A 133,143-nucleotide genomic window follows, 5' to 3' on the forward strand; every position below is an offset into this window, starting at 1 on the left:
TTGTACGGGCGCCCCTTCACTGTCGTGACTGACCACAACCCCCTGAGTTGGCTGCACACCATGTCAGGTGCCAACGGAAGGTTGTTACGCTGGAGCCTCACCCTCCAGCAGTACGACTTTACCGTTCAACACCGCAGGGGCAGCGAGCATGGCAATGCCGATGGGTTGTCCCGGCGAGGGGAGCCTCCAGACATACGCTTGGAGGAGTACCAGAAGGTCCTACCTCCATAGCGCAGTCAAAAAGGGGGAGGTGTCAGGCAAAAGGTATTTTTGCCCGAGTTTTAAAAAAATGAGAGATGTTTTAAAAAAGAAAAAAAAAAACCCACCCCCTATCTGTTTGTAAGTGAAGACATAGAACTCACTTTTGCTTTTCCCCAAACCAGGAATTTTTATGACCCGCCATAAAACCTCAGTCCAGGGCAAGCGCTGGTACAAACCGGAAAATCCCTCCAAAAAAAATCCCATTGTTTAATTGTACAAACGTTTTATGCCAATTTTAATCACGCACAGGTCTGACAGAAACATCGGAACCACGTTTTTTGAATGCTTACCTTTTTCCCATTACAATAGTATAACTTGCATAACTGAGGAATGACCGGGAACTGAGATAATGGATTCTGAGCTTCTGAGCGTCATAGAGGTTTCATATTTAATATCTATCTTCATGAATATTGGTGACGGTCCCGATGATATCTCCCTCTTGGATGTGGGACCCCCCCACACCAAGATATGGAATCTGAAGGATTTTTTAGGTCTTCTGCAGCTGGGTGGGCTCGCAAAGCCGAGCCCCCCTTGTAAGGTAAATAAGGGGTGTTCCCCAGAGTTTTGGCTGCTTACTAAAAAGCAAATCGGCCATTTTCAGGTCATTCTTCTCAGGGACGTCGAACGCACGCACATCACGCGGCGTAAGAAGAATCACCTCTAATTTCCGGGGAGCCGTCCCCCCCACAGAATCTGAGACCATCACCTTGTGAAGCAGGTTTTGCTATTACTTATCCCTTTTATTTTAATAACTGTTTATGCATACATGTAAATTGTCTCTTTTATAATATCTTGTATATCTTTTGTAAACACTGCCCCCTTTTGGGAGTAAATCATTATTATTTACCAGTTTCGTTCTTCTTGTCCTATGTCGAGCAAACACGTTCCTCACCCGCTAATTCACGTTACCTCCCAGGTACCCGATCCACCTGTTAAGCGATCGGTGGTGGCAGTATACCAGTATTTATGTGATATTGTGGTTTGAGGGTGGCTGGTCGGAGGTATATATACGTTCCTGGAAGGAAATGGTGGTATATATACGTCCTGTCACATCACGTGCCGCAATAGTCGACATAAATTAGAGCAGCTGCACCCGTGCTTATCCTCTGTCAATACCGTGTTTGACCAGCAGGATAAGGGGGCGCCAGAGAGCTGCAAGGTCTGACCCAAGAGTGGGTGTTGTTTTCATGACAGGCATTATGTGGGGGGTAACAGCCTGGAGCATTATAAAGGGGGGACAGCCTGTATGGGGCATTATGTGGGGGGTAACAGCCTGCATGGAGCGTTATATGGGGGCCAGTATCCTGTATGGAGCGTTATAAGGGGACCAGTATCCTGTATGGAGCGTTATATGGGGGCCAGTATCCTGTATGGAGCTTTATAAGGGGACCAGTATCCTGTATGGAGCGTTATATGGGGGCCAGTATTCCGTATGGAGCCTTATATGGGGGCCAGTATTCCGTATGGAGCCTTATATGGGGGCCAGTATTCCGTATGGAGCCTTACATGGGGGCCAGTATTCCGTATGGAGCCTTATATGAGGGCCAGTATTCCATATGGGGCCTTATATGGGGGCCAGTATTCCGTATGGGGCCTTATATGGGGGCCAGTATTCCGTATGGAGCCTTATATGGGGGCCAGTATCCTGTATGGAGCGTTATATGGGGGCCAGTATTCTGTGTGGAGCGATTTACCGGTTTCAGAGCTATTGTGGAATTTACAATAGATTTCACTCATGTAATGTAAGAGGTGAAATCTTTGCATTGTACTATATATATATATATTTCTCCGCCGTATCTGTGCATCATGAATCGTGGTATGTGTTATAGGGGCCCACTGAGACTCTTTCGCCCGGGGCCCAGAAAAACCTGGAGCCGGCTCTGTCTGCTAGGAGGGGGAATTAAAAGCTGCAAAGCAGTAATCACCCAAGGTTCAGAGTCCCTGAGTGAGTAATCACAGCCCTTTCACATCCTAATGTTAAGTGGCAACTCTATAAGGACGTGAAAGGACAATGCAGTGACGGGAAGTGGTTAATTGTTATAACTTCCTTCATTCTGAACATGAATACGGCTTCTCCCCAGTGTGAATTCTCAGATGTTTAACAAACTGTGATTTCTACAACATTTTCCGCATTCTGGGCATGCATACGGCTCCTCCACTGTGTGAGTTCTTTGATACTCATCACTCTTTTTGTGCCTTAAAGCCCATTGAAAAGAGTAGATAATTGTAATAGTGATTTATTATATGATCATCAGAAGTGACCTAACGTTTAAGTCAGTCAAAAATTTACATGTAACAATTATTGTGTACAAATTTTTCATTCGTCATTTACAGGTGTTGTTATGGAAACAACCTCCATCTCCATTGCATTATCAATGAGCGTGAAATTTTTATTAATTACATTACACAAATATTATAAAACGATAAATCTTAAAAAGGTTGTCCCACGAACCAAAGGACATATTAATCAATAGATCTTGGAATAAAAATAAGTTCCACAGTTGGATGTGTTAAAAAATATGTTCCTGTGCCGAGATAATCTCATAAATGTGCCCCTGCTATTTACTGTGCAAAAACTGCGTCTGAACGTGTAGGAACATGGTCTGATCATACCACAGCTCTTGGCGGTGGAGTAAATACAAGAGTATACAGAGAGGACAGAATGGGTTCGTAGATGCTGCTTGTGAGGCAAAACATTTCCTTGTCTCGCAGAAAGAATCACCTGGGATCCCATGTGTCATGATTCCACCCCTCACTGTCCTAGACACAGTGAGTGAAAGCTCAGCTACCCTGTTGAATCAAGGTCATGCTGAGCTGTCAGTATTGTGACAGTCTAGCCTCTTAATCAGGGCAGGGTCGTGGTAGGTGTCTCCCATTCTGAGCGAATACCTGCCTATTTAGATGGCTGTTAGTGTCTGATTATTGCCAGTCATAGCTTTATCTTGGTGGTGTGTGTGTGTGCCTTGTTTTCCAGTGCTGTTTCTGATCTTTTGCTGCCCAAGCTTGGACCTTGCCTTTATCTATCCATTTGCCTAGTCCCTTTATCTTAATGAGCTATAAAAAAAAAACTTTTTTCCTGTGCTGAGATAATCTTATAAATGTGCCCCTGCTATTTACTGTGTAATGACTGGTGTCTGACTGTGTAGGAACATGGTCTGATCATACCACAGCTCTTGGCAATGGAGTAAACAAAGAGTATACAGAGGACAGAATGGGATAGTAGATGCCGCTTGTGAGGCAAAACAGTTCCCTGCCTCACAGAAAGAATCACCTGGGATCCCATGAGTCATGATTCCACCCCTCACTGTCCTCGACGCAGTGAGTGAAAGCTTAGCTGCCCTATTCAATCAGTATTGTGAATGACAGCTCATCCGTCCATTCTGAGGCTTGAGCATTTTGAGCTGTCAGTATTGTGAGTGACAGTCCATGTGCCCAATCAGTGCAGGGTCGTGGTAGGCGTCTCGCATTATGGGCTATTACCTGGCTTTCAGTATCTGAATATTGCCAGTCATAGCTTTATCTTGGTGGTGTGTGTGTGCCTTGTTTTTCAGTGCTGTTTCTGAACTTTTGCTGCCCAACCTTGGACCTTGCCTTTGACCATCCATTTGTCTAGCGCCTTTATCTTGATGAGATTCCTTCCTCGAATTCTGACCTGGAACTGTGACCTGACTACACCTTTGTCTTACCCCTCTGTTTATGATGAGCTCTTTATGTATTGGACATTGAACCTTTGGACAAACCTATCTCTTGGCTTGTCCATGAGTAGTGACTCAGCACCACACCATGCTGTCTTGTCTATATACTCTATCGTCTCTAGAGTAAAAAGTAAAAATCGCTTTATTCCTGTGGAAGTCCTTTGATGTTCAATCCTACTTGATTTAGAGCTATAATGTTTTCCACATGCTAAACTTGAAAGTGTTTTTTCCCTTGTGATATAGGGAAAATATATATTCTTGTACCGTGTTAGCCAGTAGATAGAAAAATATTTAGATTTGAGAGTCCTCAGTGGTTGATACCTTTTAATGGCTAACTGAAAAGATGGTAACAAATTGCAAGCTTTCGAGACTACTCAGGTCTCTTCATCAGGCTGGTATAACACAAAATCTAAAGAGTCACATATTTATACAGAATAAGACACACAAGAGAAAAAAAAATGCAATAGGTAAGACAGGTGATGAAAAGCAGAGTTATTATGGAAGAAATAAACAGTTCTGGCTATAAATATTTTAGCAGTTAATAGATAAGGAGTGTGAAGGTTTTATTGTCCTGTGTCCAGTGTTGTGATGACCTCACAGGTCTGAGAGTCTGAGGAGCACATTCCTTAGTTGATGTAGAATGACATAAATCCATGTGACACATTCATTCCTGCTCTGAAAGTGTTAAAGGTCATCATCAGTTTATATTCTGAGACTCTTCTTTCTCTTTGAGATTTGAAGTTACCTTTTAATACTAGTAATTTCATATCTTTTACGCTGTGATCAGGGGAACAAAAATGCTTGGCTACAGGCAGATCTATTCTTTTTTCTTTTATTGTGTGGCGATGATGATTCATCCTTGTTCTAAGTTTTTGCCCTGTCTCCCCTACATAAAGACCCCCAGCTGGACATTTGGTGCATATAATTAAGTACACTACATTAGATGTGATACAGTTGATCGTACCTGGGATCTTATAGTCCTGATGTGAATTGGGGATCTTTAATAGTCTGTGGTCGTTATACATGGACAGCTTTTACATTTTTTCTGGTTGCAAGGAAAGGTTCCTGTAGCTGGTGGAGATGACAGGGAGCTTCTAACAATGATGCTTCTTAGATTTGGGGGCTGCCTGAAACACAGAAGTGGGGGGTCTGTAAATATGGATTGTAAATCGGGCATCTTTTTGTAGTAAGGGTTGTAGTTTCCGTGCAGCTCTTCTTAGCGCCTCCAGATTTGGATTGTAGGTGACTACTAGAGGCACCCTGTTGCTTTCTTGTTTAGTTTTGTAATGTAGGAGATGATTCCTCGATATTCTGGTGGCTCTTGTAATCTGGTTCTCAATTGTTCTCGGATGGTAGCCCTGTTTCAAAAAGGTCTTTCTGAGGCCATCAAGCTGAAGACGTTCCATGAACACTTTAATCGATTTCATCCCACCATCAACCTAACACTCAACTACTCCTGTACTGAAATTAACTTTTTGGACACCATCATCAAGATACAGAACAATGAAATAGAGACATCCTTGTACCGGAAACCAATCGACCGTCCTACATACCTTAAATGGGACAGTTTCCATCCAAAACACATAAAAAACTCTATTGTTTACAGCCAAGCCATCAGATACAATCGGATTTGTTCCAACCAGATGGATAGAGACAAACACCTCGATGGCCTCAGAAAGACCTTTTTGAAACAGGGCTACCATCCGAGAACAATTGAGAACCAGATTACAAGAGCCACCAGAATATCAAGGAATCATCTCCTACATTACAAAACTAAACAAGAAAGCAACAGGGTGCCTCTAGTAGTCACCTACAATCCAAATCTGGAGGCGCTAAGAAGAGCTGCACGGAAACTACAACCCTTACTACAAAAAGATGCCCGATTACAATCCATATTTACAGACACCCCACTTCTGTGTTTCAGGCAGCCCCCAAATCTAAGAAGCATCATTGTCAGAAGCTCCCTGTCATCTCCTCCAGCTACAGGAACCTTTCCTTGCAACCAGAAAAAATGTAAAAGCTGTCCATGTATAACGACCACAGACAAGATAAAGATCCCCAATTCACATCAGGACTATAAGATCCCAGGTACGATCAGCTGTATCACATCTAATGTAGTGTACTTAATTATATGTACCAAATGTCCAGCTGGGGGTCTTTATGTAGGGGAGACAGGGCAAAAACTTAGAACAAGGATGAATCATCATCGCCACACAATAAAAGAAAAAAGAATAGATCTGCCTGTAGCCAAGCATTTTTGTTCCCCTGATCACAGCATAAAAGATATGAAATTACTGGTATTAAAAGGTAACTTCACATCTCAGAGAGAAAGAAGAGTCTCAGAATATAAACTGATGGTGACCTTTAACACTTTCAGAGCAGGAATGAATGTGTCGCATGGATTTATGTCATTCTACATCAACTAAGGAATGTGCTCCTCAGACTCTCAGACCTGTGAGGTCATCACAACACTGGACACAGGACAATAAAACCTTCACACTCCTTATCTATTAGCTGCTAAAATATTTAAAGCCAGAACTGTTTATTTCTTCCATAATAACTCTGCTTTTCATCACCTGTCTTACCTATTGCATTTTTTTTTCTCTTGTGTGTCTTATTGTGTATAAATATGTGACTCTTCAGATTTTGCGTTATACTAGCCTGATGAAGAGACCTGAGTAGTCTCGAAAGCTTGCAATTTGTTACCATCTTTTCAGTTAGTCATTAAAAGGTATCAACCACTGAGGACTCTAAAATCTAAAAAAAAAATTTCCCTTGTAAGTTGATTGATGTTTAACAAGATCTGATCTAATAGTGAAAAATTTTCAACATTCAAAACATGAAACTGGTTTCCCTTTCTGTGAATTCTTTCCTGTCTACCAAGATGTGATTTTTGGCAAAAACATTTTCTACATTTGGGGCATGAAAATGGCTTTTACCCTGTGGGAATCCTTTGGTGTCCAATAAGATTATTTTTCTGGTTGAAATATTTCCCACATTGTGAACATGAAAATTGTTTCTCCCCTGTGTGAATTCTTTGATGTCTAACCAGGTGAGATTTCTGTTCAAAACATTTCCCACATTCTGAACATGAATACAGCTTTCCTTATCTGTGAATTCTCTCATGTTTTACCAGATGTGTTTTCTGGATAAAGCATTTTCCACATTCCTCACATGAAAATGGCTTCTTCCCAGTGTGAATTCTCTGATGATTAAGAAGATATTGTTTCATGGCAAAACATTTTCCACATTCTAAACATGAAAATGGCTTCTCCCCTGTGTGAATTTTTTGATGTTCAATAAGAGTGGTTTTTTGGTTAAAACATTTCCCACATTGTGAACATGAAAATGGTTTCTCCCCTGTGTGAATCATTTGATGTGTTTTAAGATGTGATTTCTGGGTAAAGCATTTTCCACATTCCTCACATGAAAATGGCTTCTCTCCTGTGTGAGTTATCTGATGTGTAACTAGATTTTGTTTCGTGCTAAAACATTTTCCACATTGTGAACATGAAAATCGCTTCTCCCCTGTGTGAATTCTCTGATGATTAAGTAAAGTCTGTTTCAAAGTAAAACATTTTCCACATTCTAAACATGAAAATGGCTTCTCCCCTGTGTGAATTTTTTGATGTCCAATAAGAGATATTTTGTGGTTAAAACATTTTCCACATTCTAAACATGAAAATGGCTTCTCTCCTGTATGAATTTTTTGATGTCCAATAAGATTTATTTTTTGGTTAAAACATTTTCCACATTGTGAGCATGAAAATGGCTTCTCCCCTGTGTGAATTCTCTGATGAGTAAGAAGATATTGTTTCGTGGTAAAACATTTTCCACATTCTAAACAGGAAAATGGCTTCTCCCCTGTGGTGTGATTTCTTTGATGTTTAATAAGAATTGTTTTTTGGGTAAAAGATTTCCCACATTGTGAACATGAAAATGGCTTCTCCCCTTTGTGAATTCTTTGATGTTTAACAAGATCTTTTTTCCTGGTAAAACATTTCCCACATTGTGAACATGAAAATGGCTTCTCCCCTGTGTGAATTCTTTGATGTTTAACAAGATCTTTTTTCCTGGTAAAACATTTCCCACATTGTGAACATGAAAACAGCTTCTCCCCTGTGTGAATTCTTTGATGTCCAATAAGAGTTATTTTTTGGTTAAAACATTTCTCACATTTTAAACATGAAAATGGCTTCTCCCCAGTGTGAATTCTCTGATGTGTTACAAGATATTGTTTCGTGGTAAAACATTTTCCACATTCTAAACATGAAAATGGCTTCTCCCCTGTGTGAATTCTTTGATGTTTAATAAGAATTGTTTTTTTGGTAAAAGATTTCCCACATTGTGAACATGAAAATGGCTTCTCCCCTGTGTGAATCCTTTGATGTTTTTTAAGAGTACGTTTCTGGTTAAAACATTTCCCACATTCTAAACATAAATATGGCTTTTCCCCTATGGGAACTTTTTGATGTTCAACACCCAGTCTGTCTTTTCTATTTTGCTTTACAGTCTGTGATGAATCAGGAGATAGGATCTGTGTAAAAGGATCAGATGATACATTTTGGATATGAGGGGCGGAGGTTATATCTTCAATATTGGCATTCTCCTCATAGGCATATTGAATGATTTTACAATCATCTGCATTAAAATGTGAAGATACTGGATGTCCCTCTGGGTTCCTGGTACAGTCATCTGCAAAAATAAAACTAATTAGATTATCTTTTAGCAATATAACCTCCATAATTATATTAATGTTTTATGACATTATAAAGAAGAGATTTATAAAAATAAAAAAAATCACTTATTAACTGACTAAAATAATTGCAAAATAACTTAATTGCAAAACAGATCACAATGTCAGAGCAGGAAGCACTAGGTCACGATGTTACAGTTTTCTCCTTCTGTGTTGAAGACATCTTCATGTTTCATATGTCTCATGTCGGTCACCGCTCTTCTCTAGTAAATTACCTGGTGGAGAATCATAAGTGAACCTGTAGGTCAGAGCTGCGGGGGGCGTCCATCTCACACAATCTCTGTCATGTCTGCTACATTTACTTTAGCACAGAGCATAGCAAAGGGGAGGAGAAGTATGGTCATGGTCAAAGAAAACCGATCAAAGGATCTCACTGAGGAACCCTGTGATGTACACACCTGGATAAAGGGTGTATAATGAAATGAATAGTCATGTGATTGATAACACGGGCATATATGTAGTAGGACTGTATACAAGGTGTAATGCAGCGACTTGCTGGCATTACGGTAATGGTCCAGGATGTGTTTTACCTGACCATGTACCTTCCCCCTTAGGTGACTGGTCACATGATTGTGACATAGCACAGGTCCTGCGCGCACAGAATGTCTGTCTGATCACATGACTGTGACATCAGCAAGGTCCTGTCTGTGTGTGTGTGTGCACGGGATGGATATATAAACCCTGCTTGATGGGAGACAGGTGTGTTCGGTGTGTTGGGCGTGAGGCCTGTTCCCGTGTGTGTGGGACACCGTGATACAGTGAAGTCTGGCAGCCTGAAAGGTCGAGGCTGGATCTTGTGTAGATGCCAGTGGCCTTGGAAGGCAGCGGCTTGGTGAAGAGTCTGGAAAGGCGCAGACTGGATGTGTGTGAGTGAAACATTCCAGTAGCCTTAGACGGGACGACGGCTAGAGACCCCCACCCGGGAAAGCCTTAAAGCCACAGTGGTGGCGGATTAAATGGACAGCAGCAGCTAAAACCCGGCAAAGGTAATACACTTTGTTATATGGACACTTGTATGGACATTGCTAAAGTATTACCTTGCTGAAGGCTGTAACCTGGGCCAAGTGGGCCTGTTTGCCACTTGGGCTCGTGGACATTATATGTGTGAACTGTGGTTTATGAAGTGCAATAAACTGCAGCATTGTGAAATACCGGAAAGACATTGCTGGTGTGCATTAATTGACCCGGTGCAGCGAGTATCCCCCATTATGATGACTAGTGCTGCCTTACAAAGGGTACACCAAAGAGAAATCATCTACAAAGAAGCCTGAAGTTTTATACTTTTTCCATCACTTTACTCTAGGAGTGGATACACTAAAATGATACATTCATTATACAGCCGCTCCTGCCTTTACCAGCAGCAACCGGAGCTAGCTCCATTCACTGCTGTTTAATCATTTAGACGCAGCTGCAATGGGTAAAGGGAATCTGTCACTAGGTTGAACAGCATAATGTAGGGGCAGAAACCCTGATTCCAGGAATATGACACTTACTGAGTTGCTTGCTGTCATCTTGATAAAATCCCTGCTTTCTCTGCTGCAGATCTAGCAGTTATCTTACTGTTGAGCTCTGTATAACTCCGTCCGCACCACTGATTGGCAGCTGTCTGACCATATACAGTTTACACAGAAAGCTCGTCAAAAAAGAGAAAAAATCCAGCACCAAATAAAGGAAAAGTTTCTTATGGCTAAAAATCTCATTTATTTAGATCCGTTAAAATACTATAGAGTGCACATTTCATTAATTTTTAATGCACTTCATTGTATTTTAATGGATCTAAATAAATAGCATTTTTATTCATAAGCAATTTTTCTTTTATTTGGTGCTGGATTTTTTCTCTTTTTAATATGTTCTGCTGTTGAGGAAACCGGCCCCGCTATATCCGAGCATCAGTCCTGGTACTTCATTTATATTTGTCTGGACTTCATGGTCTGCTGCCAATCAGAGGTGGGGCGGGGTTATACACAGCTTATGAATAAGCTGGACTACCTGGCAGCAGGTTTACTAGTCCTCCAGTGATAATCCCCATGATATTATCAAAACTACAGCAATAAGCCCAAATAAGAGAAACATCATTGGAATCAGGGTCTATGACCCTATGATAAGCTGCACTGCTGATCAGGTGGGAAAGGCCTAATGACAGATTCCCTTTAAACTAAAGTAGTAAGACTAAAAAATGAATAATAAAAATAGTTAAATTAATAAAACAAATGTAAATATATACAAACACACGCTTATGGTATACAGTACAGACCAAAAGTTTGGACACACCTTCTCATTTAAAGATTTTTCTGTATTTTCATGACTATGAAAATTGTACATTCACACTGAAGGCATCAAAACTATGAATTACCACATGTGGAATTATATACTTAACAAAAAAGTGTGAAACAACTGAAAATATGTCTTATATTCTAGGTTCTTCAAAGTAGCCACCTTTTGCTTTGATGACTGCTTTGCACACTCTTGGCATTCTCTTGATGAGCTTCAAGAGGTAGTCACCGGAAATGGTCTTCCAACAATCTTCAAGGAGTTCCCAGAGATGCTTAGCACTTGTTGGCCCTTTTTCCTTCACTCTGCGGTCCAGCTCACCCCAAACCATCTCGATTGGGTTCAGGTCTGGTGACTGTGGAGGCCAGGTCATCTGGAGTAGCACCCCATCACTCTCCTTCTTGGTCAAATAGCCCTTACACAGCCTGGAGGTGTGTTTGGGGTCACTGTCCTGTTGAAAAATAAATGATGGTCCAACTAAACACAAACCGGATGGAATAGCATGCCGCTGCAAGATGCTGTGGTAGCCATGCTGGTTCAGTATGCCTTCAATTTTGAATAAATCCCCAACAGTGTCACCAGCAAAGCACCCCCCACACCATCACACCTCCTCCTCCATGCTTCACGCTGGGAACCAGGCATGTAGAGTCCATCCGTTCACCTTTTCTGCGTCGCACAAAGACACGGTGGTTGGAACCAAAGAACTCAAATTTGGACTCATCAGACCAAAGCACAGATTTCCACTGGTCTAATGTCCATTCCTTGTGTTCTTTAGCCCAAACAAGTCTCTTCTGCTTGTTGCCTGTCCTTAACAGTGGTTTCCTAGCAGCTATTTTACCATGAAGGCCGGCTGCACAAAGTCTCCTCTTAACAGTTGTTGTAGAGATGTGTCTGCTGCTAGAACTCTGTGTGGCATTGACCTGGTCTCTAATCTGAGCTGTTGTTAACCTGCGATTTCTGAGGCTGATGACTCGGATAAACTTGTCCTCAGAAGCAGAGGTGACTCTTGGTCTTCCTTTCCTGGGGCGGTCCTCTTGTGAGCCAGTTTCTTCATAGCGCTTGATGGTGTTTGCAACTGCACTTGGGGACACTTTCAAAGTTTGCCCAATTTTTCGGACTGACTGACCTTCATTTCTTAAAGTAATGATGGCCACTCATTTTTCTTTACTTAGAATTTGTATTATGGCAAGAAAAAAAGCAGCTAACAGTCTATTCAGTAGGACTATCAGCTGTGTATCCACCTGACTTCTACACAACACAACTGATGGTCCCAACCCCATTTATAAGGCAAGAAATCACACTTATTAAACCTGACAGGGCACACCTGTGAAGTGAAAACCATTCCGGTGACTACCTCTTGAAGCTCATCAAGAGAATGCCAAGAGTGTGCAAAGCAGTCATCAAAGCAAAAGGTGGCTACTTTGAAGAACCTAGAATATAAGACATATTTTCAGTTGTTTCACACTTTTTTGTTAAGTATATAATTCCACATGTGTTAATTCATAGTTTTGATGCCTTCAGTGTGAATGTACAATTTTCAAAGTCATGAAAATACAGAAAAATCTTTAAATGAGGTGTGTCCAAACTTTTGGTCTGTACTGATTATATATATATATATATATATATATATATATATATATATATATAATGTATATGTATATATTGCATACACATATTTACTATATTTTACACACATAAGTATATATACACATATACTGTATACATATATTACACAAACACACATAGTTACACATATATTGTATATAGTGTAGGAAAGGTAGTTAGGTTAGGGGTTAAATCCTAGCACTACAGGTCCTGTTTAGGTGCACCTGGATATCTATGACTAGAACCAGGCAATGTGTTCACTGGTCAGTCAGCTGGGGGAGCTGAGCAGAGTGGATGGTGTTGGAGCTGGAGCGAGACAAGCCAGAATCTCTCTGAGAAGAGTCTGCACAGCTTGTGTGCACCAAACTGCAAGTATCTCTGGTTGTAAGTAGAAATGGAGTAAGCCAGCTCACCAATAGTTGGAGTTCAGCATGCACGGAAAGCATGATCCGACTATTCATGTAAATTGGAAGAGAAAAAAGGTGAAAAGGTTTTCCAGACCCTAGTAAAATATCATCCACAAAGGTGTGACAGAAAGCAACGTGTTTCAAACGTAATCCAATGTTTTTTGTCAATCTTGTTGCTATGAATGATAGCTGTTTTGTTGTGAATGAACTGAGACTAGATCAGCCGTGTCTGTATTGTTTAGTCAGTACCTGCACAAGGATAGGGATTTTATATTTATGGTTTTGTTTTTGGCACTGTGCAACCAAAAGGAAATAAACATTATTCTGCTTTTGATATAAAAACCCTGTGGCTTCGTGTGATAAGAGGCTACTAAAGAGTGTAAACCCCTACAATTGTTTTTTGATTGCGAGCCATGAAGTCCCAGAAAGCAAAGATGATTACAGCTTAAAGACTGAATGTCCTTGGTAAAGGCAGCTACAGCATTGTGGACACAGTCTGAAAGCATGAAGGATATTCTTAAGCAACTGGTCCAGGTCAATCTGCAGTTACAACAGCAGTAGAAACAGGACCAGCAGCAGCAACAGGCCCAACAACAAACCAAAAAATTTCTGATCCAGCAGTTGCAAAATCAGCATCAGCAGCAGATGGCTACCTTGGCAGAAATTGCCTGGACCAAGACGACTGCATTTGTCACCAGCCAAAGTGAAAGTATCCGTTTGAGGCAAACAGTACAGGAGGCCTTGCAGAAAAAGACTACATAGAGGCTTTCCTGACTGTTTCTGAGAGGGTGGCAGACAAGGAGAAACTGCTCTCAGAGCAATGGGCAGAGGCCCAAACTCCATACCTTACTGGGGTACTGCAAAACGCATACTACAACCTTGCCCTGCAGGATGCCAAGGACTATGACAAGCTGAAGGAGGAGATTATGGCTTGTTTGGGCGTAACCCTGGTAGTTAGGGTGCAACCGGTGCACCTCTGGTGCTACCAAAGGGACAGGCCTCCTGGGTCCTAGATGTTCAACCTTTGACACCTGGTGTAAAAATGGCTGCAGCCTGAGACCTACTCTCCAGCAGAGATCATGGAAAGAGTGGTAGTGGATTGATTTATCTACTCACTAAAAAAAAAAAATCTGTTCAAAGCTGGGTTACCAAGAAGATCCACAAAATGCAGATGACCTTGTGAGCCTTGTGGAAAGATACTTGGCTGTAGAGAACTCCCTGAGCAATCAAGGGAGCCTGATGCCACCTTCTGAGATACACAAAAGAAGGGGCCCAAGACCACGTATGAGGGGTGCCCAAAGACCCAGGAGGGGTTAGAGCCAGGATCAAGGGGTACATCTTGTACCATTGTCTGTTGGAGATGTCATATAGCAGCCCATTGTCCGTTGGTCTCAGAAATGATGGACTGCTTCGAAGGCCGACACTTCTCATATTTTGCACTTCCCGCGTGCAGTTTAGTAACTCAACCTGGTGAGAGACCGCAGCTGTGCCAGGTAACTAAATGATGTGTGACTGTAACTGGACTCAAGAAGTTTGGTGTCCCTGGTAATGGCCACTTTTCCGCATGTGCAAGTCCCTGGGAAGAGTCTGGGAGTAAGGTGTATCTATGGAGACGCCAAGAACAATCTCATGGCCCAGATTGACATAAAAAGAGCACCTCCTCAAGGCACAAGAGGCACAATCCAGGGGTATAATCGGTCGGCTTGAGTGAGACAATTTAAGCCTGGGAATTGGGTACTTGTGTTAGTGCCCACAGTGGAGAGTAAGTTCCTTAACAAGTGGAAGGAATCCTATGAAGTGGGGCAAAAAGTGGGAGATGTGAACTATATGATACACCAACCAGGATTAGGTTCACATGGATAGCTGTGACTAGAACCAGGCCTTGTGTTCACCCGAGGAAGTCAGCTGAGCAGACTGGATTTGTGTTGGAGCCACAGAGAGACAAGCCAGAAATTCTCTGAGAAGAGCCGGCAAAGACCATGTGCACGAAGCTGCACATATTAGAGGCTGCAATGGACAATACTTGTTTTGTGTGACCGAACTGGGATTAGTTCAGCCATGTCTGAGGTAGCCCGGGTCTGTATTGTTTGGTTTGCACCTGGACAAGGCTAGGGATTTCATGCTTATGGTTTTGATTTTGGCACTGTGCAACCAGTGGAAAGAAACATTATTCAGTTTCTGATATAAAAACCTTGTGGCTTTGTGTTACAAGCTGCTACCTGAGAGCGTGAACCCCTACAATAGATATACTGTATATATATTACACACACAAGTGTTTAAAATCCTCCCATCTTTTCCCAAAAAGAAAGAAATTGAAAACAATAAGAAATTAATCACATTTGATATTTTCACGTCCATAAAAGTCTGATCAAAATCTAAAATTAAATTAATTGTACAGTAATTACCATAGGAGTTTTTAGAAAAAGCGAACACCTAAACTGCCATTTTGGAGTTATCTAATTTCTCAAAAAAAAGGGAAAAAAATAGAATAAGTGTCCCCAATGTGGCGCCATTATACACTGCAGCTCACAACATAACACAAGTCCTCACACATCTCCATCGATGGAAAGATAAAGACGTTATGAGGCTCAAAAACTAGTGACACAATCACCGTATTCACACTGAGCGGAGATTGAGAATCCTGTCGCCAGTTTATTTTACATAAAAAACAACACTCAAAAAATAATGGCGGAATTGTTTTTTTTTTACAATTGAATCCAAGTAACATCGAGACCTAATAATAATAACTAATATATATACAGATACTATTAGTTTGTTATCGGTTTTACAACTTTTCCACAAACATTCCAAATCTCATGGAAAGAAAATACCGTACTCAGTTCCGAGAGCCGCGTTGTCTGATTATTCTTATTCCGGATGATTCACAATTTTTGATTTAACCCTTTTGGGGGCAGCTGTAGATGCATAACTCATTTATTTTTTGGAAAAGGAACTGTCAAAATAATGTATTAATTTTTCTTATCGGGGTTACACTATACAAGTGGTTTTTTTTTCTTTCACAAAGCAAATCCAAGTTTTGTAACAATAAAAGGTTTTAATTGTTTTTTTTATCCCTGTGCACTTTCATTTTTCGAAACGAAAAACTCAAGGGTGGCAGAGAAATTCCCCTCTATTGTCTAAAAACCTATCTTAGGGGTAAAGACAAATGATGATGAAGCGTGTTCTATTAACCCTTTCCAGGAAGCACGCCCGGGTGCTCGCCGAGTATTTTGGCTTGCTCAGCGTATCATTTATTGTTGCCGCGCCGGCAAGTCTCACGGCTATTATACAGCTGTGACACATGCAGAGATAGCCTGTTCACTAGGCAAGCCAAAATACTCGGCGAGCACCGGGGCGTGCTTCCTGGAAAGGGTTAATAGAACACGCTCGATCATCACTAGTAAAGACTAAGATCAGAGTTATCTTCCCTCCCAATCATTATGGCCATAGCCCGGCTGTCAGTCACGGTTATTTGGGGGGACGTCTCCATGTTCTGTATTCTGTCACCAAACACTGACATGAGATTAATAGGAGCTAATGGTTTCTGAGTCACAAATTAGGCTAATTCTTTCCTTCATCAGAACTGACATCAGATGATGAAGAAATCGGCCGCTCACATAAGTATAATTCATCTCCAGCTGTATATTATCATCCATATTATAAATGCACGACCTGTGACATCACATATAACAGGATCACATTATTATCTATTCAGATTGTGGCTGAACAGTGAATATTCATCTACACTGTGTGCAGAATTATTAGGCAAGTTGTATTTTACAGGATTATTTTTATTATTTATCAACAACTATGTTCTCAATCAACCGAAAAGACTCATAAATATCGAAGCTTAATATTTTTGGAAGTTGGAGTGGTTTTTTTTTAGATTTGGCTATCTTAGGAGGATATCTGTTTGTGCAGGTAACTATTACTGTGCAGAATTATTAGGCAACTTAATAAAACCAAATATAATCCCATCTCACTTTTTTATTTTCACCAGGTAAACCAATATCAGTGCACAAAATTTAGAAATAAACATTTTTGACATGCAAGAACAAAAACCAAAAAAATTAGTGATGAATATAGCCACCTTTCTTTATGATGACACTCAGCAGCCTCCATCCATAGATTCTGTCAGTTGCTTGATCTGTTTTCGATCAGCGTTGCGTGCAGCAGCCACCACAGCCTCCCAGTCACTGTTCCGAGAGGTGTACTGTTTTCCCTCCCTGTAGATCTCACATTTTATGATGGACCACAGGTTCTCTGTGGGGTTCAGATCAGGTGAACAAGGGGGCCATGTCATTATTTTTTCTTCTTTTAGACCTTTACTGGCCAGCCACGCTGTGGAGTAGTTGGATGCATGTGATGGAGCATTGTCCTGCATGAAAATCATGTTTTTCTTGAACGATACTGACTTCTTTCTGTACCACTGCTTGAAGAAATTGTCTTCCAGAAACTGGCAGTAGGTCTGGGAGTTGAGCTTCACTCCATCCTCAACCCGAAAAGGTCCCACAAGTTCATCTTTGATGATACCAGCCCATACCAGTACCCCACCTCCACCTTGCTGGCGTCTGAGTCGGAGTGGAGCTCTCTGCCCTTTACTGATCCAGCCTCTGGTCCATCCATCTGGCCCATCAAGAGTCAGTCACTCTCATTTCATCAGTCCATAAAACCTTTGAAAAATCAGTCTTAAGATATTTCTTGGCCCATTCTTGACGTTTTATCTTATGTTTCTTGTTCAAAGGTGGTCATTTTTCAGCCTTCCTTACCTTGGCCATGTCCCTGACTATCGCACACCTTGTGCTTTTTGATACTCCAGTAACGTTGCAGCTCTGAAATATGGCAAAACTGGTGGCGAATGGCATCTTGGCAGCTTCACGCTTTATTTTCCTCAATTTATGGGCAGTTATTTTGCGCCTTTTTTGGCCAACACGCTTCTTGCGACCCTGTTGTCTATTTGCCATGAAACGCTTGATTGTTCGGTGATCACACTTCAAAAGTTTGGAAATTTCAAGACTGCTGCATCCCTCTGCAAGACATCTCACAATTGTGACTTTTCAGAGCCCGTCAAATCTCTCTTCTGACCCATTTTGCCAAAGGAAAGGAAGTTGCCTAATAATTAAGCACACCTTATATAGGGTGTTGATGTCATTAGTCAACACCCCTCCTCATTACAGAGATGCACATCACCAGATTTACTTAATTGGTAGTTGGCTCTCAAGAATATGCAGCTTGGAGTAGGACAACATGTATAAAAAGTATCATGTGAGCAAAATACGCATTTGCCTAATAATTCTGCACACAGTGTAAAACTCCTCACCTGAGCGGTTATCTGTAGGAGGCTCCTCTTTACACCGCTGATCGCCCCTCACATTTCTCTCTGGAGCATTAATATTGTTCAGATCTTTATCCGGATCCAAAAGCTGCAAAACAAATATTGTAAAAGTCCCCGGGAATAATGGTGAGAAGATCCGGCCATGTCTGTGGTCAGCTGTGATCCTGCCGTCTCCACCGCTCTCATTACACAAGTATAAAACATCTAATACTGGAGGAGAAGACAAGACTGAACACAAGGAGGTCACAGCCGTCTACACATCATAGGGGAGATCTCCATCTACCTGATGGTCCTGTGCAGGAGGAGGAGCGGGACATCTCTCTGGGGTTGTCCTCTTACTGGAGAGACCTGCAGGAGACACAGACAGGACTGACATCATTATTACATACAGAGAATTATAGGCCGTGTGGATTTAGTCCTGTCTATTACCTGGTGATGTGCGGGGCCGGTGATCCTCCATCATCACCTCCTTGTACCGATCCTTGTGTCCTTCTAGATACTCCCACTCCTCCATGGAGAAATAGACGGTGACGTCCTGACACCTTATAGGAACCTGACACACACAAGGATACTGTCATCACCTAGAATCCTCCAGTGCCGTCCTGTATAATGTCCCAGCATTCCCAGCAGTGTCACCTCTCCAGTCAGCAGCTCAATCATCTTGTTGGTGAGTTCTAGGATCTTCTGGTCATTGATGTCCTCATGTATCCGGGGGTGAGGTGGAGGCCCCGGGATTGGGCTCAAGGTTCCTCCAAGTCCTTCAGACACAGGGTCCTGACAGCGATCACTAGAGGTCTTCTTCACTACTGTGTAATCCTGAGTGTGGAGACATTAATAATATCACTACAGACATTTCCAGAGTTCATCACCTCTCCGGTCATATCACCTGTTATTCCCATAGATAATGATGTCAAGTGATGACATCAGAACCTCTCACCTCTCCAGTGAGATGGAAGATTATCTCCAGGGTGAGGTTTAATATCTTCTCCCCCATCTTGTCTCTGTCCTTATTCATCCTTGACGAGTCAATCGGAAAAGTAATTTCGTATAGAATTTATTAGCAGAGGATCCTTTTTTGAAGGAACCTAAATAGAAAGAAGACGAGACGATATAAAAATGACACACGTTATGTCAGTTGGTCACATCTGCACATGATGGCTGCAGCCAATCACTGAGTGGAGTGCTGATATCAGTATGTACTGCATGCACGAAACTGCGGAATACCATCAACGGCAATAATGGTCATGTCACATACATAACAACGTCATTAAGTTATACAACAATGACATCATTCACACCTTGCCGACATATGAAGTACAGTAGTTTCACAGAATACATCTTGTCCCAATCTGTGATGCAGGTTCAGAAGCAGAGTCCACATCTTTCCCGGCAGCTAATGGCGGTGTTATTCACCCATCAGCTGCCTTTAAAAGCAGCGAATAGAGCACAGTTCCGCTTGCAGCTGTTAACTCCTTTACTTCCCAGTCTGTTTTCAGCTTTCTGACTAGGCCAAATTTTATTATTCTGACCACTGTCAGTTTATGTGGTAAAAACTTTGGAAAGCTGTTACGCTCGCGCCCGGACTGACTGGCGTGAGCGTGATTAGTGATCCCACTGTACCATGAACCGAGGAGTGCCTGGCTTAGTCGACTCCGTGGACCAAGGAGGAACCGAGGAGAGGGACCAGGTGCGACTCCAGGTCAGAACCCGGTCACAGTTGTTGACCCAAACCAGGGAATGCAGGAACAGGCTGGTTAGACTGGCATACAGGCAGGTGGGTATTGGCAGGCACGGCTGGTATTCAGACAGGTGGGCACTGGCAAGCAAGGCTGGTTTGCAGACAGGTGGGTACTGGCAAGCACGGCTGGTATGCAGACAGGTGGGCACTGGCAAGCACGGCTGGAGTGCAGACAGGGAGATACTGGCAAGCACGGCTGGAGTGCAGACAGGGAGATACTGGCAACTACGGCTGGAGTGCAGACAGGGAGGTACTAGCAGGTTGGAGAGCAGGCTGGATAGGGTCCAGTACAGACTGGGAGACAGGTACAGAGCCGCAGATGCGATAGTCAAGCAGAGTAAAGCGAAAACCGTGGGTGTGGTGGGCAAGGCAGAGCAGAGCGGAACCGCCGGAGCGGTGGACAAGGCAGAGCAGAGAGAAACCACCGGAGCGGTGGGTAAGGCAGAGTAGAGAGAAACCGCCGGTGCGGTGGGTAAGGCAGAGCAGAGAGAAACCACCGGTGCGGTGGGCAAGTTAGAGCAGAGAGAAACCGCAGGTGCGGTGGGCAAGGAAGAGCAGAACAGGGCTGAAGGTGCAGGCAGAGAGAACAGGGCTCTGTTCACATGGAATAGACTGGAAAATGCAGGAAGATGGCTAGAACACAGGAGGTGGATACGGAGGAAGGGAAAAGGGACAAGCAGAACCAGATACACACAAGGTACTTACTATGAAGTAGCGAGTGGACACAAAACTCACAAACAGAAGTACAGAGACAACGAGTTGGAGTTAGGTGCAAGTTCAGATACTGCAGGAAAAGGGAAGGTACGGACATAGAGAAAAACAGGTAACAGGCTAGGATACAGTTCAGACAGGAACTGCTACTGCAATGAGATACAAGTGTGACACCCCAGGGGTCTGGTTGCCACAGTGATAGAGATATTACGTCTGAGAGCAGGTGGGAGGTCTCTTGGTCAGGGATCCTATGCATGCCACACCTCCTGCCCAGTCCTGGGAGGGGAAGAACTTCCCCTATATAAACCTAGGGCTGAGGCAGGGTTAGTGAGTAGAGAAGAAGTAGAGACAGAGAAGAGCAGCAGATATAGGAGAAGAACATCAGGAGCTCTGTGGGAGCAGTGCTATAAAGAGTCAGGGGCTGGCAGCTGCAGAGCTCGCCCTGACTGAGAAGCTATCACCGGACCCGGAGTCCGAGGCTGTGGGGACTAATCTTTACCCAGCAGCAGAAACCGCCCGGCAGGGGATTTCAGGTCCTCTGGCCAAGAAACCCGAAGGCACGGTCACACGCGTGGGACCAGCACCGCCGTCGTGGAGCGGACGCCACTAGAAGGCCCCGAGTCACCGGCCATACGGGTGAGCACCACACGGTACACTCAGGGACGTGGGCTACTTATACCCGCCTCTAGCAAGGTAGCCAGAAGAGTACAGTCAGTTTGGGAGGCCTACAACTCCGCCTGGCCAGGGGAGATCCCATCTGCTCAAGGACTGACCAGGCCCCGATCGCTAGCCAGTACTCCGGAAGGGTCTATCTTTATCACCAGTAAAGACCCTGAACTACACCGCATCGTCTCTGAGTGATTCCTGCTACCCCCATCATCCACGTCGGCTGCCCTGAGGCCATACCCCTCCCGTTGGGGGTGATACTACCACGCTGCACAATCCTACCACCGGCCTCAGCGGTCTGCCCTGCAGCGGCAGCTCCTTCGCTGCATTCAACGGGTGGCGTAGTCGTCCAACATCTACCGCTAATACAACGCCACTTAGTCTGACTCCCTGGGCACGGACCGGGTCATCGCCACGAGACTACAACCCTCAACAGATCCGGCTCCGGGTAAGCTCCTGCATGCGCAACGCTGTGCGACACAGGCCCAGGGGTGCGTCAACTTTTGGCGTAGTCGGCAGGATTCTCGTGCCCGCAACCACCGGGTACTGCGTGCCTGAAAAAGACTGTTCAAACTTACCAGTGGTGAAGATTCCCGCCATCCGTGGAGGTTTCCCGCCATCCGGCGCCATCTTCTACCTTCTTCCCGCCATCCGCAAAGTTTTCCCGCCATCCGGCGCCATCTTCTGCCTTCTTCCCGCCATCCATGGAGTTTTCCCGCCGTTGGACGCCATCTTGAAGACGCCGCGCGGGAAGAAGAGGGGCGTGGACTCCGAAAGCGCGCGAGAACTGAAGCCCCGCCTCACGTCCAGACGTTGCGTAAGGTCCTGGAAGGAGCCCAGCAGACGCCGACGTCACAGGAGCGCGACGGAAGGTCCTCAACCCTGACGATCCACTGCGGAGCCGCGGCCTACGGAAGAGGATCATCGCAAGGTAGGCCACGGTCCACTAGGGGGGAGGAAGATGTCGGATACGGAGGAGAGCTTCACTGCCTCAACCCCCACCAGCGCCACCGCTGCTGCAGTCATGCCTTTCACCATGCCCTATATCCCGGGAGCGGCCTGGCTACCCCAGTACTCAGGGGAGTCCCATACCCTGCATGACTTTAGAGAAAAGCTGGATAGCCTCTTCCAGGTGTATCCCCTCACAGAAGAGCAAAAAGTGAGCATCCTGGTGGCCCAATTAACCGGGGCAGCCCAAAGGGAGGTAAAGTCCTGGCCACCTGGGGGGAGGACTGTTGCAGGGATACTAACCCGGCTGAGGGACACCTTTGATACCCGCACCTCAGCCGAGATCAAGCTTAGATTCTACGGGTGCAAACAGCGAGCACATGAGAGTATAAGGGACTATGCCCTGAACCTACAAGAGGCCCTGAGAGCCATTAAGCAGACCGACCCTGACGGCGTGGGAGACGAGGACAGGCTGTTGACTGAACAATTTATAGAGGGTTTATATTGCAATGCCCACCGAACCCAGTTGCGGGCAATGGCCTTACAGGACCCTCATCTGGGATTTGCACAGTTCAAGGACAGAGCCATCCGGGTGCTCCGAGAACCGGCACCAGGTGGCGTTGTGACCCACAGACGCCCCACTACCACTTACCACCAGGAGGCGGCGCCCTTGTCGGCAGGGCCTGTGGGAGCTGATGCGCAGGCTTTGAACAATGACCCGGCTCCAGACCTGCACCATCAGGTCCAAGAGCTAGCTAAAAGCGTTGCCGCGCTAACCCGAACTGTGCAGTCTTTACAGGTTTCCACTCCAGGGAAGATCCAGCTGGCATCCGGACCGGAGGACATCCCGTGGCGTCGACCAAGGAGGACCCCACCGGCCAGAGGAAGACCCAGCGACCGATACAATGAGGACGGACAACCCATCTGCCGCCGCTGCAATCAACCCGGACATATGGCAAGGTACTGTCCTTTAAACTGGCACAACCTGGGGTAGAGGGCCAAACCCCAGGAAAAAGATCATCAGGCCCATCGAACTGGCGCGACAAATATGTGGGAGGACGTCCAGTCTTGCCTGTGGTACTGGATGGCATCCCTATGAGTGCCCTACTGGATACCGGGTCACAGGTTACCACTATCCCGTACGTGCTCTTCAAGCAGTACTGGAATGACTCGGATATCACCCGCTACCCTGACGAGGATTTGAGTATCATCGCCAGCAATGGTCAGCCCGTGCCACAGATTGGATTTAAAGAGGTGACCATTAAAATCGGTAGAGTTGAACTGGCGGCACAGGGACTGATCATTGTAGACATTGACAAGCACGAGAGTCACCCAAAGATAACTCTAGGAACTAATGTAATTGAAAATTGTCTTGCAGAGGTGATTTTCCTTTTACAGCAGGTTGCCAAGAACGCCAGCTCCGGCCAGCAGCGAGTGCTCCAGAAAGAGATCCGGGCACTGATGCGACGGCAACAGATAGAACTCTCCAGTGGTGAGATTGGTAGCGTAAGAATGTGTGACCCTTTCCCTATTGCCATGCCCCCAAAAAGTGAAATGATGATTTGGTGCCGGGCAGCTATTGGTCTGAGAGGTAGAGATTACCAGGCAATGGTAGAACCAGTTTACTCAGACAGTAGGCCCACCATTTTGACAGCACGGGGGGTGGTCAATGTACGCCATGGGAGGGTGCCCGTTCGCATAATAAATATCGGGAAGAGGGAAGTGTACCTGCCCCGGTATGCCACGCTAGCCAAATTGTATACCATCAATCAAAATTCCATACAGTCCGTAGAACCCTTGCCTACATCTTCCCCGGAGGAAAGTAACGGCTCTAAGGAAACAATGGAGGACTGGTGTCAGCAACTACATTTGGGTACTGACTCCACTCCCTCACACCAGAGACAGGGAGTCTATCGGGTGGTTCAAGAGTACGAGAGAGTGTTTAGTAAACACCCGTTAGACTTCGGGCGAGTCAAGGGGGTAGAACACCACATCCCCACGGGAGACCATCTTCCCATAAAAGAGAGGTATCGACCCGTACCCCCTGCACACTACCAACACGCCAAGGGGATGCTTAGGGACATGAAGGAGGCTGGGGTGATCAGGGATAGCTGTAGCCCCTGGGCAGCTCCACTAGTCTTAGTCAAAAAGAAAGACAACACCATGAGGATGTGTGTAGATTACCGGAAAATCAACCGTATCACACACAAGGATGCGTACCCCTTACCAAGGATAGAGGAGTCTTTGGCTGCTTTAAGATCTGCTAACTTCTTCTCTACCTTGGATCTCACTAGCGGGTACTGGCAGGTTCCTGTAGCAGAGGCGGACCGGGAGAAGACCGCATTCACCACCCCGATGGGACTTAGCGAGTTTACCTGCATGCCGTTCGGACTCTGTAACGCACCAGGAACCTTTCAACGATTAATGGAGTGCTGTCTGGGCCACAGAAACTTCGAGACGGTCCTGTTGTACCTGGACGATGTCATCGTATATTCCAAGACTTATGAGGACCACCTGAAACACCTGGCGGAAGTGTTCGAAGCTCTGGCAAACTACGGCCTAAAGGTAAAACCCTCCAAGTGTCACCTCCTAAAACCAAAGGTGCAGTACCTGGGACACGTGGTGAGCGCTGACGGAGTGGCTCCCGACCCTGATAAGATCACCGCAATTAAGGAATGGCCAAGTCCCTCCAGTGTAAAGGAAGTGCGGCAGTTCCTCGGGTTGGTAGGCTATTACCGCAGATTCATCCCCGGTTTCACCAAAAAGGCAGCTCCTATGCAGGACCTCCTGATAGGCCAGTCCCAGAAGGCCAAGAACCAGAAGCCGCCCTTCAAATGGGAGAAGTTAGAAGAAGAGTCCTTCCGTCAGCTGAAGATGGCCCTCACGGGGGATGAAATCCTGGCGTACCCTGATTACAGCCAGCCCTTTATCCTCTACACCGACGCAAGTAACATCGGGCTAGGAGCCGTACTGTCCCAGATCCAGCAGGGGAAAGAACGAGTAATCGCTTACGCCAGTCGAAAACTGGGACCCACCGAAAGAAACCCTGAGAATTACAGCTCATTTAAGCTAGAGTTCCTGGCAGTGGTGTGGGCAGTCACCGAACGCTTTAAGCACTACCTCGCTTCTTCCCGGTTCACCGTGTACACGGATAACAACCCGTTGACACACCTGGACACGGCAAGACTCGGTGCCCTAGAGCAGAGATGGATGGCCCGTCTGTCCAACTACGAGTTCACCATCAAATACCGGGCAGGACGCTCCAATACCAACGCGGACGCCCTGTCCAGGATGCCAAACCTACCGGACGTAGGAGAAGATCCAGAGGGACTGGAAGAAGTCGAACTCCCCGCGTTCCACCGTCATGGGACTATCCAGTATTCCCATCGGGTAAGGAGTAAGCAAGCCGCTACGTTTAACCCCTTGCCTCACTACAACTGGGAGGAAACGCAAGACAGTGACCCTGCCGTCCGACTGGTGAAGGAGATGCTGACTCGGCCAGAGGCTCGCCTTGACCCAGACGCTCCGGAGGAAGCCAAACAACTGTGGGCTGAGAAGAGTCGACTGTTCCTTTACAAGGGGAAGTTGTGCCGCAGAATGGTTAACTCCCGGACGCATGAACTAATCTGGCAAGTAGTGGTGCCACGAAGAGACGCAGCCATGGTGATGGAGGCATACCACGACGGGGCTGGACACTTCGGATGGAAGAAGCTGGAGTTCCTGCTGCGCGGGCGGTTCCACTGGGTAGGCATGAGGGGAACCATCGAGAGGTGGTGCAGAGACTGTGGCCCGTGCAACCTAAGAAGGAAGGACCGTGCCAGCCAGAAGACCCCCCTTCAGTCCATCGTCACCAAGCAGCCGTTGGAACTGGTAGCCTTGGATCATGTAAAACTGACCCCAAGCAGAAGTGGCTACGTCTACGCGTTAACCATTGTGGATCATTACTCCCGGTTCTTGGTTGTCGTCCCCGTTAAGGACTTAACAGCTCAAACAGCAGCTAGAGCCTTCCAGCAGCACTTCTGCTGTCCACACGGGTACCCGGACCAAGTGCTGACGGACCAGGGACCTGCCTTTGAAGCGGAGGTCTTCCAGGAATTCTGCAATCTGTATGGCTGCCGGAAGATAAGGACGACACCTTATCATCCGCAAACTAATGGACTTTGTGAGAAAATGAACCAGGTGGTAATGGATCTTCTGAAAACGTTGCCCCTGGAAGAACGCAGTCTGTGGCCCGAGAAGCTGCCCGACCTGGTGGACCTATACAACTACATCCCTGTAGGTTCCACCAACTGTACCCCGGCTTACCTAATGAGGGCAAGGCCTGGTAAGCTACCTGCTGACCTGGAGATGGGAGTCCTGACACCCGAGGACACTTCACCGGAAGCAGACTGGGACACAGAGAGGCAGCAGCAGTACCGGAAAGTACAGGAGAGCGTGGAGCGAAGTCTCTGTCTCGCTAGGGAAAGACAAGAGAAAACTTACAACCAGTATGCTCCCGCTGTTCCCCTGGTACCCGGAGAGCAGGTCTTGAAGAGGAAGAGACGGCTCCACAAGTTGGACGACCAGTGGGAGAAGGACCCGTACACCGTACTGCCCTCAAGCCACGACAACCCGAAGGTTTGTACCATCAGTAAAGACGGAGGGGAAACCACAGCCATTGTATCTCGGGATCACCTGAAGAAGTGTCCCGAACAGCTACGGAACCCTGAAGAGGAACAAGAAGACCCTCGACCCGTAGAGGAAAGGGAAGATATGGTTCGTACTGTGCTCGGAGACTTCCCTCGGTCCTGGACTCAAGTCAATGGTGCAGTTGTGGTACCCGTCCTCACGTTCCTCCAACCAGCATCCCAAGTGCCTACGGAGCAACAGGTAGAGCTGGAAGAGCAGCCGGTCCCGGAGGCAGCAGACTCCACACAAGCAGAACAGGAGGATCAACCCTCTGCTTATAGTGAGCCTGCCGTACCCCTAGTGAGCCAAAGAGCCTGTAGACAGCTGCCCAGTTTACCCTTGACAGCTCCTACAACCTGTAGTTCAGGGCCAGACAGTCAGCTCCGTAGGTCCACTAGGGCCACTAGAGGCCAGTTACCCGCACGTTGGAGGATTTGAAGTGTTTAAATTGTTTTATTTGTGGTCACCTGTCTGTTACTTGTAAATAATTATGTGTTTCTAGTTATTTTTAGGAGTCCTTGGTGGATTTACCGGGAATCCTTGTACAATTAGTTGGAGCGTAACCCAGGATGGACTAAAAGACTGTTAAGGACTCGGGGCAGGACAGACCCCTACCTGGTTACGTCTCCCTGTTTTGGTGAAATGGACACCTTTGTTTTCTTCAAAAACTGCACCCGGTTGCGGACATGCCGTGACCATCCTAATGTCTTCCTTTATTGTACTGTTTTTGTTTATACCTTGTTATGTTTTTCTAAAAATATGTTTAGTCCCGGAGTACTAAATTTCACTAGGGGGGAATGCGACACCACAGGGGTCTGGTTGCCACAGTGATAGAGATATTACGTCTGAGAGCAGGTGGGAGGTCTCTTGGTCAGGGATCCTATGCATGCCACACCTCCTGCCCAGTCCTGGGAGGGGAAGAACTTCCCCTATATAAACCTAGGGCTGAGGCAGGGTTAGTGAGTAGAGAAGAAGTAGAGACAGAGAAGAGCAGCAGATATAGGAGAAGAACATCAGGAGCTCTGTGGGAGCAGTGCTATAAAGAGTCAGGGGCTGGCAGCTGCAGAGCTCGCCCTGACTGAGAAGCTATCACCGGACCCGGAGTCCGAGGCTGTGGGGACTAATCTTTACCCAGCAGCAGAAACCGCCCGGCAGGGGATTTCAGGTCCTCTGGCCAAGAAACCCGAAGGCACGGTCACACGCGTGGGACCAGCACCGCCGTCGTGGAGCGGACGCCACTAGAAGGCCCCGAGTCACCGGCCATACGGGTGAGCACCACACGGTACACTCAGGGACGTGGGCTACTTATACCCGCCTCTAGCAAGGTAGCCAGAAGAGTACAGTCAGTTTGGGAGGCCTACAACTCCGCCTGGCCAGGGGAGATCCCATCTGCTCAAGGACTGACCAGGCCCCGATCGCTAGCCAGTACTCCGGGAGGGTCTATCTTTATCACCAGTAAAGACCCTGAACTACACCGCATCGTCTCTGAGTGATTCCTGCTACCCCCATCATCCACGTCGGCTGCCCTGAGGCCATACCCCTCCCGTTGGGGGTGATACTACCACGCTGCACAATCCTACCACCGGCCTCAGCGGTCTGCCCTGCAGCGGCAGCTCCTTCGCTGCATTCAACGGGTGGCGTAGTCGTCCAACATCTACCGCTAATACAACGCCACTTAGTCTGACTCCCTGGGCACGGACCGGGTCACCGCCACGAGACTACAACCCTCAACAGATCCGGCTCCGGGTAAGCTCCTGCATGCGCAACGCTGTGCGACACAGGCCCAGGGGTGCGTCACAAGAATGAGCCTGGGTATACAGCCCCCAGAGAGGCGGAACAGACTCAAAGTCAGAGATAACAGGCCTGGGTATACAGCCCCCAGAGATGGCGGAAACGGACAAGAAGTCACAGATAACAGGTCTGGGTATGCAGCCCCCAGAGATGGCGGAAACAGACAAGAAGCAGAGCTGGACCTGGCAACTTCAGAGTCAAGGAGCACATTGAATGTTAGTGTTGTTCAGGCACCTCCTACTGGGTGGAGAGGGTTTAAATATCCAGTGACTCACAGCAATAGGCTGGAGACGCATTAGGAGTGCGCCCACAGCAGTTGTAAGAATCAGGAAGTAACCGGGCCGCCGCCCTAAGCAGTCAGTCAAGAGACATGCACACAGCATGAACTGGAGCAAGATTTGCAGGCTGGACTGACAGGTAAGATTGCGGTCTTGCATAGTGGGAGGTGGTGCACTATGCAATCACGCCGCCAGGGATGTTACAAAAGCTTCCAACAAATGCCAGTGATTTGGAGACTGTTTTTTTTGTGACATGTTGTACTTTATATCACTGGTAAATTTTGGTCAATATGATTTGCTTTATTTCTAGAAATAATTAAAATTTAAGAAAAAAAAATAAAATTTCACAATTTTCAAACTTTGAATTTTTATGTCGTTGAACTAGTTATACCACTTAAAATAGTTAATACATAACATATCAAATGTTTAATCTCACATCAGCATCATTTGAAACATAATTTTTTTGTTAGGAAGTTAGAAGTATTAAAAGTTGATCAGCAATCAGCAAACACAATTTACAAAACCAATTTCTTTTTTAGAAGCTACATCCATTTGAAGTGACTTTCAGGGGCCTATGTGACAGGAAAAAAAATTACAACATTTTAAAAACTGCACCCCTCAAGGTGCTCAAAACCACATGCAAGAAGTCTATTGACCTTTCAGATGCCTCACAGGAATTAAAGCAATGTGGAAGGAAAAAATTAAAATTTTACTTTCTCCCATAAAAAAATTGCTTTAGCCCCAAAGTTTGCATTTTTAAAAGGGTAACAGGAGAAATGGAACATACAATTTATTGTGCAATTTCTCCTGAGTACACCGATACCCCATATAAGTTTGGGTGCACGGAAGGGCTGGGAAGAGAAGGAGCACCATTTGACTTTTGGAGCGCAAAAATTGGAATACATAGCGGATGCCATGCCGCATTTGCAGAGCCCTTGGTGTGCCTAAATAGTGGAAACCCCCACAAGTGACCCTATTTTGGAAACTACACCCCTCAAGGAACTTATCTAGAGGTGTAGTAAGCACCTTGAAACCACGGGTGCTTCCCAAAATTTTATAATATTGAGCAGTGAAAATGAAAAAATAAAAATTTCCTGTAAAAACGTTGTTTCGGCCTGAAATTTTTCATGTTCATAAGGTGTAATGCAGCGACTTGCTGCTTTACTAAAATGTCCAGGGGGTACCTCCCCTTCAGGTGACTGATCACATGACTGTGACATCATCACAGGTCCTGTGCGCACAGAAGGATATATAAATCCTGGTGGTTTTTGAGACCATTAGCACTGGGAGAGGCAAGAGGCCTGATCCCTGTGCCTGGGACACCGTTAGCCTTGGAAGGCAAGAGACCTGATCCCTGTGTCTGGGACACCATTAGCCCTGGAAGGCACGTGGCCTGGAGACCACGTCTGGTGAGCCTTAAACCACAGCTTTGGCAGAACAGAGCTGATAGAAACAGCTAAGACCCGGCAGAGGTAAAAGACGGCGCTTGATATGGATATTAGTGTTGTTACATTGCTGAAGACTGTATCTGAAGCCAAGCGGGCACAGCTGCCACTGAAAGGCTCTAGGATATTACGTGTATAACATTCCTGCGAGCCACTGAGATGGACTATGTTATAGGCAGTTTATGATAAGTAATAAACTGCTGGACTTCAGTTTACTGGAAAACGTGGCTTGTGTGCTTTAATTGGCCCGGTGAAGTGAGTGCCCCTCATCATGATTAATATCGCTACCTTACAATTGGTGGAGAATGCGGGCAACTGCAGCCTGGTTGCAAGGGATAACGGCACAGGACGACGAACGTGGATGCAAGCATCTGGCTGTGGCTCGGTGGGGCCACGAAGATTAAAGCATCTGCCTGTAACTCGGCGGGGTTACGAAAATTGTCGTCGCACTCAAACCTGGTTTGCTGTGACTTGGTGGGGCCACGAAAATTTTTCCGGGGAAAGCGGTGTGAGCAGCGTACCACGATGGCTATGAATGGAGCAGTGTCCCCAGACGGAATGGAGAAGGGGTTAGATGACCGGCTGCAAACGCTCTTCAACAAAATAGAGTATCCTGAAGAAATGCAGGAGCTGATAAAGATGGCTGTGAAGGGAGCAACAAATGAGACTGAAGCTATTGAGCGATTAAAGTGCCTGCAGCAGGTATTTGAGAAACAACAGCAGGTATTTGAGAAACTACAACAGGACTTGGTGCAGGAACGGCAGGAGCTGTTGGCACCTTACAGAATGGTGGCAGCGGACCATTCCTTGAGTTCTCCTGTGGCGCTGGTACTATCCCAGAGTGCCCAGGGAGGTAGTAAGATATGTTGTGAACTGGGTCCTAAGACTATTGCGGGATTTTTTTTAAAGTACCCCCTCCAGGTGTGGTTGTCCAAAAGGGGGCGGAGTCTCAAAAGGGGGTGGAGCATACAAAACCAGAAATGGTGACTGGTCGTGTGTAAGTACCGCCTAAAAATGACAATTCGACCGTTGATATCTGGGTAGCTCCAGTAGAAGGGGTTGACATCAAAATGGGAGGTGACTTGTTGGTCCACAACACCATAGGGAGTGACACAGACCCCACAGCTGACGGCGACACTACGAAAGTAGAAAGAGTGCTCAGTCAGGAGGAATTAAATGAGGTGAGAAAGTCCCACTCTCGTTGTCGAAGGCGCAAGGGCCACCAAAAAGTTGCTCCTGTAGCCTTTGCTGAAAGGGTAAATAAAGAAAATGCAATACTGTGTGCCTTTATTCCCAGTGTGGATCCTCCTTTAGAAGCAGAGGAGATCAGGAAGGAAGAGGAGTTGGCCAATCATGACCAAGAGCTGGAGCCTGTCAGGCAGCAGTATCAGAGTGACGTGCAGCAACTAAGGAAAAACATGGAGAACGTGTCCCAGGACCAGCTGAGTCTGGAGTCTGAACGGCAGAAAATAAACCAGGTTGTGAGGAACTTGCAGCGAGAACTGGAGGAAAGCAGAGAGGAAATCAACCAATGGAAGGAAATGTTCCAGGAAATTAAGGAGGACCTCCGCAAAACCAAGGAGGAGGTTTTGCAGTTGAAGCTTGAGAAGGAGGCGCTGAAGGATGAAGTTTCTGGACGTGATCAAGACCTAGAACAACTGCGCGAACAGTTCAACAGGGAGCTGTGTGAATCTAAGAAGGAGTATGATGAACACATGAGGGAGCTGCAGCAATTCCAGGACCAAGTAAAGCCTCTAATGCAGGAGAAGGAGCGGCTGGAGGACTCTCTGTACCAGCGAGACTGGGAGCTATCGGCCCTGAAAGGGGCATTAAAAGATGAAGTGTCTGGTCACAACTGTGAGGCAGAAAAGATGCATGAAAAATTCAATAGGGAACTGCAACAAACCAAAAGAGATTATGAGGATCTCCTCAAGGTTAAGAAAAAACTAGGAGGATGATAAGGCTGATGCAGCGCACATGCGCCAAGTGATTGAGACCACTCTGCAGGACACCCGTGATGAGAATGATGATCTCCGCAGAAAGATCCTAGGACTGGAAGCTCAGGTGAAGGAGCTGAAGACGTTCTGTGATGATCTCCAGAGGATAGAATCGGCAGGATGGAAGTTGAGAGGAAAAAGATTGAGGAGTCTATCGGAGAAGCCACAGACCAGAGTCAGGAGTTTGCCACTGGAGAAGGGAGGTACGAAGCAAATACCTCCTCGAATAATGCGAGCTTGGATGATTCGGTGGATTTCGCAGCTGAGATCAAGGAGCTCAATGAGACGCTACAAGCCCATTTGAAGCCAGAGAAGCTTGAGAGACTGGCTGTCAAGAGCCGAGTGGGCGCATTGGAGACAGAGAGGTCTGAGAGAACTCTACTGATAAAGGAGCAGTTGAAGCAGGAAGAGCTTCAGAGATGGGCTGCTGAGAGGCGAGTAGCTGAGCTAGAGGAAAAAGTTTTCTAGCTCAAAGGTCGCCTGGCAAAGTACCAATTAGTGAACGAGGCAGCCTTGGAGAAGGAAAAGGGCAAACAAGGTGCACTTAATCCTTTATACCATGAGAAGGTGGACCTGAGGAGAATTCTTGAATTCATAGCTGTGAGTCAGCTCAGGGGGAAGCATACAGGGTGAAGAAGCTGAAAGTCAGTTGTCCCTGAATCCTGAGCCAGATGATCGTTTGGAGACCACTGGCGAGACAGAAACTTCTTGGTACAAGTGCCTCATAGATGTACCCGAAGATTTGAGAGAAGAATGCACCAGCGAGTCCGTGCATGAATAGTTTAAGAAGGCTGTGGGAGTCTGTAAGGTGTACTCGACCTCAGAAGCTAAACAGCTGGTGGTCCTGTCCACAACCGAAGTCACAGTGAAGAGGGTGGCTATCCTAAGTGACATGCACTGGCGATATGATCGCACGAAGCGGATTGTCCGGTTGAAGACGGAACAAGCCATTAGACAACTGGAGCTTATGAAAAAAGCTCAAAGTCTGCGGGAAGAGGTCATCAGGGTGCCTCATGCTCTGGTAAGAAAGCTCATTGGGAGTAATGGCCGAACCATGCAAATGATGGTAAAGAAGTCTGGTGTGATAAAAATAAGCAGTCCACGTGATCATCAGGACTGGATACCAGATGAAGACGGCATGGTGTCATTCTCTGCTGTAGGCACGGAAGAAAATCTTGAATATATACGAATGCTGATGGAGTACCAAGTGACCTACCTGCGAGAGGCAGAACAGTTGAATCTCGCCAGACTGCGAATAGAAAGACAGCGTCGCCTGAGCAGCAGAAGATGGCAGCCGTCTAGAAATTGTGAGACCAGACAAAGAAAGGGCCCCCTAAATAATAGAACAGCTACAGCAGAAGTTAGAGACCTTTCAGGATGTCCTGAGGGTTGTGGGCGTGGGTTTAGAGGTAGTGAGACCTCCAGTAACTCAGGTCTGAGAGGCCCATACAAACGGCCCAGTAGAGTACGAGACAGTACGGAGTCGGACCGGACCTTAGATACAAGCGCAAGTGAGTCACACTGCTGTATTGACCGCTGGGAGCGGGGGAGGTCTGACAAGGTTACGACTAGGAAATGTGACTTGACGAAGTTGGAGACAATGACGGATGGTAGGTCCCCAAGGAATGGGCTAATGTTGATGACTAATGTTACAGCGGCTGAGCAGCGCAAATGTCAAGTACATAGTCTCTGTGTGAACTGTGGGTTATAATGTGATTGTGTATATTATGAGTTCAACCCCACAAGTTTGAACAGAGGGGCGGATATGTAATGCAGATTCTTGCTGCCTTACTAAAATGTCCAGGGGGTTTGTTCTGGCTGACCATGTACCTCCCCTTCAGGTGACTGATCTCATGACTGTGACATCATCACAGGTCCTGTGCGCACAGATGGATATATAAATCCTGGTGGTTTTTGAGACCATTAGCCCTGGGAGAGGCAAGAGACCTGATCCCTGGGTCTGGGATACCATTAGCCTTGGAAGGCACGTGGCCTGGAGACCACGTCTGGTGAGCCTTAAACCACAGCTTTAGCAGAACAGAGCTGATAGAAGCAGCTAAGACCCGGCAAAGGTAAAAGACGGCGCTTGATATGGATATTAGTGTTGTTACATTGCTGAAGACTGTATCTGAAGCCAAGTGGGCAGAGCTGTCACTGAAAGGCTCTAGGATATTACGTGTATAACATTCCTGCGAGCCACTGAGATGGACTATGTTATAGGCAGTTTATGATAAGTAATAAACTGCTGGACTTCAGTTTACTGGAAAACGTGGCTTGTGTGCTTTAATTGGCCCAGTGAAGTGAGTACCTCTCATCATGATCAATATCGCTACCTTACAAAGGGTAACAAGAGAAAAAGGACTGTACAAATTGTTGTTCAATATCTCCTGAGCACACTGATACCCCTTATGTGGCATAAAAGTACTATTTGGGCGCATGGCAGAGTTTAAAAGGGAAGGATCGCCAATTGAATTCTGCATCGCAATTTTGGCTGGAATAGGATGTGGACGCTATGTCACATTTGAAAAGCCCCTGACATGGCAGAACAGCTGAAATCCTCACAATTTACCACATTTTGGAAACTACACCTCTGGAGGAGTGGAGTGGTGTAGAGAGCATTTTTAGCCCTCAGGCAATTCACAGAATTATATAATATTGGGATGAGTCAATGGAAAATTACCATTTGTTCCACTAAAATGTTGCTTTGGCCCAAGTTTTCAATTTTCTAAAGGGATAATAAGATAAAATGCACCATAGAATTTGTTACACAATTCCTCCTGAGTACGCCAATACCCCATATGTGGTCAAAAACTACTTTTAAGGCACAGTGCAAAGCTCAGAAGGAAAGGCACCATATTGGAGTTCAGATTTCGCTGGAAAGGTTTGAGAGTGCTCTGAAGGTGGGGAAGATGGCATAACACCTCTCTGAAGACCCCTATTGTTTTAAATGTACTGTATGTTATCCTCTGGGATGCTGCAATTTCTGTTAGTCAAAAGTGACAGGGTAAATTGTATGGTCGGCCCATGGTTGGTAGGAGGATTGGGGAACTCTGTGTCAGTTCCTGTTTAGTTGTTAGCAAGAGAGACATGAGACATCCTCAGAAGAAGGTTATCATCACTGGGTGTGTGTGTAGTTGAGACTAGGAAAAGAAAGCAAGTTTCAGCAAGGGATCTTCAGTGGCAGCAGTGTTCTTATTTAAGCAGGCAAGTCGAGGTACCTACAGCAAGAGACATTTAGCAATGTCTTTAGTGTTGAGCAGACCTAAAAGCTGCCATCAGTGAGGCAGTGTCAGTTAGCCTAGGGTTCGTTTAGTAAGGTGACAGCCGGAGAAGCTCCCTTACGCTGTTCTCAGGAAGTTTAGTTGGAGTGTAGTGGTCACAGTGAAACACATCAACCACTTGTGGCACTATACTGGGATGATGGAGGATCTCAGCTTAACCTGCAGTTCTACAGTAACGTACATTTCAAGTATTGTGTCGCCGTCCATAACCACCGTGAACATGCCTCTGTATTGTGCAGAAGAAAACAGCAAGCTTATTTCCTGCTATCTTCTGTATATAAGTTTGATTGTCAGTAAAAAAGACTTCAATTTTACAAGCTGGTCTGGTTTCCTCATTGTAGGGTTAAAGGTCAGCTGCCGCACAAATTGTGACAGAGCTGAACCTGAAGGTGTCTGCAGAAGCAACACAACCACACAGTCAGGACCCCGTTTTTATGTTGAGTGCCGGGGCGCGAAAGACGAGTACCTCACCCACAAATACCGCCCTGTGCCACGTTACAGTGCCATGTCACACTGGCAAAGCACCTGAGGTACCAGGACAGCAGAACCCTCTATAATTGACCCCATTTAACAAACTACACCTCTCAATGAATTCATCTAGGTGTGCAGTGATCATATTGACACCACATGTGCCTCACAGAGTTTTATACCAGTGTGTGGTGTTACGGATCCGGATGGTGGAACCTCTGTGCTGCGGTGCAAGGAGGGGCCAGAGGGGCGTGATTAAGTATCAACTCGGCCCGATCAAGGTCGCACGGCGGCTCAATTGACTCCATGAACCAAGGAGGAACCGAGCAGAGGGACCAGGTGCCACTCTGGGACCGACCTTGTATGAGAGCGGGTGACTCCCACGGGTCAGATAGCAGGAGCTGACCGGTACTGCGGACTAGCACAGCAGGCAGGCTGACGAGTGGCTTGCAGGTGCTTCCAGGTAAGCAGGCTGGCTGGCACGACGGGTAACAGGTTGGCGCCTCCAGGTAGGCAGGCAGGACAGGTTTCAGGCAGGCGCCTCCAGGTAGGCAGGCTGGCAGGCAGGACAGGTTACAGGCAGGCGCCTCCAGGTAGGCAGGCTGGTCAGGTTACAGGCAGGCGCCTCCAGGTAGGCAGGCTGGCAGGCAGGTTAAGCCCACAGACAGAATGGTGGACAGGACTGGAAGTCAGACTGTCGGGCTGGACTGGTAGTCAGACTGAAAACGGGACCTGAGGGCTGAAGCAAAGTTAGCACACAAAGCAACAACCTTGCACGGGCACCTCCATTTTGGAGGAGGTGCCTTTTATATGAGAAGACCGGGGACTCCTTAGTACGGCGCTAGCGGCCCCTTTAAGAGGGGGGGGGAGCGCGTGCGCGTGCCCTAAGCACAGCGCCCGGGAAGCTGCGCGCGCCGGCAGCAGCAGCAGGAGCCAGAAGATGCCGGGTGGAGAGCGCGGCGGTAAGGGGGGCGGCGTCTCTGCCTGGCAAAGGGAAGAGACGCCGATGCTACAGTATCCCCCCCTTTACGCCCCTCTTTTTTAGGCCTGCGAGAAATTCCTTAAGCAGAAGGGGGGCATTAATGTCCTCCCTGGGCTCCCAAGACCTCTCCTCTGGGCCGAACCCCTTCCAATCCACCAGAAAAAAGGGTTTTCCTCTTACTATTTTGGTGGCCAGAATGTTCTCTACCTCATAGACGTCCTCCGTGGAAATCGGAGCTGGGGTGGTACCTGGATCGTCAGAAAAAGAATTAAGAACAACTGGTTTGAGGAGAGATACGTGGAAGGAGTTGGGAATCCGTAAGGTGGCCAGGAGTTTTATCTTATAGGCCACAGGATTGATTTGGTTGAGAACTTCAAACGGACCGATGAACCGCGGACCCAACTTATATGAAGGTATTTTGAGGCGAACATGTTTGGAGGAGAGCCAGACCCTGTCTCCCGGACGGAATTGAGGCGGATCCAGACGTCTCTTATCGGCATGTCTCTTCATCCGCTCGGAGGACTGAAGAAGTGCGGTTTTAGTGTCCTCCCAAACCGTAGCAAATTCGCTGACCAGAGACTCCATGACAGGATTGTCCACAGAAGCAGAGACGGGAAAAGGAATCCGAGGGTGTTGACCGTAGACCACAAAGAACGGGGATTTGGAAGAAGACTTGCTCTCATGGTTGTTATAGGAGAACTCGGCCCATGGTAGGAGCTTAACCCAATCGTTATGGTGAACGTTGAGAAAGTGCCGGAGAAAGCTGGTAAGGATCTGGTTAATACATTCCACTTGACCATTGGACTGAGGATGATAAGCAGAGGAGAAATCCAAGGAGACATCCAGCAGCTTACAGGTAGCTCGCCAGAAGCGCTAAGTGAACTGGACCCCGCGATCAGACACAATGTGGAGGGGTAGGCCGTGGAGACGGAAGATGTGATGGATGAAGTCCTTAGCCAGCACAGATGCGGACGGGAGACCAGGCAGAGGGATAAAGTGAGACATTTTAGAGAAGCGGTCAGCGACCACCCAAATGACTGTACAACCGGCAGAAACAGGGAGATCCGTAATAAAGTCCATAGCAATGTGTTGCCAAGGGGCGGCAGGTACAGGAAGAGGCAGGAGGCGGCCGGCTGGAAGATGTCTGGGAACCTTGTTACAGGCACAGGAGGAACAAGCCGTGACGAAGTCGACAACATCCTAGCGTAGGGAAGGCCACCAGTAATGTCGGGCAATGAGCAGGAAGGTCTTCCTCTGGCCAGCATGGCCGGCTAATTTGGATGAATGGCCCCAGTGAAGAACCTTCTTACGATCCAGAACCACTACAAAAGTCTTACCGGGTGGAAGACAAGACAGGTCCAACGGAGCCACAGTCATCACTTTGGAGGAATCGATGATGAGCATAGGCTCCTCCTCCTGGTCGTAAGACAAGAAGGATCAGGACAGAGCATCGGCTTTAATGTTCTTGTCCGCCGGGCGGTAATGCAGGGTAAAACAGAATCGGGCGAAGAACAGAGACCACCGGGCCTGACGCGGATTGAGTCTTTGGGCATTTTGTAGATATGCCAGGTTTTTGTGGTCAGTGTAGATGACCACCGGGTGCAGAGCCCCCTCCAGCAGGTAACGCCACTCTTCCAGCGCCAATTTGATGGCAAGCAGCTCACGATCTCCTATGGAGTAGTTGCGCTCGGATAAGGAGAAGAGTTTAGAGAAGAAGCTGCATGTTACCATTCTCCCGGACGGGGATTTCTGGGTGAGCACCGCTCCGGCTCCAAAGGAGGAGACATTAACCTCCAGGAAGAACTGTTTGTTGCTATCCGGACAGTGCAGCACAGGGGCGGAGGAGAAGGCTTGTTTTAAGGAGACGAAGGCCTCCTACGCTTCGGAAGTCCATTCCCTGGGATTTGCTCCCTTACAGGTGAGCGCAGAGATGGGAGCAGTCTGGGAGGAAAAATGCGGGATGAAGAGGCGGTAATAATTAGCGAATCCCAGGAATCGCTGAATCGCCTTCAACCCCTCTGGTCGGGGCCACTTTAAGACGGCAGAGACCTTCACGGGGTCCATCCGCAGACCGGTCTTAGAAATAATATAGCCCAGGAATGGAAGAGAAGTCTGCTCGAAGAGGCATTTTTCAAACTTTGCTTATAGGTGATTCTGCCGAGCCTAATCAGAACCTGACGAACATCCCTCTGGTGTGTGGGCAGATCTGGAGAGAAGACCAAGATGTCGTCCAGGTATACCACTAGGCACGAATATAAGAGGTCACGGAAGATGTCGTTAACCAGCTCTTGGAAGACGGCTGGAGCATTACAGAGACCAAAGGGCATCACACGGTATTCATAGTGGCCGTCCCGGGTATTGAATGCCGTCTTCCACTCGTCTCCCTGGCGGATCCGAACCAAGTTGTACGCCCCTCGAAGATCGAGCTTGGTGAACATCTTCGCGCCTTTAAGGCGGTCGAACAGCTCAGAGATGAGTGGCAGGGGGTACTTATTTTTGATGGTAATCTGGTTAAGTCCCCTATAGTCGATACAGGGACGCAGTGAACCATCTTTCTTCTTGACGAAGAAGAATCCTGCTCCAGCCGGGGAGGTAGATTTCTGGATGAATCCCCTAGCAAGATTCTCTTCTATGTACTCAGACATGGCCCGAGTCTTGGCCTGCGACAAGGGGTAGATACGCCCATGGGGTGGAGAAGCACCTGGTACCAGGTCGATGGGGCAATCATACTACCTATGAGGTGGTAGAGTCTCTTCCTCCTTCTTGTCGAAAACGTCTGCATAGGACCAGTAAGGTGCCGGTAGACCAGGTAGATTGGCCAGAGTAGACCGGGAACGAGCTGGACGGACCAGAACCAGGCAGGACTCATGGCATTCCTGACCCCAACGGAGTACCTCACCGGAACGCCAATTCAGGACGGGTTCATGTCTCTGTAACCAGGGCAGACCAAGCAGGAGAGGGTAAGAGAGACTGGACAGCATATGGAAGGAGATCTTCTTCTCCGAGAGCAGCATTCCCACCTGAAGAGTTACCGGCTCTGTGACGAGCAGGATGTTCACCGGAAGAAGCCTCCCGTCCACAGAGGCGACCGCCAATGGTTCAGCCAGACTTATAGTAGGAATCTGGTACCGCTCCACTACCGCCTGTGAGATGAGATTCCCGGCGGCTTCGGAGTCCAGGTGGGCTGTCTCAAAGAAGCGGGTCTTGCCACTGGAAATACAAACAGATAGTCAATGATGGAGAGGTTTTACTCTAGCCTAGGACGACCTCTCCAAGCGGTACTAGACACTGGAGTTTTCCGACTTTACAGGGCAGGAACGGATTAGATGCTCCCTACTGCCGCAGTAGAAGCAACTCCCTTCAGCACGGCGTGTCTCCAGGCGAGACTTGACCACCTTGGTTTGGTCAACTTGCATGGGCTCAGGCGAGGGTGCCCGGGGAAATGCTGGTTGCAGGACCGGCTTTTGGAAAGTCGGCGCGAGATGAGGAACTATTCTGTCCCGGGTTGTCTCCTTGACACGTTCCAGAAAACGGATGTCAATCCGGGTAGTCAATGAGACCAGGTTGTCCAGGGTAGAAGGAATATCACAACCAGCTAGTTCATCCTTAATCTGTCCGGAAAGACCCTCCCAGAAGACGGACACCAGGGGCTCGCCGTTCCAGGCAAGTCCCGATGCAAGGGTCCGGAAACGTATGGCATACTGGCCCACAGTGAGGTTCTCCTGACGGAGACGGTGAAGTGAGGAGGCAGTAGAAGACTTTCGTCCTGGTTCATCGAAGACCTTCCGGAAGGCAGCGAGGAAAGTCGGTAGATCAGACACCAGGGGGTCCCCTTTCTCCCACAGGGGGTTTAGCCATGCCAGTGCCTCTTCGGAGAGATGAGACATGATGAATGCCACCTTGGCCCGGTCGGAGATGAACTGGTGTGCCAGAAGCTCAAAGTGCAGGGTGCACTGGTTTATGAAGCCCCGAGCTAAGGCAGGGTCACCAGCAAAACGTGGAGGTGCAGAGAGCCGAGGTCCATAGCCGGACGCCGTAGCGCCACTGGGTTGAGGTGCCGCAGGAGTGGGTGCCGCTCGGCTAGAGGCGGGCACAGACAGGGTGGACAGCGGGTCCAGGCGTGAGTTAACAGTCCGTAGGAAAGACAGGATAGTCTCTTGTTGGGATCTCTGACGTGAAACCTCCTGGTATAAGTCAGAGAGCGAGGGGGCTTGAGGGCCACCGGGTTCCATGGCCCGTGTAAAACTGTTACGGATCCGGGTGGTGGAACCTCTGTGCTGCGGTACAAGGAGGGGCCAGAGGGGCGTGACTAAGTATCAACTCGGCCCGATCAAGGTCGCACGGCGGCTCAATCGAGCCGGAACCGAGCAGAGGGACCAGGTGCCACTCTGGGACTGACCTTGTATGAGAGCGGGTGACTCCCACGGGTCAGATAGCAGGAGCTGACGGGTACTGCGGACAAGCACAGCAGGCAGGCTGACGGGTGGCTGGCAGGTGCTTTCAGGTAAGTAGGCTGGCTGGCACGACGGGTAACAGGTTGGCGCCTCCAGGTAGGCAGGCTGGCAGGCAGGAAAGGTTACAGGCAGGCGCCTCCAGGTAGGCAGGCTGGCAGGCAGGACAGGTAACAGGCAGGCGCCTCCAGGTAGGCAGGCAGGCAGGTTAAGCCCATAGACAGACTGGCAGACAGGACTGGTAGTCAGACTGTCAGGCTGGACTGGAATTCAGACTGGTGGCCTGGACTGGTAGTCAGACTGAAAATGGGACCTGAGGGCTGAAGGAAAGTTAGCATACAAAGCAACAACCTTGCACGGGCATCTCTATTTTGGAGGTGCCTCTTATATGAGTAGTCCTCTGGCCATTGGACGGGGACTCCTTAGGACGGCGCCCACGGCCCCTTTAAGAGGGGGGGAGCGAGCGTGCCCCAAGCACAGCGCCCGGGAAGCTCCGCATGCCGGCAGCAGCAGCAGGAGAGCCGGAAGACGCCGGGTGGAGAGCGCGGCGGTAAGGGGGACGGCGTCTCTGCCTGGCAGGGGGCAGAGATGCCGATGCTACATGAGGTGAATAATGAATAATTATGTTTTTATCTCTAAAATGTTGTTTTAGCCTCAAGTTTTTATTTTTTTAAAGGGCTAAAAGGAAACAATGGACCTCTCAGTTTGTTGTAAAAATTTCTCCCTAGTGAGCCAATATGCTACATGTATTCGGGAACTACTTTCCAGTACAGTGGTAAGCAGAGGGAAGGAGTCAACAGTATCACTGTGCTGGATTGGCCAGCAAACTCACCTGACCTTAACCCCATAGAGAATCAGGGTATTGTCAAGAGGAAAATGAGAGACACCAGACCCAACAATGCAGACGAGCTGAAGGCTGCTATCAAAGCAACCTGGGCTTCCATAACACCTCAGAAGGCCACAGGCTGATCGCCTCCATGCCACATTGCCGCATTGATGCAGTAATTTATGCAAAAGGAGCCCGACCAAGTATTGAGGGCATTTACTGAACATACATTTCAGTAGACCAATATTTCGGATTTTAAAATCATTTTTCAAGCTGTTGTTATAAAGTATTCTAATTTACTGAGATAATGACTTTTGTGTTTTCATTGGCTGTAAGCCATAATCATAAACATGAACAGAAATAAACAATTGAAATAGATCCCTCTGTGTGTAATGACTCTATATAATAGATCCCTCTGTGTGTAATGACTCTATATAATAGATCCCTCTGTGTGTAATGACTCTATATAATAGATCCCTCTGTGTGTAATGACTCTATATAATAGATCACTCTGTGTGTAATGACTCTATATAATATAGAAGTTTCACTTTTTGCATTGAAGAACTGAAATAAATCAACTTTTTGATATTCTAATTTAGTGAGAAGCACTTGTATATATACCAGGATGTGGCCATATACACTACCGTTCAAAAGTTTGGGGTCATTTAGAAATGTCATTATTTTTTAAAGAAAAGCACATTTTTTTCAATGAAGCTAACATTAAATGAATCAGAAATACACTCTATACATTGTTAATGTGATAAATGACTATTCTAGCTGCAAACGTCTTGTTTTTATTGCAATATCTACATAGGTGTATAGAGGCCCATTTCCAACAACCACCACTCCAGTGTTTTAATGGTACATTGTGTTTGCTAACTGTGTAAGAAGCTAATGGATGTTTAGAAAACCCTAGAAAACCCTTGCACAAGTATGTTAGCCCAGCTGAAATCGGTTTGGCTGGTTTGAGAAGCTATAAAATTGACCTTCCTTTTAGCTAGTTGAGAATCTGGAGCATTACATTTGTTTGTTCTATGAAACTCTCAAAATGGCCAGAAAAAGAGAATTTTCATGTGAAACTCGACAGTCTATTCTTGTTCTAAGAAATTAAGGCTATTCCATGTGAGAAGTTGCCAAGAAACTGAAGATTTCCTACAACGGTGTGTACTACTCCCTTCAGAGGAGAGCACCAACAGGCTCTAACCAGAGTAGAAAGAGTAGTGGGAGGCCCCACAGCACAACTGAGCAACAAGACAAGGACATTAGAGTCTATAGTTTGAGAAATCTACGCCTCACAGCTCCTCAACTGGCAGCTTCATTAAATGGTACACGCAAAACACCAGTGTCAACGTCTACAGTGAAGAGGCGACTCCTGGATGCTAGCCTTCACGAAAAAGTGGCAAAGAAAAAGCCATAGACTGGCTAATAAAAGGAAAAGATTAATATGGGCAAAAGAACACAGACATTGGACAGAGGAAGATTGGAAAAAAGTTTTATGGACAGCCGAATCAAAGTTTGAGGTGTTTGGATCACACAGAAGAAGATTTGTGAGACCCAGAACAACTGAAAAAATGCTGGAAGAGTGCCTGACGCCATCTGTCAAGCATGGTGGAGGTAATGTGATGGTCTGGGGTTGCTTTGGTGCTGATAAAGTGGGAGATTTGTACAAGGTAAATGGGATTTTGAATAAGGAAGGCTATCACTCCATTTTGCAACGCCATGCCATACCCTGTGGACAGCACTTGATTGGAGCCAATTTCATCCTACAACAGGACAATGACCCAAAGCACACCTCCAAATTATGCATGAACTATTTAGGGAAGAAGCAGGCAGCGGTATTCTATCTGTAATGGAGTGGCCAGCGCAGTCACCAGATCTCAACCCCATTGAGCTGTTGTGGGAGCAGCTTGACCGTATGGTACGCAAAAAGTGCCCATCAAGCCAATCCAACTTGTGGGAGGGGCTTCAGGAAGCATGGGGTGAAATTTCTTAAGATTACCTCCTCAAATTAGCAGCTAAAATGCCAAAGGTCTGCAATGCTGGAATTGCTGCAAAGGGAGCATTCTGTGACCAAAGCAAAGTTTGAAGGAGAAAATTATTCTTTCAAATAAAAATCATTATTTCTAACCATGTCAATGTCTGGACTATATTTTCTATTCATTTTGCAACTCATTTGATAAATAAAAGCATGAGTTTTCATGGAAAACACAAAATTGTCTGGGTGACTCCAAACTTTTGAACGGTAGTGTATATGGTTATAGATTGACTCCCTCAAGCTCTCAGAGACAGACACAGGAAACACTTTGGGTCAAAGTCTGTGGCTGGTTTATTACTTCATAAACCCGAAAACAAAATAAACAGGGCCTTTACGGCAAACCAGCAAAACAAAAGATAACTTATAGCGCAGTAGCACAAGTCCATATACTTGTGGGTTTCGCCCGCACAGGTTACACTACGGTCCAGCTCTCACTGGAGACTAAATACTGGAAATTTTACATAAACCAACCCAAGATGGCTGATTAACCTCCTTAGCACCCAACATGCTTGAGACAAACTTCTGGGTTTCACATCACAGAAGACAGCAACCTCCGTTACACATATTTCCCCTCACACACATCGCCAGTGACCCTGTCACTATACACACACATCGCCAGTGACCCTGTCACTATACACACACATATATGCATACATATACTGTATACCAGGATGGGGGGGTTTCGGTCCAATCTTGCACCGGGGCCCATCAGACTCTAGTTACGCCACTGACCGTACTGCTTAGCCACACAGTGAGGCTCGGGAGGGACGGAGTGCTATTTGACTCTTGGAGAACAAATTATAGTAAATTAGTTTGCGGACTCCATATAAAGAGCTCCTAAATGCCTGAAGAGCAGAATATCCTCTATCCTCTCAAGTGACCCTATTTTGAAAATTACACCCCTTTAGGAATTTATCTACAAGTGAAGTGATGATTTGACTCCATGGTTGTTTTCCAGAAACAAGCAGCAATAAATGTGGCTGAGTGAAAATTGCAAACTGCCGTGGTAGTGACCAGTACGTGGTAGTGACCAGTACGTGGTAGTGACCAGTACGTGGTAGTGACTAGAACGTGGTAGTGACCAGCTCGTTTTTATTTTAGACAAGCACCCGTTAATCAAGCAGGTTTGTATTGTTACAGAAATGCCAAACATGTGGAAGCTAAATGTACTTTAGGCACACTGGGGCTTAGAGGGAGGGGGGGGGGGGGGCATTTTAATTTAGAAGTGCAGAAGTCACTGGGTTTCTTTTAGGGGGCAAGGAGACAGAATACTTTTCCAGATCCTTTGCTCCCAGTAACATGGTAACATATTTTCATTGACTGATGACGGCCCTTAGTGGGGACTTGCTTTTCCTGTGGATTGAATTGAAGCAATATTTGAGAGCATTTTGGATTACATTTAACTTGCACTCTACGCTGAGCACTTACATCGGGGTTTACATCTAAAGTCACATTAGCATATAAAAAATAGCTCTGATGTTGCTCTTGAATAGTTGGACGAGTGGAATCCGTTTTTCAACTTATGTTATGCGAGTGTGTGATTTTTTCCTCATCTGTATGACATGTGTTTTTTACATAATCTTTTACATATTGTAAATTTCAATGTAATTTAAAGGTAGTTTACAAACTAATAAAGCAATCTTATATAAAAGAGATAGCTAGAATAGATAGATAAAATAGATAGACATGAGATAGATAGAAATATAGATGTCCTGTAGATATTTAATGTTACAAGCCCCCTACATATAATACATTTGCACCCTTTAGTGCCTTTCAAATGGCACTAAATTAGGTTAAATAAGGCTAAAAAAACATATGAAATATAAAAATGATAAAAAAAAAAGACTTAGGTTCCCCATATTTTTCAGAACCAGCCAAGCTCAAGCAGACAGCTGTGGGCTATTATCAGGCTGGGAAGGGCCTAGTTTGGTCTTCCACATATGTGGAAAAGGTACTCGGGTCAGATGAATCATAGAATCATAGAATCATAGAATGGTAGAGTTGGAAGGGACCTCCTGGGTCATCTGGTCCAACCCCCTGCTCAAAGCAGGATTCACTAAATCATCTCAGACAGATGTCTGTCCAGCCTCTGTTTGAAGACGTCCATTGAAGGGGAACTCACCACCTCTCGTGGCAGCCTGTTCCACTCATTAATCACCCTAACTGTCATAAAGTTTTTTCTAATATCTAATCTGTGTCTCCTCCCATTTAGTTTCATCCCATTGCTTCTAGTCTTTCCTTGTGCAAATGAGAATAAAGATGATCCTTCTACAATGTGACAGCCCTTGACATATTTGTAGACAGCTAATGAGACCAAAGGAGAACTTTTTGGGCTAAATGCAAAACGTTATGTGTGGTGGAAAACTAACACTGCACATCACCATGAAAACCCCATCCCCACCGTCACATATGGTGATGGCAACATCTAGTTGTAGTGCAACTGTGTGCTTCTTTAGAGTCTTCTCTGGGGGGCTTGCAGTTCTAATCCTCCCTCATAGTTGCTGCAGCATCTAGGAGGGAGGAGTGAAAGTGAACACCCCCATAGAATACTCTAAAAGAAATGCCCAGTTGCACTAGAACCAGAGGTTACACATACTCCTATCTTCTTCATCCCACAACCCCAAACAGTTATTCAACACTTTTACCTGCCTCCTCGGCCCACCATTGCCCCTTCCAACCTCCCTTATCTTTGCAGAAGATTTTGCCACACATTTCAAAAACAAATCCGAACAAATCAGACAAGTCTTTACTAATCAACCACCAAATTCCCTCCATATAACAGACCAATACCCTTCCCCCATAACCTTCCTCCTCACCATCACTGAAAGAGAGCTTTTTCATCTCCCCAAATCACACCGCACCACTTGTGCACTTGATTCTCTCTTCACTTGGTGACAAAGACCTTGTCCTCTCCTGGATCTCCTCATATATCACTAACCACACATTAGCGTCTCCCATTCCCATACGACCTTCTCATCCCACCCTCTCTCTGTTCTCTGTGTAATGCAGGTGCCGGAATGCAACGCACAGAGACACAAGGCGAGAACAGTCAGAGATGTTTGTAAACAGTTTTATATAACAGGTATACTGAAACAAGGGATTAGCAACAAGGGTAAAGAACAGTGGTTTGAAATATCAGAAAAATACGAAATTTCTCAAAGTAAGGCGCAGTCTCTTAAAATAAGGCGCAGTCTCTTAAAATAAGGCACAGTCTCTTAAAGTAAGGTGATGCCCTCAAGCATGAGAGACACCACACAAGTTCTTTAACCGTGAATTTGGCCCTAGCGGGGGTCACCGGTTATTCCCGCTAGGCCGTGAGTCTCTTTCCGGATTAATTCAATTAAATCACGTTGTGCTACTTTAGCCCCAACCGTTCCCCTCCCAACCTGAGTACTTAAACCCAATTGTCCCCGGTACCGTGGGTGAGCAGTGGAAGTGACGGTCCTGCTCACGTATGCAGCTCCTCTCTGCTTGGCCGTTGGAGGCAGTCTCTCGAGCCTTGGATAGGGGGGTCCAGGCCTCGTCTGTAGGCGGCCGATGTCGGGTTCCGCGAACTCACTCAGCACCGCGATCAGGTTCCTAGTATCTTCAGCAGGCACAGCACTCGAGTCACAACTGTGAGGGATCCGGAGCTCTTTTACCGGTGCCCGGCTGGAGCACCTCTCAGGCCTCTGGATTTGGCCTGTCACGCGGGGTTTCTCAGGACGCAGGGAGCACGTCTGCTCCTCTCTGCTGCTTGGCGCCAAAGACCCCTCAGGTTTGGCGCGCTGGCCTCTTATCTCTCTGAACTCCTTCCTGGAAGTCACCTGATCGGGTCCAGCGTCTGAATCTGCCCTCCCTGCAACTTCCCTTGTATATTTTGGTTCAGCTTGACTGCCTCTGGCCAGTAGATGGCAGTCTCGCTCCATCCTTGAAACGTCATGTTGAAGTTCTTTTACAAGCTTTCTTGCTCGTTCTACATTCCTCCCTCCTTTTTGCTCGCCAGTCCTCGGGCGAGTGGACTCCTCGCAGAATTGATGTCTCCTTCCAGGCAGTGCAAAGTTCAGACAGGAGTTGGGCACACTCCTGCGTTTTCTGTTGGATTCGAGACTAGATAAACTGTTCCTGAGCATACCGGTTAGGAGGAATTCCGGCATTAGCCCGCTCAGTTCTGCGGGGCTCTTCTTGCGGAGGAGACTCCGGGAGATCCGAGGAATCAACTACTGGGGATTGCAAATCATTTCCTGACTCATTCTGACTTCCACTAGGGAGTGGCACCAACGGTTCTGACGGGCCCAACTGCATTGTGGCCCACCCTTCTTCATCCCCCAAGGTTCCTGTATGTGGCACTTCAGCCAACAAGTCTGAGGGCCCAGCCCCGTTACAGACTTCTGCTTCAGAGGAGCAAGGTCGCAACATATTACGGTGCAACACCCTGGATGTCGCGGCGTCATCCCCTTCGGGCCTAACCTCGTAGACGGGGTTGTCTGGGTGAACTTTCTTCACCACCCGATATGGTATTGCCTCCCAACGATGGTCCAGCTTACTCCCAAATCGTTTAGCCCTCACCAGCACTCGGTCTCCTGGCTGAAGCGATCCACCTGTGGTCGGGGGCCGAACTGCATGCTCTACTTCCTGAAACTTCTGAGCAACCAGTCTTTTCATGGTATGGAGTCGACGCTGGTGTTCTCGAATCCAGGTACTTGGGCTACTGCCCGGACCGGGGTCTTCTGAGTCTAGCTCCAGTTCGGTGATTTCTCGGCCACTTCTTCCAAACAGCAACATGTAGGGGGTGTAGCCGGTGGTTGCATGAACTCGATTATTATACACCCACACCAGCTCGGACACGAATTCGGGCCACTTCATCTTTTTGTCCGCTTCCAGTGTTCGCAACATTTGCAACAGGGTTCGGTTAAAGCGCTCGCATGCACCGTTCCCTTGCGGGTGGTAGGGCGTTGTCCGGGAACGGTCGATCCCATAGATGCGGTATAGCTCATCCATCACTCGTCCTTGGAAGCAGGCCCCCTGGTCAGAATGTATTCGCTTCGGGCACCCATAAATCCAGATGAAATCTTGACAGATGGCCTTGGCTGCGGCTTCTGCCGTCTGATCTTTAGTGGGCGTCACTACTGCAAACTTGGTGAAGTGATCAGTCATGACTAAACAGTGTCCATAACCGTTGTATGAAGTTCCTACCATCAAGTAGTCAATCATCAAGACTTCCAAGGGGGCAGAAGTTCGGATGGTCTGAATGGGAGCTCTTTGCTCCGGGGGCTTGTTCAACTCACACTGGCGACATGTTTGGCAGACCCCCTCGACTTCTTGTCGCAGTTGAGGCCAATACACCAGCTGTTGCAACCACCGGAAGGTCTTTTCTACTCCGAAGTGAGCACCTCTTCTATGAGCTTCTTGGGCTAGCTGTGTTACTAGCGCTCCTAGAACTACCACTTGCCAGGTAACATCAAACTCTCGAGGCAGCTGGATTCTTCGGCATAGCAAGCCGTCCTTCAGGAGGTGCCTCTCCCACTGTCCTAGGATTTGTAGGGTAGTTGGAAGTGAAGCGGCTCTGGTTTCCTGGTCAGGTCTCTGATTAAGGGCGACCCATTCTCTCAACTTTGCTAGCTCCGGGTCGGATTGCTGCAGATGTATCCATTCGTCTCTCGAACGGCCCAGAATCTGAGTGGGCCTCGGCTCCTCTCTGGTCTCTTGGGCGTCGACCACAGCAGCGGCGAACTGGCTGAAATCCGGGATCTCGTCGCCTTCGAGCTCCTCATCTCTGTCCTTCTTCGGCCCCGCCTGAGTGACCCGGGACAGGGCATCTGCATGTGTGTTCAGGGCCTTGGACCGATAGGCGATTTTATACTGGAATTTGGACATCCTTGCGACCCACCGCTGTTCTAACGCGCCCAGTTTGGCGTTCTCCAAGTGGGCCAAAGGGTTGTTATCTGTCCGCACTTGCACTTCTGACCCTGACAGGTACTCAGCAAATTTCTCGGTCATGGCCCACACCAGTGCCAGTAGCTCCAGCTTAAACGAACTGTAGTTGTCCGGATTCTTCTCCGTATCTCGGAGTGACCTGCTGGCATACGCGATCACTCGCTCTTTTCCTCCTTGTACTTGAGCCAGCACTGCTCCCAGCCCATGCAAGCTTCCATCAGTGTACAACATGAAAGGCTGCGAAAAGTCAGCGTAGGCCAGAATCGGGGCATCTGTTAGCGCCATTTTCAATGCTTGGAATGCCTCTTCTTGTCGTGGGCCCCACTGAATGGGCTGCCGCTTGGCTCCCCCGGCTGTTCCTCTCAGCAATTCATTGATCGGGATCGCAATCTTAGCGAAGTCTTTAATGAATCTGCGGTAGTATCCAGCAAGCCCCAGGAATGCCCTTAGTTCCCTTAGATTAGCGGGTGTGGGCCACTTCTGCACGGCAGCTACTTTCTCCGCAGTGGGGTGCACCCCTGCACTGGACACAGTGTGCCCCAGATATTCAATTTCTCGTTTGAAGAGACAACACTTACGAGGCTTAATTTTCAGGCCGTGCCTTTGTAGCCGTTCTAACACTTGTTCCAATCGGCGGAGATGATCCTCAAACGTTGCGGAATAGATAATTATATCGTCCAGATATATTAAAGTGGCTTCAAAGTTGAGGTCCCCCAAGCATCTCTCCATCAGCCGTTGGAAGGTTCCTGGCGCATTTGTTAGTCCGAACGGCATTCGATTGAACTCAAACAGGCCCATAGGGAGAACAAAAGCTGTCTTCGGACGATCCTTCTCAGCTACTGGGACCTGCCAATAGCCACTGGCCAGGTCGAGGGAGGAGAAGACTTTGGCGCTCCCTAGTGCAGATAGAGACTCTTCGATTCGGGGGAGTGGATAGGAGTCCCGTACTGTACAGGCATTCAGATTTCGATAGTCCACGCAGAATCTCAGGGTACCGTCCTTCTTTCGAACCAGCACGATCGGAGCCGCCCAGGGGCTCTGGCTTTCACGGATCACACAGTTCCGCAACATGTGGGCCAACAGCTCTTTCACCTCCTGGTACATTTGAGGCGGGATCTGCCGATATCTCTGTCGGATGGGAGCAGTATTTCCGGTGGGTATTTTGTGCTGAATGTCCCGAGTGCACCCGAAATCATCTTCATGCTGTGCAAACACTCCCTGATATCGCTGTAGAAGTTGTTCGATCTGCCTTACTTGTCCAGCAGAAAACTCAGTTAGGTTAGCTTCCATTTCTTCCAGGAGGTGGCGTCCAGCCAACTTTTCTCTTCCACGTTCCTGGCTATTGATGGACACCTCTAGGGTCCATGGTTTTCCTTCCACAGGTGCCAGCCCTATAGCGTCAGCTCTAGTAAGGGCCTCCGGCATTACGCACACTCGCGCCACCTCTTGTCGGGGCAACAACTGTAAACTGGTGCCACTTAAATTGATGCAGCGCACGGGTACTCGACTGTGCCGCACGTTGGCCAGAGTTCGAGCAATCAGGAGTCCAGAGGGCGCTTCTTCTCCCTCCATTGGTTCAACTTGAATGTCCACGCCCTCTAAGGACACATGTGCCAGCACCGGCAAAGTGAGTACAGTCTGTCCCACCGGCAGTGTCATTGTGGCTTCGGGCAGTATCGATACCTTACCAAGGTACTGGGAGGTAGTGGGCAACTTTTGAATCTGACTGACCGGCACGAGGTGCTGGAACACTCTCTTGTTAGCTGGGTCTCGAGTGGCGCGGGTCCAGTTGTTTTTGCTACAGCCCTCAGCCAGGAGCTGTCCGACTTCTTTCAGCACATTCATGCCCAGGGTTACAATGGGCCCATCGCCTCCGGGCCCGGTGGTCAGTACAATCCCTTTTCGACCGAGGTCCTTTCCACATGCCCGCACGGACATCCATACTACTCCCGCTACTGGGATAGGTAGTTGATTAGCCGCCACCAGTTTGACAGTGGGTTCCTGGCAGGAACGAGCGACTTCAGGAAAGTGACTTTGGAAGTACGTCTCAGGCATAGTGGTCACTTGAGACCCGGTGTCCATCAAACAGCGGATCCGCTGCCCACTGAATTCAGCCCAGATAATGGACCTCTCGGAGACCATGTCTTCAGAGCTCCCTCTTCTACTCTCTGAAGCTCGAGACCCCACGGTATGCTCCACAACCGTGGGGCATTTTAGTTTAAAGACTGTCCCCTCCTCCTCCTTTCTCGGTTGGGACAGTCTTTGGAGATATGCCCCCTACCTCCGCAGGTCCAGCACTCCGGTCCTCGTTCTGCAGATAGGTCGGGTACATGTCGTGCTGGGGCCGGATAGGAACGTCTTTCTCGTTCTGGTCTCCGTCCGCGTTGAGCAGTACGGTCCGTCGGCAAGGGGGCAGTAGGAGTCTTCCTAATAGAATTCAGCTCACCCCGAATGTCTCGAATTTCCTGACGTATTTACCGTACCCAATCAGGCTCTTGGTTGGTGAATCCAGGATCAATTGCCTCTTGACTTCTAACTGTGACTTTGAGAACAGGAACTTCTCTCTCCAGGACTCTAGCTTCAGCCCCTACCTCCAGGAAGCCCATATCAGGGCTCAATCGCAGCCACTCCTTCAGGATCTGCCTCAGGGAAGGGTCTTTCAAGCCAGCAATCAGTTGATCACGCAACACCTCATCCAATGGTCCCAGTCCTCGGTTCCCATCTCGAGTTTTCTTAGTGATATGGGCCGTCACTTCCTGTAATGCATTAAAATACTGATTTACTGTCTCATTTTCCCCTTGGACCCGCTGAAACAACCGTAAGCGCAAGTGTCCCAAATCTGTATTGTCACCGTGCATGTCCTCTAGAATTTTTATCACTTTATCCACGGTGTCACGGTCCCCAGGTACATCACAGTCTGTCGGGCCTCTCCATCAAGGGTTAGGAGGGCCAGCTCCGCCTGGGCTAGAGGGTCAAGGGGATACATACGTAGCATACTTCTCAGTCTTTCTGCCCAGTCTCAAAGTGACATGCCATCCCCTGTAAACTTGGGTAGATGGCTGAGCATAGCCCCCAGGGGTAAATGGCTCCGGCCGGACCCAGCCACAGACTGATCCGCCATCTCTGCGTCTGAATGTTGCATCCTGCCGACTACGCCAAATGTAATGCAGGTGCTGGAATGCAACGCACAGAGACACAAGGCGAGAACAGTCAGAGATGTTTGTAAACAGTTTTATACAACAGGTATACTGAAACAAGGGATTAGCAACAAGGGTAAAGAACAGTGGTTTGAAATATCAGAAAAATACGAAATTTCTCAAAGTAAGGCGCAGTCTCTTAAAATAAGGCGCAATCTCTTAAAATAAGGCGCAGTCTCTTAAAGTAAGGTGATGCCCTCAAGCATGAGAGACACCACACAAGTTCTTTAACCGTGAATTTGGCCCTAGCGGGGGTCACCGGTTATTCCCGCTAAGCCGTGAGTCTCTTTCCGGATGAATTCAATTAAATCACGTTGTGCTACTTTAGCCCCAACCGTTCCACTCCCAACCTGAGTACTTAAACCCAATTGTCCCCGATACCGTGGGTGAGCAGTGGAAGTGACGGCCCTGCTCACGTATGCAGCTCCTCTCTGCTTGGCCGTTGGAGGCAGTCTCTCGAGCCTTGGATAGGGGGGTCCAGGCCTCGTCTGTCGGCGGCCGATGTCGGGTTCCGCGAACTCACTCAGCACCGCGATCAGGTTCCTAGTATCCTCAGCAGGCACAGCACTCGAGTCACAACTGTGAGGGATCCGGAGCTCTTTTACCGGTGCCCGGCTGGAGCACCTCTCAGGCCTCTGGATTTGGCCTGTCACGCGGGGTTTCTCAGGACGCAGGGAGCATGTCTGCTCCTCTCTGCTGCTTGGCGCCAAAGACCCCTCAGGTTTGGCGCGCTGGCCTCTTATCTCTCTGAACTCCTTCCTGGAAGTCACCTGATCGGGTCCAGCGTCTGAATCTGCCCTCCCTGCAACTTCCCTTGTATATTTTGGTTCCGCTTGACTGCCTCTGGCCAGTAGATGGCAGTCTTGCTCCATCCTTGAAACCTCATGTTGAAGTTCTTTTACAAGCTTTCTTGCTCGTTCTACATCTGTGTAGGGACCCCTACTGTTTTCCATCTATACATTCTGGCCTGGGACAACTTATAAAGTCCAATACCATCTATGCGCTGATGATTTACCTCCCTGGCCCAGAATCCCAGAGTGTCTGTTTGCCATATCCTCCATCTCCTCACGCTTTCTAAATTCAACGTGGACAAATCTGAACTCATCATCTTTCCTCCATCCCACTGAATTCCCCTACCTGATCTATTTATCACAATAAATGTCATTTCGCTTTCCCCTATAGCGGAAGTCTGCTGCCTTGGAGTAACCCTGACTGCCTTTTCCTTCAAAGAGCAAGTGACGACACAGGTTCTAATCTTAATTAGCTAGACATCTAGATTTGTTAGGCCAAGAGAAACACACTATTGTGTTTGTGTTGACCTTTGATTGTGTGTGTTTCTTTGGTGGGTCAAGAAGGATAGACTAGTATTTGTATAACCCTGATTATTGACTTCTCTTGGTCTGTGAACAATGATGTAAGTTACTATGCTAATTGCATATTGTACTAAGCCAGCTAGTTGTTGATTTACAAGAGCAGGGTGATACCAACTATGTAAATTGCTTAAATGCTCAAACAATGAGACCTGAGCCCTGCACCTTTCTCCCTGACCTGTGAATGATGACCTGAGCCACAGAAAAATATAAAAAGGGATTTCTATTGTGCTGCAAGGAGACTCAAAGATTCAGAGAGACTGTTGAGGACAGCAGTTTGATAGCATGGCTCCATCCAGAGAGACACAGATTTGGATTTTACAGGATTCCAGCCTAAGGGCACATGGCCCCGGCTGGAAGGATACAGATCTGCTCCACTGACCATCAGAGAACCTATGGATACATTTGTGGAAACCAGGTTGGGACAATGAGGTCACCTGGCCCCATAGATATGTTATTTGGGGTTGCCAGATGGGACCCTCCAGTCGTCTGGAACCCATGGAAACTCTGAGAAGCCAGGGTGGGGCCCCCCCGGGTCTCCTGGCTTTGTACCTCAATGGACTGTCAGCTTCCTAAGCTTGCCGCTACCTCCTCTCTGTGGGGGCCTACCAAAAGCAGGGGGCCACTGGTTGAGGTAGTTGCCCCTGGAAATCCCAAAGTCGCAGCTGCTCTATTCCTGGCGGGCCAGCAGATGGATGAGAGTGTGTAATTTTGCACCATCTTGGGTATTTGCTGGGACTGTTCTATCTGTTTATTGTCTGGTGGTTCATTAAAATATTTCCACATTGTTTTACACTCCACCTGTGTAGTCTGAATAGTATTACGCCCACGGAAGACCCTGGGTCTTCACACAGCACATCCAAACCCTTACCCACCTCTTGCCGCCCCCAACTCAAAAATATGTCCAGAATCCGTCCTTTCCTAAACCCTGAATCTACTCATATGCTAGTGCCCTCAACACCCGCCTCAGCTATTGCAATATACTCCTCTGTGGCCTTCCTGCTAACACTCTGGCACCTCTCCAGTCTGTCCTTAACTCTACTACCCAACTACTTCTCTCCTCTACTCCTCCGTTTCTCTGTAATAAGAAGCAATGAAATCCCTAAAGAGACCTTGCAGGATGTACCATTAACCCCTTTATCCACGAGGGTGGTTTGCATGATAATGGCCAGACCAATTTTTACAGTTCTGACCAGTCACTTTGAGGAAATAACTCTGGAACGCGGTACTTTTTTTTACTTTTACACTATGTCCCACTATGGGACTTTCACTTTTGGCAGACTGATCGCTTATATAGCATAGAGATGCAGCAGCAGCATCTCTATGCTATACAGCCTGTCAGTGCTGCAAGCAGAAGTTATTTTGATCACGCACTGCGCATGATCAAAGTAACTTCCTGCCTCCCGGTGACCCGAATGTCATCATGATGACATCGGGCCACCATGACAACCACTGGGACCCGGCAGAGACAGCGCGGGACGCCGGAGAAGAGGTAAGTAAGCGGCGCTTACTTCCCCTTGCTCCCGAAATGCTGCGATCGGCTTCAATCTCAGCATTTCAGGGGTTAATGTGCTGGGAGCGGTGCGGGACCACTCCTAGCACATAGTACCGGATGTCAGCTGTGACAATCAGCTGACACCCAGTGGCGGCGATCGCCACACACAGGCGGTGTGATCACATTGTGTGTAATAGTACATACCTGGTCCAATAGCCCAGGGCACAGGGAGGTACTATTACTGACAATGTCAGAAAGGGGTTAGTAAGGAGAGACTGCAATCTGTTGGCCAGGCAAAATCAAGTGGCACCAAATTGCACCAGAAAAATTGCAGGGGGAGCGAGTTCTGGTGCCGGACGTGGTCAAGTGTCATGCATGACAGAATTTTGGGATATAAAAGCCCTGCGCACCAAATTGTAGGGGGTTCTGGTGCTAAGAGAGCACAAGGTGCAGATGTACACAGGAGAAGATGCTGCAGCCAGAGTGACAGGCTGCTGCAATGCCCGGTGAGACTCAGAGCTCAGACTGCGCCGGTCACAACCTAGACCTGCATCCTATGCTGGTCAAGCCTCGTAGACTGGACGTCGCCTATCAGGAGCCAAGGCCCAGTCCTTTACGCCCCAAGCCCAAGAGACTTCCGCCGGCGGTCAAGCCAAGAACACTCGCGAGGAGACTGCGCCAGGAGAGGCATGCCTGCGATCGCGGACAGACAACGTGAATGAACAGGGCTGTCCATTCCAGCTATAACCTATGGTACCAGAGTCGGCTGGGATTAGGACAGCAGATTTGGAGGGGCCGGTTGGTGTGTGGAAGGCTCAACATGGTTTAATAGGCTACGCCAGAGAGAGACTTGCAGCCTTGTGGGAAAACCCAGTGACCCCCGTTAGGCCAGAGCTGCAGAAGGAACTCACGTGGTGACTCCCACAAATAGGTGTTAAAGGAACATTAACGTTATATAGTAACATACATAGTAACATAGTTTTTAAGGTTGAAGGAAGACTAAGTCCATCTAGTTCAACCCATAGCCTAACATGTTGATCCAGAGGAAGGCAAAAAAAACATGTGGCAAACACTAAGCTCCACATTGGGGAAAAAAATTCCTTCCCGACTCCATACGACAATCAGACTAGTTCCCTGGATCAACGCCCTATCAAGGAATCTAGTATTTATAACCTGTAATATTATACTTTTCAAGAAAGGCATCCATGCCCTTCTTAAATTTTAACAGTGAATCACTCATTACAACATCATGTGGCAGAGAGCTCCATAGTGTCATTGCTCTTACAGTAAAGAATCCGCGTCTGTGATTATGATTAAACCTTCTTTCCTCCAGATGTAGAAGATGCCCCCTTGTCCCCGTCTCAGGCCTCAGAGTGAAAGGCTTATAGTGAAATTCCAAGCTTATTGTTCTTCGTTTCATTGTTTATTTGCCTACTTACTAACACAAATTGTTCAGAGTTACTTTAAATTACTGTAAAATTACTACTGAATTTAAATAGATTTTTATCGATCACTGACTGTTGTTGCCTTGTGATATCTGTGCGTTGCATCCAGACACCTGCATTACATCCAGGGCTGTGGAGTCGGAGTTGGAATCAGAGTCGGTATAAAATGGACTGACCAGGGGCGTACATAGGAATCATGGGGCCCCATAGTAGAAGTTCCAATTGCCCCCCCCCCCCCCCCAAAAAAATGTAAATAATTGTCAGGATCACAGAAGAGCAGATCTCACAACTTTCCAGCCTTTACATAGTAATTTTCCTCCTGCGGAAGCCCTAGATTCCTTTTTCATGGCCCCATAAAGTGTGATGCCAGCAAAAGTGCCCCCCAAACACAGTATGATACCCCCATGGTGAATTCCTCCACATTCACAGTATAATGACCCTACTGTACCCCAACTCAACTCCCAAGGCAAAGTATGGTGACCCCAACACAGTATGATCCCCCAACTGTGACCCCCACACAGCTCTCCATGCAGTGTAATGAGCCTACATACAATATAATGGCCCCCAGACCTCTCCACTCTCCACAGAGTATAATGCACTCGCGATGGTCCTCCACACAGTATAATGCACTCGCCATGGTCCTCCACACAGTATAATGCACTCGCCATGGTCCTCCACACAGTATAAAGACACTCGCCATGGTCCTCCACACAGTATAAAGACACTCGCCATGGTCCTCCACACAGTATAAAGACACTCGCCATGGTCCTCCACACAGTATAAAGACACTCGCCATGGTCCTCCACACAGTATAAAGACACTCGCCATGGTCCTCCACACAGTATAAAGACACTCGCCATGGTCCTCCACACAGTATAAAGACACTCGCCATGGTCCTCCACACAGTATAAAGACACTCGCCATGGTCCTCCACACAGTATAAAGACACTCGCCATGGTCCTCCACGCAGTATAAAGACACTCGCCATGGTCCTCCACGCAGTATAATGCACTCCCCATGGTCCTGTACGCAGTATAATGCACTCCCCATGGTCCTGTACGCAGTATAATGCACTCCCCATGGTCCTGTACGCAGTATAATGCAGCCCCCCATAGGGTAAAATGCAGCCCCCCCCCCCCACCACCACCATAGGGTAAAATGCAGCTCCCCCCCCCCCTCCATAGGGTAAAATGCAGGCGCCAGTCCTCCAGTTTTATCAGTACTCACTGATTTCTAAATAAATAAATACATACTTATGCTGTATGCCCACTATGCGTTTTTCAAGCGTTTATGCTGTGGAATTTGCGCAGTGTAAACGCTTGCGAAACGCTTGGTAACCGGTCCCCCATGGTCCCCAATGACAAGCCGCAATGTCAATGCCCATGCTGTGGATTTTTCCGCAAGGTTTATGCTGCGCTCAAAAATCTGCAGCATGTCCATTAATTTTGTGGACACGCAGCGTAATCGCCGCCATTGACTTGCATTGAATCACATAATATCCGCGTCAGTACATTTGTACACACGGATTATATGCGTTTCTATGTGCGGATGGTACCCGAGTCTGGAGGAGAGGAGACTCTCATCCAGACCCGGGTATCATAGAAACTGTCACATGATGCTCCTTCCTCCATCATTCCTATCAACCAGGGCCGACTCCAAGTTTTCGTGGGCCCCGGGCGAAAGAGTCTCAGTGGCTCCTTTAATACATACCATTCATGATGCACAGATACAGCGGAGAAATATAGGTATACAACACAAGGCTCAGCCTGTCCCCTCATCCTTCACATATGCAAACACACACAGTACGCAGACATGCACGCACAGTACGCAGACATGCACGCACAGTACGCAGACATGCGCACACACACACACACGGTACGTAGACGCGCGCGCACACGGTACGCGGACGCGCGCGCACACGGTACGCGGACGCGCTCGCACACGGTACGCGGACGCGCTCGCACACGGTATACACACAGTACAGACCAAAAGTTTGGACACACCTCATTTAAAGATTTTTCTGTATTTTCATGACTTTGAAAATTGTACATTCACACTGAAGGCATCAAAACTATGAATTAACACATGTGGAATTATATACTTAACAAAAAAGTGTGAAACAAATGAAAATATGTCTTATATTCTAGATTCTTCAAAGTTGCCACCTTTTGCTTTGTTGACTGCTTTGCACACTCTTGGCATTCTCTTGATGAGCTTCAAGAGGTAGTCACCGGAAATGGTTTTCACTTCACAGGTGTGCCCTGTCAGGTTTAATAAGTGGGATTTCTTGCCTTATAAATGGGGTTGGGGTCATCAGTTGTGTTGTGCAGTAGTCAGGTGGATACACAGCTGATAGTCCTACTGAATAGACAGTTAGAATTTGTATTATGGCAAGAAAAAGCAGCTATGTAAAGAAAAATGAGTGGCCATCATTACTTTAAGAAATGAAGGTCAGTCAGTCCGAAAAATTGGGCAAACGTTGAATGTGTCCCCAAGTGCAGTTGCAAAAACCATCAAGCGCTACAAAGAAACTGGCTCACATGAGGACCGCCCCAGCAAAGGAAGACCAAGAGTCACCTCTGCTTCTGAGGATAAGTTTATCCGAGTCACCAGCCTCAGAAATCGCAGGTTAACAGCAGCTCAGATTAGAGATCAGGTCAATGCCACACAGAGTTCTAGCAGCAGACACATCTCTTCAACAACTGTTAAGAGGAGACTTTGTGCAGCAGGCCTTCATGGGAAAATAGCTGCTAGGAAACCATTGCTAAGAATAGGCAACAAGCAGAAGAGACTTGTTTGGGCTAAAGAACACAAGGAATGGACATTAGACCAGTGGAAATCTGTGCTTTGGTCTGATGAGTCCAAATTTGAGATCTTTGTTTCCAACCACCGTGTCTTTGTGCGACGCAGAAAACGTGAACGGATGGACTCTACATGCCTGGTTCCCACCGTGAAGCATGGAGGAGGAGGTGTGATGGTGTGGGGGGGCTTTGCTGGTGACACTGTTTGGGATTTATTTAAAATTAAAGACATACTGAACCAGCATGGCTACCACTGCATATTGCAGCGGCCTGCTGTTCCATCCCGTTTGCGTTTAGTTGGACCATCATTTATTTTTCAACAGGACAATGACCCCAAACACACCTCCAGGCTGTGTAAGGGCTATTTGACCAAGAAGGAGAGTGATGGGGGGCTAAGCCAGATGACCTGGGCTCCACAGTCACCAGACCAGAACCCAATCGAGATGGTTTGGGGTGAGCTGGACCGCAGAGTGAAGGCAAAAGGGCCAACAAGTGCTAAGCATCTCTGGGAACTCCTTCAAGATTGTTGGAAGACCATTTCCGGTGACTACCTCTTGAAGCTCATCTAGAGAATGTCAAGAGTGTGCAAAGCAGTCATCAAAGCAAAAGGTGGCTACTTTGAAGAACCTAGAATATAAGACATATTTTCAGTTGTTTCACACTTTGTTGTTAAGTATATAATTCCACATGTGTTAATTCATAGTTTTGATGCCTTCAGTGTGAATGTACAATTTTCAAAGTCATGAAAATACAGAAAAATCTTTAAATGAGAAGATGTGTCCAAACTTTTGGTCTGTACTAATTATATATATAATATATATATATATACATATACATATATACATACACACACACACACACACACACACACACAGTCATACACACTGACATACACACAAGACACATTAGAAATATATTTAATATGGGGGTTGGGGTATCTGGTGACAAGCCTCATTCACCTGCCCCTTGGCCTGTGTCCGGTCCAGCTGTGCAGGGCCGCCGGCTTGTCTGCTGGCCATCACAGGCCCTGGACCATCAGAGGGACCCACTCGCCGTCGTGGCCCACACTGCTTCCCCAGCATCTCCGCAGGGAGGACCTCCGGCGGTGTTTGATAGCCAGAACTTCATCGGGGCCCCCCTCCTGCACCCCCCGCTCCATCGGCGCTACTTAATTGCCGGAACTTCATCAGGAACCCTCCTTCATCGGGGCCCCCCTTCTGCACCCCACGCTCCACTGCTTGATTGCCGCCGCCGCCCGCCGGCACGGGCCTTAACACGTCCGATTCTCCACCACATTCGGAACTTTCACAAGGAACTTGAAAACCCATCTCTTCAAGAAAGCTACAGCCAGCAATGACAACGCTGCCTCCTCACCACCACCAGAGCTGCTGCAATCCCCCAAACCTACTGTCTCCTTCCCCATTATCCTATAGACTGTAACCTGCAAAGACAGGGTCCTCTCCTTTCTTTTACAGTCTGTCATTGTTAGTTTGTTCACCGTATTTTATATTTGTATTTTGTATGTACCGAAACTCATTCTCATGTACAGCACCATGGGATCAATGGATATTTTTTTCTTTATATAAAAAGTTCAAATCAGACCTCTTCACCACCATTCAAAAGAAATATTAGAAATATACACGTATGTGATATCACCTCATGTATAAAAGTCTGATCTTCAGTCATAATATAAGAGTAATTAAGCCAATCAGTAAACGCCGTAACAAGAAAGAGAAGAATGGAAACATCAGAACTGCAGCAACTCTACAATAAGAAACAATCAAAACGTTTTATCTGCTCCCAAACGGTATGAATAAAAGCATCAGCTCAGGGGGCAAAAAACAACCCCTCACAGCCCGATCCACCGATGAATGCGAACGCCACGGGTCTCTGACACAATGCAGGCGCATTGCTGTATATAGCACGAGAGGTCGGAGGATCACAGGTTCAGGTCCCCTAAGGGGACTAACAAATACCGTGAAAAAAAGTGAAAAAAAAAATAAATTATACATATATAAAAAAGTTCAAATCACCCCCTTTTCGTCATTAAAAATTAAGAAATAAAAAACTGTAAAAATACAGATATTTGGTATCAGTGTGTCCATAAAAGTCCCGTCTATCAATATATAAAATTATTAATCTGATCAGTAAACGGCGTAACGGGGGAAAAAAAAGTCGAAATCTCAGAATTGTGGGTTTTTTGGCAGCCAGAACATAAGAAAATGTAATAAGAGGCGATGAGAACATGGCGACTGCCCCAAAGAGACCCCAATAAAAGCATCGAGTCAGGGGGCAAAAAACAAACCGAAATCATTACGGTTCCTAGAAAATGGCGAGGCAAGCATCTTTTTTTAAAAAAAAAAAAAAAAAAGTGAATTTTTTTAAATTACTTAAATAAAATATAATCTCTACATGTTTGGTGTCTGTGCACTCGTACTGACCTGGAGAATCAGATTACCGGGTCAGTTTTACCATATAGAGAAAATGGTAACTAAAAAAAAACAAAAAATAAACTATTTTTGCTATCTCACCGCACTTGGATTTTTTTGTTTGGGGGGACGGGGGTCACATTTTCACTGTATTTAGTATTTTTCTCCCATTTTCCAGCACATTCATGGTAAAATGGACGATGCAAATCAAATGTCCAACACGTCCCGCAAAAAAAGCAAAAACCTTATACAGCGATGGACGGAAAAATACAAAAGATACGGAAGACGAGGAGGAAAGACTGAGAGGAGCGAAGACAAAGATTGTCATGTCAGGAAAGGGTTAAAAGCTACAACTGATCCCGCAAAGAAAACCTTCAGCGTCTTTCAGCCCAAAACCGGCCCCAAAGGGGTTAATGAGCCGGAGCTGAGGAGACACACACGCACATACCTGCACGGTAAACGCTAGACTGCAGGGCAGCGTCTAGATTGGAGTTGGTTTCTGGAGGGGGAGGAGTGATTTCATTGTATCATGACGTCACCGGAAGAGGCGGGGTCTTCTCAGTCCAGTGGACACTATTCTCTCGTGCTGTTGCAGCAGTGCACGTTGTGCCGGGACAGGAGGACTCTGCTCTGAAGCTGGTGTTCAGCGCGCGGTGCTGTGAGGACTGAGGCTGATCCGGAGCGGACTGAGGTGGGGAGAGCTGACCATGTGAATAAATGCTGTAGAGACAGAAAGGGGGCTGGTGTGAGGGGGCTTGGGGCATGTAGGGGGGGCTGGTGGGATGGGGAGGCTTGGGGCATGCAGCAGGGCCTCTGGGGGGATGGGGGGGGCATGTAGCGGAGCCTCCAGGGTGGGTTGGGGGGGCATGTAGCGGAGCCTCCAGGGTGGGTTGGGGGGGCATGTAGCGGAGCCTCCAGGGTGGGTTGGGGGGGCATGTAGCAGGGCCTCCAGGGGGATGGGGAGGCTTGGGGCATGTAGCGGGGCTGCTGGGATGGGGGGGCATGTAGCGGGGCCTCTGGGGGGGGTTGGTGGGATGGGGGGGCTTGGGGCATGTAGCTGGGCCTCCGGGGGGGGTGGTGGGATGGGGGGGGCTTGGGGCATGTAGCGGGGCCTCCGGGGGGGTGGTTGGTGGGATGGGGGGGCTTGGGGCATGTAGCGGGGCCTCTGGGGGGGTGGTTGGTGGGATGGGGGGGCTTGGGGCATGTAGCGGGGCCTCTGGGGGGGTGGTTGGTGGGATGGGGGGGCTTGGGGCATGTAGCGGGGCCTCTGGGGGGGTGGTTGGTGGGATGGGGGGGCTTGGGGCATGTAGCGGGGCCTCCAGGGGGATGGGGAGGCTTGGGGCATGTAGCAGGGCCTCCAGGGGGATGGGGAGGCTTGGGGCATGTAGCGGGGCTGCTGGGATGGGGGGGCATGTAGCGGGGCCTCTGGGGGGGGTTGGTGGGATGGGGGGGCTTGGGGCATGTAGCTGGGCCTCCGGGGGGGGTGGTGGGATGGGGGGGGCTTGGGGCATGTAGCGGGGCCTCCGGGGGGGTGGTTGGTGGGATGGGGGGGCTTGGGGCATGTAGCGGGGCCTCTGGGGGGGTGGTTGGTGGGATGGGGGGGCTTGGGGCATGTAGCGGGGCCTCTGGGGGGGTGGTTGGTGGGATGGGGGGGCTTGGGGCATGTAGCGGGGCCTCTGGGGGGGTGGTTGGTGGGATGGGGGGGCTTGGGGCATGTAGCGGGGCCTCTGGGGGGGTGGTTGGTGGGATGGGGGGGCTTGGGGCATGTAGCGGGGCCTCTGGGGGGGTGGTTGGTGGGATGGGGGGGCTTGGGGCATGTAGCGGGGCCTCTGGGGGGGTGGTTGGTGGGATGGGGGGGCTTGGGGCATGTAGCGGGGCCTCTGGGGGGGTGATTGGTGGGATGGGGGGGCTTGGGGCATGTAGCGGGGCCTCTGGGGGGGTGATTGGTGGGATGGGGGGGCTTGGGGCATGTAGCGGGGCCTCTGGGGGGGTGATTGGTGGGATGGGGGGGCTTGGGGCATGTAGCGGGGCCTCTGGGGGGGTGGTTGGTGGGATGGGGGGGCTTGGGGCATGTAGCGGGGCCTCTGGGGGGGTGGTTGGTGGGATGGGGGGGCTTGGGGCATGTAGCTGGGCCTCTGGGGGGGTGGTTGGTGGGATGGGGGGGCTTGGGGCATGTAGCTGGGCCTCTGGGGGGGGGTGGTTGGTGGGATGGGGGGGCTTGGGGCATGTAGCTGGGCCTCTGGGGGGGGTGGTTGGTGGGATGGGGGGGCTTGGGGCATGTAGCTGGGCCTCTGGGGGGGTGGTTGGTGGGATGGGGGGGCTTGGGGCATGTAGCTGGGCCTCTGGGGGGTGGTTGGTGGGATGGGGGGGCTTGGGGCATGTAGCTGGGCCTCTGGGGGGGTGGTTGGTGGGATGGGGGGGCTTGGGGCATGTAGCGGGGCCTCTGGGGGGGTGGTTGGTGGGATGGGGGGGCTTGGGGCATGTAGCGGGGCCTCTGGGGGGGTGGTTGGTGGGATGGGGGGGCTTGGGGCATGTAGCGGGGCCTCTGGGGGGGTGGTTGGTGGGATGGGGGGGCTTGGGGCATGTAGCGGGGCCTCTGGGGGGGTGGTTGGTGGGATGGGGGGGCTTGGGGCATGTAGCGGGGCCTCTGGGGGGGTGGTTGGTGGGATGGGGGGGCTTGGGGCATGTAGCGGGGCCTCTGGGGGGGTGGTTGGTGGGATGGGGGGGCTTGGGGCATGTAGCGGGGCCTCTGGGGGGGTGGTTGGTGGGATGGGGGGGCTTGGGGCATGTAGCGGGGCCTCTGGGGGGGTGGTTGGTGGGATGGGGGGGCTTGGGGCATGTAGCGGGGCCTCTGGGGGGGTGGTTGGTGGGATGGGGGGCTTGGGGCATGTAGCGGGGCCTCTGGGGGGGTGGTTGGTGGGATGGGGGGGCTTGGGGCATGTAGCGGGGCCTCTGGGGGGGTGGTTGGTGGGATGGGGGGGCTTGGGGCATGTAGCGGGGCCTCTGGGGGGGTGGTTGGTGGGATGGGGGGGCTTGGGGCATGTAGCGGGGCCTCTGGGGGGGTGGTTGGTGGGATGGGGGGGCTTGGGGCATGTAGCGGGGCCTCTGGGGGGGTGGTTGGTGGGATGGGGGGGCTTGGGGCATGTAGCGGGGCCTCTGGGGGGGTGGTTGGTGGGATGGGGGGGCTTGGGGCATGTAGCGGGGCCTCTGGGGGGGTGGTTGGTGGGATGGGGGGGCTTGGGGCATGTAGCGGGGCCTCTGGGGGGGTGGTTGGTGGGATGGGGGGGCTTGGGGCATGTAGCGGGGCCTCTGGGGGGGTGGTTGGTGGGATGGGGGGGCTTGGGGCATGTAGCGGGGCCTCTGGGGGGGTGGTTGGTGGGATGGGGGGGCTTGGGGCATGTAGCGGGGCCTCTGGGGGGGTGGTTGGTGGGATGGGGGGGCTTGGGGCATGTAGCGGGGCCTCTGGGGGGGTGGTTGGTGGGATGGGGGGGCTTGGGGCATGTAGCGGGGCCTCTGGGGGGGTGGTTGGTGGGATGGGGGGGCTTGGGGCATGTAGCGGGGCCTCTGGGGGGGTGGTTGGTGGGATGGGGGGGCTTGGGGCATGTAGCGGGGCCTCTGGGGGGGTGGTTGGTGGGATGGGGGGGCTTGGGGCATGTAGCGGGGCCTCTGGGGGGGTGGTTGGTGGGATGGGGGGGCTTGGGGCATGTAGCGGGGCCTCTGGGGGGGTGGTTGGTGGGATGGGGGGGCTTGGGGCATGTAGCGGGGCCTCTGGGGGGGTGGTTGGTGGGATGGGGGGGCTTGGGGCATGTAGCTGGGCCTCTGGGGGGGGTGGTTGGTGGGATGGGGGGGCTTGGGGCATGTAGCTGGGCCTCCGGGGGGGGTGGTTGGTGGGATGGGGGGGCTTGGGGCATGTAGCGGGGCCTCCGGGGGGGGTGGTTGGTGGGATGGGGGGGCTTGGGGCATGTAGCGGGGCCTCCGGGGGGGGTGGTTGGTGGGATGGGGGGGCTTGGGGCATGTAGCGGGGCCTCCGGGGGGGGGGGGGTTGGTGGGATGGCGGGGCTTGGGGCATGTAGCGGGGCCTGGGGGGGGGGGTTGGTGGGATGGCGGGGCTTGGGGCATGTAGCGGGGCCTCCGGGGGGGGTTGGTGGGATGGCGGGGCTTGGGGCATGTAGCGGGGCCTCCGGGGGGGGGGGGGGCTGGTGGGATAGGGGGGCTTGGGGCATGTAGCGGGGCCTCCGGGGGGGGGGGGGGCTGGTGGGATAGGGGGGCTTGGGGCATGTAGCGGGGCCTCCGGGGGGGGGGGGGTTGGTGGGATAGGGGGGCTTGGGGCATGTAGCGGGGCCTCCGGGGGGGAGGGTTGGTGGGATAGGGGGGCTTGGGGCATGTAGCGGGGCCTCCGCCGGGACTAGTGGGATGGCGGGGCTTGGGGCATGTAGCGGGGCCTCCGCCGGGACTGGTGGGATGGCGGGGCTTGGGGCATGTAGCGGGGCCTCCGGGGGGGTTGGGGGGAGCTTGGGGCCTCCGGGGGGGCTGGTATGATGGGGGGCTTGTAGAGGGGCCTCCGGGTGGGATGGGGGGAGCTTGGGGCCTCTAGGGGGGCTGGTGGGATGGGGGGGCTGTTATGTTGGGGGGGGGGGCTTGTAGAGGGGCATTACTGCAAGATGTTGGCCAAAATTACTATATGGCGCTAATAGTAAGATCGTATTACAGAAAGGGGCTAAAATGTAAAAGATGACAAAAAAAAGTTCTAAATATTGGCTTAAAGTTTTTAGTGCCAATAAAAATGTTTATTTATAATAAAAAAAACTAAAATAAAGCCAAAAAAGTGCACACTTGTTATCGGTCTTCTGTAATGACCCAAGCTTTTAAAGTATTATACCCCATAACAGAAAATAAATAAATCTGCAAAAAATATTATAAACAAGTGATCAAAAAGTGTAGAAAAGAAATACGGTGTCTCTAAAAATGGCACTTTGTCTTGCTAAGAATAAAGCACAACCCCCCTCACCCCACCTAAATTATTTATTTTTCTAGGTGCGGACGATTATACCCCTCAAGTCACATACACCTGGACTACAGAAAAGCAAGTATGTGGTAAAGTGCACTGAACTGTTAAGCACAACAAGGGTGCACCGAGTGCCTGTACTTCATTTGAGCAGTCTTTTTTTGTTTTTATGACAGAATCCCTTTTCAGAGTTACTATCCTTTAGGCAGAGTGCACGTGGTTATAATAATAATCTAACCAGTCCCATCCGTAGACATGAGTGCTTCTCACACATGCCTAACATAGCTGTTTTGCTGTGATTTACCCCAATCTGGTCACTAAATTAATGCAGAATAATGTTTACTGCTCATTTCCAAGGGATCTTGGTGCAAGCCCCCCAAAAAATGCTTCTGTGCACGGGCACAACCATTATTGGATTATTATTAGATACGTCAGTTTGGCAAACTAGACTACTGTGCCCCGAAATCATGTACCTCACTGCAGCAACTCAGCTCCAGTCATCTCTGTAGTGAGACAGAATGGAGTTACTATATAGAGAACATACTTATATTCCTTACAGTGCACAGAAATCACGAGCCTCCATACAGCAACTCCGATCTAGTCACCTCTGTACTGAGACAGCTAAAATGGAGTTAATGTACAGATGTCCTTATACGCTGTACAGTACACAGAAATCATGAACCTCAGTACAGCAACTCCGATCTAGTCACCTCTGTACTGAGACATCTAGATTGAGGTTACCGTACAGGGCGTCCTTATACACAGTACAGTACACAGAAATCATGAACCTCAGTACAGCAACTCCGATCCAGTCACATCTGTACTGAGACATCTAGATTGAAGTTACTGTACAGAGGATGTCCTTATAGACATTACTGTGTGCTCAGATATTATGAACCTCAGGGCAGCAACACCGATCTAGTCACCTCTGTAGTGAGATGGCTAGAATGGAGTTGCTGTACATGGGGCGTCCTTATACACAATACAGTGCACAGAAATCATGAACATCAGTGCAGCAACTCCGATCTAGTCACCTCTGTACTGAAGTCTAGATTGAAGTTACTGAACAGAGGACGTCCTTATAGACATTAATTCAAGCAAAGTGGTATCAAAGTTTGGTTAAAATATGACCTTTACTTAGTGCAATTAAAAGGGTACAAAAATATGTCACCCAGGAAGACAAAAACTAACAGCATACAAACAAACTCAGAGGGGATTGAGAGTTGAAGCCTCTCCTCCCTCTTTTTTGCACAGTACTGATGCCTTTAATGCAAAGCATCAATATTAGGGCCTAGAACTCAGAGTTATCTTTATCTCATTAGATTTGAACTTAAGATGGTCCTGACCGATCTAGATGGCTCACTAGTGAATCAGCTAGAATGGAGTTGCTAAAATGAGGTCCTCAAAAAATCCACTGCAATTCTATGTTGTAAATTATGAGGACTGTCAGCTGCACTATGTTATGTTTTTCCCCGCGAGGCTACACCTACTCTTTGTAAAACTCAATTCCAGTCACTTCAGCACCAAACTGTACAGATTGGTGGCTACAGGAAGATACTCAAAAAATCCACTCTGATCTAGGCGGCTCACTAGTGAATCAGCTACAATCCAGTTGCTAAAATGAAGTCTTCAACAAATCCACCCTGATCCAATGTTGTAAATTATGAGGAGTCTGTTGCTGCGCTCTGTTACGCTTCTCCCCGCGAGGCTCCACTCTCTTTAAAAAAAAAATTGATTTCAGTCACCTCAGCACCAAGCTGTACAGAATGGAGGCTACCGGGAGTTCATCTAAGAATCCACTACGATCAAATGTTGTAAATTGAGTACTTTCTCAGCTGCGCTCTGTTACGTTTCTCTCCGATGCTCTGCCCAATCTCCGAAAAACTTTATTCCAGTCACCTCAGCACGAAACTGTACAGAATGGAGTTGCTAAAAGAGGTCCACAAAAAAATCCACTCCGATCTAGACGGCTCACTAGTGAATCTGCTTCAATGGAGTTACTAAAACAAGGTCCTCAAAAAATCCACTCCGATCCAATGTTGTAAATTATGAGGACTCTGTTGCTGCGCTCTGTTATGTTTCTCCCTGCTCAGCTCACTCTTTGAAAAACTCAATTCCAGTCACCTCAGCACCAACTGTACAGTTTGGAGGCTACAAGGAGATCCTCAAAATACCCACTCCGATCTAGACGGCTCTGTAGTGAATCAGCTAGAATGGAGTTGCTCAAATGAGGTCCTAAAAAAATCCACTCCAATCCAATGTTGTAAATTATGAGGAGTCTGTTGCTGCGCTGTTATGCTTCTCCCCCCGCGAGGCTCCGCTTTGTTTAAAAAAAAAAAAAAAATTGATTTGTCACCTCGGCAAAAATCTGTACAGAATGGAGGCTACAGGGAGTTCATCTAAAAATCCACTCCACTCCGATCCAATGTTGTAAATTATGAGGGCTGTCGGCTGCGCTCTGTTACGTTTCTCCCCTCGAGGCTTCGGCTACTATTCGAAAAACTCGATTCCAGTCACCTTAGCACCAAACTGTACAGAATGCAGGCTACAGGGAGATCTTGAAAAAATCCACTCCGATCTAGACGGGTCACTAGTGAATCAGCTAGAATGGAGTTGTTAATGAGGTCCTCAAAAAATCCACTTCGATCCAATGTTGTAAATTAGGTGGGCTGTCGGCTGCGCTCTTACGTTTCTCTCCGCGAGGCTCCGCCACTGTTTGAAAAACTCAATTCCAGTCACCCCAGCACCAAACTGTACAGAATGGAGGCTACAGAGAGATCCTCAGAAAATCCACTCCGATTTAGACGGCTCACTGGTGAATCCACCCCGATCCAATGTTGTAAATTATGAGGAGTCTGTTGCTGCGCTCTGTTACGCTTCTCCCCGCGAGGCTCCACTCTCTTTAAAAAAAAAAAAATTGATTTCAGTCACCTCAGCACCAAAGTGTACAGAATGGAGGCTACAGGGAGATCATCTAAAAATCAAATGTGATCCAATGTTGTAAATTATGAGGACTTTCTCGGCTGCGCTCTGTTACGTTTCTCCCTGCGAGGCTCCGCCCAATCTCCAAAAAACTTGATTCCAGTCACCTCAGCACCAAACTGTACAGAATGGAGTTGCTAAAATGAGGTCCTCAAAAAATCCACTCCAATACAATGTTGTAAATTATGAGGACTCTGTTCAGCTTTACGCAGGGAATAACTTAACAGAGCGCAGCAACAATCAGCGCAGTGTGTAATTATTTATATTACGAAAAGCGATAATAAAATACAACTTTGATTAATCATGAAAAAAAAAAAATTGCCCTTTGGAAATACATAATAAATATAACAGTTTGCGCAAGTACTTAAAAAATGAAAACATATATATATCTATATCATTCCAATTCCACTACATTGCAGGCTATGAGGATCCAGGAATCTGCTCCATTCCTCTGATTTTTTTGAGGAATGTCACTGTAGAAACTGAACTGTCTAGAATGGAGAAGCTGCAGAGAGATCAACAAAACATCAACTCCGATCCAGTCACCTCACCAGTGAATCAACTAGAGTGGAGATGCTGGAATGAGGACCACAAAATATCCCCCTGATCCAGTCACTTCAGTAGTGAGCCGTCTAGAGTGGAGCTGATAAAATGAGGTCATCAAAAACATGCGACTACAGTGAGGCCCCAAAAATTCAACTCCAATCTAGTCACCTCACCAGTGAACCGTCTAGAGTGGAGATGCTGGAATGAGGACCACAAAATATCCCCTCCGATCCAGTCACTTCAGTGGTGAGCCGTCTAGAGTGGAGTTGATAAAATGAGGCCTCAAAAAATCAACTTTTTTTTGAGGACCACAAATAACCAACTCCAAACTAGACGCAACAATGAGCCTACAGGGTAGACACTAGAATGTATGATGTCATTTCTGGGGGCATGTCCTGACAGCATTATGGGCGTGTTCTAGTTCAGCACCAGACTCCATAGTCTCATGCAATGACACAGCTGACGGTGAAGCTGCAGGAGGAGGTCAGTGTCCTAAGCTGAGAAACAGGAGTTAGTTTGGTTTATTAATTGCTGGTCTGATGTCTTCTCTTCTTGTTGTTTTTGGGGTGAGGGGGCTGATACTTAGGGGTTAATGCTGGCGGGGTTAATTAATGCTTGTGGAGATCTTAGGGGGCTCTGGGGAATAATGCAGGGATAATGCGTGCTTGCGGGGATCCTGAGGGGATGCTGCGGGCTCTGTGGGGGTTCCTGGGGGAGATGCGGCGGGCTCCGGGGGGGAAAGCTGGGGTCTCCGGGGGGGGATGCTGGGGGCTCCTGGGGGGGTTGCTGAGAGCTCCGTGGGGTCTCCTGGGTGGATTGCTGCGGGCTCCCGGAGGGGAAGAGATGCTGAGGGCTCCTGGGGGGATGCTGGGGGCAGAAGGTGCAGGGAGGGAAGACATATCCGTTCCCTGCCAGCCGCCCGAAAGTCTGTATCCAGGTTATCTCATGCCCGTCTTCATCATCGGTCTGCAAATAAGGATTCAGGATCTTCAGGACAGGTATATCCTACCAGGCAGTGAGGGGGCTCCAAAAAAAAAATTATAGAAAAGAAGAAATTAAAGAGAAGGGACACATGCAGCCTCCGCATTTTCCAGAAGCTCCTGAGGCCCCTCTCTTTAAAACATCCAGCCTCCGGTCTAGGCTTTCTCCGGTGGCCTGAAAATCACGCACGCTGGCTCTCTAGCGCTTTCCACCTATCAGGGCACACTTTGCATTCTGGTATGTGAGAACCCTGCTTGTGGTTTTCCTGACACCGCCTCTTCCTCCTCCTTCCTACTATAATAACATGGCAAACAAAACAAAATGTCTGCACCACCTGGTCCGGCAATTGTTAGACCCCCACCTGTTTAAAACAGCACTCTAACACAAAATCAGACCAAATGGGTCCAAGCCTATGCATATAATAGTATGCATTAAAGAAAAAAACAAAAAGATAATGAAGGCTGCACCTGCAGAAGCGTTACTCGCAGCGCGAAACGGCTGTTGTCTGTGTCTTCTCCCCGCTTTCCACATTTATTCTATTCATTCAGTAAAGGAAGATTGATTTTAAGGAATGGTGAATTTCACTTGTCCAAGCTGCATAGATGAAAACCTGCTTTAAAGTGCACCTGTCAGCAGGATTGTGCTTATTAAACTACATACAATATCAGGTGGGCGCGGTTACACTGAGTAAATGATACCTTTGTTGATGAAATCCGTCCAGTGGTTCTTTTATAATCTTTAATTTAATTTCTGCCATAATTATATGCTCGTGCTTCGGGGAGGCCTGTGGTGGGGGCGCTCTATCTGGTGCTTTGCTTATGTATTCCTATGTCTGCCTTCTGACAGGTCACCGAGCTTTCAGTGACCTGCCTACTATTTTAAATACTGCCTGTGTAATTTGTGTGGTAAACATGAAATTTACATGCACCAAAATGGCCACTCGTGCATGTGCAGTAGCATTTCTCGGTTGCCGAGAGATGCTACTGCATGGGTGCCATATTGCTTGAGGAAAAATAATTTGGGTGCAGCAATATGGCACCGCGCATGCGCAGTAGAATCTCTCGGCAACCAAGAAATGCTACTGCACAAGCGTGGGTGGTGGGGGCCATATTGCTGCAGGCAAATTTATTTTTCCACCAGCAAAATGGCGGCGCTTGCACAGTAGCATCTATCGGTAAGTGATAGATGCTACTGCACGGGCGCCATTTTGCTAGAAGAATAATAAATTTGTGCAGTAACATTTCTTGGTTGCCGAGAGATTCTACTGTGATGCACGGCACCATATTGCTGCACGAGAGAGACTACTGCACATGAGCGGGGAGCATTTTGGTGCATGTAAATTTCATATTTCAAAGCACCGTGACCTGTCAGAAGGCAGACATATGAATACATAACCAGAGCACCAGATAGAGCTTTTATATACCATTTTAGCATGCTGTACATAAGTCCCCAAGCCGATCTGCATAAAAAAACCCCCTTGTATTAGATTTACTTACAGGGAGGTCCCGTCCAATGGGCTTCGCTAGTGTTAATCCGGCGCCTCCTCTTCCTGAGATCAGTGTCTTCCATAGCGCTCCTGCGCAGGCGCACTTCTCTCTGCTCTCTCCCCTCACAGAGCAAAGAAGTGTGCTTGCACAAGAGCACGATACCAGAGGCTGTGTGAATGATGTTGGGCGTGTAATCCACAAGAAGCAGAGAAGGAGGACGGTGCCGGATGAACACCAGCGACATCCATAGGACTAGATTGTGCCTGCCGTGCCCCAGACAACACGTGAGGACGTTACTAGATTGTGCCGGCCGTGCCCCAGGCCCCAAGGGAGGACGTTACTAGATTGTGCCCCAGGCCCCACGGGAGGACGTTACTAGATTGTGCCGGCCGTGCCCCAGGCCCCACGGGAGGACGTTACTAGATTGTGCCGGCCGTGCCCCAGGCCCCACGGGAGGACGTTACTAGATTGTGCCGGCCGCGCCCCAGGCCCCACGGGAGGACGTTACTAGATTGTGCCGGCCGCGCCCCAGGCCCCACGGGAGGACGTTACTAGATTGTGCCGGCCGCGCCCCAGGCCCCACGGGAGGACGTTACTAGATTGTGCCGGCCGCGCCCCAGGCCCCACGGGAGGACGTTACTAGATTGTGCCGGCCGCGCCCCAGGCCCCACGGGAGGACGTTACTAGATTGTGCCGGCCGCGCCCCAGGCCCCACGGGAGGACGTTACTAGATTGTGCCTGCCGCGCCCCAGGCCCCACGGGAGGACGTTACTAGATTGTGCCTGCCGCGCCCCAGGCCCCACGGGAGGACGTTACTAGATTGTGCCTGCCGCGCCCCAGGCCCCACGGGAGGACGTTACTAGATTGTGCCTGCCGCGCCCCAGGCCCCACGGGAGGACGTTACTAGATTGTGCCTGCCGCGCCCCAGGCCCCACGGGAGGACGTTACTAGATTGTGCCTGCCGCGCCCCAGGCCCCACGGGAGGACGTTACTAGATTGTGCCTGCCGCGCCCCAGGCCCCACGGGAGGACGTTACTAGATTGTGCCTGCCGCGCCCCAGGCCCCACGGGAGGACGTTACTAGATTGTGCCTGCCGCGCCCCAGGCCCCACGGGAGGACGTTACTAGATTGTGCCTGCCGCGCCCCAGGCCCCACGGGAGGACGTTACTAGATTGTGCCTGCCGCGCCCCAGGCCCCACGGGAGGACGTTACTAGATTGTGCCTGCCGCGCCCCAGGCCCCACGGGAGGACGTTACTAGATTGTGCCTGCCGCGCCCCAGGCCCCACGGGAGGACGTTACTAGATTGTGCCTGCCGCGCCCCAGGCCCCACGGGAGGACGTTACTAGATTGTGCCTGCCGCGCCCCAGGCCCCACGGGAGGACGTTACTAGATTGTGCCTGCCGCGCCCCAGGCCCCACGGGAGGACGTTACTAGATTGTGCCTGCCGCGCCCCAGGCCCCACGGGAGGACGTTACTAGATTGTGCCTGCCGCGCCCCAGGCCCCACGGGAGGACGTTACTAGATTGTGCCTGCCGCGCCCCAGGCCCCACGGGAGGACGTTACTAGATTGTGCCTGCCGCGCCCCAGGCCCCACGGGAGGACGTTACTAGATTGTGCCTGCCGCGCCCCAGGCCCCACGGGAGGACGTTACTAGATTGTATTTCAGGCCCCACGGGAGGACGTTACTAGATTGTATTTCAGGCCCCACGGGAGGACGTTACTAGATTGTATTTCAGGCCCCACGGGAGGACGTTACTAGATTGTGCCTGCCGTGCTCCAGACCACACGTCTTTCTTTATTCAAGTCGACGACGTGTCCTACATCATCCACACAGTGTCTTCCATAGCGCTCCTGCTATGAGGATGTTACTAGATAGTGCCAGCCATGCCCCAGACCACAAGTCGGGACGTGTGTGATGTCGTGTCTGCTCGGCTTTTTCTGGCCGCCTCATAGAGAATGAATGGAGCGGTGTTCGGGCGTCCAACCTACGGCCGTTGTGTAATAGGGATAAACATTCTCCGTCCTATGATCAGTGCCGCTCCCGGAGGTTTGACCCCACGATCAGTAACGTATCACTTCTTCTGCAGGCTGCAGATAACTTGTCTACACCTGACAGCCTCTATAATAGAGGCCGCAGCTCTCAGCGGTTACACGTAGAGGCTCCGCACTAGAGAATTGTGGTTTGACTGTCATGTCCGCCCCACAGTCCTCCTGTATCTTCCTTCAGTGTGGCCCTCAGGGCCCCTGTCCGGCGGTCCAGTATTCCTCTGCTAGACTGCCAAGACCCAGTCTGTGTCGTCCCCCGTCCTCTCTCCTGGCTGTCTCGCCGTCACACTGGTACCTGGACTCTGCTGCTCCACAATCAGCTCCCGAACCCCTTCTTTCTCCACATCATAATTCTGGAGCCGCTTTCTCCTCTCCTCCTCGCTGTGTGATCTCCTCTGTTTTGCCTCTGTCGCTCCTTCCTCTGCTCCTTTATGTTTACTATGAAGTTTATCTTGTTTTTATCATCTCGTCTTTTTCCCATTCAGGTTCCTACAATCAAGGATCCTCTGCTGTGAGAATCTTCCTGGTTAATGTGTCAAGGATGAATAAGGACAGAAGCAAGATGGCGGAGAGGATAATAAACCTCTCCCTGGAGATAATCTTCCTTCTTACCGGAGAGGTGAGAGGTTCTGATGTCATCACATGACATCATTATCTATGGGAATAAGAGGTGATATGACCGGAGAGGTGAGAGGTTCTGATGTCATCACACGACATCATTATCTATGGGAATAACAGGTTATATGACCGGAGAGGTGATGGACTCTGGAAATGTCTGTAGTGATATTATTAATGTCTCCACACTCAGGATTACACAGTAGTGAAGAAGACCTCTAGTGATCGCTGTCAGGCCCCTGTGTCTGAAGGACCGGGAGGAACCCTGAGCCCAATCCCGGGGCCTCCATCTCACCCCCGGATACATGAGGACATCAATGACCAGAAGATCCTAGAACTCACCCACAAGATGATTGAGCTGCTGACTGGAGAGGTGACACTGCTGGGAATGCTGGGACATTATACAGGACGGCACTGGAGGATTCTGGGTGATGACGGTATCATTGTGTGTGTCAGGTTCCTATAAGGTGTCAGGATGTCACCGTCCATTTCTCCATGGAGGAGTGGGAGTATCTAGAAGGACACAAGGATCGGTACCAGGAGGTGATGATGGAGCAGCACCGGCCCCGCACATCACCAGGTAATAGACAGGACTAAATCCACACGGCCTATAATTCTCTGTATGTAATAATGATGTCAGTCCTGTCTGTGTCTCCTGCAGGTCTCTCCAGTAAGAGGACAACCCCAGAGAGATGTCCCGCTCCTCCTCCTGCACAGGACCATCAGGTAGATGGAGATCTCCCCTATGATGTGTAGACGGCTGTGACCTCCTTGTGTTCAGTCTTGTTTTCTCCTCCAGTATTAGAGGTTTTATATTTGTGCAATGAGTAGAGCTGAGCGAATATGTTCGTAATCCAATTTTCAAACTTAAGTTCGACACAAATGTGACACATTCGGATTCGTGATCAGAATGGCGAGCAAACTTTGTTAAATTCGGGAAAATTGATAACGTTCGGCGAACTTCCGTGCTTATTTGATTGCGGGCCAACTACAGCGGTTTTTACAGTTTTACTAGTATAGTGCTTGTGTATGATGAGCGGGGAGACGTGGGGGGGGCTGGTGGTAGCTCACAACAGGTCAGATCAAAAAGTTTTTTTTCTGTTACTAGCCACAGTCCACCAAAGATTTTTGTGTCCCAGACGTGATAGTCTGCTAAAATCCACCTACTATTTTAGTGGCGGTGAACCTCCGCTGTTTTCAAAGTAAAAAAAATTGTTTTTTTGTCTTGCTAGGCAGAGTCCACAAACAATTTTTTTTTGTGTGGCAAACGTCATACACTCTGCTATACCTCAGCTACTACATTAGTGGCGGTGAACTTCACCTGTTTTCAGAGTAAAATAATTGATTTTTTTCTGTTGCTAGACAGAGTCCCAAAAATATATATTTTTCTGTCACAAACGTGTTAGTCTGCTATAAGCCACCTAGTTCTTTTTGTGGCGGTGAAATTCAGCTGTATTCAGAGCCTGTGCAGAGTCAAAAAAATCTATTTTTTGCTGTTGGTAACGTTACACAGCAGGCTAGACATGAGTTAGAAATAGTTTGGAGTTTCGTATTACATATGTAATAGTTTTGTATGTTATACAGGCGTCCTCCACAGTAAAAAAAAATAAAAATACTTTGGTTCCTAACGTTATACAGCAGGGACATCTCAGTTTGAAATAGTTTGGAGAATATCTCGTATATTATACAGGCCTCATCCACAGTAAATAGATACTTTGTTCGGCTAGTAACATTATACATCAAGCCTTATCTTACCTTGTCATTTTGTGCCGCTAAAATTCAGGTGTGTGCAGAGCTGTTGCCAGAAAAAAAATCTAATTTTGTTTTGCTAATAGCGTGCTCCTACTACTAATGTAGTAGCATCACGCTATTAGCAAAACAAAATTTAGATTTGAGATTCTGAGCAAGATGAGTGGGGAAAAAGAGAGGTCGTGGTGGCAGAGGGAATAGGCTTGGTGTTCAAGGTATACGTGGGGTGAGGGATAATGTTAGTGAAAGCACTAGTGAACCAACACCGTCTTGTCCTATCCGAAGATAACTGACAAGTTCTGTTAGTAGACGGGCTACTCCACTTCCTATCTTTGGTAGCGGCACAGCGATACGCCTTGTTGATAAGGGCCAGAAAGAGCAGCTGCTCCAGTGGATGTCAAGCGATGCTTCAAGTGGCCTCTCTTCTTCTTCCTCCACCTCAACATCACACACAGTACAGTCCACATAGGTGGCATCCCAATTACCCATGCTTCCCAGCCCCCCCCCCCCCCCCCCCCCCCCCTTACTGTAGCGAACCACAGATGGGCGAGTCTGTAGAACTGTTCACCCATTCTATACCATGGGCATCAGAAGTATACTCCAAACATTCAGAGTCAAGAAGAGGAGGAAAGCATCTGCACCAATGCCCAAAATTGTTTTAGGTTGGATTCGAGGCAGGACGGAGTAGGATCTGAGGAGGTTCCTGACCCTCGTCACCAGACGCTAGCCATGGGGAGGGAGGTGATCCTGATGAATCTTATCTTATTTGATGTTTTACAATGTGTAACTTCTAATTGGCCAAATACACATCTTGTAGACAGTCTCCATTATGACTGTAATCACAGGATAAATTACCATACAAACCTTAGTATTAAACTGTCTTTTGGATAATTCATCAATAGTTTAGCCCCAGAGAACTAATTTTACATGTAATTTTTAACTGTACAGATATTTTTGTGTCCACACTCACTCATTTTTTTTTACATATATATACTCATTATTATATTTGTATGTATATATATATATATATATATATATATATATATATATATATATAATATATAATTACACACACAGTACAGACCAAAAGTTTGGACACCCTCATTTAAAGATTTTTCTGTATTTTCATGAATATGAAAACTGTACATTCACACTGAAGGCATCAAAACTATGAATTAACACATGTGGAATTATATACTTAACAAAAAAGTGTGCAACAAGTGAAAATATGTCTTATATTCTAGGTTCTTCAAAGTAGCCACCTTTTGCTTTGATGACTGCTTTGCACACGCTTGGCATTCTCTTAATGAGCTTCAAGAGGTAGTCACCGGAAATGGGTTTCACTTCACAGGTGTGCCCTGTCAAGTTTAATAAGTGGGATTTCTTGCCTTCTAAATGGGGTCAGGACCATCAGTTGTGTTGTGCAGAAGTCAGGTGGATACACAGCTGATAGTCCTACTGAATAGACTGTTAGAATTTGTATTATGGCAAGAAAAAAAGCCGCTAAATAAAGAAAAACGAGTGGCCATCATTACTTTAAGAAATGAAGGCCAGTCAGTCCGAAAAATTAGGCAAACGTTGAAAGTGTCCCCAAGTGCAGTTGCAAAAACCATCAAGCACTACAAAGAAACTGGCTCACATGAGGACCGCCCCAGGAAAGGAAGACCAAGAGTCACCTCTGCTTCTGAGGATAAGTCTATCCAAGTCACCAGCCTCAGAAATCGCAGGTTAACAGCAGCTCCGATTAGAGACCAGGTCAATGCCACACAGAGTTCTAGCAGCAGACATATCTCTACAACAACTGTTAAGAGGAGACTTTGTGCAGCAGGCCTTCATGGGAAAATAGCTGCTAGGAAACCACTTCTAAGGACAGGCAACAAGCAGAAGAGACTTGTTTGGGCTAAAGAACACAAGGAATGGACATTAGACCAGTGGAAATCTGTGCTTTGGTCTGATGAGTCCAAATTTGAGTTCTTTGGTTCCAACCACCGTGTCTTTGTGCGACACACAAAAGGTGAATGGATGGACTCTACATGCCTGGTTCCCACCGTGAAGCATGGAGGAGGAGGTGTGATGGTGTGGGGGTGCTTTGCTGGTGACACTGTTGGGGATTTATTCAAAATTGAAGGCATACTGAACCAGCATGGCTACCACAGCATCTTGCAGCGGCATGCTATTCCATCCGGTTTGCGTTTAGTTGGACCATCATTTATTTTTCAACAGGACAATGACCCCAAACACACCTCCAGGCTATGTAAGGGCTATTTGACCAAGAAGGAGTGTGATGGGGTGCTACGCCAGATGACCTGGCCTCCACAGTCACCAGACCAGAACCCAATCGAGATGGTTTGGGGTGAGCTGGACCGCAGAGTGAAGGCAAAAGGGCCAACAAGTGCTAAGCATCTCTGGGAACTGCTTCAAGATTGTTGGAAGACCATTTCCGGTGACTACCTCTTGAAGCTCATCAAGAGAATGCCAAGAGTGTGCAAAGCTTTCATCAAAGCAAAAGGTGGCTACTTTGAAGAACCTAGAATATAAGAGATATATTTTCAGTTTCACACTTTTTTGTTAAGTATATAATTCCACATGTGGTAATTCATAGTTTTGATGCCTTCAGTGTGAATGTACAATTTTCATAGTCATGAAAATACAGAAATTTCTTTAAATGAGAAGGTGTGTCCAAACTTTTGGTCTGTACTGTACATGACACCCCGTCCCTTATCCTGGTATGCATGGCACACCTCATCCCTATCCTGGTATGCATGGCACCCCTCATCCCTATCCTGGTATGCATGGCTCCCTTCACCCCCAATCCTGATATGCATGGCATTCCTCATACCCAATCCTGGTATGCAGGTCCCCCTCAAACCTAATCCTGGCATGCATTGGCCCCTCAGCCTTATCCTGGTATGCATAGGCCCCTCACCCCCATCCTGGTATGCATGGCACTCCTCATCCCTATCCTGGTATGCATGGTACCCTATCCTGGTATGTATGGTACCCCTCATCCTGGTATGCATGGTACCCCTCATACCTATCCTGGTATACATGGCACCCCTCATCCCCAAACCTGGTATGCATGGCACCCGTCTCCAGACGGATTCTCTTATCTTGCCTTTTCTGTGTTGTTGGCAATTAGCCAAACACACAAGGTCTTGAGCAGCCTTATCTCATAGGTTGAATTGCCATACAGACCATTTTTAGTTTTTCAATTGCTTCCTCAGTGTATATAATGTGGCCTACAGGAGTCAAAATATCACTTTATTCAGGTTCTTGATTTTTTACTATTACTAGAAAATGGCGTCTTCTGGAAAGCTGGGCCTTCTTCTCTGCAAGAGATGTCTGAAGTTTTATAAAAACCTGCGCAAACATCTCAGCCATGTATGCATGAAAAGTTCAAAGGAAAAGATCAACAATGAAGTCAAGAATGCCAAAAGGAGCCTGCACAGGGCGGCCCAAAGCCTGGCTGTTGTGCCTTATCACAGTCTCAATTTCCAAAACAGCCAGTTTACAAATTCGCAGGACTTCTTCACAGAATTTTTGGAAAGTCGTGGTTGCATTGTGACAGGAAAACCATCTGAAAGGTATGTATATATGTCTTCATAATATTTCTGGGTTTTCTAGCATTTAACTATTGAATGATTACCTATCCTAATTTTACACGTAATTTAATTTTTAGCTAATATAAATATTTTTATGTAATATTATATAATATAATATATGATATAATTATAATGTAGTTATAATATATTAATATAATATAATTAAAATAATATATAAAAGAATTATGTAGTGATATATTAGTATATTATATGGCATTTTTATTATATTATAATATATTAATATATTATAATATAATAATAATGCCATATAATATAATATACTAATATAATATATAATAAAAATATAGTAATAATTATGTAGTAGAATAATGTGATATGATATAATATATATAATTATAATATAATATAATAATATATAAAGATGCCGGGAATGATGCGATCTCAGCGCTGGAGCTCGCATGAAAGGGTGGGAAGCGGACAACGGTGTACATATACGCCCCTGGTCGTGAAGGAGATTATATATTCATTGCAGTTTTAATTTTTATTTTTTTTTTATATTGCTCTGGCTTCATTTTGCCTATGTAACACTTGCACATTTGCAAGATGAGCTCAAAATGTCCTTTCTGATGAAATTCTACTCCTGAATCAAATTTCTCAAAGCCCTCCTTTGCAAAACTAAGATGGCTGCCACTTTAATGGCGCCATAGTGGTAAAGGTCCTTGACCAACCATCCAAGTAGTCTACAAAGTTCTATATGTTCTTAATCTCATTTATAGATGAATTGATGCAGGATTTGGTTTTCTTTTTTAGGCCATCCACTGAAGAAGAGCCCATTAGTCTTCCTGCTGTGGTTGAAGAAGCAAGGTAAGAACTAAGAACCAGATTTCTAAAAACATTTGTAACCGCTTTACTATCCGTAAAGGAAGCTTCTGGTATCAATAATCACCCTAATATTTTCTTGCCTCTTCCAGTTCAAGTGCCAATATGTCCCTGCGGAAAAAAATTACTATGGTCGGGTTTCACAATAAGCACGACTTAAATTCCTCACTTTTACAGAGTTTTAAAAACTATTTGAAGGGAAAATGTTCAGAATCGACCATAAAACCGATGGTAAGTGTGATTTTTATCAGTTTGCGTGTATTTGATGAATCCTTACAGATGTGAACCCTTATGTATGATCATTTGTTTAATTTTAGATACAAATCGTTTCCCGCTTTCTCTATTTCGTAAATTCGAAAGAGATCTCTGTGGACTTCTTAAAGAACTTGAGGGCTACCAAAGAATATTTTATTTTCCTGGAAAGCTTGAAGACTAATGAAGAAACTGTTAAAAAGCACATTAGTCACCTGCGAAGTTTTATATGTTTCATACTTTCAGAGGACTACCCCAGTGGCCTCGACGAAGAAACAAAAAATGTAGTTGGCCCCTTTAAGGAGACTCTAAAGGTCATAGAAAATAAATTAAACCAGAAGCTTGCTAAATCCAGGAAGAGGGGGTAAGAAGCTCAAGTTTATATTACACCTGCAATTTGAATTTTTACTGTCATGGGGATGGAAAATGCCATAAAAGCATCATGGGAAAGGAAAGTTGGATTATCAGAAAGTCTAGGTTTAATTATTACTTGTGCTGACATACAAGGTTGGAACAAAGTAACGTTTAGCTCTTAGAAGCTCAGGCAAATCCCCCTCCCAATTTCCATACCATCAAATCAATTCAAAATATCCTAACTTGCTAAAATTAGGTCATCATCACAAATGCGCTAAGGTTCCATCTTCTGGCTTCATTATGGGATCGGTAAAATAGAACTCCTAGAAAAAAGATCAACAAAGAATGCTAAATGTATCTCATGGGCTAATATACAAAGAAAAAAAAATATATAGTAAAAAGAATGAACCTGTAACGAACTACTTTTATCACCCACAGATTGGAATCCACGCCTCCCACCATGGCTGATTGTCGCAAAGTTTTGACAGTGGCCAAACCTCACATGACCGATATCTTTACACGAGCTCAATTGAGTAAGAAGTTGAGTGATAAGGAGAAGACCCTGGCATGTTACTACCTTCAGGCTGTTCTTATCTATAAGCATTTACGTCAGCCATCCGAGGCCAAAAATCTAACGGTAGGCTTAATATAATATATTGCTGACAGATGCTGCTTAACCATGTGTTATGTATTTTCTATGTTCCTCCTCTTACAGGTAAAAGAATGGATCGAGAGGGAGCAATTAGACGTTGATGGACAGGTAGTAACAGTTGTAAAGACCAAAAAAAATATTTTTATACTGCAGGATGAGGATGAGCAGGTAAATGTTTAAAAACATAACTCCTATAATGCTGTGCTGTATGTTCTTCAAGGTTTTGCCATTGGCAATCGTATCTTTAACACAACGTTTCCCTTTGACAGAATTTCCGTACATATTTCGAGAAGATTAGGCCAACTAATCGTCCTAAAGATGTCAATATGGCGCCTGAGTTCTTTGTGTCTTGCAAGGGACAACGAATCATGAATTCCGGCAAAGACATGGAGCGCTTCCAAAAGAAGTTAGTAATAAATGAGGCCCTCCTTGTCTTCTCTGCCAAGCATTTACCAATACTAACAAATGTTTTATCCGCAGGTATCAGCTACCCATAATATCATGGAGGGTGGCAATACAAGTATACACAAATTGGGCTGAAGAAAGTCTTTGGCAGGTGGAAAGAGACCAGGCCAACGCATATATCCACTTTGTGACCAGACCAGATATCGTGGATACATCTCTATTGGCTGCAGGGATGTTAATAGTGGCTAAGCTGAAGGGAGACTATCAAGCTGGAACCTCCGAGTAAGAGACCTAACTTTATCCCCACAGGCATTCCCAAAATCCATCTCTTCATTGCATGAGACTTAAGTCTTATGCCTTATAGTATATATATGATTCCTACCAAATTCTTGGTTAAGTAGTCTAGTAGGTAACAACACCTTTATCAGTTTTTCATAACCTTACTTTCTTTTGTAACTTTACAGATGTACAGTGCCCAAGAGGAGGAGGATCGGGGGAAAAGAAGACAGTGAGGGACAAACCAATGAGGAAGAGACAGAAGGCGCCAGGTAGGAGACCTAACAGACACTGTATGATGCCCCTAGAATTAATTCCTCCACAGTACCATCCACACACAGTATGATGACCCAGCGGTACCCCCCTCAACTACCCTGGCAATGAATGGTGACCCCAGCACAGTATAATCCCCAAATGTGACCCCCCCCCCCCCCCCCCCATACAGCCCTCCATGCAGTACAAGGGGCCTACGTACAGTATAATGGCCCCTACTATCACTGCACATAGTATAATGACCCCCCACAGCCCTCAGCACAGTGTGATGGACCTCACACAAACCTTCATACTGTATATTTTCTTGCATACCATATAGTGGCCCTCAAATAGGCCTCCATAAATTATAAAGGCTCCCTCCTAGCCATTCAAATATTATAATGGCCCCACATACCTTGTGGAAGGCTAATGGGCCTTACATAGTCCTCCGTATGGTATAATGCACCCCCCACTGCCTTCTATATAGAACAATGCTTCCCCTTAGCCTTCTACATATTATAATGCACCACCCATAGTCCTCCATATAATTTAATGTAACCTCCATATGTTATAATACAGCCTCTATATAATATTATGTAATCTCCATAGTACTCAATATAGTATAAAGCGGCCTCTATAGTTCATCATATAGTATAACGGAGCCTCTATAATCCTCTATATAGTATAATAGAGCCTCTATAATCCTCTATATAGTATAATGGAGCCTCTATAATCCTCTGTATAGTATAATGGAGCCTCTATAATCCTCCATATAGTATAATGGAGCCTCTATAATCCTCCATATAGTATAATGGAGCCTCTGTAATCCTCCATATAGTATAATGGAGCCTCTATAATCCTCCATATAGTATAATGGAGCCTCTATAATCCTCCATGTAGCATCTGTAATCCAGCATATAGCATAATGTGGCCCTACAGTCCTGTCCTCCATAGCGTAATGAGGCCTTTCAGTCCTGTCCTCCATAGCGTAATGAGACCTTTCAGTCCTGTCCTCCATAGCGTAATGAGGCCTTTCAGTCCTGTCCTCCATAGCGTAATGAGGCCTTTCAGTCCTGTCCTCCATAGCGTAATGAGGCCTTTCAGTCCTGTCCTCCATAGCGTAATGAGGCCTTTCAGTCCTGTCCTCCATAGCGTAATGAGGCCTTTCAGTCCTGTCCTCCATAGCGTAATGAGGCCTTTCAGTCCTGTCCTCCATAGCGTAATGGGGCCTTTCAGTCCTGTCCTCCATAGCGTAATGGGGCCTTTCAGTCCTGTCCTCCATAGCGTAATGGGGCCTTTCAGTCCTGTCCTCCATAGCGTAATGGGGCCTTTCAGTCCTGTCCTCCATAGCGTAATGGGGACCTATAGTTAATATATTTAATTTTGTATTAAACAAAATTTTATTATATAATCAATAATTTTTAATACCAATAAAGAAATCGCAGCACCTTCCCCTTAAGTAATTATGCCTTTTAGCATATGATTAATTCCAAATTCTTGGCTAAGTAGTCCGGTGAGGAACAACACCATTTTCAGTATATTATAAGTTTCGATCTTTGTAACTTTACAGAAGTCCCATTGGCATTACTGGAGAAGAAGAAAGCGATCAGGGACATTCTGATGCCGAACAAATAGACGAGGAAGAGACAGTTCAACAGACTCTCAATACTCAAAAAGAGTTCCATTTCCACAGACTAATTAACAAGTACCCGGTAGGAGTAGACAATCGACCACCGTCCCTGTCCACCTGCAGTCGGTACACAGAGCGTTTCGCAAAGTACTGTCAGGATAAATGGAGACGGGACCAATACGACTTAAGGGTTTCAAATGCTGTCGGTAAGTTTTGGGGTTTTTTTGTTTTTTTTATGTATTTTTTTTTCTTATTTTAATTTGTAATCTGTCTAGTTCATGTTCTGTTCTTCGGGATGTGCTGCCTGAATATTTTATGTTTGCTGAATATTTTACAGTAGTATTTTTTTTCTTGTAGATTTTTTCAGGCATTTCCCCAAAGAAGAAGATCTGAAGCGCTATCTGAATAAGCAGCACTGGAAGTCCAATCTACCCGGCCTAGAAGACGTCCAACGTGAATGGAAGCCTAAACCAAAAAGAGGAGATCTAGAACACGTTGTCAAACTTCAAGAATTGGTGAAATCGCAAAACTGGAAAGGCCTAATAATTATAAATAATGGAAGTAAAGGTGAAGGACTGCACACAACTCATACTTTTACAAAGGGAGACGTAATTTGTGACTACCATGGATCGCTTATAGAAGGAGACAAGGCTGAAAAATTACAGCCAACTGTGCATGAGCATGAATGTTCTAGGTTTGTTTTTAATATTGGTGGAAAGGTGTGGTGTTTAGATGCCGGGGAGGCTCCGTGCAGTTGTCACCCGGACATGCCTTCAACATTTGGGCGAAAGATGAATCATTCACACAAAAATTACAACGTGAAACCTGTCCTTAAATATATAATTGATGATAACACCCCATCAATGCTTTTTGTGGCTAATTGCAATATCAAACCAGGGGCAGAACTATTGTTCGATCATGGAGTGAAACAATCAATTTGGAAGAAGCTTCAAGTGTCTCATTGCTGAACACGTGACTCTGATATTTAGAAAAGCATTTTTGTTTGTATGTTCTCCCCATGTTTGGGTGGGTTTCCTCGAGGTACTCTGGTTTCCTATCACACCCCAAAGACATACCGATTGGGTCCCACAATCCAGAGTCCCTATGTGCACAGTGTTTTGGATATATTGGAAAGCGATGTGCAGTTAATAGCGCTATATAAGTCATAAATAATATAAATAAATATTTTCCTTTTACTATTTCCTCAGTGGTGTTATGTTTAAACTAGTTAGGCCCTATGATCTGGAGCTATTTTGAAGTTACTATCTTGTCATCGTGTACTTTTTATCTTTTCTCAACTCTTTCACGACCTTGGCCATCTCCCTCCCTTTTAGACGAGCTCGCGCTCGGAGCTCGCATCAACCCCCGCACATGTCAGCTGATCTGATCATCTGACATGTGAAGCTAACAGCATCGATCAGATCACTGTTAACCCTTTAGATTGTGTGTTTAATCACTGACAATTAAAGATGACTGCCAGCAGACGGTAATCTGAAATGTCCAATTTTCCAGCACAATGTAAACAAAACTTTTATTGCGATGACATCATAGAGGGGTGTTGCATCACAAAAGGGTATTATGGCATCACAGTGGGGTATTATGACATTACAATGGAGTACTATGACAATCATAGTGGGGTGTTACATCACAAAAAGGTATTATGGCATCACAATGGGGTATTATGACATCATGGTGAGCTATTATGATATCACAATGGGGTGCTATGACATCCCAGCGGGGGCTCTCAACGTTAATAAACTATTCCGAGGGTGAGGGCTGGCTACTAAGTCATAGAAGTCCCGGTAGCCAGCTCTCACCTTTTAATAAGCTATTCCGAGGGTGAGAGCTAGCCACAGAAATTCATAGAAGTCCCGGTAGCCGGCTCTCACCTCTAGGCTATGTGCACACTGTGTTTTTCTGCTGCGTGTTTGTGCTGCGTTTTCTGCACCAGAAACGCATGACCCACATTTTTGTAACGAAAGTCAATGTGATTTTCAAAAAGCTGTGCACACTATGTGCGTTTTTCAGTGGTGCCAAAAACCCATGTGTTTATAAAAGTCCCTGTCAATTATCTTGTGCTTTTTTTTTTTTTTTTAAGCTGCATTTTCCAGTTGCAGCCATTGTAATGGGCTGGAAAACGCAGCTCTTACAAAAATGCCGCAGAAAAGCACAGTGTGCACATAGCAGAAAAGCATGCATGCTTTTTTGAAACCGCTGCGTTTTTGAGGTTGGGGAAAAAAAACAGCCTAAACCAATATTCACAGTGGGCACTTAGCGTTAATAAGCTATTCCGAGGGTGAGAGCTGGCTACTGAAAGTCATAGAAGTCCAGGTAGCCGGCCCTCACCTTTAAAAAAAGAAAAAAAAATATATATATATATATAATATATACACACACACACAGGTCCATATATATTTGGACAGAGACAACATTTTTCTAATTTTGGTTCTAGACATTACCACAATGAATTTTAAACAAAACAATTCAGATGCAGTTGAAGTTCAGACTTTCAGCTTTCATTTGAGGGTATCCACATTAAAATTGGATGAAGGGTTTAGGAGTTTCAGCTCCTTAACATGTGCCACCCTGTTTTTAAAGGGACCAAAAGTAATTGGACAATTGACTCCAAGGCTATTTCATGGACAGGTGTGGGCAATCCCTTCGTTATGTCATTCTCAATTAAGCAGATAAAAGGCCTGGAGTTGATTTGAGTTGTGGTGCTTGCATTTGGAAGGTTTTGCTGTGAAGTAAGGCTGCGTGCACACGGTGCGTTTTTCATGCGTTTCCGCTGTGGAATTTCCGCAGCGGAAACTCATCAAAAATGCTTAGTAATCCGCACCCCATGGTCCCCAATGGCATTCCGCAATGTCAATGCACATGCTGCGGATTTTTCCCCAGCATTTCTGCAGCGCTCAGAAATCCACAGCATGTTCATTAATTTTGCGGAAACGCCGCTATTGACTTGCATTGAGACGCTTCAAATCCGCAAATATGTAAAAATACTTGCGGAATTGAAGCGCATTTGATGCGGTCTTGTACAGCAAAACCGCACCAAATAGGAAGTGACCTCACAATTGGGCGTTCCAGCCATCCCATGAGCATCCCATAATCCAGGAAGACGAGAATCCCATAATATTCCCGTCTGTCAGGATCATGGCTGCTCATCTGGGATGGTACAAGCGCATGAATATCAACGTGGGATTCATGATTAGTGTGGTAAGTGTCTGTGTCTGTAAGGGTCTGTGTGGGGTCTGTGTGCGCGGGTGTCAGCAGGGAGACATAGGCTGATGTGACACTACTACTCCCATCGGCCTATGTCTGTCCCCCGCCCACTAGTGCCAGCAGGAGCAGCTCGATGGGAGCAGTTGTTCCCATCAGCCTGCTCCTGCTGTAAAATGTGCCCCAAAATGAAATTGTAGCCCCCATATATTATTGGCCCTATTCCTATTTTTTTTTTTTTTTTTTTTTTTTTTTTTTTTTTTTTTTGAGGGTGCCATCATATTCCCTTTAGAGATATATATATATATATATATATTAGTGTGTGTGTGTTTTTGTTTTATATTTTTTTTTTATTATGTTTTTATTGTCCCCAATATTTACTGTCCCATTTTTTTTCATTGGTGGTCCGTGGTTACCTATGAAAATAAAATCATTACCTGTCCCCGCCGATCGCCACCTAAAATAAATAAAAAAAAAAAAAAAAAACTACACCTATACTCACCTAGACACCTAATTCCCTGAAGCCATCGATCTCCTGTAATAAAATATAAAATAATAAACCACAACCTTATCCTTGCCCCTCCGTAGTAGTCCACGAGTGTCCCACGATGATCTCCAGTTTAGAGCAGCCACATAGAATGTGACCGCTCTGAACCGTTGCCGCCGCTAGAATGATGGGGCCGTAAAGCAGCCCCGTCATTGCATAAGCGGGTTCACCGGAGTTCAGGCAGCGCTGCTCCGGTTAGCTCCTTTACGGCCCCGCTGACCGTGAGAAATTCCCACGGTACAGCACTGCCGTAAAGGAGGTCTCCGGAGCTGCGCTGCCTGAATGCACTCCGGTGACCTCAGGGGCTCCCGCTGCCGGGAGCGGACGTGTTCCCGGCAGTGTGAGCTTACAGCAGCCATGCACAGCTGTCTCCATCTCCAGATGTGACAGCTGTGCATGGGAGATCAGCGCAGGAACGTGGACAGGTAGCTATTTTATTTTTTTTGTAAACTAAGAATTAAAATGGTGTGTTTTATTTCAAATTATTTTTTTCTTGGTGTATTGTGTTTTTTTTTTTTTTTTTAACACTTTGTAGGTTAGTAACCTGGGCTTCATGGCAGCTGGCGCTGACATGAACCCCACCACTATTACCCCCTGCCACCGCACCAGGGCAGCGTGGAAGAGCGAGGCTAAGCGCCAGATTTGGCGCACAAATAAGATGTACCAAATCTGGGGCGGCTGAGGGCTGATATTATAGCCTGGGAGGGGGCCTACAACCATGGCCCCTTTCTTGGCTATTAATATCAGGTCGCAGCTGTCTGCCTAGCCTTTGCTGGCTACAACTTATAGGGGGACCCCACGTCATTTTTTTGTGGGGGTCCCCTGTACAATGGCCAGTAAAGGCTAAGCTAACTGCTGCGGGCTGGTATTAATAGCAAGGGAAGGGGCCATGGTTATTGCCTACTTCCCAGACTATAACATCAGCCCTCAACCGTCTGCTTTCCCTCTGCTAGTTATTAAAACTATGCGGGAGCCCACGTTTTTTTTTTTTTTAATTATTTATTGAACTGAAAGATTATTGGACAGCGTATGTAGGTTCATTGACTCAAAGCTCCTGCATACGCTGTAAGGTTAATTTCTCACGACCACATATCCACATTACTACAGATATGTGTGACCGAGCATGCTTTGGAATGGGTCTGTGTGTAGGTCTCCGTTATGTGTGTAAAATGGCATCACCACTCGTCCCGGAGATTGTCGTGTGAAAGAACCGTACAATATAGGTGAGGGGTTGGTGGTGGTGTGTGCGTAGATATCGCCTTATGTTTTGCGTGTGTATGTTTTTTTGTTTTTTTCTTTATTACTCTTATTCCACCTTTTTTTTTTAAAGAAAAAATATTCACAGACCTTATGTTATTCACTATAGATTGAAAAATATCCCGAAATCTGGGACAGAGCAAGCGACTGTTAAAAAGACAAACAGAAAAAGAAGGATGTCTGGGCCTCTGTCTTGCGGGAAATCTATCCCCAGTGGGTGAATGCAGATCGTGATGCCCAAGAGGAAATTAGTAAGTATTGATTTTTACCTTTATTGTTAGATCTATTTTTAATTTCATTTTTGTTGTTAAAGCAGTTAATAAATTGTTTTTGTTTTGTTATTGCAGTGTGTGATGTGAAAAGCCGATGGCGATCGGTCACCGACCGGCTGGTGAAGTATCACCAGTCGGTGAAAAGTGGCGCATTGCCACGTAAACTAAAAGTACCGTATGCAGATGAACTTGCGTTTATGCTAACCAGCAGGAGTTAATTGCAATGTTTAAAAAAATGTGGTATTAACAGTATTTTTTACCTTTTCTTTTAGAACTGAAGGAAACATCAGTGCCCCATCAACAGAAACCGACACAAGAACGGATGAAGTAGAGGAGGAATTACATCCAATTGTCCAGCTTTCGTCGCCGGAGACATCTGCTTCTGCCACAGATGTTTGTCACGCAAGTTGTTCCGTAACTGAAGCGGACGTCGACACCGGTTTGGGGACTGCTGCTCCTGGTCCAAGCGCTGCTGGTAGCTCTACTGGTGATGTGTCGAGGCCCACTGGGAGGGGGTCTGCTTCTGCTCGTCCCGTGGCATCGAGAAGGGCGACCAAAAAAAAAGTCCAAAAGCCACGAGGGTGTGACTAGTCTGTTTGAAGCCCTGACTAAACGTACCCTCAGTCTTGTGGAAAGGACATGCCAGGAGGATCCCTTGGATTTGGTTGGCTTATCCATAGCTGCCTGCCTCCGATCCATGCCACGAGAGAAGCAGAACATTTATATTACAGCAGCAAATGCTCTGTTAACGGCGATTGATGGGGCATCAGTTATGCCCTCACCCCCAGCCATATTTATTGTCATACATAATTTCTTCAATCCCAGTGTGACTCCACCACCAGCAGCAGCAACACAGCGTTTTGGGCAGGTTGAAGCATACCGGCCCGAAGAATACGAAGGAACTTATGGTCGCCAAATGGCCCCTGGTGGCTCATCTTTTATCAGAGGACCATCCCCAAATGCGAGTTTTACACAAGAAATGTTTTCTGGGTACGGCTACGAGCAACAATTTCATAACTTGTAGTTAAACCATTTACCCCTCCCTGTCATCATTTTTGGACCATAGCAAATACAGACAGCACCTGTAGGTTGTTAGATACACTACACAATTTTTTTGAAAATAATTTAACAAACACCTTTTCTTATGGTCACCTATACCAGGCTTCAGGCGTAGGGGAATGTAATAAAAGGTGTTTTGTTTTATATAATTAAACAGCCTACAGGTGCTGCCCGTATTTTATGGCCCTAAACTGATGACAGGACAGCTCTGCCGTACCCAATGTGCTAGTTATTAACAAGTTATGGGCAATGTTTGTCCAAATAAATGTTCTCAAAAGTTTGTTTTCTGTTTAAAAAAATATTTAAAGTTATTCTATTTTATTTATTAAAACAAAATTTGTTAATCTGTGTTCATTTTACTTTTCAAGTGTATATGTGGTTGGATTTGGTTTAACTGAAAAAGTGGTCCCCCTATCTGCGCTCACAATAGCGCAGGTCAGAGGAACTCTTAATGTTTATTTTTTTTAACTACTCTACGTGTGTGGTCGACTGTCTACAGTCGTTTTTAAATTAGAAATATACTTTGATATTTTTGACCACAAATACGTTTTGGATGGATACTACTCTCAACACTGTTTTTTGCTAGTTCTGCTCTTTGCGCAAGCAAATAACAATGATGAGGGTTGACTGTAGCAGACAGTCCTTGAGAAGAGCGCTCTAGGTAGTAGCGCTAATTTCCAGGCACTGATACTTGTGGGTTGTTCACTTTTGCGTTGACGTATGGTCCTAAAACAATACGTAGAAGGTGTGAATTCAAGAAAAATTGGAGACAAATTAAAATTTTAACAAAATATATTTATTGATTAAAAAAAATTTTTTAAACATTTTTCACAAAAAAACAAATGAAGACAGGAATTTCTTCTTTACTGTTGATCAGATCTTCTCTGCTGGTCAGGCTGCTCAACACCAGCATAGGAGTATTGCCAGTGCACGGCACCTTCAGCACTCATGAAGTAGTCAGCTAGGGTTTCTCGCACCCTGGCACCAGAGTTGGATGTCCTTCCCTGACCAGAGTTGACAACTGTAATTAATTCACACAGCTGTGACTCCTCATCTTGCTCAGTGCTGTATTCAGGAGCATAATTGTGGAGTACACAGCATGCCTTAATTAGTGTCAACGGTGTCCGTATCCAACTGGATGGCAGTGTGAAAGATCCTCCACTGACTACACATGATTCCGAAGGTGCATTCCACATATCTGCGTGCACGACTCAGCCGATAATTAAAAATCTTCCGCCCGTCATTCAGTGCCCTTCGTGGGTATGGGCGCAGCAGGTTGGTGTGTAAGGGAAATGCCTCATCCGATACCATCACAAAAGGAACTGGATGTGTGGAACCCAGCAAAGGTCTTGGGGCTGGGAGTGTTCCGCCATCTTGAAGAATTTGCAGCCCAATCTGTGATGATCTAAACACCCGAGAGTCCCCTGTACTCCCATAAGCACCAACGTCGATGGCAACAAATTTGTAATGTGCATCAGCCACCGCCATCAGGACCACGGAAAAATACTTCTTATAATTAAAGAATCGTGATCCTGATCGTGTTGGCTGCTGAACTCTCACATGTTTGCCATCAACAGCACCAATGCAGTTGGGGAAATTGGCCACAGTTTCAAAGCCTGCTGCGACCTGCAGCCAAGTCTCCTCGGTTGGGGAAGGCATCACGATGGGCTGCAACTTCTGCCAGGTGACGCTACATGTGCACCTCACAATTCTGGAAATGGTGGACTTACCAACCCGAAATTGGAGGTGCAGTGATGTATAGCTCTCTCCTGTGGCCAAAAACCTGAAAAGGAAAAATATATCATTAGAAAAGCCATAGAAAGAAATACAAGCCAACAGTAATTCTGATTACTCTGTTAAAAATTACACTCTTTATTACAAAATACTATTCCAGCAATGGGCGTGGTTTTTTTTTTTGTTTTTTTTTTTGGGGGGGGGGGGGTTTGGACACACATTTTAGTAGTTGTTTTTTCAGCTTTTGTTTGCTCTTGAGTTCACAGGTATCAATTCTATTGTTTTCATTTTGTGTCTGTGTTTGCCTAAGATGTTTGCTCTAGAGTTCACACATCAGTGACCTTTTCAATCTGATCTGTGTGCATGCTGATCTCATGGTCAAGCCAAAATTAGGTACACAGACACAGGGGAGCCATCACCACAGGGTGACTAACTAACTAATCAGTTTCTCCGGTAGGAGTGATGACAGTTTCCAGACATACCGGAGACAAGAGACATAATGATTGCTATTACGTTATTCTTAATTTTTACAGGTGGGGACACACTACTAACCCCCCATCATGGTCCCTGCTGGTGCTGAGCACAGTGCCGGTAGAGAACCATGATGAGGGCAGCATTCAGCACCGACTCCTGGGATTATCGATTGTAGTGCTGACTCGCAGAAGTCCATCCATGTGATCCAGGTGCAGCACACGTAACGCACACGACTACAACACGGAAAACACACACGGGGAACGGATCTCTAGAACATTTTTTGGGAAGGTGCTGGAGATATGTGTTCATGTGAAACTGGATATGGTTGATAAATGCAGAATTGGTGAGTTTTTTTCTATTATCAAAATGTACTATTGTCCTAAATCGGAGAAAAAAATACAAGCGAACAACATAAGGTGGAAATAATGAATCAATATTTTCTGTAGCCATGGCAGCATATATATAAAAAAAAAACATTCAACTTACCGCAAGGTTATGAGCAGCCTTTCCTCAGCAGAGATGGCCCTTCGCATTATGGTGTCTTGGTAGTCCAGGTCAAGAGAAATAAGGCTTAGCAGCCGATCAAACGCAGTAATGTTCAGATGGCAAAATTGTTGAAATTTTTCGGGAAAACTTTAGTAAAAAAGATAAAAAAATATTATTTTGTAACATAGTATACCAGCAAAATCTTACCCCCAAAAAATGGTATACACGTGTGACATGCTTTATTAACATCTATCTTACCTCCTTAAATCCTGGTAAAGAACATTGAAGTGGCCCTTGTCCGCCCGCTCATGCAAGATAGGGTGCACCCACATCTTTTTTTGGTCGTCTTCTCCTCCTTAACCGCTATATAGCTTAGTACACACACTACATAGAAATAATGTAACACAAAAAAATATCTACTTTATATTACCTGCTCAACGTAGTAGTGCATGAGATTAAGGCAAGTCATCAGCAAAAGGCATTGTCTGCTGCGCTGCAGGGGCTGCAATTCCTCTGGCATCTTTTCTATTAGAAAAAGCAAAATGGTGAAGAGGGTTTGAACTAGGAAATGACATCAGAATTGCCACCTTTTTTTTTTTTTTTTTCTTTCAATAACTTTATTTGGTCTCAAAAACGCCTTAAATATGCAACAAAAATGCAAGTAAAATCCGCATGCAAAAACGCGTCAAAAACGCACCCAAAAAACGCATGCGTTTTTCTGGGAAGGGAGATGCAGAAACGCTGCAGAAATTTTCTGCATCATGGGCACATAGCCTGAACATGCGGTCAAAGGAGCTCTCCATGCAGGTGAAACAAGCCATCCTTAGGCTGTGTGCCCACGTAGCGTTTTTCAAGCGTATATGCTGCGGAATTTCCGCAGCGTAAACGCTTGAAAAACGCATGTATATCCGCACCCCATGGTCCCCAATGGCATTCCGCAATGTCAATGCCCATGCTGCGGTCAAAAATCCGCAGCATGTTCATTAATTTTGCGGAAGCGCAGCGGAATCAATGTGCGGATGGTACCCAAGTCTGGATGAGAGGAGACTCTCATCCAGACCTGGGTACCAAAGAACCTGTAAAAAAAAGAATAAAATAAAGTTTATACTTATCTTCTGATGTTTTCCCTCCGTTGCGCTGTTGTCTGAAGGACCTGCCACGTCATTGAGTCATGTGACCCACCACATGACTCAATGACGTCACCGCAGGTCCTGCACACAACAGCGTGAGCCGCTCAAGACTCCGGACGGGGCAGAGAATGCATCGGAAGGTGAGTATAAAGTTTATTTTTTTAATTTTTACCATTCTGAACAAGTTGTCAAGCACTTTTCCAAGTGATGCTTGAAGTGCTTGATAACCCGCATGTGGAAATGCATGCAAAGACGCCTCACAAACGCTTCTACCTGGCTTGAAAACCGCATGTAATATCCGCATGCGATTTTCCCGCCAGGGAGAAGCGTAAAAAATATGCTTCAGGTCCGCAACGTGGGCACATAGCCATAAGCTGCAAAAACAGAAAAAACCCATCCGAGAAACTGCTACAATATTAGGAGTGGCAAAATCTACAGTTTGGTACATCCTGAGAAAGAAAGAAAGCACTGGTGAACTCATCAATGCAAAAAGACCTGGGCGCCCACGGAAGACAACAGTGGTGGATGATCGCAGAATAATCTCCATGGTGAAGAGAAACCCCTTCACAACAGTCAACCAAGTGACCACCACTCTCCAGGAGGTAAGCGTATCAATATCCAAATCTACCATAAAGAGAAGACTGCATGAGAGTAAATACAGAGGGTTCACTGCACGGTGCAAGCCACTCATAAGCATCAAGAAGAAAAAGGCTAGATTGGACTTTGCTAAAAAACATCTAAAAAAGCCAGCACAGTTCTGGAAGAACATTCTTTGGACAGATGAAACCAAGATCAACCTCTACCAGAATGATGGAAAGAGAAAAGTATGGTGAAGGCATGGTACAGCTCATGATCCAAAGCATACCACATCATCTGTAAAACACGGCGGAGGCAGTGTGATGGCTTGGGCATGTATGGCTGCCAGTGGCACTGGGTCACTATTGTTTATTGATGATGTGACACAGGACAGAAGCAGCCGAATGAATTCTGATGTCTTCAGAGCCATACTGTGTGCTCAGATCCAGCCAAATGCAGCCAAACTGATTGGTCGTCGTTTCATACTACAGATGGACAATGACCCAAAACATAAAGCCAAAGCAACCCAGGAGTTTATTAAAGCAAAGAAGTGGAATATTCTTGAATGGCCAAGTCAGTCACCTGATCTCAACCCAATTGAGCATGCATTTCACTTGTTAAAGACTAAACTTCAGACAGAAAGGCCCACAAACAAACAGCAACTGAAAACCACCGCAGTGAAGGCCTGGCAGAGCATCAAAAAGGAGGAAACACAGAGTCTGGTGATGTCCATGAGTTCAAGACTTCAGGCAGTCATTGCCAACAAAGGGTTTTCAACCAAGTACTAGAAATGAACATTTTATTTACAATTATTTAATCTGTCCAATTACTTTTGGTCCCTTTAAAAACAGGGTGGCACATGTTAAGGAGCTGAAACTCCTAAACCCTTCGTCCAATTTTAATGTGGATACCCTCAAATGAAAGCTGAAAGTCTGAACTTCAACTGCATCTGAATTGTTTTGTTTAAAATTCATTGTGGTAATGTCTAGAACCAAAATTAGAAAAATGTTGTCTCTGTCCAAATATATATGGACCTAACTGTATTTCGAGGGTGAGATCTGGCTATTGGAATTCATGTGTGTAGAGAGCCGGCTCTCATTATGACAGCCGGCTATTTGAACTCAAAATCGTTTCTTTAGCCAGCGGAATAGTCTGTAACACATTAGAAAGAGCAACAGCGCCATCTGGGGTTTTTACACTTCTGCATCCTAAAAAAACAAAAGAGTTAGGCAACAGTGTCACCTTGTGGAATTTCCACAGAATACACATTTTCAACAAATTTTTCAATGAGAGTTGGCTATTTGACCAATTCAAAGTGCGCAATAGCCAGTTTAAGCGAACAGGTTTTTTTTTACGTGTTTTTTTTTGCGTAGACCCTCTCAGGAGTGATATTTCAGGCCGCAGAACACTCAGTTTCGAATAGAAATTTTCCCGGTCCCCTGAAAACAAATTGGCTTCTCCCACCACATGCGTAAGCGTCCCGAAGCGCCAATTAACAAATCCCCCCCCCCCTATCAGTCCCTATTTATTACTATAGACAGGAAGTCATGCTCCAAAACTCACCCTTTCCCAAAATTCCATAGACCAGAGTCAAGCCTGTTGCACACCGGCACCAGCTGTTGCAAATGGGCAACAAGATGGCCGCTTTTTGTTGCTCATTTGCAACAACAGAGTCAAGCTGTGTTGCAGATCGGACATGAAGCGCTAAAATTTCTAAGTATTTGCTTCAAGGTGCACCTCTGTGGCCTACTTGCTAGCACTCTCGCACCCCTCCAGTCCATCCTTAACTCTGCTGTGTGACTGGTCCATCTCTCGCCTCGCTACTCCTCTGATACCCCCCCTTTGCAATTCCCTTCGCTCCCATTTCCCCAGCGTATCCACTTCAAACTACTAACACTGACCTACAAAGCCATCCATAACCTCTCTCTTCCCTACATCTCTGAACTAATCTCCCGATATATTCCCTCACGTAATCTCCGGTCCTCCCAAGACCTCCTTCTCTCCTCCACACTTCTTCGTTCCTCACGCAGTTGCCTCCAAGATTTCTCCCGAATATCCCCCGTCCTATGGAATTCTCTCCCTCAACACGTCCGATTATCCACCACATCCGTATCCTTCAGACGGAACCTGAAAATCCATCTCTTCAAACAAGCTTACAGCCTGCCATGACCCCGCCGCCTCCTCAACAACACCGGAGCTACTGCAACCCCTCAACCTACTGTCTCCTCCCCCATTCCTGTAGAATGTAAGCCGCAAGGACAGGGTCCTCTTCCCCCTGTACCAGTCTGTCATTGTTAGTTTGTTTACTGTGATATCTGTATTTGGTATGTAACCCCTTCCTATGTACGGCGCCATGGAATCAATGGCGCTATATAAATTAATAATAATAAAATGCTGCAGTATTAACCCCTTAAGGACCGAGCTACTTTGTACGTTAATGACCGGGCCAATTTTTTCAATTCTGACCACTGTCACTTTATGTGGTAATACCTCTGGAATGCTTCAATGGATCCCCCTGATTCTGAGATTGTTTTTTCGTGACATATTGTACTTCATGATTGTGGTAAAATTTCTTCGATATCACTTGCGTCTATTTGTAAAATAAACAGAAATTTGGCGAAAATGTTTAAAATTTTGCAATTTTCAAACTTTGAATTGTTATGCTCTGAAATCAGAGAGAGATGTCACACAAATAGTTAATAAATAACATTTCCCACATGTCTACTTTACATCAGCACAATTTTGGAACCAAATTTTTTTTTGTTAGGGAGCTATAAGGGTTAAAAGTTGACCAGCGATTTCTCATTTTTCCAACAAAATTTACAAAACCATTTTTTTAGGGACCACATCACATTTGAAGCCACTTTGAGGGGTCTATATGACAGAAAATACCCAAAAGTGACACCATTCTAAAAACTGCACCCCTCAAGGTGCTCAAAACCACATTCAAGAAGTTTATTAACCCTTCTCCTGCTTCACAAGAACTGAACCAATGAGGAAGAAAAAAATTAACATGTAACTTTTTTTCTCAAAATATTAAATTTAGACCAACTTTTTTTTATTTTCACAAGGGTAACAGATAAAAATGGACCCCAAAAATGTATTGTGCAATTTCTCCTGAACATGCCGATGTCTAATATGTGGCGGAAAACTACTGTTTGGGCGCACAGCAGGGTTCGAAAGTGAAGGAGCGCCATTTGACTTTTTGAATTCAAAATTTGCTGGAATAATTAGCGGACGCCATGTTGCGTTTGGAGAGCCCCTGATGTCCCTAAACAGCAGAAACCCCCCACAAGTGACCCCATTTTGGAAACTAGACCCCTCAATGAACTTATATAGATGTGTGATGAGCACTTTGAATCCCCAGGTGCTTCACAGAAGTTTATAACATAGAGACGTGAAAAAAAAAATCACAAAAATTTCTTTTTAGCCCCAAATTTTTTATTTTCACAAGGGTAACAGGAGAAAATGAACCCCAAAAGTTGTTGTGAAATTTCTCCTGAGCACACCGATACCCTATATGTGGCAGAAAACCACTGTGTGGGCGCACGGCAGGGTTTGGAAGGGAAGGAGCGCCATTTGATTTTTTGAATTCAAAATTAGCTTGAAAAATTTGCGAACGCCATGTCGTGTTTGGGGAGCCCCTGATGTGCCTAAACAGTGGAAATCCCCCACAAGTGACACCATTTTGGAAACTAGACCCCTCAATGAACTTATCTAGATGTGTGGTGAGCACTTTGAACCCCCAGGTTTTTCTCAGAAGTTTATAACGTAGATCCGTGAAAATAAAAAAAATCACAAAAATTTTCTTTTAGCCCCAAATTTTTTATTTTCACAAGGGTAACAGGAGAAAATTGACCTCTCATTTTGTTGTGCAATTTCTCCTGAGCACGCCAATACCCTACATGCAATTGGTAATTACTTTTGAGACACAGTGCAAAGGTCAGAAAGGAAGGAGCACCATATTATAGTGCAGATTTTACTGTTATGGTTTGAGGGTGCCATGACCCACTGGGAGATCCCCAGAGGTGCCGTAACAGCAGATTCCCCCATAAATGACCCCATTTTTCAAACTACACCTCTCAGTGAACTCATGTAGGGGTGCAGTGATCATACTGATGTGGCACCCTGCTACTACAGGTACCACAGGACCCAAAAGGGTGTATGGATGGACTTCTCCACAAGAGGCCCTGACTACAATCAGACACCTCCACCCTTCCACCTCAGACCACCAGAGGGAGCCCTGTTAGAGATATATAAACTGGAGGGTGGAGTCAGTTAGGGAGTCGTCACTTAGTCAGTCAGAGAGTGTGCTGACACTGAGAGCAGTGAAGACGCAGTGCGTCTGCTGCTGTACTGAGGGCCCCGAGTGTGGCCGAGGCAAGGAGAGAGAAGAGAGGAGTTAAGGGGCAAAGGAGCATCTGAAGCTCTCCCCAAGGCACAAGCCGGACATCGGGTCCGCGCCTACAGGGTCCTCTACACCCAGTAGGGACAACCGGCATACCACAAGGCTTCCAGACCCCTGGTCATCCTGAAGCTCCCATCAAATACAGGACTAGGAACCACGAAGGCTCCGGAGTCCAGGGATAGTGGTTGCCAGAGAAAAGTCCTACTATCGCGCAGTCAGGTGAGAGAGCAAAACAATATAGAAGCTAGACCAAGTTCCAGGCTGGCCAGAAGCTTAGAGAGAGGAAAACACGGACCAGGAGGCCTACAACCCACTCACTGGGGAGAGTTCTGAAGTGCACCTTTCCTATTAAGTACCCTGGACCCTACCTGCTGTTACACCAGTAAAGGTACTGAAGCGAATCCCCTGTGTGCGTATCCGTCATTCCCCCTGACCCGACCGGGTCACGTCTCACCTGCATCCCTTCCATCAACCCTGCCCCGGGGGCCCGCTCCGCCTGTGGGGAGCAGAAACATCCCAGCTGCCAGCCCATCACCCCCGGAGGTCTGCAGCAGCGCCGGTACTCAATACCGGGAACCACAGGTGGCGTCACGAGACAAAACTGTTAACAAACCCCTTTTAAAGAGTGACCCCAGAGTACGGGCCCAGGAGCCGACTGCCGTGACATCCAAAGAAGGTAAAGGCCTGGGTACCGAGTCCCCTATATCCCCCCTGGGCGAGTCAGCTCTTCCTGGCATCACGAACAGGATTTCGTGCCCGTTGCCACCGGGTACTGTGTGCCGTATTTGAACTGTGTTTGAGCTGTGGTGAACATCGCCGCCATTACCGCGTCGCCGCGCGGGAAGAAGAAGGGCGTAACCACGGGAACCAGAGAGGCGTGAACATTGGTAGCGTGCGATGCTCAAGCCCCGCCTTGCGCTCTGACGCAGCACCAGGAAGCGTCAGGTCCTGGAAGGAGACCGTCGTCTGCGGAGCTGCGGCCTACCCGAAAAAGAAAGAGAAGGTAGGCTACGGTTTACTAGGCCAACCATGGCCGACGACCAGCAAGACGCCGGAGCACCAGTTAACGCTCCCGATGTTCAACTGGGGTCGTGACTCCATTGATACCCATGGCCCTGCCGTATATCCCCGGAGCGAAATGGCTTCCCCAGTATGACGGCAAACCAGACACCCTGTCTGGATTCAAAAGGAAAATATGCTGTGTATTAGACATGTACTCAATGACTGGTAAACAGAGATCCACTGTTGTGCTGGGACAATTGACTGGTGCTGCAGAGCGGGAAGTTGAAACCTGGCCAGCCGCAGACCAGGAATCAGTATCCATTATATTTAAGAGACTGCAAACTGTCTTTGAAAACCGCACTGAGACAGATCTTCGAATGAGGTTCTACCACTGTACCCAGAAACCTGAGGACAGTATCCGGGACTATGCCTGGCGTTTACAAGAGGCACTGTGGGGCCTGAAACAGGTTAGTCCGGCCAGCATACATGATGAAATCAAAATGCTGACAGAACAATTCATCCGGGGGTTGAGGTCCCAGAAGGAGAGCAGAACTGTACGGTGGTGGGCCTTAGATCATCCAAATGCCCCCTTTGACACCCTGAAGGACATGGCTATTAAGGGCCTTCAGCCCCTGAAAACATCAGATACTGCTATCCAGCGTTACCAGGGTGGGGCCACCCGAATGGACACAATACTCACTGCCCCTTCATTAGCAGCTGAGACAAAAGTGCAAACAGCGCCCCCTAGCGAGCTGGACAGCCTGCGCTCTGAAGTGCGTCAGCTAAGTAAAACCCTGACCACTGTCCTGAGCGCCCTGCAGCTACAGGCGGAGCCCGAGCCTGATGGAAGGATCCTACTCGCCGACAGTCCGGAGGCTGTCCCCTGGATGAGGAGAAGAAGGAGGACAACGCCACCCCGTGGGAGGACCAACGACCAACGTCGCCCTCCAGGAGAACTCATCTGCTACTGTTGCCACAAGACAGGCCACACCACGCGGATCTGTCCTTTAAACGGGCAAACCCTGGGGCCAAGGGCCGACACCCAGGAGTAGATCAACCAGGCCCATCAAGCTGGTACGACCGGTTTGTAGGAGGAAGGCCTTTCCTGTCCATCGTGCTGGATGGCATAGCAGCACCTGCACTACTGGACACCGGCTCACAGGTAACCATCATACCTGACGTCCTCTACAAAAGGTACTGGTCCATAGATAAACTCCACCCGCCAGCCCCAAATCTCTCTGCGTATGCCTCCAATGGACTTCCTCTTAACCTGGTAGGGGTTAAAGACGTGACAGTGAAGGTGGGGAGAGTAGAACTAAAGGACCAAGGACTGATTGTCATAGAATCTAACCCTGGTGATACAAACCCATATATAATACTTGGCACAAATATTGTTGGTAACTGGGAGAAGTGTTGTTTTTAATCCAACAGATTGCTGACGCTGCCAAACCAGGGCAGAGGAAGGTGCTCCAGAAGGAAATTCGCGCCCTCCTGTACCAGCAACAGGTAAAGCTAACAGGTGGTGAGATTGGTAATGTACGGGTGACAGACCCGATACCCATTGTGATTCCCCCAATGAGTGAAATGCTGTTTTGGTGTAGGGCAGCAATAGGTCTCAAGGGACAGAACTACCAGGCGATATTAGAGCCCATCAACTCAGAGCACAGACCTACACTCCTAACTGCTAGAGGGGTAGTTGATGTACGCAATGGAAGGGTACCCGTACGCCTCCTAAATTGTGGGGAGGAGGAAGTTAAATTGCCACAATACGCCACTGTTGCCAGACTGTATACTGTAAATAATGATGCCATACACACAGTGGAATCCTTGACCCCACCAGATACAGTGGAGGACAATGACTCAGCTGGAGGAATGGTGTCAACAGCTCCATGTTGGGACTGACGCCACTCCTGTCCATCAAAAGCACGGTGTTTATAGAGTGGTTCAGGAATATGAACAGGTGTTTAGTAAGCACCCACTTGATTTTGGAAGGGTTAAAGTGGTACAACACCACATACCCACCGGTAACCATCCACCCATTAATGAACGTTATAAACCCATACCACCAGCACATTATCCAAAAAGCCAAAGAAATGTTGCATGACATGAAAAAGGCAGGGGTAGTAAGGGATAGCTGTAGCCCCTGGGCTGCTCCCCTAGTCTTGGTCAGAAAGAAGGACGGTAGCATGAGGATGTGTGTAGATTATAGACAAATTAATCGAATAACACATAAGGATGCATACCCTTTGCCCCGCATAGAGGAATCCCTGGCTGCACTAAAATCTGCCAATTATTTCTCTACATTGGATCTCACTAGCGGGTACTGGCAAGTCTCTGTCGCTGAAGAAGACCGGGAAAAGACAGCCTTCACCACCCCGATGGGATTATGCGAATTCAACAGCATGCCATTTGGACTCTGCAACACACCCGGAACGTTCCAGAGGTTGATGGAGTGTTTCTTGGGACACCGGAACTTTGAGACAGTGCTGCTATACCTGGATGACGTTATTGTGTACTCGAGGACGTATGAAGACCATCTAAAGCACCTGGCGGAGGTATTTGAGGCATTGTCCCGGTATGGGATGAAACTAAAACCTTCCAACTGCCACCTGCTCAAACAGAGGGTTCAATACCTGGGACACGTGGTCAGCTCAGAGGGGGTAGCACCAGACCCGGAGAAGGTCACTGCCATCCAGAAGTGGCCTGAACCAAGGAACGTCAAAGAAGTACGTCAATTTCTGGGACTGGTCGGGTACTACAGGAGGTTCATTAAGGACTATAGCAAAAAGGCAGCACCTTTACAAGACCTCCTAGTAGGACAGTCCAAAAGAGGTAAAAGTACCCCATTCCAGTGGGGCAAAGAGCAGACTGAGTCCTTTGCATCAATGAAGGAAGTCCTAACCGGTGAGGAAATCCTGGCTTACCCCGACTACGGCCAACCTTTCCTGTTGTACACCGACGCCAGCAACGAGGGACTGGGAGCTGTGTTGTCCCAGAAGCAAAACGGCAGAGAAAAGGTAATTGCCTATGCCAATAGGAAGCTTCGCCCTACTGAGAGGAACCCGGAGAATTACAGTTCCTTCAAGCTGGAGTTCCTGGCCTTGGTCTGGGCTATCACTGAAAGATTCAAACATTACCTAGCCTCAACTAAATTTACAGCCTTTACCGATAATAACCCCTTGACACACCTGGAGACAGCCAGGTTGGGAGCCATGGAACAGCGTTGGGTGGCCAGATTGTCGAATTACCAGTTCACAATCAAGTACCGGGCAGGTCACAAGAACACCAATGCTGATGCCCTGTCAAGAATGCCCCACCAGTCGGACACCGAGGATGAAGTGGATGACCTAGAAGAAATTGAATTACCTGCTTTCCACAGAAATGGAATGGTCCACGAGCAACACGCCTCCAGAAGACGTCATGGTAAGACGATAAACCCTTTACCTCATCATAGCTGGAAGGAGACCCAGGACAGTGACCCGGTTGTCAGCCTCATCAAAGGACTGATAACCCAAGAAGGTTGTCACCTGGAGAAGGATGCTCCTCCACAAGCCAAACACCTGTGGAATGAGAGAAGCCGGCTGTTCCTCTACAGGGAAAAGCTGTGCAGGAGGTATGTCAACCATAGAACCCATGAAATGGTGTGGCAGATTGTAGTGCCCAGGACGGATATCCAGATGGTGCTAGAGGCCTACCATGACGAAGCAGGTCACTTTGGCTGGAAGAAGCTGGAAACCCTGCTGAAGGACCGGTTCTATTGGGTTGGAATGCGGAGTTCCATAGAAAGGTGGTGCCGGAATTGTGGGCCCTGTAGCCTCAGAAGGAAAGACTGCGGCAGCCAGAAAGCACCTTTGCAGTCCATCAAGACAACCCAACCCCTGGAGATTGTCGCTCTGGATCACGTCAAACTGTCGCCCAGCAGATCAGGCTATTGCTATGCCCTGACCATGGTGGATCACTATTCCCGGTTCCTGGTGGTAGCCCCCGTCAAGGATCTGAAAGCAGAAACTGCAGCAAGAACGTTTCAAGCCTACTTCTGCAGACTCCATGGATATCCGGACAAGGTGCTAACAGATCAAGGCCCTGCTTTTGAAGCTGAGCTATTCAAGGAATTCTGTCACCTGTATGGATGCAAGAAGATCCGGACTACGCCATATCATCCGCAAACCAACGGTATGTGCGAGAAAATGAATAACATTGTTATAGACATGCTAAAAACCCTACCTTTGGAAGAGAGGAACCAGTGGCCAGACAACTACCTGACCTAGTGAACCTGTATAACCACATACCTGTGAGTTCTACAAATTGTGCCCCAGCGTACCTCATGAGAAAGACCTGGAAAATTGCCCATGGACCTGGAACTCGGTGTGGTAGAAGCTGCTGCAGATACGTCCACTGAAGATTGGGACACAAGTCGGCAAGAGCAGTACCAGAAAGTACAGGCCTGTGTAGAAGACAGTCTAAACAAGGTGAGGGAAAGACAAGAAGATCAGTATAACAAGAACGCACCAGCAGAACCCTTGGCACCCGGAGAGAGAGTGCTAAAGCGGAGAAGAAGAGGTCACAAGCTCGATGACCAGTGGGAAAGAGAGTCCTACACAGTGTTGAATTCTAAATTTGACAACACCAAAACCTGCCTGATCAGCAAGGATGGAGGTAAAACAACCGCAACAGTCTCAAGAGACCACTTGAAATTGTGCCCAGGTCTACTGAGACACAGGAGAAAGAAACACCTCTTGTAATACCGGAGAAACCCAAGGAAGACGTAGTTCATACAGTTCTAGGAGACTTCCCTGCGGACTGGCCTCAACTCGATGGAGCAGTTATCATACCAGTGATACACTTCTGTCAACCACCGGAAGAGCCTCCACCACAAGAAGAACCTGTGAGCGCCCTAGAAGAACCTGCTCAGGAACAGGAAGAGTCGCCAGTAAGAGAAGGATCACCAGTTGAAGCAGAACCTGAGGGTCCAGTAAACAGTGCACTTGCCAGTCCCATAGAGAGATTGAGGCAGTTTTATAATCTACTCGCATGTAGATCTGATAGGTTAACAGAGAGTGCATGCACAGACACCAGTATCACCCCAGTGCTACGAAGGTCCACACGCAGCACACAAGGCCAAGTGCCTGCCAGGTATAGGGAATAAATACAAAATGCCTATATTGTAAATAGTTACCCAGTTGGGTATTGCCTACTGTTATTTATTGTGTGAATTGAAAATAATGTGTTCATTTAGTTACCTGTAAGGGTATAAAGACTTGTAGGCTGAGGACTGTGAGCAGCCAAAAACTTTCCGTTGTACATAGTTGCACTTTTCAAAGTGCCCCCTATTTTGTTTCTTAAAAAGACCACAGAACAAAAACCCGTCTGGCGTGGCCGAAGACGTGGTCCAACACCTGGATCACTTATGCCCTGTAGCCACGCCCAGGGCCTACATTGAGGGTTTTCAGGTGGGTCCCTCATGCTACTCTTGTTAAACCTTCATCAGTGAAATGGACATCTGGTGACGGGACTTACTGTAATATTGTTATTGTTATTACTATTGTTACTTGTTGTTACCTGTTTAAAATGCTTCAGTCCAGGAGTACTGAATTGTACTAGGCACCCTGCTACTACAAGTACCACAGGACCCAAAAGGGTGCATGGATGGACTTCTCCACAAGAGGCCCCCACTACAAACAGACACCTCCATCCTTCCATCTCAGACCACCAGAGGGAGCCATGTTAGGGATATATAAACTGGAGGGTGGAGTCAGTTAGGGAGTCGTCAGTTAGTCAGTCAGAGAGTGTGCTGACACTGAGAGCAGTGAAGACGCAGTACGTCTGCTGCTGTACGGAGGGCCCCGATTGTGGCCGAGGCAAGGAGAGAGAAGAGAGGAGTTAAGGGGGCAAAGGAGCGTCTGAAGCTCACCCCAAGACACAAGCCGGACACCGGGTCCGCGCCTACAGGGTCCTCTACACCCAGTAGGGACAACCGGCATACTAGGAGGCTTCCAGACCCCTGGTCATCCTGAAGCTACCATCAATTACAGGACCAGGAACCACAAAGGCCCCGGCGTCCAGGGATAGTGGTTGCCAGAGAAAAGTCCTACTACCAAGCAATCAGGTGAGATAGCAAAACAATATAGAAGCTAGGCCAAGTTCCAGGCTGGCCAGAGACTTAGAGAGAGGAAGACACGGACCAGGAGGCCTACAACCCGCTCACTGGGGAGAGTTCTGAAGTGCACCCTTCCTATTAAGTACCCTGGACCCTACCTGCCGTTACATCAGTAAAGGTACTGAAGCGAATCCCCTGTGTGCGTGTCCGTCATTCCCCCTGACCCGACCGGGTCACCTCTCACCTGCATCCCTTCCATCAACCCTGCCTCTCTGGCCCGCTCCGCCTGTGGGGAGCAGAAACATCCCAGCTGCCATCCCATCACCCCCGGAGGTCTGCAGCTGCGCCGGTACTCATTACCGGGAACCACAGGTGGCGCCACGAGACAAAACTGTTAACAAACCTCTTTTAAAGAGTGACCCCAGAGTACGGGCCCAGGAGCCGACTGCCGTGACATCCCAAGAAGGTAAAGGCCCAGGTACCGAGTCCCCTATATCCCCCCTGGGCGAGTCACTGACACCAAGGGTGTGTCAGAGAATTTTATTCCATTGGGCAGTGAGGAAAAAATAATTACATTTTTACCGCAAAAATTTTGTTTTAGCCCCAGATTTTACATTTTCACACTGGATAATGGATAAAAATGGCACCAAAATTTGTCCCATAATTTCTGCTGAATGTGGCAATACCTAATATGTGGCTGTACAGTACTGCTTGGCCACACGACAACACTCGGGAGGGACGGAGAGCTATTTAGTTTGCGTACCCCATATACACTGTGTTCCAAATTATTATGCAAATAATATTTTCTCAGATTTTCCCAAATTACCTATATGAATTGCAGTCATTGTAATTTTCCAGTCAAATAACTATTAGAGTACAATTGAAAGGTTTTTGTACAAACTGCCTATGAGAACAGGATATTTTTATAAAAATAAAAAACTCAAACTGCACTCAAAATGCATGTTCCAAATTATTATGCACAGCAGAGTTTTCAACCTTTTCATTTTAATAAAGAACAAAAAAATGGTCATTTTTTTAATTATAAGCATTAGCAGGTTATTACAAACTGAAATCAAACAGTTTTCAACTCAAAACTTTATTCTAGGTGATGTTACACTTGCATATAGGACCCCTTGTTCGAAAGGAGCTTCTGAACTCTCTCGTCCATTGAATTTGTCAGGTTTTGGATGGTTTCTGCTTCAATTGTTTTGCATGAGGACAGAATACCCTCCCAGAGCTGTTGCTTAGATGTGAACTGCCTCCTTTTGATGATGCTCCAGAGGTTCTCAATGGGGTTGAGGTCAGGGGAGCATGGGGGCCACACCATAAGTTTGTCCCCTTTTATGCCCATAGCAGCCAGAGATGCAGTGTTAAGAGGGTTAACAGCCAGGGGCGGCGCTGACACCACTCCTGGCTGTTTAGTGCCGCAGCTCAGCCACTGGCAGCGCTGAGCTCCGGCACTGATAGAGCAGCAGACTCTGAAATTTCAGCGTCTCCTGCTCCATCATGCTGTGATCGATTAGTCAGATTGACTGACCAATCGCAGCGATCTGGCATGGGTCCCTGCACCCCTTCTCGTGCCGTTCAAAGCTATGACGGACAATGCACGGCAAGGAGCAGTAACTTACACCCACTCATGCTGTGCAGTGTCAGTCATTGAGCGTTATGGGGTTATTCCTATTTTTTTGGGCAAGCTGTAAAATATTATAGTCCATTTAAAATGGCAAGGAGCGTGGCAAGGAACGGGGAAGTGGACGTGATGCTGATGGGGCACGCAGAGGTAAGATGAAACTGTGCCTGCTGAGGGAGCACAACAAACACCCACATCATGTTGACCTACCTTCCTGTCCCAATTACTAGGGGGCGGCGGAATACCACTCTTGAAGCCAGACCTGTGTGAAAAGGTTGTTGATTGGATAAGAGATAATGCTTCCAGTCAGTTTGCCACCACCATCCTGTCTTTCACACGGTCAAGTCTCAGTAGCAGTGAGTCTGGACCACATGTTCCTCACCAGGGCTGGCGTCACCACCCGGCAAACCCGGGCAAGTGCTGGGGCCTTGCACAGTGGGGGGGCCCACTCATCTTGGTTGTCTGCTATGTGAGCGCTGGTGCTGCGGTGCTGCCCGCGGCGTCCTAGGTTACCGCCGGCCAGCAGATCCTCTTCTGGACAGTGGGGGGCCCGCACTCACCTTGGTTGCTATGTGAGCACAGCCCGCCACGTCCTGGGCTACCGCCGGCCAGCAGAGCCGCAGATGCATCCTTAGCCTCCAGGTGCCGCAGAGCGCATGCTCCTGCAGCACAGACATCCAGTCAGATGATGGCACCATCTATTCTCAACTGTCTATAGCGCACGCGCTGCCTTCAGCCTGGGTCCCTCCTCCGAGCTCTTCAGTATTCAAGCGCCAGCCAGCAAACACAGACCACCGGTAACTTTATCTGACTATCAGAGACTGCATTTCTTATGTAATGTCTTTCTATATATAGATACAGTGACAGTCACATGCATCATCATGTATCTATATGTAGAAAGACATAGATATATTATATATAGTCAGCATAGCACTGTCTGCAGTCTGTCTGCAGCATCTTACAGGAAATCCTGGCCTGACCTGTCTGACTTTGTGGAATGGCAGAGAAGGAAATGGCAGACAGGCAGGCTGGGGCAGGGATGATGGTGACAGTCTTCTCCGCTATAGGGGGGCTATACTGTAATGGTATGTGACCCTTTCTCCTGGCACTGTCTGACCACCTGGTGCCCATCTCTCCACTATGTGGGGTCATTGGGTGAGTTACTGCCATGGCTCCTGTCAGGACTATGTGGGGCCCATTATACTGTATGGAAGACTATAAAAACCAAGCAATGTGAACTGAGGTCTAAGATGGTACACATGCAATAAATAGGAGCATGTTCACACTAGCAAAAAGATACAAAACCTACAAAAGACAAAAAATATCTCATACCCTACCATCATTATATATAAATGTAAAGCAAAGTTGCATATGAAATATAGGGTACTTAGTGAACTATTTTTGATCAAAAAAAGTATACAAGCCGTCCCACCAGCGACAAGGTGACCCTAAATTGGGACGGTCCTACACTGTCTATATTAAAAACCTTACTGTATATCAAAGTTGAAGTAATGCATATGAAGGGTAGACAAACAGAACCGGGTCCCAATATCAGACCACCTAAGCCCGTGGTAAGCTACATATATACTAACCAGCTCAACAAGGGGGATGCCACACCCCTAATTTGCACAGAATGCAAACAAGGCAAAAAAAACAAGCAATGTGAACTGAGGTCTAAGATGGTACACATGCAATAAATAGGAGCATGTTCACACTAGCAAAAAGATACAAAACCTACAAAAGACAAAAAATATCTCATACCCTACCATCATTATATATAAATGTAAAGCAAAGTTGCATATGAAATATAGGGTACTTAGTGAACTATTTTTGATCAAAAAAAGTATACAAGCCGTCCTACCAGCGACAAGGTGACCCTAAATTGGGACGGTCCTACACTGTCTATATTAAAAACGTTAAGTGGCATCCCCCTTGTTGAGCTGGTTAGTATATATGTAGCTTACCACGGGCTTAGGTGGTCTGATATTGGGACCCGGTTCTGTTTGTTTACCCTTTAACCTGGAGCCGGCCCTGTTCCTCACCCTGATCCTACTTCCTCCCACCATGCCTAGTGCCCGGAGAAAACTGATCCCACACTTGGACACTCTGAAGAGCTGTTCACATTCCCTTTATAGATTCTGGCCTCTCGCTTTCTCCGCCTCAAGCAGGGCAACAGAAGATCGCATGTAGCGATGCCCAAATATTTGAGTAGCCACAGTCACAAGAAGGCGACAGTGGGAAAGTGCAATTACTGTTGCAAGAAGTAGTTACATAGTTTACATAGTTTATAAGGCCGAAAAAAGACAAGCGTCCATCCAGTTCAGCCTATTTCTTGTGCACTGCAGCTATTCCGCAGCGTTGATCCTGGGGAACGCAAAAAAAAACAAAACAAAACAAAAAAAAAAACATGCGGTATAGGCCAATTGACATCATTGAGGAAAAAATTCACTTCCCGACACCAATCTGGATTAATTAACTATCACTAAGCATAAGATGTAATTTTATTGTTCTCAAGAAAGGCGTCCAGGCCTCTCTTGAACTCATTAAGTGAGTTGGACATCACCACTTCCTCTCCCAGAGAGTTCCAGAGTCTCACGGCTCTGACCGTAAAGAATCCCCTTCTATGCTGGTGCAGGAACCTCCTTTCCTCCAGACGCACAGTGTGCCCCCTCGTCTTTGTCACCATCCTTGGTATAAACAGGTCATGGGAGAGATCTCTGTACTGCCCCCTGATGTATTTATACATGTTTATGAGGTCTCCCCTAAGCCTTCTCTTTTCCAACGTAAATAGGCCTAATTTTGACAACCTCTCTGGGTATTCTAGTCCCTCCATTCCCTTTATTACCTTAGTCGCCCTCCTTTGTACCCTCTCTAGCTCCAATATGTCTTTACTGAGCACCGGAGCCCAGAACTGTGCACAATATTCTAAGTGCGGCCTTACCAGCGCTTTATACAGAGGAAGAACAATGTTCTCATCATATGCCCCTATTCCTCTTCTGATGCATGCCATGACTCTATTTGCCTTCGCAGCTGCTGCCTGACACTGGGCACTCCAATTTAATTTGCTATTAACCAAGACGCCCAGGTCCTTCTCCATGTCAGATTTCCCCAACGGTTTCCCATTTAATATGTATGGGTGACTGCTGTTTTTCTTTCCCATGTGCATGACCTTACATTTATCGGCATTGAACCCCATTTGCCATTTTTTGGCCCAACTCCCCAATTTATCTAAATCCTCCTGTAGCTGTGCCCTATCCTCATCTGTGTTAACTACTTTACAAAGTTTAGTATCATCTGCAAATATTGCTATTTTACTATGCAACCCTTCCACTAGATCATTAATAAATATATTAAATAATATAGGGCCCAAGACAGACCCTTGAGGCACCCCGCTAGTAACCCTGACACACCCTGAGCTTACTCCATTGATAACCACCCTCTGCTTTCTATCACTCAGCCAGCTATTTACCCACTTACACACATTATCCCCCAGACCAAGCATTCTCATTTTATATACCAACCTTTTGTGTGGCATGGTATCAAACGCTTTGGAGAAGTCAAGGTATACAACATCCACTGCCTCTCCCCGGTCCAGCTGTGAGCTCACCTCCTCGTAGAAGGCCATCAGGTTTGTTTGGCAGGAGCGATCTCTCATGAATCCATGTTGATATGGAGTTAGACAGTTATTATCATTAAGATATTCTACAATAGCATCTCTAAGAAATCCTTCAAAAAATTTACCCACAACAGACATTAAGCTGACTGGTCTATAGTTCCCAGGGTCACTTTTAGACCCCTTTTTGAATATTGGTACCACATTTGCTTGGCGCCAGTCTAGTGGGGCAGTCCCTGTCCATAAAGAGTGCTTGAATATAAGATACAGCGGTCTGTCTATCACATTACTTAATTCTTTTAGTACCCGGGGGTGTATGCCATCTGGGCCTGGTGACTTGTCTATTTTGATATTATTTAGGCGTTTCTGAACTTCCTCCTGGGTTAGGTGGGTGATATTTAGCGGAGGGTTTACTTTATCACTTTGCATTTCCTCCGATAAATTGTTTTCTTTTGTGAAAACAGTGGAGAAGAAGCTATTGAGTAGGTTTGCTTTACCCTCATCGCCCTCTATGATTTTACCCAGGTTATTTTTCAATGGGCCAACTCCATCAGTTTTAATCCTTTTACTGTTTATATAGTTAAAGAACAGTTTGGGATTTGTTTTACTTTCTTTGGCAATTAGTCTCTCTGTCTCCTCTTTTGCTATTCTTATTTGTTTCTTACAGATTTTGTTTTTTTCCCTATAAGTTATTAGCGCTTCCTCGCTGCCTTCTTGTTTAAGTTTACCGAAAGCCCTTTTTTTCTTTTTCATTGCCCTCTTGACTTCCTTATTTAGCCACATTGGCTTCCTCCTATTCCTAGCCCTTTTATTCCCATAAGGTATGTACCTTCTACAGTGACTATGTAGGACTGTTTTGAAAATTTCCCATTTTCTATCCGTGCTCCTATTACTGAAGATACTATCCCAGTCTATAAGGTGAAGGGCATCTCTTAGCTGATCAAACATAATGATGATGAAACACAATTGACAACAAGTCAGGAGGAGGCCCAGTGTGCGTACGTGGAAGACGAGGTGGTGGACGATGAAGTCACTGACCCAACCTGGCAAAGTGACATGCATAGCGAGGGCAGTAGCACAGAGGGGGAGGGAGGTGTAGCACCACAACAGGCAGGAACAAGCAGTGGGGTGGCCACAGACACAAGGTGGGGGGCAACTGTTCCCCAAAACACCAATACGAGGGAACTTGCCAGTCCAACTGCTAGGTCCTCCCAAGTCTGGCTCTTCTTTAAAGACTGTCCAGTTAACCAAAAAAAGGCCATTTGCCATGCAGGCATTAGCAGGGGCAGCAAAACTACCAGTCTGACCACCACCAGCATGCTCAGACACATGAAAGCAAAGCACCCGACTAGTTGGGCCAAACGCCAGGGTCGTTGCACACTTGCAACCATCACCGTCAGCAACCACGTTCATGTCCCAGCGCAGCATCCCTACCCCAGTCCTTGAAACGCAAGCGCAAATACACAGCCAACCATCCACAGTCCACAACACTAAACTGCAACATTTCTCAACTGCTTGCACTGGAAATGTTGCCTTTTAGACGCATGGAGATGCAAGCTTTCCGCAACCTCATGGCGGCGGCGGTCCCTTGATACTCAGTCCCCAGCTGACACTATTTCTCCCGGTGTGCCATCCCCGCCTTACACAAGCATGTGTCCCAGATCATTACCCATGCCCTCAACAACACAGTTACTGGGAAGGTCCACCTAACCACAGAGACGTGGACAAGTGCTTGTTGCCAGGGAAGGTACATCTCACTGACGGCACACTGGGGTAATATTGTGGAAGCCGGGACCAAGTCAGACCCTTGGGATGGAACATGTCCTTCCAACGCCAAGGATTATCGGCCCTGGGTCAATCAGGGTTGCCCCCACATTCTACAGCTCCTGCACATCCTCCTCCTTCTCCTCCTCTTCAGCCTCTATATCCGAAATGACCACATCAGTTGGAAGCTGGAAGCACTGCATTGGCCAAGCGGCAACAGACTGTGCTGAAGCTAATATACTTAGGTGACAAAACGCATACAGAGTTGTTGAAAGCTATAACAGAGCAGGCAGATCTGTGTCTGTCACCGCTGAGCCTACATCCAGACATGGCCGGAACCTGGTGGCGGCCATGTCTGGATTGTGTGTGACAATGGCTGGAACCTGGTGGCGGCTCTGAAACTTGTCAACCTCGCACACGTACCATGCCTGGCCCACGTACTCAACCTAGTGGTCCAGCGGTTTCTCAAAACCTACCCTGATCTGCCTGAGCTGCTTGTGAAAGTACACCAGCCGTATGCCCATTTCAGAAAGTCAGCTACAGTTTCCGCCGCCCTTGCCATCCTGCAGCAGCGTTTGCAGTTTCCAGGTCACCGACTGGTGTGCGATGTCACCCACGCATTGGAACTCAACGTTGCATATGTTGGGAAGGATTTGTGAGCAGCAGAGGGCAGTTGTTGAGTACCAGCTTCAACACAACCGTCAGTATTCAGGTCAGCCTCCGCACATAAGAGCTGATGAGTGGGCATGGATGTGTGACATCTGTGCCATCCTCCAAAACTTTGAGGACTCCACCAAGATGGTGAGCGGCAATGACACCATAATTAGTATCACCATCCCGATTCTCTGTCTACTGAAATGTTCGCTGCTCACATTTAAAGAGGAGGTTTTGCAGGCGGAGCACAATGAGATGGAGCAAGGAACCATACAGGGTGATGCTACACAGCCTAGCCTCATCTCATCTCAACGAAGATTGGGTTATAATGAGTAAGAGGAGGATGAACAGGGGCTGGTTTCCTGTGCTACTGACGGTACTACCCACTCAACATTCATACCGTCTGTTCAGCATGCATGGCTTGATGAGAGGGAGAACGAGGAGGAGGACCAGGAGGAGGATGAGGAGGAGAACATGGACAGTTGCCCTCTTGTTGGGGACAAGGAAGTCTTGACTGTTGGCAGTCTGGCACACATTGCTGACTTTATGCTCCACTGCTTTTCTCGTGACCCTTGCATTGTACTCATTTTGGGTGACAGTAATTACTGGTTAGTCACACTTCTAGACCCGTGCTACAAGGAGAACTTTCTAACTCTCCTTCCCATGGCGGAGAGGTCTAATAAAATGTTGCAGTACCAGAAGTCCCTTGTTGAGAATTATTAAAAAAATCACAGCTGTTAACACTGGCGGCAGAGGTCACAGTTCTTTGGACAACCAAGGAGTATAGGCGAGGGAGACACAAACCAGATGCAGTAGGCACAGGGGAATACTGTCAAAGGTCTGGGACAGTTTTCTGAGACCCTTGCAGCGCCCAGGCCATGATGCGCGGGATACTCTGACAAGGAAGATGCTGTAGGAGTACCTTGCCGACCATACCAGCGTATTCGTCTGTCAACTGAAAATGTTGACAGGCTGACTCTTATCAAAATGAACAAGGGCTGAATTGGGACAGATCTACAAAATACGAAGGTGAATCGATATTTCTCCATAGACCCCAGGGAGAATCATACAAAGGTAGATGCATTTTCTCACCCATGGACCTTCAGGTTGGCCTACGAATTCCCTCCAATTCCATTACTGCCAAGGACCTTGCAAAATATCAGAGTGGACAAGGTCAAGACCATTCTGATCGCCCCTCTATGGCCGAAGAGAAGTTGGTTTGGGGCACTGAACCTTCTAAGCCCAGAAGGCCCTCTTATCCTGCCTCCGGACCACGATCTACTCCATAAAGGTCCAATATTTCATCAGGCTCCCCACAGCTTATGCCAGGCAGCCTGGCTTCTGAGGCCTTAATCCTGAAAGCAAAAGGGCTCTCGGATGTTGTAATAGACACCGTGCAGAAAAGCAGGAAGCCCGTCACTAATGCCATCTATTTAAAAATATGGAAGTCCTTCTCTACATGGTATGGTTATACTCCTATCGATCCCTTTCATCCTGATATTGCCAGAATACTGGAATTTTTACAGGACGGTCTATCTAAAGGGCTAAAACCCAGCACCTTGAAAGTCCAGATTTCTGCTTTAAGTTCATTCTTTGACCAAAACCTGGCTGACTACCGGTGGATAAAGAGGTTCATAACAGCAGCCTCTAGGATGTTCCCGAGAAGGCCCATCGTGGTTCCAACCTGGGACCTAAATATACAGTACAGACCAAAAGTTTGGACACAGCTTCTCATTTAAAGATTTTTCAGTATTTTCATGACTATGAAAATTGTACATTCACACTGAAGGCATCAAAACTATGAATTAACACATGTGGAATTATATACTTAACAAAAAGTGTGAAACAACTGAAAATATGTCTTATATTCTAGGTTCTTCAAAGTAGCCACCTTTTGCTTTGATGACTGCTTTGCACACTCTTGGCATTTTCTTGATGAGCTTCAAGAGGTAGTCACCGGAAATGGTTTTCACTTCACAGGTGTGCCCTGTCAGGTTTAATAAGTGGGATTTCTTGCCTTATAAATGGGGTTGGGAACATCAGTTGTGTTGTGCAGAAGTCCGGTGGATACACAGCTGATAGTCCTACTGAATAGACTGTTAGAATTTGTATTATGGCAAGAAAAAAGCAGCTAAGTAAAGAAAAACGAATGGCCATCATTACTTTAAGAAATGAAGGTCAGTCAGTGCGAAAAATTGGGCAAACTTTGAAAGTGTCCCCAAGTGCAGTTGCTAAAACCATCAAGCGCTACAAAGAAACTGGCTCACATGAGGACCGCCCCAGGAAAGGAAGACCAAGAGTCACCTCTGCTTCTGAGGATAAGTTTATTCAAGTCACCAGCCTCAGAAATCGCAGGTTAACAGCAGCTCAGATTAGAGACCAGGTCAATGCCACACAGAGTTCTAGCAGCAGACACATCTCTACAACAACTGTTAAGAGGAGACTTTGTGCAGCAGGCCTTCATGGTAAAATAGCTGCTAGGAAACCACTGCTAAGGACAGGCAACAAGCAGAAGAGACTTGTTTGGGCTAAAGAACACAAGGAATGGACATTAGACCAGTGGAAATCTGTGCTTTGGTCTGATGAGTCCAAATTTGAGATATTTGGTTCCAACCACCGTGTCTTTGTGCGACGCAGAAAAGGTGAACGGATGGGCTCTACATGCCTGGTTCCCACCGTGAAGCATGGAGGAGGAGGTGTGATGGTGTGGGGGTGCTTTGCTGGTGACACTGTTGGGGATTTATTCAAAATTGAAGGCATACTGAACCAGCATGGCTACCACAGCATCTTGCAGCGGCATGCTATTCCATCCGGTTTGCGTTTAGTTGGACGATCATTTATTTTTCAACAGGAATATGACCCCAAACACACCTCCAGGCTGTGTAAGGGTTATTTGACCAAGTAGGAGAGTGATGGGGTGCTACGCCAGATGACCTGGCCTCCACAATCACCAAACCTGAACCCAATCAAGATGGTTTGTGGTGAGCTGGACCGCAGAGTGAAGGCAAAAGGGCCAACAAGTGCTAAGCATCTCTGGGAACACCTTCAAGATTGTTGGAAGACCATTTCCGGTGACTACCTCTTGAAGCTCATCAAGAGAATGCCAAGAGTGTGCAAAGCAGTCATCAAAGCAAGAGGTGGTTACTTTGAAGAACCTAGAATATAAGACATATTTTCAGTTGTTTCACACCTTTTTGTTAAGTATATAATTCCACATGTGTTAATTCATAGTTTTGATGCCTTCAGTGTGAATGTACAATTTTCATAGTCATGAAAATACAGAAAAATCTTTAAATGAGAAGGTGTGTCCAAACTTTTGGTCTGTACTGTAGTTCTAAAGGGTCTATCTATAAAGCCCTTTGAACTTATGACCCAAACTCAGATAAACAAATTATCTTGGAAGGCAGCTCTGTTAGTAGCAATAATAACAGCAAGAAGCATTGGCGAGATCCAGGCTCTTTCCATCAGGGAACCTTATCTGAGAATCATGGATGACAGAATAATATTCCACCTAGACCCTTCTTTCCTTCCAAAGGTATCATCCCATTTTCACATGTCCCAGGAGATAATTCTCCCATCGTTTTGTCAAAATCCCAGAGACAACAAAGAATCAGAATTCCATTCTCTAGATGTCAGAAGAATCATTCTTTACTATCTACAACAGACGGAGCCTTGGAGGAAGGATCAGAATCTTTTTGTCTGGTACTGGGGACCAAACAAAGGGAAGAAAGCCTTCAAGAGTTCTCTAGCTAACTGGATTAAAAAAGCAATCATGGAAGCATATAAAAGTCAATATCTGCCTCCTCCGGTGTCACTAAAAGCTCATTTCACCAGAGCCATGTCCGCCTCATGGGCTGAAAGGGCCAGCGCTTCCATCAAGCAGATCAGCAAAGCTGCTACCTGGTCCTCGGTCCATACTTTTACCAAGCATTACAGATTAGATTTGATGTCTGTAAAAGATTTAGCCTTTGGCAGAAAAGTTCTGCAGGCTATAGTCCCTCCCTAACGATATTGTAACGGGTCTGGGAGGCGGAACCTCTGAGCTACTATACAAGGGGGCGGTCCTTGTAAGGGAGCGGGTGGCGACCAGGCAGGCAGTCACAGCAGGTGACCGGGACAGTCTCTAGAAGAACGGGCAGGAGGTCACGGCAAGTGACCGGGGCAGTCTCTGGATGAACGGGCAGATGGTCACGGCAAGTGACCGGGGCAGTCTCTGGGTGAACGGGCAGATGGTCACGGCAAGTGACCGGGGCAGTCTCTGGGTGAACGGGCAGATGGTCACGGCAAGTGACCGGGGCAGTCTCTGGGTAAAGGGTTGGTACGACCTGTGGCGGCTGATGGTAGACGTGAGCTCCCGGGTGAGCAGGCGAGAGTCTCTGGATAAACGGGTGGTCACAGCATGTGACGGCGGAGCCTCCAGGAAGACCAACAGACAGGCGGCAGATGAGCGCTCCCAGGTGAGCGGGCAGAAGTCTCTGGACAGGCGGGTGGTCACAGCACGTGACGACAGAGCCTCCAGGTAGGCTAGCAGACAGGCAGCAGATGAGCGCTCCCAGGTGAGCGGGCAGGAGTCACTGGACAGGCAGATGGTCACAGCACGTGACGGCAGAGCTACAGATATTCTTTGGTATTACTCCTGTTGGTGCTGTCGTGGAGGGGATTAGAGAAAATAGAATTAGTTTTACCGGTAATTCAGTTTCTAAAACCCTCCATGACAGCAGGAGTAATTTCCCCCACAATGAAAACTCTATCTTCATTTAAATTCCTTGGTTTTAATAAATATTTCAAGCATTCATACTGTGTGGTCCTTGGAAAAACACTGAGGTTAAAGGGAAGGGGAGGGCTACTTAACCTCTTCTTTCCTGTCCCTAATTAGGATGGGGAGGAAACCTTCTGTTGGTGCTGTCGTGGAGGGTCTTAGAAACCGAATTACCGGTAAGACTAATTCTATTTTCCTGAGAAACTCGGTCCTAAGTGTCCCGAGGCCACTCGTAGAGGTGGGGGTACGGTCATGGGTGTGTCGGAAGTGACGGACAGTAGCCCTGTGGTGGGTTGCAGGAGATGTCTACATTTGGCATTGCAGACAGATACTTAGATAAGAGGCTGTCTTTAGGACCCAGCGGCTACCTCCCTCTGGCTAATTAGCTCTCTTGCCTTAGTGTATAAATACCTGGTGTGTCTGAGAGGGAGGTGCCGGCTATATTCTGTTACACTTGTGAAGCATAGCAGGAGTTATACGTGGTCTTCTCTGGAGCTGGAGGCCGTGTGCATATTTGGAGTTCATCTACAGCTAAGCTATTATTCCCTTGTGTTGTTTACCCTTGTTGTCTATAGAGTTTAGTGGAGGTTGACTAGTGCTTATCTCCTTTCTTTCTTAGCCATAGCCTTAAGCCAGGGTCAGTAGGATGAGGTACGCGTGCAGCGATTGCTGAGGAGGCAATAGAGGGACGTTAGTTGAGACAGGGTGACGCTAGTCGAGACTAGGAGGTCTCCACTTCCCCCTTCCCGTTTCCCTCTGTGTTGCACTAGTCTCCCCCACACCGGACATGACAATATGAGAGATGAGAAGTATGTTTGTTTTGCTGCAGTGAGTGTGGACTTGAAGGTGGTGAGGGTTTGTTTGTATGCGATGAAGTGCTCATTGGAGTGGAACCTTTTCCATCTACGTTCAGCAACCCTGGAGGCCTGTCGCAGTTCTTTGGTTAGGCTGGTGTGCCAGGGTTGCCTGTTGATTGTGTGAGCTTTGCTATGTGTGAGGGGGGACCGAATTGCGAGCTGCAGCTGATGTGTTGTTATATAAAATGGCAGCAACATCTGCTTCATGTAAGGAGTATAGGTCAAGGTGTTTAAGATTTCTTCGAGGGTATGCAAGTTTGTGGAGTTTGGATTGTTGCCTCGGAGAGAAGAGGGTAGAGAATGTAAGTAGGTTGTGGTCAGAAAGAGGGAGGGGTGAGTTAAGAGACGTTAGACAGGGAACAGAGGTGGGTGAAGATGAGGTCCAGAGTGTGGTCATCTTTGTGAGTGTCTGCGGAGGACCATTGAGTAAGGCTGAAGGAGGAAGTGAGGGATAGAAGCTTAGAGGCAGCTAAGAAAGAAGTGTCAGTGGGGATGTTGAAGTCGCCCATGATGATAGTGGGGATGTCAGCAGAAAGGAAATGAAGTAGCCAGGTGGTTCAATGGTCTAGGAAGCTGCTGGCTGATCATGGGGGGCAGTAAATAACAGCCAGTTGGAGGTTGGAGAGGGGGGAGTAGATGTGTACACAGTGCACTTCAAAAGAGGGGAGAGCAACGGAGGTTGGCAGTGGGATCATGTGTTTCAAATGTTGATAATGTGAAAGCCAATGTGATGCATAATGAAAATGTATTTTGTGGTACAGGGGAAATCAGCCATGTCATATTGGGGGGTGATGTTGCTGAGAATCCTCTAAAAGAAGCAAGCATGAGTGCTAAGGGTGATGGAAACAGGCACGGGGATCATGAAGCAGGTGGTCCCATGCAGCTGACCAGTGTTACAACACACTGTGACATGGCTAGTGATAGCAGCCCCATAATTAGCATTGCTCCTGAGGTATTAGGGCAGGATGGGAAAGTAGTACCCATAGCCTATCAGGGTGATGGGGAAGTGGTGTTATCCCTCCAGGAGACATCATACATAGCTGCTGTCACTTGAAGTCAGAGTACCCAGAATGCAGGTAACACGCTGCCTTCTGGGTCCTCATCCTCCAGCAAGATAAAAGAGACGGTTGCGGACCCAGAGCAGGTCCCAGATGATTCCAGTGAGGATAGGACCTTAACATTGCTTCTGACAACCTCTAGCCAGGAGTTCCAGGTGGCTCTGCACTCAGACGCGAGTCTAGAGACTTTGAGGGACCTTGCGGACAAGCCCATTTCCGAGTCCAAAAAGGAGATGGTATTCTTGGACCAGTGGAGGTTGTACTGGGAGCCTGTTCCCTGTAACCCCAAAAAGGAATGGCTGCTGGAAGTAGAGCTGGAAGTGCCCTATCAGTTTAGGGAGGAGTTGTTGCGGATTGCCCATGAGATCCCGCTGGCTGGACACTTGGGGATCAGCAAAATCAAGGCCCGGCTGTCCCACCATTTCTATCGGTTCAAAATGGGGACAGATGTTGGCAATTACTGCCGCTCGTGTATCACATCAGAAAGAGTCGGGAAGTCAGGACCTGCACCCAAAGCTCCCTGATCCCTTTGCCGGTGATAGAGGAACCCTTGCAAAGGATTGCTGTGGACATCGTTGGAACTCTGGCCATCACCAATCACCAGCCTCTCTGGAAAATATTTCATTCTTAATGTGGTAGACTATGCCACCTGGAGGAAGTACCTCTGTCCTCAATCAGGGCTGATAAGGTAGCGGATGCTCTTTTGGCCATATTTTCTCTAGTAGGATTCACCAGGGAGATGCTTATAGATCAGGGGACTCAGATCATGTCCTGTTTAATAGTCCACAAAAAAAAGGGAGTTGATCCAGCACTTCAGGAAAATGCAAACTTTTTTCCATTAGTATTCCATCAATAAAAACATGATTCAAATGAAAATCCATATCATTAGAATAGTCCTGGTTGCATCGTTTCGAAGTGATACTTCTTATAACCTGATTATGAATTTATTTATTTATTTTACTCACTTATATAGCGCCATTAATTCCACTGCGCTTTACATACATTATGGGCACTGTCCCCATTGGGGCTCACAATCTAAGTTCCCTATCAGTATGTCTTTGGAGTGTGGGAGGAAACCGCAGAATTCGGAGGAAACCCTCACAAATACAGGGAGAACATACAAACTCCTCGCAAAGGTTGTCCTTGGTGGGATCTGAACCCAAGATCTGAGCACTGCAAGGCTGCAGTGCTAACCACTGAGCCACCGTGCTGAAAAAGAAGTATCACTTTGAAATGCGTCAACCAGATCTTTGAAATTTCTCCTTTGGGACTTCTTCCCCAGATGATACATTTATCTATTCTAATGATATGGATTTTCCTTTGAATCATGTTTTTAATGATTGAATACTAATGGAATAAAGTTTACATTTTCCTGAAGTGCTGGATCAACTCCCTCCTTTTTGTAGACTGTGTTTCCTTGGATTTCGGATCTTCTGCACTCATGGATGGGTGAGTTGATCACATGTCTTTTTTTTATTATTGCATGTCCTGTTTAATGCAGGCGCTCTGTAAGAAAATGCAGATGCAGCACCTGGTATCAAGCTCGTATAAATTAGGTAATTTAGGAGACTCCTAATGGCTAGCTGATGTGAGGCCAATGCACAGGAATGTGGAGAAGCAGATAAGAACTAAGAGAAAGGTAAAATCTCCTTTGTCTGCTTCTTAGAAATTAAGAAGGGAATTTTTTTATGAATTGCGTTGATATAATAGATAGGAAAGTCATATTTTCACAAATTGATTTGCAAAAATGAAAAAGTGAAAAAAAAAAAAACACTTTTTCATTTTTATGAATCAATTTGTGAAGCACCTGGGGGTTCCAAGTGCTCACTATGCATCTAGATAGGTGCCTTGGGGGGTCTAGTTTCCAAAATGGGGTCACTTGTGGGGGAGCTCCAATGTTTGGGCACACAGGGGCTCTCCAAACGCAACATGGTGTCCGCTAACAATTTGAGCCGACAATTTGTTAGCGGACACCATGTTGCATTTGGAGAGCCCCTGTGTGCCCACACATTGGAGCTCCCCCACAAGTGACCCCATTTTGGAAACTAGACCCCCAAAGGCACCTATCTAGATGCATAGTGAGCACTTGGAACCCCCAGTTGCTTCACAAATTGATTCGTAAAAATGAAAAAGTGGAAAAAAAATATTTTTCCATTTTTACGAATCAATTTGTGAAGCACCTAAGGGTTTCAAGTGCTCACTATGCATCTAGATAGGTGCCTTGGGGGGTCTAGTTTCCAAAATGGGGTCACTTGTGGGGGAGCTCCAATGTTTGGGCACACAGGGGCTCTCCAAACGCGACATGGTGTACGCTAACAATTTGAGCCGACAATTTGTTAGCGGACACCATGTTGCATTTGGAGAGCCCCTGTGTGGCCAAAAATTGGAGCTCCCCCACAAGTGACCCCATTTTGGAAACTAGACCCCCCAAGGCACCTATCTAGATGCATAGTGAGCAGTTGGAACCCCCAGGTGCTTCAAAAATTGATTCCTAAAAATGAAAAAGTGGAAAAAAAATACTTTTCCATTTTTACGAATCAATTTGTGAAGCACCTGGGGGTTCCAACTGCTCACTATGCATCTAAATTGGTGCCTTGGGTGGTCTAGTTTCCAAAATGGGGTCACTTGTGGGGGAGCTCCAAAGTTTAGGCACGCAGGGGATCTCGAAACGCAACATGGCGTCCGCTAACAATTTGAGCCGATTTTATATTCAATTTGTTAGCGGACACCATGTCGCATTTGGAGAGCCCCTGATGTGCCTAAACAGTGGAGCTCCCCCACAAGTGAGCCCATTTTGGAAACTGTACCCCTCAAGGATTTTATTAAAGTGTATAGTGAACATTTTGAACCCAGAGGTACGACACAGAATTTGATAACATTAGGTCATCATATTGAATAAGTTATCATTAGTCTTGAGCACAAGTGCTCGCTACTTGAGTTTGCATCTGGTACTCAGGTATGCACCATGTACTGCGTGTGCTTGAGTGACATGCTCGAGTCCCCGCCCGGATGTTTCATGGTTATTAGACACCCAAAAAAAACCATGCGGGATCGCTCGTGCATGGCAGGCAATCCCCGCAAAGTTTTTTGGGCCGTGAAGCATATGGGGCGGAGACTCGAGCATGTCACTCAAATACCCACGATACTCAATGCATACCAGAACACCCGATGCAAACTCAAGTAGCAAGCACTTGCGCTCAACACTAGTCGCCATATCGTCATCTTTTTTTCTTACTTTTGAAAAAAATCCCAACCCCATCACAACCCTAACCCCAGCCCTAACCCCAACCCCAGCCCTAACCCTAACACAACCCTAACCGTAGCACAACCCTAACCCTACCACAACCCTAACCCTAGCACAACCCTAACCTGAGAGTTTATTTTTTACGCCGTTCCTCATGCGGTATAAGTGATTAGACGACCTTATTCTTCGGGTTGGTGAGACTACAGCGATACCACAATCATATGGGGTTTTTATGACTGAGAGCGGTCACACACTAAAAGACGCATTTTTTGTAAAATCTAGTTTTTGCATCGCCATATTTTGAGAGCTATAATTTTTCCAGATTTTGGCAGACAGTCATTTGACGGCTTTTTTTTTGCGGGATGAGTTGACGTTGTTATTGGTTTCATTTTCAGGAACGTGACATTTTTTGATCGCTTTCTATTCCGATTTTTGAGAGGCAGAATAAACAAAAACCAACAATTCAGGAATTGTTTTTTTTTTTTTTTTTCATGCTGTTCCGCGTGTGGTAAAATTGATAAGGCAGCTTTATTCTTCGGGTCAGTACGTTTACAGCGGTACCACATTTATATCGTATTTCTATGTTTTGCACTTTTACATAATAAAAGCAATTTTATAGAAAAAATTATTTTTTAGCATAGCTTTATTCTGAGAGCTATAACTTTTTTATTTTTCGGCTGATGGACCTGTATGGCAGCTTGTTTTTTGCGGGACTAGATGACGTTTTCAGCGGTACCATTTTTATTTATATTTGTCTTTTTGATCGCGTGTTATTCCATTTTTTGTTTGGTGGTATGGTGATAAAGCATTGTTTTTTGCTTTGTTTTTTATTTTTATTTTTTACCGTGTTCACTGAAGGGGTTAACTAGTGGGACAGTTTTATAGGTCAGGTTGTTCCGGACGTGGCGATACCAAATATGTGTACTTTTATTGTTTTTTTTTGTTGTTTTTTTATACTAATATTTATTGATGGGTACATTATATTTTTATTTTTGGTGGATTATTTTTTTTATTTTTTTAAAAATATTTTACAAATTTTTTTTTATTTTTTTTTTTCACTTTCTGACAGTTTTTATACTTTATTACTTTGTCCCACTATGGAACTTTCACTTTTTTTTCTATGATCACCTGCATGGCACAGGAACGCAGCACCATCCCTGTGTCATGCAGGCTGTCAGAGCTGGACAGGGAGAAGATTGTTTGGAGATGCACTGCGCATGTCCAAAAAATCTTCCTGCTGTCTGGTGACCCAGATGTTGTCATGACGACATCGGGTCGTCATGGCAACATCCTGGAAGCCACGGCAGACAGCGCTGGAAGCCGGAAGAGGAGGTGAATATCTGCGATCACCTCCCCTTGCCACCGCAATGCTGCAATCGACTTCGATCGCAGCATCACGGGGGTTAATGTGCTGGGAGCAGTGCGTGACCGCTCCCTGCACATAGTACCGGGTGTCAGCTGTGACAATCAGCTGACACCCGGCGGCGATCGCGCCCGCACAGCCTGTGTGCGCGCCCGATCGCCATAACATACTAATACGGGTCTGGCTCTTAAGACCCAGGACACAAACGCGTATTAGTACGTCAAATGTTGTTAAGGGGTTAAAACAACCCTATTGCAAGCTGATACAAAAAAGGGGAGTATAATTAGATAAAAATAGTAAGTTGGGTCCTAAACATAAATGATAATTTTTTGTTTTCTTTATAAATGTAAAGCTAACAATCTAAAAAGCTGCTTCTATGCAAAATAGCAGTGTACAAAAGAAGTGACAAACTTAATTATCCAGGCTAATTACCTTACGAAATGGAGCTCCTGGTAAAGGAGACATGTGTGACAAATAGACACCTTTGAAAATATGGGCCAGAGACTGAATGTGCGTTGTGTATTTGATTAGAAATAACGAATATGGCACCTGAGATAGTAAACATCTCGTTAAGGCTTCAAAGGGAATCTATCTCACTCCTTACAATAGCCGGGACATTCCCAGTTGCACATGCGTTTAATCTCCAGACTCTGAGGCACCGAAATGAAATATGAAATAGCGGCATTTCTATAATTCCGATTGTGATAGGACATATATTTTTAGCGTTGGGGCTAACTAAGGAACAGTATGCATCATTTTCCACATCTGTGAGCCGTGCCAGTGAGCTGTAACACAACAGGGCAGAGATACCGGACAGCAGTCATGTCATGTTTGGTCCCTAAGGAAAGGTAAAATCAGAATAAAAAATATGGCATCTCTTGCTAACTTCTGCGATCGTCGAGCGAGGAGTTATCACAGAAATTAGAGATTTAATAAAACCATGAAGGCCGGAGACCATCTCACGTGAGGTCATCACAGGGGAGTGTGTGGACAGGGCCCCCTTCGGCATAAAAGATCAAGTAGAATATTAATCAATGCTCATATTGGGAGTTACATATTTTTGTGTAAGCAGGGGTCACGTTCACGGAAACGGTCAATTGTAGTGCACTTCTCCGGCTAAACCGAATCATCTCTACGATCGGTATAGTAAGTTCTTCTGTTAATCCCTTTTATTTTGTGTAACTGTATATTCTGTATTGTTTTGTCCCCCTTTGTAAAATCTTTTGTATATTTTTCATAAACACTGCCTTCCTTTGGATTAAATCTAAAATGTAATAGTTGTCTCTTTTGCTCTGTAATCGTTCCTCCCTCGAAGCCACACGCTACCTATAAGGTGTCCAATCGGCCAGAACTGATTGGTGGTGGCAGCGAATAATCTTAATTGGGTTATCGTGAAGCTAGCAGTGATCGTACGGGGCATATACACATATTCCATGCGTTGGAATTCGGAGGTGTGTACGCCGTACGCTCCCTGTTAGCCTTCCGATAACTAATAAGTGAGAACAGCCTGCAGCCTCCTATATTGATCGTGCAATTGTCCGGAAGACAGGGGGCAGCAGAGAACTGTTTGCTCCAGAGATCACAGTGGGTGGTCTCTGTGAGTAATCGGGATCGTGTGCGAATCCCTGACAAATAGGTTCAAAAGTCAACTGTTCATTTAAACCCTTTGGACGCTGAGACTCCATCCGCAAGATCCACTGGCATTTCTTTCATATAATTTTACCATTCCAATCTCCCGTCCTATGATTCTGTCTTCTAACCTTAATGACCTTAAAGGATATAGCTCTCTCATCACCTTGATAGAAGTCCCTTATATGGCGGGCAATCAGAGTATCTACCTTATGCTTTATGTCACCCAGATGTTCGCCTATACGTCTTCTAATTTCCTGTTTAGTTTTTCCTATATAATTAAGTGGGCAAGAGCAGGTGTCTAAGCACACAACCCCAGTGGTCTTGCAGTTCGCAAAGTCCCACATATAGTATCGCCTCCCCAAGGGGGCACTGGTAAATTACTTTACTTGACAGATACAACTGAAAAATGGCAATTACCACACCTAAAGGTACCAAGGGGCCTCCTGTCAAGCTACATACCTGTTTGTACAGGCCTACTGTAGAAACTGTGTGCTAATTGGTCTCCCAATGATCTGCCCTTCCTGTATGTAATCCGAGGGTTAGGTGTTACAATATCCTGTAGGTTCAGGTCCTCTAGGAGAATTCCCCAGTGTCAATGGAGAATACTGGACACCCCATCGGCCTGATTGTCTTAGGTACCAACAATCCTTGTGGGGCCCCTACCATTGTCAACTCTATTTTTAGGTACAAAGAGTGACTCTTTCTCTCTCTTTCAGAAGCATGTGAGAATGCATTCTGTAGGACGCCCAATGGATATACCTTCTGAGGGAATCTATTCTTTAGATCCCTATATTGGATGTGGAAATCTTGGTTCCCGGAGACGTTCTTGCTCATCCTCAAATATTGCCCTTTGGGAATCCCATTCTTCAGAGACATTGGGTGAAAACTATCCCATTTTAAGAGGTTATTTGAGGAGGTAGGGTTACAGTGTGTGCAGATTGAGAGAGTCTCCCCTGACCCTTTTTAAACAATATATTCAAGAATGGTAAGTATGTGTCGTATATATCTCCATAGAAGTCACCTGTATACCTACCCCGGAACAGAATTTGGAGCGGTCCACAATGCCAGAGCTATTATTTCTTGCTGGGAGAGATTCAGATTTCTGTCCTGTCCACCTCACATTCTCTTTAAGTCACTCTCAACCACTTTAATAAAGATGTCAATTCTCGTCAAGTTACCAATAGGGGGCATCCTTTTACTTGTAGCCTTCAATTCCGTATATGGGCCTAGGCCCTTTTCTTGTTCCCCCTCAGTGAGCAGGTCAGAGAGTATCCTCACTCCTTCATAATCATCCATGAATATCCCCAATTTGGCACATTGTTCCTAATTAGTGGTTTTGAAAAAATGGTGTTACTTAAGTTTCCTCACAAAGAGGTATGCAAATTATCTCTTCAGAGAGGATGAGAACTAGGACTCCAGTGCCACCTATATGAAGTAGCAATTCTAAAAGTCCATATCGACCCTTCAATGGGCCTTAATGAGCCTTGTCACATGACGTAGGATAAAAGCCAGAACCAGAAACTCAATTTGCAGACAGTGTGTTTCGGGGAACTGCCCTTCGTCAGTACAAAGTGTGAGTTCTGGTTTGGCTGGGTGAAAGGTGTCAGAGGAGCATTGCGGCTTAAAAAGTCTCCTCACCTTGACATGCTTAACATGTCACTCTCTGCAAGGAGAAACCTTACCCCTTGGATACTACTCACAAAGAGGTGAATGTCTTTTGCCCAATTGAAAGTGTTAAAGGGGACTGTGGGAACAAAGGTGAGGCCCTTATGTAATATGGAAAGAATGTCAGAGTCAAGGAAGAAAGATTAATAATTTGGCATTTATGGGAGATATCATTTTCACTTGCATTCGATTTCTGAGTGGGTAAGTCCTTATGGAACCCCTCCTCTAAAACAAAGGAAGAAGAGCATGGTGAGTGTCGTGATAAGAATGGACCAGTATGGGTGTCTAGTATTCGTGTTCTCCCGCCGCATCATATGGAATCCCTGTGTGATGGACTCGGTGAGTGTCTCTCTGGCCCCGCCATCTCTATTTGTATGCTCCCTATAGCCCCCCTAAATCTTCAGCGTCGTCTGGTATGAGATCTTTCCGTGTCCGAAGGGTCTTTATCTGAGGAAGAGATGTCAGAGACACTTTTGTTTTTTATTTTCAATTTCAAAGTTTTTGCCTTTTCCTCTTTGAAATTACTCAAATCTCTCAAAAATTGTTTGTGTTTTCTATTTTTTGAGTGAATTCTGATACTTTTCAACTAAGGTCTGTAGAAGTGCTTCTCTTTTATTGAAATCTGGTTCAGTTTTAAATTGTAAGGATTTAGTTATTAATTCGTCTAATCTTTTGGTTGAGTCAATGAAAATCTTTTTCTCCTCCTCCAAGATAACGGACATGAACCTAACAGAGGACGCTATGAATTCTTTCTACCAGACTATGAGCAATTGGGGGTTCTGTAGTCTGAGTGAGCATGAAATGTTGATGCGTAAGCCCCTGGGAACTATATTTTGTTTAAAGTAATTTTCAAGTCCCTTGGTTTCCTACCTACTCAAATTCTCTTTGTAGCAATCAAATAATTCCTTGAGTAATGTTTTAAGAGAGAAGGAGGGATCACCAGCTACAGCGTGAGATGCATTCGCGGAAAAAACCTGTTCGGCCTCAATCGACTATGAATTGAAATTAATAGAACCCGAAAAGAAACCCGCCATACTAATTACACGAAAGAGGCAAATAGTTTAACGTATGAAAGTACCATGTTTTTCGGACTATAAGACGCACCGGACCATAAGACGCACCCCAAATTTTGGGGTGGAATATAGAAAAAATATATATTTTAATAAGATGTGGTCCATCTTATAGTCTTAATAGGTACAGTATCTTACCTGGGAGTCGGTGGAGCAAGGGTCACAGGAGGCAGGGTCCTTCAGGAATCCGGTGCTCCAGAAGCGGGGAGTTGCGGTAGAGCAGGATTGCAGGGCCCTACGTTCCCTCCCTCAGGAACCTGGCGGCTGCAGCAGAAGAGATGGCTGGTGCCCGATGCCAGGCTGAGGGCTGGGGCCTGGCTGAGGCCCAGTGCATGGCTGGGGGCCTGGCCCTGGGCCTTGCTGAGGGCCGGGGCCAGTGTTTGGCGATAGGGGCCTGCCTGCATGCCGCCGAGGCCTGCCTGGAGATCGGGACCGGTGGTGGTGGTGGTGGCAACAGCAAAGGAAGAGGAGGTGAGGTGCTGCAGGTGACTGGCTGGGGGCCCTTGGTGTCTGGCTAGGGGCCACGGGTGTCTGTCTGGGGGCCCTTGGTGTCTGGCTGGGGTTAGACTGGATGAGGGCAGTGTCTGACTGCGGGCCGGGGCGGTGAGCGGAGGAGGAGGTGAGATGTTA

The 133,143-nt window shown here is 47.0% G+C and overlaps 2 protein-coding genes across 3 annotated transcripts; one reads left to right on the plus strand and one right to left on the minus strand.

Annotated features, from left to right (window-relative positions):
• Positions 1-6,666: 6,666 nt before the first annotated feature.
• On the minus strand, positions 6,667-63,789 carry LOC141272981 (uncharacterized). Its single transcript, XM_073684276.1, has 7 exons — positions 63,717-63,789; positions 19,268-19,415; positions 18,967-19,146; positions 18,760-18,883; positions 18,629-18,678; positions 18,316-18,418; positions 6,667-8,651 (listed from the first exon to the last, which is right to left on the minus strand). Exons 2-7 carry the CDS (start codon positions 19,343-19,345, stop codon positions 7,063-7,065), a joined length of 2,124 nt encoding a protein of 707 aa, XP_073540377.1. The 5' UTR covers positions 19,346-19,415; positions 63,717-63,789; the 3' UTR covers positions 6,667-7,062.
• Positions 63,790-63,798: 9 nt separating this feature from the next.
• LOC141272056 (uncharacterized) lies at positions 63,799-88,142 on the plus strand. 2 transcript variants are annotated; one of them, XM_073682356.1, is made up of 17 exons: positions 63,799-63,959; positions 68,303-68,355; positions 76,802-76,935; positions 77,125-77,304; positions 77,388-77,511; positions 77,593-77,657; positions 81,975-82,264; positions 83,054-83,107; positions 83,215-83,353; positions 83,440-83,738; positions 84,167-84,365; positions 84,444-84,548; positions 84,650-84,786; positions 84,861-85,067; positions 85,250-85,333; positions 86,884-87,149; positions 87,301-88,142. In XM_073682356.1, exons 3-17 carry the CDS (start codon positions 76,858-76,860, stop codon positions 87,909-87,911), a joined length of 2,838 nt encoding a protein of 945 aa, XP_073538457.1. In that variant the 5' UTR covers positions 63,799-63,959; positions 68,303-68,355; positions 76,802-76,857; the 3' UTR covers positions 87,912-88,142. The 2 variants fall into 2 exon arrangements, with proteins under 2 accessions (XP_073538457.1, XP_073538467.1); XM_073682366.1 differs by lacking the exon at positions 68,303-68,355.
• Positions 88,143-133,143: the final 45,001 nt, after the last annotated feature.

The sequence above is a fragment of the Phyllobates terribilis genome, unplaced genomic scaffold, assembly GCF_046119375.1.
Source record: "Phyllobates terribilis strain yellow unplaced genomic scaffold, ASM4611937v1 Scaffold_1__5_contigs__length_1240528914, whole genome shotgun sequence".
Taxonomy (NCBI): Eukaryota; Metazoa; Chordata; class Amphibia; order Anura; family Dendrobatidae; genus Phyllobates; species Phyllobates terribilis.

Bases quoted from the DNA above. Each gene is read 5' to 3' on its own strand.
- LOC141272981 (XM_073684276.1), bottom strand. From the start codon at position 19,345: ATGAATAAGGACAGAGACAAGATGGGGGAGAAGATATTAAACCTCACC. The intron at 18,884-18,966 runs GTGACACTGCTG...TGTGTGTGTCAG, and splicing joins TTGAGCTGCTGACTGGAGAG to GTTCCTATAAGGTGTCAGGA. The intron at 18,419-18,628 runs GCACAGGACCAT...TTTGTTTTGCAG, and splicing joins GATGTCCCGCTCCTCCTCCT to CTTTTGGATCCGGATAAAGA.
- LOC141272056 (XM_073682356.1), top strand. From the start codon at position 76,858: ATGAATAAGGACAGAAGCAAGATGGCGGAGAGGATAATAAACCTCTCC. The intron at 77,305-77,387 runs GTGACACTGCTG...TGTGTGTGTCAG, and splicing joins TTGAGCTGCTGACTGGAGAG to GTTCCTATAAGGTGTCAGGA. The intron at 83,354-83,439 runs GTAAGTGTGATT...GTTTAATTTTAG, and splicing joins AATCGACCATAAAACCGATG to ATACAAATCGTTTCCCGCTT.